General features: G+C 37.3%; 7 protein-coding genes, 1 long non-coding RNA gene and 3 pseudogenes across 15 annotated transcripts; all 11 read left to right on the top strand.

Moving 5' to 3' along the window:
• Positions 1-8935: 8935 nt before the first annotated feature.
• LOC144634062 (microfibril-associated glycoprotein 4-like) lies at positions 8936-12555 on the top strand. Its single transcript, XM_078493016.1, has 3 exons — positions 8936-9332; positions 10942-11322; positions 11574-12555. The coding sequence occupies exons 1-3, from the start codon at positions 9065-9067 to the stop codon at positions 11828-11830; spliced, it is 906 nt and encodes a 301-aa protein (XP_078349142.1). The 5' UTR covers positions 8936-9064; the 3' UTR covers positions 11831-12555.
• Positions 12556-17174: 4619 nt separating this feature from the next.
• LOC144634019 (microfibril-associated glycoprotein 4-like) lies at positions 17175-96596 on the top strand. 6 transcript variants are annotated; one of them, XM_078492963.1, is made up of 3 exons: positions 17175-17834; positions 18368-18748; positions 19287-20293. In XM_078492963.1, exons 1-3 carry the CDS (start codon positions 17588-17590, stop codon positions 19544-19546), a joined length of 888 nt encoding a protein of 295 aa, XP_078349089.1. In that variant the 5' UTR covers positions 17175-17587; the 3' UTR covers positions 19547-20293. The 6 variants fall into 6 exon arrangements, with proteins under 6 accessions (XP_078349089.1, XP_078349096.1, XP_078349104.1 ...); XM_078492970.1 differs by lacking the exons at positions 18368-18748; positions 19287-20293 and adding exons at positions 42782-43162; positions 95301-96595 and having other exon boundaries at positions 17178-17834; XM_078492978.1 differs by lacking the exons at positions 18368-18748; positions 19287-20293 and adding exons at positions 42782-43162; positions 44003-44877 and having other exon boundaries at positions 17230-17834.
• On the top strand, positions 47265-49571 carry LOC144634166 (ryncolin-1-like). Its single transcript, XM_078493059.1, has 3 exons — positions 47265-47635; positions 48142-48522; positions 48767-49571. The coding sequence occupies exons 1-3, from the start codon at positions 47392-47394 to the stop codon at positions 49021-49023; spliced, it is 882 nt and encodes a 293-aa protein (XP_078349185.1). The 5' UTR covers positions 47265-47391; the 3' UTR covers positions 49024-49571.
• Positions 52845-56405, top strand: LOC144633596 (ryncolin-4-like). Its single transcript, XM_078492442.1, has 3 exons — positions 52845-53227; positions 53736-54116; positions 55623-56405. The coding sequence occupies exons 1-3, from the start codon at positions 52981-52983 to the stop codon at positions 55874-55876; spliced, it is 882 nt and encodes a 293-aa protein (XP_078348568.1). The 5' UTR covers positions 52845-52980; the 3' UTR covers positions 55877-56405.
• LOC144633586 (uncharacterized) lies at positions 65915-70840 on the top strand. Its single transcript, XR_013567073.1, has 2 exons — positions 65915-66186; positions 70612-70840. It is a non-coding gene; the product is annotated as an uncharacterized LOC144633586 (long non-coding RNA).
• Positions 76121-78237, top strand: LOC144646869 (ATP-dependent DNA helicase Pif1-like). The gene has a single exon (XM_078506606.1). It carries the CDS (start codon positions 76126-76128, stop codon positions 78235-78237), a length of 2112 nt encoding a protein of 703 aa, XP_078362732.1. The 5' UTR covers positions 76121-76125.
• On the top strand, positions 88454-90530 carry LOC144646778 (techylectin-5B pseudogene; annotated as a pseudogene). Its single transcript, XR_013569480.1, has 3 exons — positions 88454-88778; positions 88873-89253; positions 89598-90530. The product of XR_013569480.1 is annotated as a techylectin-5B pseudogene (transcript).
• An 8799-nt stretch (positions 96597-105395) lies between the features above and the next one.
• On the top strand, positions 105396-107375 carry LOC144650976 (techylectin-5B-like). Its single transcript, XM_078510826.1, has 3 exons — positions 105396-105785; positions 105933-106313; positions 106517-107375. Exons 1-3 carry the CDS (start codon positions 105479-105481, stop codon positions 106771-106773), a joined length of 945 nt encoding a protein of 314 aa, XP_078366952.1. The 5' UTR covers positions 105396-105478; the 3' UTR covers positions 106774-107375.
• Positions 107376-110305: 2930 nt separating this feature from the next.
• On the top strand, positions 110306-111689 carry LOC144647469 (ficolin-2 pseudogene; annotated as a pseudogene). The gene is made up of 2 exons (XR_013569596.1): positions 110306-110573; positions 110825-111689. The product of XR_013569596.1 is annotated as a ficolin-2 pseudogene (transcript).
• Positions 111690-115683: 3994 nt separating this feature from the next.
• On the top strand, positions 115684-117943 carry LOC144634137 (microfibril-associated glycoprotein 4-like). Its single transcript, XM_078493048.1, has 3 exons — positions 115684-115951; positions 116324-116704; positions 116959-117943. The coding sequence occupies exons 1-3, from the start codon at positions 115705-115707 to the stop codon at positions 117216-117218; spliced, it is 888 nt and encodes a 295-aa protein (XP_078349174.1). The 5' UTR covers positions 115684-115704; the 3' UTR covers positions 117219-117943.
• A 1077-nt stretch (positions 117944-119020) lies between these two features.
• LOC144647460 (ficolin-2-like) lies at positions 119021-122339 on the top strand (annotated as a pseudogene).
• The last annotated feature ends 7142 nt before the right edge of the window (positions 122340-129481 follow it).

Below are 129481 nucleotides of genomic sequence, written 5' to 3'. Positions count from 1 at the left end.
TTTTTTGTTGAGTCGTTAAAAGTAGTTTAATGTTACGTTAAATTAGTTTAAAATACTTCACTGGTTAAAAACAAACTAAAAGGAGATCTTTTAGAGTCTAAGATCACAGACTTTACTTGCAGTGGTTCTTTTATGCTAGTACGCATTACCCAGTTTTTAAGTTAGTACTAGCTATAGATTCTTTATATAACTTTACTTTTCCTTAGTCGAAGTTCCCCAAAAAATATTTCAAGGTGACTCGAGCTTTAAATAACCTGATGTTTTTATCAAAGAAAAATAGTTAAATTTGCAAGTCTATTTTAATGGGAATATACTATAATGGAAAAGGGTTCCAAGCCAAGGAAATAAGCCTCTGTAAGCTTGTGGTGCTAATTAAAATAAATGACTGGGGAAAAATGAATTGTGCCGAATTTTTCTTTTTTGTCTAAGACGTTTAAGTGTGATCAACATCCGTTTTTTCTTTACAAATACAAAGTACTGAGCGATCTCTCAGGTGGGTCCTGAAGGAGATGGTTGTGGAGAGGGGGTGGGTGTTAGTCCTATTTTCCAGCCTATTGTTTTCCAAATTACCTAAATCCCAGTCCAGATCCATTGTTTTTTTGTTTGTGATTCCATGTCCCAGTGTCCCAAATCCCGTTTTCCCAGCGAGTTTTACCCCATTCAGGCCATTTTTCAGCTTCAGGAAAAAGTTTACAAATTCACAACGTACTAGATTGTCCAGAATGTGAGGGTCTCAGTGGATGGTTGAGGCCCTGTTAGGGGGGTTTAGGTAATCCCATATCCCAATAATTTTAAGGGCAGTTATTCCTTATCCCTGAAATTACCAAAGCTGTAATCCCTATTGTTTTGTTTTTTTATTTTCCCTAAAACTGTGTTTTTAATGTGTTGTTATACCTTATCCCTATCATTATTTAAACATTTATCCCTTATCCCTAAAATATTTTTGTGAGTTATCCCTTACCCTAAAACCCCTAACAGGGCCTCGTGGTTTACAGTTTTGACAATAGAAGGCTATTGAAAAAATCCTTTTGACGCCGTTGCAATTGTTATTTGATTGCAGCTTTTGGGTTGATAGCTTACATAACACGTAAGAAAAGTTATTACCAAATTCTGAACGTATCCTACTAATTCACAAAAGAGCATAAATATTTTTGTAATTCCTTTTTATAAACACCTAGCTTAAAACTATGATTAAAATTTTATTAGTCAATAAGTTGACTGAAAGTTTTCAAGAGTTAAAGGTTATTAAGTAAATGTCTTCAGAGCCATAGCCAGGCTTTTGGCACAGACGAGGCAAAATCTGCGATTGTCGAAAGCACGAGCCACTAGAGGGGTCTTTATAATACACCCCAGACATTTTTCGGAATTTAAATCTCTGAAACTCTATTTGCAGCATTTTCATAACGTATTTCTTTCGAAAAAGTCAATCTCATTCAAATGGAGATTATTTTCCTAACTAAAATCATTTTGTTTTTAATTTTAGTTTAAAATCTAGACGAGGCAAGTGCCTCGTCTTGCCTCTTGCTAGTCACGGCCCTGGTCTTTAGTGTAACTGGAAAGAAAAACGTGTTCTCATGGAAGCCAAAATAATGAATGTGAAATTGTCTGACTTCATTTGAAGGCTAAGATAAAAATTACATGGATCAGAAGTAAATAAGTTCATCTCCTGTTAGGAAAACCCCGAATTCTTTTTCCTTATACCAATAGCTGAATATTTTTTCCTAAAATTTACTTTATTTAGACCGATTGACAACTAAATTTCGTACGATCCTTAAAATCAAGTTACAGATAAACAAAATTCCGTCATACTCGAAAATTACGAGGCGTGAGCTGGAGTTTGAAGACCCCCTTTAAAGTATGTCACTGTAGCATATTGGTGGAAATTGGAATTAATTATCTACCTCCACCCTCCTCACAAACCCCTTACATTTCCAGCCACACGATTTATTCTGTTATAGTTTTGATTAATAGAGAAACTGGACGACTGCGATGGAAGCGAATATGATGACAGACAGTAATGGACAAAATGAAGCCCTGTGACCAATTAATCAAAAATTTGACAAACTTTGGAAAACAAACAAACTTTAGCAGCGAAATGGTTGCAGCAAGGCGCCCAAATGTGTGACCACTTTTAATTTATTCACATTCTTTCGTGCAGATTTAATCCAATCAGAAGTCAACTGCAAGCTATCCACGGCTTTTGATTGGATTACATCTGCACGAAAGAATGTGAATAAATTAAAAGTGGTCACACATTTGGGCGCCTTGCTGTAAAAGTCTTACTCCACAAAATGCACAATGCGCACAATGCGGTGTGCGCAAAATGATGCGTACTGTCCAATTACACAGGCATGGCGCTTTAACTGTCCTATTATTACACTGTCCAATTACAAGCATGAGGCGTACACTGTCCTAGTTAAAGTTTAGAGTGATTTGTTAAGTTATCGATTATCTAATAGTCAGGCTAGCAGTTGATATTAACTGTTATTGATTATCAAAATCTTGGATGCCGTGGGAATTAATGTACAAAAGCAAAAAGATGCAAGATCAAATTATTACTTCATTAGCTTCATTAATATTTTTTTATTTTGATTAGTTCTGTGCACACCTATTTGTCAGGTAATTGGTGCACAATCACGTGGATGTCCAATTACAACTTACAACTTTGTAATTGGACACCCATGCCATTCTCACGTCAATCACATGCACTAAGATGGGTTCTTTCTTGCTGTTTACCTACTCTTTGTACAACCAATGTTACATACCTACCTTTGACTTTTCACACAAAAAAAGGTTCTCATAGACGTCCTAGCCTTGAATTTTGCTATTGATGCAATTAATTGGTAATCGGACCCCGTGCCATACAATTAGGAGAGTTATCCATGATCAGCCTTGTCTGTATACTCCCTGAATTTTATTCCACTCAGTCCAATTACTATTACTAAACTAATAAATGCATTTTGTAGAAATCAAAATCGAGGAAAAAGCAACCCAAAGACAAGTTTTTATTTGACGAGCCAAATGCCTGGCATCCATCCTTTAATACCAGTGGCAGATTCAGGGAGGGTGGGGGGATTTGGGGGTGCAGGTAGGCTGGGCTTTTCCTTGTAAACCAATCCCTTCTATAATTTTACCATGCTCTTTTATAAGCATGAAGCAATAAAATTATAAGAAAGCCACTCTTCACTCTACGCTTCCACTCTACGCGACTATTTCGTTACAAACCTTTATTATATGGAGGAGAGTGTTTTACTGGGAACTAAACTAGGGCTTTCCACAAGTTGCTCGAGATTTCCAAAAAAGTTGCCCGTAATTTCTCAAAAAGTTGCTCAAAAGTTGCTCCAAAAAATACAAAAAAGTTGCTTCTGATAATAAAAGTTGCTCGAAAGTTGCTCCAAAAAATCCAAAACGCTGCTTCTAATCAAGAGAATTTCTCTAAATATATGCTAATTTCCCTTTGAGAGTAAGATTTCTAAGCAGTTTTATGCACTTTTACAGCAAAAGAAGGAATTCTTTAACTGAATTCTTTAACTGAGAAAAATCGTGATGATATCGATGACGTCATGTTTGTGACGAATTTTGTAATGTTTTAATATGCAGAAGAGCCGAAAGGTGGAACGTCTTCAGATGTTCCTCGAAAATCTTCGGCAAACTTCGTAAATCTTCGGAAACGTTCGTATTGCCTTTGAACAACACTCGGATTATCTTCGGAGATCTTCGGTCTGGAAATTGCTTAAAATGCAAAAAGTTGCTCGAGAGAGAAAAAGTTGCTCGAAGGGGAAAAAGTTGCTCGAAACATGAAAAGTTGCCAAAAAGTTGCCGAGCAACTTGTGGAAAGCCCTAAACTAAACCAATCGTAGACTCCATACGCAGCTCCATCCGGGACCCGAGTGGCTTATTTTCCGTATGACACTCTTGCGAGTGACATATTGTTAATGACGTCACGATTCGCGCCATTTCTATTTTACTGAATGAACTTGGTTTCGTGTCGTTTGTTGTTAGCATGCATCGACACGAACGTTTAATTTGTTTAACTAAGCAAAGAAAAGAAAGAGTTTTTCAAAAAAGTTAAGAATGAGAACACGATAATGGAAACCTTGTCGATTTCAAGGTTTTTAGAGTGAATTCTTCGCAAGGGATTTCACCAGTACAAGATGTCGTAAAGAAGAAAACATAAGCAGTTGAAAACTATCGATCGGCCATCAAGACTTTGCCGCATCGGAGTACTAGTTAAGTCAAAGTAGTGGTGTTTTCAGTTCTTAAGTGTTATTTAGTTGATGTCATGTATTTGGTTTTATTTAACAAGCACATGGTAACAGAATGCGCATAAATACGCATGCTCATAACCGCTGGCTCAATACACTACAACTCCTCCCCCTTAAGCCAGTCTAGTACCCCAAACGTTTCCAGGAAAAAAAAGTCCAACACAACATGCTATTCTACAAATTATGTCAAAGCCCTAGAAATGGGCAGTTCAATGTTCAAAGGTCCAGTCGAGCTGGGGGCTTCCTCTACCTGGTCGGGTATCTTCTAGCAGGAACATGTTCAACCTGGCTCCGTGGGCTGCTAACTGATGGTACTCTACTGGGGGCGGAAAATTCAACGACTGGATAACTTGTGCATGGTTGTCTGTAACAGGAACATTGAAATCTTTGATTTGGTCTGTGTGTCGACGCCAAAGTAAGTTTGGCCCAATCTCCATTCATAAGACAGGGGTCCTTGTTGTGTACGCACAATACCTGGTACGCACTTTGATTTTTCATTGTAAGTTCGTGCTATTACTCTCTGGCCAATGGAAAAATTCCGCGTTACAGAACCACCCTTGGCGACAGACTGGTCTATCTGACGGTTGTTTATCTGGACGCTGAGATCTGGTTTTAACAGGTCCAGTCGAGTGCGTAATCTTCTTTCTAAGAACAACTGCGATGGTGGCTAGCGCTCTCCAGTAGTTGAGTGGGGAGTGTTCAGATAAGCCAGCAAAAATCTTGCCAACTTAACTTGGTTCAACGAAACAGCGCGACGTATTCTGCTCTTCTTTGTTTAAAACGTTCCATGACTTTATTAACCAATCCGTGGTAAGGCGAACAAACGGAAAACAAGAGAAAATAATATCTTCTTTTCACCACTTATTATCATCCGCTCAATGCTTCATTTCTTTGTGTATGCGATACTTTGAAACTCAAAACAATTTCCAAACGATTAATCCCGATAAATACGATGGTTCGAATACTTCCTTAGAATCGCATAATCAATATCCATGTCGACTCCTCTTCGTTGCTTTTTCCGTGTTTTGACTTTCCTTGTTTTAATAACTTAAATATTTTACCTCTTCGTAATGCTCAAATCTAGCGGCCATTTTCGTGCTTTCAACCTGCTCGGCAGCAAAGCCGTTAAGTTGCGTGACGTCAGCGATCCTTGGGAGCGAGGTTGCGATCGGTTAATCATACTTGGGAACGAGGATGCGACCTATTAATTTTTCATATTGGACGATTGACGTCAATAATCGTATAAATGGACCTTCTTCCAAATTTTGTTAGCGCTAGCCGGATAGCTGGAATTAACCGGGGATCGAAAGCCACTCAGAAACAAAGAAATATTTTGAATGAATCATAATTAACAAATCGACCACATTTTTCCATGGTTTACACTTTTATAGACCATATAAATGACGTCAGAAAATGTTCAAAACTCGAGTGGAACCACGAGCCGTTAGGCGAGTGGTTTCACTGCAAAGTTTTGGACATTTTATGGCGTCATTTCTATGGTCTATAAGAGTGAAGACCATGGAAAAATTCGGTCGATTTGTTTTATACCATAACAAACTCGAACAAGTAAGCTTACTTAACAAAAGCGAGTGGGGACGTAAAGATTCCCGACACGTAAAAACGACAATGATACAAAAGAAGATGAAGAAGAATTCAACGAACAAAAAATTAATTTCAATTGGCTTTTTTTCTCTCGTTGAACGTGTGCCTATCACTAGAATCGAGCAAGATGATTTTTCTTTCTGAAGATCTTGTTAGCGCTCGTTCACTAAACGTCGACAGTTCGCTGAGTCCGCTGTCGGTTCGTTAGCACCGTCCTTCTCAGTTAGACAAAAAATTCAAAAGCCTGGTACATTTACTGTCGACAGATCACCTGAGTAGTAGTCCGATCCTGATTTCCGAAAACAAATTCGTACTTGATTCAAACAAAACAAGATGAAATTTGCTTTCATTTATGGAAACCAAACTTACACATTTGAAGATTTCTAGCCCGCGCGTGTGCGTGGCGTGATCTGACGTCACTTTCATGGTCTATACTCTCATCGACCATAACTTTGGACCAATCAGCGCGCGAGAATTCTCTTGGTTATGGTATAATAGCCTGGTTTCCATATGATCGCAGATGATCGCAGAATTGTAGGTTCTGCGATTTGCGATCATATGGAAACACGCATTTGCGATCGTTTGCCATCGTCTGCGATCGATCGCACACGATCGCAAACCATCGCAGAAAATAGAACCAAGTTCTATTCGCTGCTGATCGTCTGCGGTCGTTGAGATCATATGGAAACACAATTGCGATCGACTGCGATCAATTGCGATCTAAATTTATCGCATAATATTGATAATCGATCCCATCATCCAACACCATCACACACATCTGCGATCGTTTGCGATCAGGTGCGATCATGTGGAAACAGTTCGCTGTGCAATCTTTGCGATCACACGGTTTAGTGAACCAGGCTTATGTCATCAGCTGTAAGTGGCGTTCAACAAGTTAATTGGAAAAGATATTTGATTGGCAAAAGATGAGCTTCAAAAATTGGATTGGACACACGGAAAATGATATTGTTTGAAAGCTTAAATAAGATATTACAAACTTAATTTGGAGTCTTGAAATCATTTACTAATTGGAGTTGTTTGTGGTCCGGCAAACATTACAAAAACCAATTCAAGGTGAAATATTTTTCCAAGCTCTTCTGTTAGGTTATTTCGTGGCAGCGCTTGCAAACTCAAATCTGACGGCTAAACCACCCACCAAAGATTCCCAGTGTGCTGTCAACAACAATGCATTCATCGCTGGATCTATAACTAAGAAAATTTAAAATATGTTTTCTTCAATTAAACAAGAGCTGTCCGACTTATATCCGGCTTATATCCGGAAGGGCTTATATGCGGAATAAAAAAAAGTTTCGAAACGAGCCACGGCAGTGTTGATCGAAATACATTTTTAAAAAAGCATAACAAAGCAACATTAGCCCTGTTCAGGTCTGTTCAGTACTGTCATCCGGAAAAGGGTGGCTTATATCCGAGAGGGCTCATAATCTGATGTATTTTTTTCGTTTTCAGGTAGATGGGCCATAAACGTGGCGGCTTATAAGCAGGAGGGCTTATATCCGGAATTTTTACGGTATACATATGACGGATGTTTGAGAAACACAAAAATCATTAAAAAAAACACTATCATATTTTAGAGCCTTCGAGTAATTAATTGTAGCATTTGTAGCGGCAAGAAAACGTTTTGAGCAATTCCTGGTTGGTTGAATCGTTGAAGAAAAAATGTACAGATCAGACAAATTAAAATAAATCAATCATATGCTAATTTCTCAACGAAAGCGCCACTTTCGATATATGCTCCAGTAACCATCAACAATTGTTTCTAGCGACATTTCAATTTAAAATTATTTATTTTCATTTTCGCCTTGTGAAAAAAATCGTTCGCACGTGTTCAAAGAGCTAGTATGAACAGATGGTTTAGTGATGTTGGAAGCCGTGAATATTTCAATTTGTACGAGCATTGAATTATCTTTCGGAAGAAGGATGATTAGGAAGCTATTCAACAGGCTCCGTGATACATGATAGTACGCCTATATTTACAGTAGAACCCCGGTAACTCGAACTCGGATAACTCGAACAACCCCGTTAACTCGAACAAACTTCCATTTGGATTTGACCCCAATTTTCAGTCATTTTTACTCGGTTAACACGAACTCGGAAAACTCGAAAACCCCGTTAACTCGAACTAAATTCCGTTTCCCTTGATCCAAATTTAGGTCAAATTTACCCCGATAACTCGAATTCCGGTTCTTGCAACTCGCCACGGTTGCCTTTAGATTAGAGCAACGAACAGATCACGCATTTGAAAGCAAGATTTCACTCCAAATGTGATCGTGTTTGAGTTTCTGAAAAGATGAAATCAATTTGCACTGTACTGTATACTGAAGTGCTGAAAAATCAGTAAACTATCAATTTTTAACTTGACAAATTAAATATTCAATCGACCCCGATAACTCGAAACCCCGCTTACTCGAACCGCTTTTAGTTTCCCTTCAGAGTTCGAGTTACCGGGGTTCTACTGTATGAAGATTCGTTCTTATTTCAATTATCGATACGCACTAGACTCAAAGTGCAAACTGCTTTGTGATACCCAGCCGCTTTAATGGTAGCGTCATATCGAGATTTTTAATGAAAATCCGTGTTTATTGTCTCCCCGTATTAATTATAGTGCATGCCTACTAGACATGTGAACTCCTTCAAGTCAGAAGCCGTGAAGTGTACTCAGATAGAGTCACAAATTGAAACGAAATAACGGCTTTTTTTTGGCTACAGCCAAAAACGTTTTCGTATTTCAACTGTTGCTGTTGAGATTTCAGGAAAAAGTGGTCTTGTTAAGCAAGTATTTTTTGAAAGGAAATGTATCGCCTTTGAGCATGCAGAGAACACTGCGTAACAACAAAGTATCTGTTAAAAATAGATAAAATGACGTATATCCGTAAACGATATCGAAAATCTTTGGCCATCTCAAGCAAAGACGGGTGAGAGTTGTAGAAAAAAAAAAAACACCAAATTATGAATATCCGGAAGCTAGTTACCGTGACGTCCTGCAGCAATGTGGAGATATTTGATTGGTGTACTGATGTAAACACGCTCCTAAAATAGAACTAGACGCGGGAAAAAGCTTGCTTGGAAGCTCAAGCAACACATCCGCACAAACAGTTTTTTGACTCTTGTCCAGTCATTTCTTCTTCGTAGCTTTTGATTCCCAATATTAACAAATTTTACAACCACTGAACGGCGCGATGAAATATTTCTTTCAAGCTTTTCTGTTGGGTTATTTTGCAGCGGCTCTTGCAAACTCAAATCTGAAGACGGAACCCGCGAAAAATAACAACGGCACGACGAAAGCTTCGCAGTGTAACGTCAACAATAATTACAACAGCTTCTACACCGGACCAAACTACCAGAAGATCGAGAGCATGTTTTCTGAAGTGAAACAACAACTAGGCGATCTAAAAGAAGAAATAAAAGAAATGAAGGAAAACCAAACTGGCGGCCCGGTTGGAAAAGGTTTGTCACGGTAACAAAACTGAGTCAAACTTTAGCAATGTTTTGTGGCGTGTATACTGTTGTTTTAGACTGCTTCAGTTAGGTGTTCAGTAGAATGGTTTTTAAGTAGAATATATTTTAAAAACTGAGTTAAAATACTTAAAAAGTTGACACTGGCGTAAGAAGAATGTCTCTGGACGTCTCGGTTACTTCTGTAACCTTCTTCCGCAAAATATGTAAATTGTAAACGGCGTCCCTGGTGTTATAAGAATGAAGAACTAAAAATGCAGAAAAATGCGACAATGAATGCTCTAAGCAAACATGGGGGGGGGGGGGGGGGGCTGAAATTCAAATCACGATTTAAAACAAAAGCGTAAAACAAGTGACACGTTGTTGCGAGAAGTCTTCTAAAGCCGGGTCTACACAGGCAGTTTTATGTGACAGATATATTTGATCGTATAAATGGCAAGAAAATTATTTTTCAACTGCGCCAGTAATGAGATACGCACAGAGATACGCGAGCGCAGTGCCCAGTGTGGCGATTGGAACACTGGGGACCGCATAATTACGCTGTCGCAATATTTGCCACATTTTATGCGACGAGTCGTCTTCACGAACATTTTTTTTTATGTGACAACTTTTATTTGTCACATGAAAACTACACGCCAGCTTCTCAACAAATATATTTGTCACATAAAAGTTTGTCCAATTTTCCTCGTATACACGAGGAAATAAAAATTGTCACATAACAATTGCTCGTTTAAACAAGCCTTAAGTCCTTTCTAAGTTTTTTGTGTTAACTATGTTAGAACTGCGAGGGTACACTCAGTGATCAACAAAATAACTTTTACACTGAAATAAAGGAAGGGCTTAAATTCATTTGTCAAGATGTAAATAAACCATAATCAATGGTTTTTATGTGAATTTCTTCCAAGTAACACTGTCAAACTTAAAAACGTCGGCCGGACCTTTTCAAGTTTTAGGTCACTTTCTTCTTACCTGTCCGCGGCCTCACCATGCACTTTTAACAATTTTCATCACTAGTAAACTACGTTTTAGCAAGGCCAGGCCACTAAATCTCGGTGACAATGCCTCTTTAAAAATTCTAAAGGTACTTATAAATCCAGGCGTAGTCAATCAATAGAGGTCAATATCGGAAATCAATCTATATCAATCCATATCAACAACCGATGGATATCGATTCAAATCTTTAATCCATAACAATCGATATCAAACTCACAGAAAAAAATACTTTCGATTGTTATCGATTGAGAAACGGACGTCCTAACCATTTCCCTCTATCAACTATGGTGAAGAAAATGGTGTTCGGCCATTAAAGAATTTGTGTCCATTGTTATTATGGCTTTAGAATGCTCCTCATCCGTGTTTTAGTGTGCGTAAGGGTCTTTCTCCTTATAACACCGGCCAGGGACGCCGTTTTACAATTTACATATTTTGCTGAAGAAGGTAACAGAAGTAACATAACCAAAACGTCCAGAAACAATCTTTTTAAACCAGTGTCGACTTTTTAATTTTTAAGGCAGTTTTTAACGAATATATGTTGTAATAACGAATTAAGTCTCAGAGGGAGGAATTGCATGCTGACTTCCTTAAACTGTACAAATTGCAGTTAACAAGAACTGCGCTGAAGTTTACAAGTCCGGCAGCAAGATCAGTGGAGTGTACAAAATCGATCCTGATGGTTTGGGAGAATTTGAAGTCTTCTGTGATCAGAAAACAGCCGGTGGAGGATGGACGGTATTTCAGAAGAGACGCGATGGCTCTGTACATTTCTTTCGAGCTTGGGATGACTACAAACGAGGCTTCGGCAATCTGAACGGCACGTTTTGGCTCGGACTCAACAAGATTCACCGCCTGACTGTAAGCAGCAGTAACAAGCTTCGTGTTGACTTGGAAGACATCTATGGTAACACAGCATTTGCAGAGTATAGCTCATTTTCAGTGGCAAGTGAGAAAGCGAAATATCAGTTGAGTTTAGGAAGTTATTCAGGTGAGCCATTACCTTTGATAAGTTTGATTTTAATTAATTCTGTGAATGGTTGAAATTTGCCACTGCGAAATGTGCTACATTTAATTGTGACATCTGAATGTTATATTTGCTTTTTTTTCGGCAATTACCTTTCTTGGAAGAAATGCCATTTATGCGTCACGTTGTTTCGGAAAAAATAGTTTCTTGGTCAAACAGATAAACAAAGATAAAAGTATTGAAACATGTTTATTTTGAATTGTTGTTTTTTTTAGGTACCGCTGGCGATTCTCTCGCCTATCACCATGGGTCAGCTTTTAGCACCAAAGATCGCGATAATGACCAGTGGTCATTACACTGTGCCTCAGCCTATAAAGGCGGCTGGTGGTACAATAGCTGTCATGAATCAAACCTTAATGGATTCTACCTCAATGGGAAAACCGACCCAAAAGGAGTGTCGTGGTACCACTGGAAAAATAAGAGTGAATCTGTCAAGAGGTCCGAGATGAAGATTCGTCCAAAGGACTTCTAAGATTTTGAAGATTCAGTGTCGCGTGCTGTATGTCACACTGGAGTGAAGTATCTATCCCCCAAAAAATAAGTAAAGTAAGGGTGCTTTTGCCTTAGTTTTCTTGGCAATGTTTTAAAACCAGAAAATATTAAAATCCGTAATTCTGCACAATTTTATGAACTTTCCATTTTATAAACAACCTCAAATTTCGAGCGTGCTCGAGAAGGGACATAATATAAGAAATTTGAGAGGTCAAGTTTTTGTAAACGTTTAATCAGTGCTTTCGCATCCATTTTGTAATCCATTGTTTAGTTCATTGTAGTTTTGTAGTGCAATCCATAAGATTGAAACGTTTTTACCTAGGTAGCTCATGAAATTTATCATATTTACTTAAATTCAGCGTAACTGTCTCAAAGTGTCATAACATTGATTTTCTCAGAAGGCAAAATGTTCAATCAAGCACGTGATAAATGCCGAAGCAAAAATCAGACCCCTTTGTACTCTCATAAAGGACGCTCTTTCAACAAATCAGAGCGCGCGTTTTATCGAAACCTTAAAATAAAAAGGGATAAATGAAATCCAGAGTAAGGAGAATTTATATGTCGAGTCTGAGAATAAAATCATCGCGAACTAACACGTAGAATGTTTATTCCTTCCCACTATTGAGAACAAGTATGTTTGCATCATCAATCTAACCAATCAGCCGGTTCCAACTGCAACTGGTCTTGGTTTGGCTCCTAATTGGTTCAAAGAAAACAGCGTGATGTGGTCTTCTATTATTTGTTCTCAAACTCATTAATAATTCATGACGTTATAAGCCAACCAGAGCGCCCCATTCGGGTCAGGTGGATGAGTTGGAAACTCAATGAAACACCAGTTGAAAATCACTAGTGTTTCATCACCTATTCATCACTAGTGTTTCATCACGTTTTCATCACTAGTGAAAAAATTGTTCTTAATCTGCATATTCATATATTACTCAAACACAGCTTTACATGAATCATTAATTTTTAATAACCAATGACCAGGAAAAACATTTCAAATTACAAACTGACAAGCCTAAGTCATTTGAAATTAAAGTTTACAGTACATTTCTTAAAGTCGCCAAAACAGACTGGCATAGTATCCATATCCACATTCTGAGAAACTTAAGCGGCGTAAGCGGCGTAAGCGGCTGAACTTAACGGCTTAACGGCTTAACGTAAGCGGCTGAACTTTGTGCAATTCATACTCTTTAAAAACTCCACCAACCTCGAGTATTGGAACATTGACACTTCGCACTCGTTGCCAATCCTCAAAAATCCCTATTGCCCACTTATTTTTATATCTGGTAGACTTCGGTACTGCTCTCTCTACGCAAAGTTCTTCTTCCTCGATTGTTTTCGGGGAGCGAAACCTTCCTTCGGCCATGGCAAAAACAATATGTAAATCCCTTCAAGTTCACAACGCTTTTAGAATACAAATTTGGTGCAACGCGAAACTATTGGATAATTAAAAACAAAAGCTCACAAATACAATGAATGCCGACTGAATACAACAAATCACACATACAAGGCATTTTAAAGAAAAATGGGAAAAAATACGACACTGCATAATTTTGTATTGTTTCTTTAGAGAAGTCATTTCAAAAACTCGTGCATCGTGTTTCATCACGATTTCCAAACACTCGAAAACAGATGAAAGCACGAGGCCGAAGCGGCCTCGTGCTTTCATCTGTTTTCTCGTGTTTGGAAATCGTGATGAAACACTCGCACTCGTTTTTGAAATAGTACTTAGAAAACGTTTTCATGTTCTTTTTTAGTTATCTTCAAAGTGTTACTAAAGCCGGTAAAGTTATACTAAGTCTATAAAGGCAATAAACACTTTTGGTGCGTGTCCAAACATCGCCGAATTAATGGTTTTCCTAGCTAGTCACAAATTGATGTTTTTTTTTTCTATTGCGTAGAAGTAAATCCAAGGATATGGATATCTTAAAAGCAATTTTAAAGCTGGTAAAATATACGAATTTTAAACATCACGAAATCTTAAGCTGTTAGCGACTTTCGGCAAGTAAATTGGAAATGAGGAGATATCTAAAGATGAGATTAAACACGCGAAATTTATCTTGCTTGAGAGCTCGAATAAAAAATATAAACTGTTTTGGTGCCTTGAAATCATGTACACATATTTGAACCTTTTTGAGTTATTTATTATATAATTAGTTAAAATTGCACGACCCCACATGCTCTGCTGACCAATTTATCGTGTCTGAATAAAGTTACTCATCAGCCACCTAGTAATCTTGCACAAGTTCTTGTTTTCAGAATACTAAAAGTCATACATTTTTTAACCTTAGTTTTTCTCTTGAATTATTTTCACTTTCATAGTAAAAGCTTCGTGAAACGGTGCCCTTTGAAGATGCAATAAAGGCACATATGCATTTAAGTTTACGTAGCTGACAATAAACGCTATCGCTGTAAATTATAGAGAGTCCAAAACAACTTTCTCTCCATCCTTTCGATGGCTATATTTTCCTTAGTATTATTTCAATCCGCTTTTTCTTCAATATCACGAGAGAACCTCATTTGCCATGCCCTCTTACATACGAGAGAGAACTTGTGCTTCGAGCACGAGTTGGGAAATAAAAAGTAAATAATATTCAAAACATTCTAGATTTGAAACAATTGTTGGTGGTATCTGGGATACTTTATTAATGCAATTGTTCGCCGAAGTGGAGGTTAATAGCAGTGGATATCCACCACTTTTCTCCGAAATGAAGATAAAATCTGCTTTGATATATACCAAACCAGTGAAATAGTCGGCCCTAAAATTATAGCTTCATTCTTTGTCGAACAAAAAAAAAATCATTTTCAAGAGAATGCTTCGTGTGCGCGACCGAGAAAAGCGTGGAAAATCACCTGACAACATTTGGCGATCGACGAGTTTGGTATGTTGAATGGATTCATGAAAATCCATGTCGATTTCAAAGAGAATTTGTCAGTTCTGTTCGCTTTCTTGGATGAAGATTCCTTAAGTAGATTCATTTTCATGGTGGTTTACAAAGAAAAAAGGACAACGCTTTTTACTTATGGAGACATGATTCGACAGCAACGTCTGTCATCGTCACTCTCAATATCTACAGTGTACGTCGACTTTGAACATTTTAGTTAATATGCACGGTTAACAGGTTTTCCATTTACTACTGGCCCTGAAATTTCAGATTGGAGTGAGAGAATTGCAGTTTTGGAACGGCCGCTAAAAACTGGGCCTTCATAGTTGAACACGGATTCCGCAGTAACGCCTGATCGCAGGTTAATTCCGCAGACGATCGTGAGTTCCAAAGACATCAAAACAAAAATATGGATACCTTGAATGTAAGTAGTTATTCCGTGCATACTAAATAGTTACACGGTTAAAACTCATTTTCCCTTGAATTATTTTTATCTCGATAGCAAAAATTTCTTTAAAAATTACGATTTAAAGCTGCAATTTAAGCTACTAGGTTTCAGTTCACATTTAAGTTTACGTAGCTGCCATTAAAAGTAGGAGTGGGGAATGGTCCTTCAAAAAATGCTTGTCTCGCAAACTTTTAGCCAAATTTCAGGGGTCTCGTCGTCTCGAATTTTTCTTTGACGCCTTCGCGGAGTCTCGATTTCTTTTGCAAGGCTAAAAAGGTCTCGGACTCGCAGAAAAGATAACAGTCTCGCCGTCTCGCAAAATCTCGCATTTACTATGGCCATTCGACACCCCTAAAGGTGACCGCTATAACAGAACGTAATACAGAGAGTGATAAACAGCAACATTCTCTTTATTCTGTCGATGTCTATATTTCTCCCGAAAGGTACTGCAATGATTCACCAAAGTTTCTATTTACACTATTTTTTCGATATAACGGGAAACACTACTTTATATAAGAGAGGATAAAGCCTTTATCCTCTCTTGTTTATATACGCTTTTAGCTGTGGGCGAAAAATTACAAATTAGAGGAATACGATTTTGAAAATTTCCTCTAAACTAATCTCCGTCTCCAGTCATGTTTGAAAGTATTCTGGTCGCCTTATAGATGTCAAATGTTTCTTGGCTTCCAAAACCTCTAGCTCTTCTTCTTTCTCCAGGAAATCAAAAGAAGTTCAGGTTCAGCCAAGCATTTGATTTGTTCTTCCTTTCGAACTTACGATCGTCCCCGCATCTTGTTCAAGGCTCAGATTCTAGCGGCAGATTTCAGATCTGCAATTTTCACTCCATTGCCCGGGCAACAGGAACGGCAAACCTTGTAAGCCATGACGAAATAAAACAAATAGAAAAGAACTCTCACTTTCATAAATCCATTCAACACTCAAACTTAAACAAATATTTTTTGGTCGATTGTTTGATGTTACCATGTGACTTTTCTCGCGATTTTTTCGGTCGAAACCCCTTTTGAAAAGATTTTTTTGTTTTTTGATAATTCTTTTAAGAATAAAACTATAAATTTAAAAGCCGGCTATTTCATTAGTTTGATAAACACTAAAAATGTTTGTGAAAAGGGGTGGATATCCGCCACTTAGGTGAATAATTTCTAAATATTCCGATTAACTAATTAGTTTTCGCTTCCATGTAGTAATGTTTATGAACTGATATTTTTCATGATATAGCAAAAAGGTGAATATACAAAGGTATGATACGTTCTGATTTACAGCGATCACGGTTTATGTCAGCTACGTAATTAAAAAACTTCTATGTGAAGTCTGGCTGTTTTAATCGTAGCGACAAAGCGTTGCTTTCACAATAACTTTTCGGAAAATTGAAAATATTTAGGAGAAAAATACGTTAATATAAGTATGTTTTCTTTGGAACAAAAACCTATGCAGAATAACAAGATGTCTGATTAGTAATCGCCCTTATGTTCTTGCATAATTTCGACTGATTGCTGGTCTTCTTTAATTCGTCCACGAATACGTAAGTCAAAGGTTTTGGTTTTCTTAAAAGCATTTACAAAGCTGATAAAATATACAAACTATAAACATCACAAAGTCATTAGCTGTGAGTCACGTAAGGTGTCCATAACTCCGTTAGTAAATGCGTTTTGTCGTTTTTTGGTTAATGTAGCTTGCATAATTGTTTGTTTTTAACAAATCAAGTTAAACCCTTTTTGAATGGTATATGGTACGCGGTACGTCGGTACTAAGCATCTTTGGATTTAAAAAAAACGAATTCCGAACATTACGACTTGTATTACGATCTCATTTAGGAAACTTCTGGGTTTTGTTGTGGCTCGAATACATTATGTCGGTCTTCAAAGGACCCTTTTTACTGTTGTGTAATAATATATTTAATTTAAAGACTTTAATTTTCTTTAAAAAATTAAGAAAGCTGATAAAAAAATACCAATCCTGAGCAACACGAACTCATCGGCTGTTAATGACGGAAGGTGTCTGTTTAGTCGCCTTATGGGCTATTAAAGTGTGTCTCAACTGCATTAATGGGCTTTTTCAATCAATTACTGATGCTTTTTTCTTTCTGTTCCGTAAACAATAGTCGGAGGTTTTGATTAACTTAAAAGTATTTTTAAAGCTGGTAAAATATACGAATTCTAAACATCAAGGCCTCGTAAGCTGTAAGTGACATTGGGCACGCAAATTGAAAATGTGGAGATATTTGATTGGTGATGAGCGCGCTCCTAAAATAGAATTTGACACGCATAAAGTCTTATTTGAAATCTCAAAGATCAGATCTATTAACTGCTTTTTTGTCTTCTAGAATAATTCACTGCCTGTAGCTGTCGATACTCTTTAACAAGGAAGTTCCAGAAATCGATCCATGATGAAATATCTCTTCCAAGCTATTCTGTTGGGTTATTTCACAGCAGCGCTTGCAAACTCAAATCTGCCGACAAAGCCACTCACCGGAGATTCCCAGTGTACTATCAAGAACAATTACTTCATCGCTGGATCAAACTCTAAGAAAATCGAAAACATGTTTTCTGAAATAAAACAAGAGCTGGCTGAAATAAAACAAGAAATCAGGGAAATGAAGGAAAACCAAACTGGCGGCCCGGGTGGAAAAGGTTTGTAACAAAACTTTTTGAAACTTCAGTTATGTTTTGTTGCTTGTTATACTGTTGTTAAAATTGTTTAAGTGTTCAGTAGCATGGCCTTGTCTTCTAAAATATACCCCAAAAGTTTTTTCACTGAAATGTTTCACTTTTGCATAAAAACAAGCTGTTTTTAAAGCAACTATACTAAATGAAGGTTCAGTAACATATACACATACACACAATCGTTGATATTAGGAAGAACAAAACAAAAACAATTAACGACTAAGTGAATTTCTTTTAGTTGTTAATTAGCGTGTATTGCATACATTCAAATTGGGGTTTTCAGCCACTTTATACAACACTTCTTGTTAATGTAACATTTGTAGATATACACTGGCCAGTTAACTTGACTTCGCTCAAAAAAACTGATGCTTTTTTGGCGTCTTTACTTATAATAGAAATGTTATCTATTTAGCTGAGCGAAGCGAAAGAAAATAGAACATTTCGTTTCTTCTAAGCACAAAGTTGCATTAAATTATTTTAATGTATTATGAAATTTGCAGTTTACAAGAACTGTGCCGAAGTTTACCAATCCGGTGACAAGATCAGTGGAGTGTACAAAATCGATCCTGATGGTTTGGGAGAATTTGAAGTCTTCTGTGATCAGAAAACAGCCGGTGGAGGATGGACGGTGTTTCAGAAGAGACGGGATGGCTCTGTAGATTTCTTCCGTGCTTGGGATGACTACAAACGAGGCTTCGGCAATCTGAACGGCGAGTTTTGGCTCGGGCTCGACAAGATTCACCGCCTGACTGTAAGCAGCAGTAACAAGCTTCGCGTTGACTTGGAAGACATCCATGGTAAAAGAGCATTTGCAGAGTACAGCTCATTTTCAGTGGCAAGTGAGAAAGCGAAATATCAGATGAGTTTGGGAAGTTATTCAGGTGAGTTTGCCTCTATTATTTTATAAATAAAATCAGCACCTGTACAATATATTGTATTTTATTGAAACAAATAAAAATCATATTTACTGGCATGTTATCTCCCAAAAGAAAACTAAAAGGTGTGTTAAAAAACGTAGTTAATGTTCTAACTTCTGTTTGCAGTTACCAATAATGAAGCTTCATTTTGTTTTTCGATTTCGGTTAATAACCAAAACAAAATAAGAATACTAAGATGTATTTATAGTTATTAATTAGCAATACTCGAGTCTTTTGATAAAACGGAAAGAGTGTAGTTGTTTATCGTATTGATCTCTTATCTTCAGCAAAACAAAATCGAATAATCATGGAGAAATAGGATAATTACACGTGTGTCTGCAAATTAAAACAGTTGCCAAGAAGTCAGAATAGAAAATCCAGGCTTACAATGCCAGGGTTTTATCAGTGCAGTTAGGGACTTAATTTTTCTTCTTCCCTTAAATCTGTATATCAACTCTATAGCGTTCAGTAAACGAAAAGCTTTTATTTTCTTCTTTTTCAGGCACTGCTGGTGATTCTCTTTCTTATCATCGTGGCTCAGCATTCACCACCAAAGATCGCGATAATGATGGGCATAGCTCAGTCAACTGTGCGTTGGATCGTAAAGGTGCCTGGTGGTACAAGGGTTGCGCTTACTCAAACCTCAATGGCTTGTACCTCAATGGTAAGGACGATGCTAAAGGAATGCAATGGCACCACTGGAAGAATAACAATGAGTCTGTCAAGAGGTCCGACATGAAGATTCGTCCAAAGGACTATTAAGATTCACGATCGGGTACTTAAACAAAAAGGCAAATAAAACAATCAAAAAACTAAGGGTGCTTCTGCTGTATACATTTCCTTGGTGCCGTATTTAACAACCAGAAAATATACGTTATTTCACTCGTGAACTTGCAACTTTAACAGAAGCGGTAAGATTTAGACAAATAGGGAAGATACTAAGAAAAATAAGACATTGCACAGGACGATGTGGGACGAGAAGACATATTCGTTCAGTAAATTTCAAAGTTTTTCCATAAAAGGTTTTTTGTAGTTAATATTTTCTCGCAGGTACTGTTAGAACATTTAACATTATCTTTTTTTATTATAGCTAAAAATATTTTTTGCTGAGTTATTAAAAGCGGTTTTTTTTAATGTTACGTTAAGTACTGTAATATAGTTTTAAACACTTGTTTAAAAACAACCTAAAAGGATATCTTTTAGAGTCTAAGATCACAGACTTAACTTGAATTGGTCCTTTTATGCTACTGTTAGTCATTACCCAGTTTTTAAGTTACTATTAGAAGTAGGTTCTTTATTTCACTTTACTTTTCCTAAAAGCCAAAAAAAAAAATATATTTCAAGGTGACACGAGTTTTAATAACCTGAGATTTTAATTAAAGAAAAATAGTTACAGTTGCAAGTATATTATATTAGGAAGAATATAATCGAAAAATGGTTCGAAGCCAAGGAAGTAAGCCTCTGTAAGCTTGTGGTGCTAATTAAAATAAATAATTGGGAAAAAATGAATTTTGCCGACTTTTTCTTCTTTGTCTTAAACTTTAAAGTGTGATCGACATTTGTTTTTTCCTCATGAATACAAAGTACTCAGCGATCTCTCAGGTGGGTCCTGAAGGAAATGGTTGTGGGGAGGGGGTGGGTGTAAGTTCCATTTTCCAGCCAATTGTTTTCCAAATTACCCAAATCCCAGTCCAGATCCATTGTTTTTTTGTTTGTGATTCCATGTCCCAGTGACCAAAATCCCGTTTTCCCAGCGGGTTCTACCCCTTCAGGTCACTTTTTCAGCTTAAAAAAGTTCACAGATTCACAACGTACTAGATTGTCCAGAATGTAAGGGACTCAGTGGATGGTTTATAACAGTTTTGATAATAGAAAACTATTGAAAAAAATCCTTTTGACGCTGTTTTTAGTTGATTGCAGCTTTTGGGTTGATAGCTTACATAACACATAAGAAAGTTAATACCAAATTCTGAACGTATCCTGCTTATTCACAAAAGAGCATAACTATTTTTGTAATTCCTTTTTATAAACACCTAGCTTAAAACTATGACTAAAATTTTATCTATCAATAAGTCGACTGAAAATTTTCGAGAATTCAAGGTTAATAAGTGAATGCCTTTAGTGTATCTGGAAAGGAAAACGTGTTTGAATGGAAGCCAAAATAATTAATGTGAAATTGTCTGGCGTCATTTGAAGGCTAAGATAAAAATTACATGGCTCAGAAGTAAAGAGGTTCAACTCCTGTTGGGAAAACTCGAAATTGTTGTTCTTTATACCAATAGCTGAATATTTTTTTCCTTAAATGTACTTTATTTAGACCGATTGACGACTAAATTTCGTACGATCCTTAAAATCAAGTTACAGATAAACAAAATTCCGTCATACTCAAAAATCACGAGGCGTGAGCTGGCGTTTGAAGGCCCCCTTTAAAGTATGTCACTGTAGCATATTAGTGGAAATTGGAATTAATTATCTACCCCTACCCTTCCTCACAAACGCCTTACACTTCCAGCCACACGACTTATTATGTTATAGTTTTGATTAATAGAGAAACTGGACGACTGCGATGGACGCGAGTATGATGACAGACAGAAATGGACAAAATGAAGCCCTGTGACCAATTTATCAAAACTTTGAGAAACAAACAAACTTTAGCAGCGAAATGGTTAAAAGTCTTACTCCTCAGAATGCACAATGCGGTGTGTGCAAAATGATGCGTACTGTCCAATTACACAGGCATGGCGCTTTAACTGTCCTATTATTACACTGTCCAATTACAATCATGAGGCGTACGCTGTCCTAGTAGTGCTCAAATCGGGCTGCAGGTAACCAATCACGTTCGATAATTTAGTTATAGTTTAAATTAATTTGTTTATTGATTATCAAATAATCAGGCTAGCAGTTGATATTGACTGGTATTGATTATCGAAATCTTGGATGCCGTGGGAATTAATGTACAAAAGCAAAACGATGCAAAATCAAATTATTAGATCATTAGCTTCATTAATCTTTTTTTTTATTTTGATCAGTTCTGTGCACACCTATTTGTCAGGTAATTGGTGCACAATCACATGAGTGTCCAATTACAACTTACAACTTTATTTGTAATTGGACACCCATGCCATTTTCACATCAATCACATGCACTTAAATGGGTTCTTTCTTGCTGTTTGCCTTCTGTTTGTACAACCAATGTAACGTTCCTTTGACTGTTTCACACAAAAGAGGTTCTCATATACTTCCTAGCCTTAAATTTTGCTATTGATACAATTAATTGGTAATTGGACCCCATGCCATACAATTCAGAGAGTTATCTGTGCTCGGCATTGCGCTGTGCTCGGCTGATTTTTAAATAACTTGTCTGTATACTCCCTGAATTTTATTCCACTCAGTCCAATTACTATTACTAAACTTATAAATGCATTTTGTAGAAATCAAAATTGAGGAAAAAGCAACCGAAAGACAAGTTGTCATTTGACGTCATAACAAAAAAAATCATAATAAATTTAGAAGATTATAATACCAGTGGCCGATCCAGGGATGGTGGGTGTATTGGGGGTGCAGGTAGGCTGGGCTTTTCCTTACAAATCATGCAATGACCTTTCCTTGCTCTTTTATAAGCATGAAGCAATAAAATTATAAGAAAGCCACTCTTCACTCTGCCCTTCCCCCAAAATTAATCAGCGATACTCACTTATCCTCTTCGCTCCTCAAACTGGAGTATAAGGCCGCCCAGAAACGTCCTCCATCCTTCACGGTCTTTTGCTCGCTGTTTCACCTCATTCCAGCTAGTCCAGCCCAGGTCTTTACGCTCACCTTTCACAGTTCTTCTCCACGAAATCTTGGGTCTTCCTCGCTTTCTCCTACCTTCAGGGGTCCAGGTGAGAGCAACTCGGCAATTGTTGTCTTTTTCCCTCCTCAAGATATGACCTATCCATCTCCATCGCCTGACCTTCACGGTTTCTGAGATAGGTCTCTGCTTAGTTCTTTCATAGAGATCACAGTTAGAGATGGTGTGTGGCCAGGAAATGTCTTCTTAGACATTTTCGGTGGAAAACGTCTAGCTGCTCGATATCTGTTGATGTAATCCTCCACATCTCAGCGCCGTACAGCAGAACAGAGGTTACACAGCTCTTGAGGTTTTTCAGCTTGGTGTGCTTGCTGTACATCTTTGATCTCCAGACAGGATTGAGGGTGGCATACGCCCGTCTTGCAATTGACAGCCTTCGTTTGATGTCTTCATGTGATCCACCTTCCCCTTGGATTGTGGCTCCTAGGTAGATTAAGGAGCTGACTTCTTCAACGTCTTGTCCATTGATTGAAATTGGGTTGGCAACCTTCGTGTTTGTTCGTAACACCTTTGTCTTGGTGGTGTCGATGCAAAGACCGGTATACCTCGAGACCTGATGGAGGCGGTTGCACTTCTCTTGGAGATCTTTGTGCCGGCTTGAGAGAAGAGCTATGTCGTCAGCATAGTCATGATCCTCAAGGACTGTTGTAAACTTCCATCTCAAACCCCTTCTTGCATTGTTGGTGCATTATCCAGTCAATGATGATGTTGAAAAGAAAACCAGACATTACACAGCCCTGCTTGACACCTGACACTACAGGAAACCAGTCTGATGTCTGCCCACGTTCAACAACACAACAGGTGCTTCCATCATAAAGCTCTCGTATGATGTTCACGAAGTTTTAAGGAATACCATAATGCTTAAGGATGTTCCAAAGCCTGTCACGTCTTACACTATCGAAGGCCTCCTTGAAGTCGATGAAACCAATGTACAAGGATGCTTGCCACTCAGCGCTCTGTTTTAAGATGTTTCTAAGGATGAAGATCTGTTCAGTTGTTCCTCTACCTCTCCGGTAGGCAGCCTGTTCCTGTCGCAATCTCGTCTCCACTCCTTCCTGCATCCTAGACAGCAGCAGTCGGCAGAAGACCTTGTAAGGTACTGATAGTAAGGATATCCCACGGTAATTATCGCAGATAGATGGATCACCTTTCTTGGGCACTTTGGCCAGGAGAGATTTTTTTCCAGTCAGATGGAGCTTTACACTGGTCAGGAGTCTGGTTGCAGATATTCAGAAGCTGGTACAAGGCAATTGCGGGGCTGGCTTTCGGCATTTCTGCACTGATGTTGTCCACACCGGGAGCTTTACCATTCTTCAGTCGAGATATGACTCGTCTCACTTCTTCGATTGTGAAGGGGCTCGTATCCATCTCTATGTGTTTTTCGCAGATGTCGAGCTGGCAACCTTCAGGGAAGCCAGTTTCTTCGCAAGCCACATTCAAGACCTCGTAGAAATGTTCTTTCCACCTTTCAAGCACTTCTTCCTCTATGGTGATGACTGTACCGTCCTTAGCCCGTATCCCAGTGCTTGGCTTCTTGAGGCATCCGCTTAGTAGTTTGGTCTTCATGTAGAGCTCTTTCAGGTTATTCTGGTGCGTTGCCCCTTCCGCCTCTTCTGCGATTCTTTCCAGGGTCCTCCTTTTGTCTGCCCTCGCTCTTTTCAACACTTCCTTGTCCTTCTTCTGGTAAATTTGCTGTTTTTTCTCCTTCACGCATTCCGAGCGGCAGTTTAAGAGGCTGTGTTTCAGCACACGTCTTTCTTCGATGCAGTTCCAGGTAGTGGGGCTCAACCAATCCTTCCTCGTACTTGCTCTCTGCCCAAGAGTTTCAGCCGCTGTGCTGCGGTAGATATCTCGATACTCAGTCCATGCATCATCTACACTCAGGACTTCACTAGCCAAAGCTTCAAAACGGTTCTTCAGAGCTATGCTAAAGTTCCGCTTTTGTATGGGGTCTTTTAACTTTTCAGTGTCATAGATGGTTCTTGACATCTGTTTCTTCCTATTTCTTGCCAGTTTTAAGCGTACCTTGCATCTGACGAGGTGATGGTCACTCGCGGCATCAGCTCCTCTTTGAACTTTGACATCGAGCAAGGATCTCCTGAATCTTCTTGTGATTGCAATGTGGTCAATCTGATTCCTGTCACGACCATTTGGGGATGTCCATGTGTATTTGTGGATGTCTTTGTGCCGAAAACAGGTGCCACCTATGACAAGACTGTTTCGGTGCAGAGAGATGCAAATCAGGCCATTATCATTCATGATGCCAAGTCCTTCATTACCCAGGGTGCCTTCCCAGCCAGTGTTATCGGATCCTACCTTGGCATTTGCATCTCCGAGAAGAATCAGTAGGTCATGAAGTGGTGTAGCATCGATCTCTCTCTGGAGCATCTCGTAGAAAACGTCCTTGTCCTCATCACTAGCCTTGTTGGTAGGGCTGTAGATCTGGATAACTGTCATCTTCACGTACTTAGAGTAGAACCGCGCGCTGATAATCCTGTCCGAGATGGGGTTCCATTTCATCATGCATTTCCTTGTCTCATCGTTCATCGCCAGGGCAACACCACTGTGGTGTCCTTCCTCACGTCCAGAGTAGATGATTGTCTCGCCTTTCGTTGTCCTCACTTCCCCAAAACCTGTCCATCTTACCTCACTGAGGCCGAGGATGTTTAGTTTGTACCTTCTCATTTCCTTCATTACTGTCGCTGTTTTTCCGATGGTATACATTGTCCTGATGTTCCAACATCCTATGTTCAAGTGGTCTTTGGGTGTAAGGAGAGATGTTTCATGCGGCCTTTTCATGCTCCCGGCTTCCTTGCGGCTTTCACCTGAAGCAGTCATAGTCGTGCCACCCCAGTGGAGAAAACTCTCGTCAGGGATGTCACAGGTCGCACTAGTCCGTTCCCGAATAGCATTCGTTACTGATGTAGTTTCCGTAGCAATTATTTTTTTTATGGGAGGGGTTGCTGGTCCTCTGCCCAACCTGATTTTCCAGATCAGGAAACTGTTTGGATAAGCTAGCTAACAAGCTAGCTAATAATGCTATGTTGTGTGCTTCACTTGGGCTGCAATATAGACTACGGTTTATGCAATCTTGAAAAAGAAAGATTACCAACTTAAGTCGTGATCCAAAGATAAGTAAACAGATATAATTTTAACTTAACTGACCTTAATTGGCAATACCAAAATGCCATACATGGGTAAATGGAACACTAACTTCGTTATAAACCTATAATATTAAACTATCACTGGTCTCAGTTACGTAAAGTATAGAAATTAATTGGCGCATTTGCGTCACGCTGACACTTGCGTGACTAGCTTAAGTGAAAGGGGTGCTCGCGTGACTGGTCCTTGATAGAAAGTGGCAAATTAATTTGCTCCTCGCATACATTCGGTAGTGCACTCAAGACCACTCAACAAACCTACGTCATAGCGAGTATAAATTAATACCATTAATTTTTCACTTCACGTTATCTTCGGCTCTGTCTTCTTGGGGAAAATAAACGTTTTTTGTGGGTCTCTCTTGCTGCCGCTCTTTCTATTTGCCACGCGCGTCTTCTCGCTCTCGCGTGTCTCGCGTGTCCATCCCGATTGTCTGGCGCCCAATTAATTACCGGTACTCAAGCTCCTGCTAAGCTGTTACGCAGCCTAAAGTCCCTGTCACGCAGACGTTGCCAATTCTAAGCAATCCCTGTTTCAGATGTACGCGAAGCACGAGCGAAGGACTTGACAGAGAAAGTCCGTGGGGCAGACAAGCTGCTTCCATTCTCCCTCGTAAACTTCCGTGGGCTCACAACTCTATTCCTGTTGTCTCGCGTTTCGCGCACTGCCATATGCAATGCTCGCGTGACTTTCCCACGGCTGCGTGCATTGAGAGTTGATTTGAGAATTATTTTGCCGGTTTGGAAAACCATAATTAATGACGGTACATTAAATTTACTGTTTATAAACATTAATAGGAGATAGTTATAGAACAAGTCAAAAGAAACTAATACAACAACAGCGACGACGATGTCTTATTTACCATAATTGATCCAATGGAGTTAGCGTGCGGATGCTTATTTCGTTTTGGGAACTTGAGGGGCGCATATTAGAGGAACACTGACGCGTAAAATCTTGCTGGGAAGCTCAACCAACATATATCACTAAAACAGTATAGTCTTAGAGCTCCACTCGCTTCTTTGAAGCTTTTGATGCCGCTTCAGTTGTAAGAAATCAGTATACTGACAAACATCATTCCAGGATGAAATATTTTTTCCAAGCTATTTTGTTTGGTTTTTTCGTAGCGTCACTTGCCAATTCAAAGCTGACGTCAAAACCAGCGAAAACTAACAACGATACGAAGAAAACTTCGCAGTGCAATGTCAACAACTATAACAGCTTCTATACCGGTCCAAACTCCAAGAAAATCGAAAATAGGATTTCTGAAGTGAAACAACAGCTGGTCGAACTAAAAGAAGAAATCAGGGAATTGAAGGGAAACAAAACTGGCGGTCAGGATGGCAAAGGTTTGTAACAAAACTTTATGAACTTTGTCGATTGTGGTAAATGTATTAAATTTGCCAAAAAATGTGGCTGTAGCTACTTTGTTTGCGCTAAATCAATCGGCTCCTGGATATCTGCACTAAAAGTATATAAATTCCTTTTGTTCGTCGTTTGTTTCGTGCGCCCAAGATCGTCTTTGTATATGAAAACGACAACTCAGCCAAAAAAATCGTCATTCTCTAGCTCTCGATATCTCATTAAGATTTTTCATTCTCCTGATCCTTCGTTAATTCCATTTCTCATTTACAAGATTGTTCTCTTTCTTTAAGTTATTATTCAAGCATCGATTAATTTCAACAGATTTTAATATTTCGATTATTCTTACTGCTTCTTTAAGACGCCTCTATCAGCGTTCAGTACATCAAATAGAATGTTAAGAGTCAGAAATAGACCAAAACATTTTTTTCCAGTTAATGCAGGTCGAAGGAGAACACAATTTCTTCACAGAAAGAAAAAATTAAATAGATCATTAAATATCAAATAAGTTAACTTCTTGACTGTATTATATAATATTCAGTTTACAAGAACTGTGCCGACGTTTACCAGTCCGGTGACAAGATCAGTGGAGTGTACAAAATCGATCCTGATGGTTTGGGAGAATTTGAAGTCTTCTGTTGTTCTCATTGTCCTTTTTAACCTCTGCATCCTTTGCGTACAAATAACTTTCTTGCAAGGAGAAATCACGTTTTAGCTCAACTGTGTTTCCTATTTTCAAGGAACTGCTGGTGATTCTTTTAGTTATTATCGTGGAAGACCATTTTCCACCAAAGACCGCGATAATGACAGTTCGTCATCCAACTGTGCCTTGTCTTGGAAGGGCGACTGGTGGTACGGGTATTGTCATGTCTCACACCTCAATGGTTTGTACCTCAGTGGGAAGATAGATAACCGAGGAATCCGCTGGTTACACTGGAAGAGTAATGATGAGTCTTTTAAGAGGTCCGAGATGAAGATTCGTCCAAAGGACTTCTAAGATTCGCAGCTATCGCTATACTTTGTGTTACGCTGAAGTGAAACATTTATCCAAAAACAAAAATATGCAAGGGTGCTTTTGCTGTAGTTTTCTTGGCATTATTTATATAATAGAAACAACCAAATATTTGTTCCACTTAGCACCGGGGTTTATGAATTTGTGGCTCTCTAAAAAAAGGACACTATAAACAAAGATACAATAACACAAATATACAACACTAGAAATTTAAATGATACGAGCTTCCAAACCTGAAATCATACGAATCTCCAACTTTTACAATATCCTGTCATTAAAGTCGTGTGTAGAAAGATGTATGTCCTATATATTAACAACGTTTAGAGACTTCAAGAACTCCAACTCTAAAGTAACCATGAAAGTATCAATAAGCAGTGTCGTTTTCTAGACTGAAAACCTTTCTTTCATTAGCCACTATTGCAGCTCTCTTAGTAGAAGTTGGCTCTACAAAAAAATGATTTTTTTTAATAAAAATAGTTGTTTAGTCGAGAAGCCCAGTGATAATGATTCATAGAACTTTATAGCAACCTACTAAAAAGAAGAGAAATAATTTAGTTTTCCTTTTTTTGGGGTGCCAGTTTGAAATTAGTTGTTGTGTTATGATTACTTTTTTTTTAAATCGACATATCACTTAAAGCATCTAGATCAACTCTAAAACGTAATATAAATCCAAACTTTCAACCTTCATAATGCCGGCCGCTGCTGATAAAACAAATGTATGGCGAAAATTGTTTTAAAGGAGGATGCATGTGTACATGTAGATAAGCTTGGGGTGCAAATTAAATAAAACTTAATAACTGGGAAAGTATTTGCTCAGACTACTTTGTTTGTTTGTGACTGAATTTCGAAAGTGATGATTATCGAATTTCTCCTCAATACGTTGTCAAACAGACAGGTGGTGAGAATAATGGAAAAAAATCTGTAACCAGAAGTTATTGTCTTGATGAACTGCTAAATTCTTACAACGATTGTTAAAGGGGAGGGGATGAATGAAAGCCAGAACAAGGTGTAAATTCCAGAATATTTAAGTAATCTCAATGAAATTTAAAGGATATACAGTATAGTATGTCCAAAAATCTATCTATTGATGTACCTCACGTTGGATGATGACGTCACATCACGTGGAAATTACATCATGATTGCAAAACTGCCGCCATCTTGGATCCGCCCCGACGCGTTCTGCTCTTCTTTGTTAAAAACGTTCCATGACTTTTTTACGGCCAATCCTTGGTGAGCTGAGGCGAACAAACGAAAAACAAGAGAAAATAATATCTTGTTTCACCACGCGTGAGCAGCCACTTTACATGGAGAAAATTACTCTGGCTTCCTTGGGTCCCATATCCCACACCAAGGTAATAGGCCCACCTTTTTTATGCAATGATATGCAGGCCCTCAGGGTGGAAGGTTCGTCACACGTGAGCTGTATGCTCTCAAAGTCCTCCTAGACGGTGGCCCGATGCCTCAAAAGGATGTAAATTAAACAAAGAAAAAAAAAAGTACTGGAACAGTAGTGCCTGTGCTCCAATTCGTTAACTAATGCAGTCTGAACAAAGATAACATCATCAAGTTAGTCATTATTACCCGCATATTTACTCTTTTGGCTTGAAAATCTCTTGGAAATGTCCATAGAGTAATTATAAAGTAAACTATAGTAACTTTCAAACGGAGCTTTTGTTATAAATCACAGGATGAAAATGTAAAAAACAACAAGCAAAGTGACTTGGAATATACAGAATATTTAACAATTATTCTATGAGCCCGCGTTGGATACGAGCTGGTAAATAGCCAACTCGGCGCTTCGCGCAGAGTTGGCTATAACGACTCGTATCTAACAAGGGCGAATAGAATAATTGTTTTATTAAATTCTTCTTTAAGTTTAATTCGAATGAACATTTGAGTTTGATGTAAAGTGATAATATGAGGAGGCGGGTAAATTTGTGGCGTGGTGTTCACTTCTTGAGTTGAATGAAACACACGAGGAAAGCGAGCGAGGGAGTTTTCTTCCCAAGATTTTCATCCAATATATCTCGTCTAAAGTCGACTATATAATATCCTGGAAATTGTGACAACAGTTAAGATTTACGGGATGATCCGAAGCAAAAGCTTTTCTGGAAACTACACGTCTTGTGCAAGTCGAACGAAGCAAGTGTTTACATTGTACTTGTAATTTACGGCTCCACGGCTGTCATCAAGACTGCTATGTTATTTGAAACGAAATTGAGCTCGGAGTGGAGCAGGTTTATTGAAGTATAAAAGGACAAGACCAAGATTAAAAGGTAACAAACTTTACAGAGATGCTGAGCCTAATTTTATGACGTACAATAAATGAAACTGTGTCAGTTTGCCATTCTTTCGTAAATTATTTGCTGCTTTTCTACTTTATTCACTCGCTCCTGTTGTGCGTTTACAAGTACAGTTGAACCCCGGTAACTCGAACCCTGAAGGGAAACGAAAAACAGTTCGAGTTACCGGGGTTTCGAGTAAACCGAGTAAAAATGACTGAAAAGTGAGTCCAAGGGAAATAGAAGTTAGTTCGAGTTAGCGGGGTTGTTCGAGTTATCCGAGTTCGAGTTTCCGGAGTTCTATTGTATTATTAATTAAACTTTTCGCATCAATCCTTTTGTTTTGCGTAGTTAATTCTACTATGGCATTTCTGTGGTTTTTGTAGGCACCGCTGATTATTTCTTGTTCATAATGCTCGCCAAATTTGCCGTTTTCAACCATTTTTCTGATGGAACTGTCGCATCCCGCAGAAAAAATTTTACGCTGAGCGGCACTTGCCGCACTCATTTCCCATATAAGGTCAAACATAGGTATACCAGCTGATAACCGGGATTCAGTGAACCAATCAGAAAGCTAGAAATGCAATATCCGAGGTTGAGAATTTAATAATATTAGGGACGGACCATTAGAAAAGTGATGGGGGGGGGGGGGGTGGGAAAAAAAACCAAAAAAAATTCATGCAAGCCAAAATGGAAAGAAAAAAAAATCGTGCAAAGGGGAAGGCAAAGAAAAAAAATTCGTGCAGAAGGAAAGGTCCTATTAATACCTGATAATACCTGCCATCATTTAACACTTGATGAGATCTATTTTTCGACGAAATATATGGTGGAAACGCTGAAAGTAGCATTTCCGAGCCTAGAAATTTCAAAATTTTTTGAGGTAGCATGCCCCCACACCCCCCGTAAATGGATTGTGATCATAACATTCCTTTAGCTCGTCTCTCTCTAGCCTGCGTAGATTGCTTACTAGTTAACTCATTTCTCAAACAGATTGCAAACATGAATGGTACGATATACAGTGGTCTTACTTTATGTTGTCAATTCCGGTCAAGGAGGATTTCTGCAGTAATTATTTATGAATTTTTATTACGTATACTTTTAGTTTTTGCATATGTTTATGTCTAAGTTTTCCCACGGACTTTTCACAGAAATATATGAAAAACACAAATCTATTATACGAAGTGATTGAGAAATTCATCCTGCTTTGGTGTGTTAAGAAACGAAAGAAGATGTGTAAGAAACTAATGACAAGCTTAGCCCTCAGAAAAAATTCTGTCCAGGAGGTCTTTTAATCTTGTACATAACTTGTCACCGCATGCCAGGAAATGTGAAATGAAACCGGTCCTAGCTATGTGTACGTGATGTTTCTTGTGTCACGCAGTTTCTGCTTTTGCGGTTTCGAAACGTGCTGGTGTATCTTCTTTAACAATATTCTTTGCTAAACTGTCGATATCGGTATTGTTTGCGACCTTAAATGATTCAGTCCTGTTTCATAAGTTTTCTTGGCAACACGGTCAAGTTTGAGGCGGCGTTTTTGTATTAGCTAAATGAAGCTATACGACATTGGATATCCAAAGGACAGCCGCAAGTATGAGTCGACTTTGGTAAGTTATAATGAATGTAAAAGCGAGTCGACGAATATGATATCGGTAAGAGCGAGATCAACAGTAATTCTGCACGCGGAAACAAGTTGAATGTGTGAAGATCGGGGCTTTCAAGGAGTCTATTGTTGTAGCTAGTCTTCACGACATGAAATGAGTAGCATTGTTACCAATTTAAGACATGTTTTTATTTCATGTTTTGCTACATGGTACTCGCTACACTGCAAAACTCGTGTGGATGAATGCCAAACAGGAAAGCCCTGTAAGATTTTGCAAGGGTTTCGCCCAATAAACGAAAAGAGATTCGGCATTTTCGTCTAAATGATTACTGTTACCGGGTTAATTTATTCTGGCGGGAACTAATAAGGTAACGCAATTCGCAAACAGCGCGGCCCGCCGTTAATCCAAGATAGAAGCAAGACAAACACCGCACAATGGTAAGTTTTATTTTTTTTTATTTGTGGAATATAAAATTTAACTTGGGTTTTCAGTTTCACAATGATCGCTTATGTCAAGCACTGCTATAATAATCAGCTTGCGGTGCTTAAACCTTGCTAATCGCGCGCTGACTTATTTCGCTTTACTGACCTCGCGCTAATTTTTTTCTGCCTTACTTAGGTGGTGAGTTCTTTACTGAGCTCTTGTTATCTGTGGGCAGAATATAACCTCGCGCTAAATTATTCTGTCTTACTTGGGTGGTGAGTTCTTTACTGAGCTCTTGTTATCTGTGGGCAGAATATAACCTCGCGCTAAATTATTCTGTCTTTCTTGGGTGGTGAGTTCTTTAATGAGCTCTTGTTATCTGTGGGCAGAATATTAACCTCGCGCTAAATGATTATTCTGTCTTACTTGCCTCGATGTTTGCTGTTTTCTTGTTAGGCAACCCCGTACTCCAGTTAATATCTTTTTTTTTTCTTTCTCTACAGAGAAGCCGCGACGTTTATGACTGACACTTCACTGTACGTTGCGGTAGTTCAACGTGCTAACTACCTTCTTATGTTACCAATCTAAATTACCTTAGCGGAGATTCAATCTCCGCTAAGCTATTTTGCATATTTTTTTCGAAGGCCTGAGCTCGTCACAGAATTACAGTGTCCATTAGGGACAATTATGGTGGCATATGATTGGGATCGCACTTTAAAAACTGACATCAACTCAAAAACCTCTAATCCATTTCAGACAATCAAACAGACTTTTTCTTTATTACCGGTAACTATTTTTTGTAGAAAGGGGTGGATCCCCGGGTTGGATCATGTAATTTCCAACCCCCGCCCAGGGGTGAGTGTTTTGAGCTAGAAGAAAGAGGTGGGTCTCCACTTTTTCCAATTGCACCGCTCTTTGACCACCCCCCCCCCCCCCCTCGGTACTTATTGACAGTCCCTAAAGGATGAAGTCAATGAACAACAGCATTTTTATGGTATAAAGTAACAAAACATGGCATTTGTCTGAAGAAAAAAAACGTTTGGCTAAAAAAAAAATTCGAGCAGAGGGTTTCACCCGAAGAAAAAATTCCTGCACAAGAAATGGAGCCGAAAATTCCCCAACCCCCCCCCCCTATCACTTTTCTAATGGTCCATCCCTTATATAAACTGCAGTGGTATAGCGAGTGGTAGCAAATCGATTAAAATGGTATCAAACATGTGTGGATAAAAATGATATCCACACATGTGATTGTAGCAAGTAGAACGAGAGGGACTGGGCCCAGCCCCAAGTGACATATTATTATGGGATCACCTAGCGAGAATTGTTGAGAAAACGTTTTGTTATTAGTCAGGTGCCCAGGAGTCCAAAATGTGACACCCACGGGCATTTTTGTCTGATTTTTGGCAACATAGCTATTTTTACTGAAACGAGTACGCTGATTTCGAAAATCAATGTTGCCAAGCTTAATTCTTGCGTTAAGATGATGTTTTGATGCATTTAATTATGACGTCATGGTCCAAATAAGGAATTTTCTTTCCTTTAGCTATTTAAAGCATAATTCATCCAGAAATTCGTTCAAAACATTATTAGTATACTGTAAAATGATTTCAAGAATTTTCTGATAGTTTTTATACCGTTTCTATAAATATCAAGCCGTCCAGTGAGAATTGACCACGCCCTCTCATAAAAATTCACTTTATCACGGGTATAGTGTTAACATTTTGTTTAAAAATGAATGTGATTCTTGTATTAATAGAGAGTTGTAATTGAATTGCTCCACAAACATCAGCGATGTTTGACATACACCATAACGACTGCTTTTATCCACAAAGAGAGTGGCAAGGAGAGACAGAAGCAAGATAATGAAGCTGAGAATTCTCTACATTCCACACAACAAAATCTGGGTTGTTCTTGTCACGGACAAATGAGACATTGCAAAAAATTGCCAGGAAAGATCTCATGAGTCTAGAAATAAAACAAGATCTTCGATTGGACAGACTCAGCTTGAACGATTCGTAGAATGGAGGCTACTATCTTCAGACAGAGAGGAAAAACGGGAACGGGAAGAAGGGATGGAAGACAAACTTTCGTGACCCTGTTCGCAAGAATAATCCACCTCTATTTGCCAGCCTTTATGAAGTTAAAAATGCTGCAACTAGCCGCAAAAAGAGAAAGACTTTAAATTTGCATGGAAACCAGAGTATTCTATGTTGTCTAGTGACGGTGTATGAAGGCAGGCGCGAGATAAACAGCAAGCCATATTGTAGCATCTGAGGTTTAATGCCGGTGCCACTGTTTCTCGCAGAAATGAACCCACCAAGTGTGAAACAAGTAAATTTTAGAAGACGTTCTCAGTAGAAAAGGTCAAGTGTCTAGAGTCAGTTTGTTCTTCGATGGCTTCGCCCTGGTGGTAGCATACTAATTATGGTGGCAGCTATTGAGAAACCAAAAAATGCAAATGCTTTCGGTGGGTTTGCGGAATGTTACGTGAACACTGTTTTACGGAAAGGTCCTGGATACCAGAGGATTGATGAGTTACTCGATGGGAGGCACTCCATAAAAGCAACGACAAGAAGTCGACGCTCCGGGAACACGGCGCGGCCTGTGAGCAGAGTCATTAAAGTACGTAAGAGAGGTTCAGTTGCGGCCGATGAAGTGGCGAGCTTTTTTATGGCACTAGGAGACAATAAAGCGGACTTTGCACGGATTCTCTCAGATGAACTTATCTCGCAGGCACTGACTCTGCAATCGTAGTTTATCTGGTGGGTTTTCATACGAAGTGGATTCTACTCAGATCCTGACCTAGATGTAGCCTTTTTGCGATCCAACCAAGAGGAAGCTGATACGAAGTTTGTTCGTTATGCAGTCAGTCATAGCGGGCATGTCGTCAACAAAATAGTTTCCACTCGAGGCACAGACTTGCTGTTACTTCTCCTGGCACATCGATCGCGCTAAGCTCTCATCAACAGTGTGGATATGGGCAGGAACTTCAGAGAATCCAACGTAAATAACTTTAGAGGGTGTCTCAGCAAATATTCCTAATAACTCGTCAAGTTCATTGTTACCATCTCACACCATCACCGGCTGTAACAGCACCTCTTTCATTTGTGGAGAGTTTTCACAGAACACTTTGTTCTTCTCTTCTCGGTCGGCGAAGATGTCCTTGAAGCTGACACCACTACCTCCGCAGAAAACGTTTGTTTGTTGAAAGTATGAAATCCGATCTGACCACTGGCTATATATGTGCCTCTTCGCTATGAATTTAGAAAAACGCATGCCATGTGCACTGGGCTTTGTGGATGCACCAAGAGCGACGCTAATTGCTATATCAACCTGCGCTAAAGCGCTTTAAAGAAACTTGTTTAAAAAGAAATGTTAGTTCAGTGTTTATTAAAAAGTTAAGAAGATATATTAAAAATATTTACCGATATTGATTAAAAATATTATAGACAGTTTTAAACCTGAAAGCAAGGAGCAATGTTATGATCATTTTGAATTCGTTAATTTTACATGCGTTCAACCAAAGTCTTTATCATGAGCCTATAACAGACAAAGTGCATTGTGAAATAAGTTAGATTCAGCAATATACAAGACAATCAATAAAGTTTTATCTCTAACTATAACAACGATGATATAATTCGACATTAACTATGATGTTTTTTCCATTTATTTTACCACAAAAATTAAACGAAAAGCTGAAACAAGGGAAACTCGATATATGAAAATTGTAATGGCGTCGTTCTTGATGCTCGCTAGCTCGTAGCTTCAGCGTGGCACGACGACAATATTTTTCTTTCTTATTGCAACTATAGCGATTTGTTGATACAAAAATCGCATTTGTCCTTTGACAAAATAACAAAACTACACCCGTGATAAGGTTCCCGCGATAGGGTAAATTTTGTTTAAGAGGGCGTGGTCAATTGTCACTGAAGGGCTTGATTTTCACAGAAACAGCGTAAAAACTCTCGGAAAATTCTTTAAATCATTTTTACAGCACATTAACAATGCTTTAAATAAATTTCTGGATGTATTATGCTTAAAATAGCTAAAGGAAAGAAAATTCCTTATTTGGACCATGACGTCATAATTAAATGCATCAAAACATCTTAACGCGAGAATAAAGCTTGGCAACATTTATTTTCGAAATCAGCGTACTCGATTTAGTAAAAATAGCTATGTTGCCAAAAATCAGACAAAAATGCCCGTGGGTGTCACATTTTGGACTCCTGGGCACCTGACTATATTGTAGTTTTGAAGTAGTTCCTGAGCGAGATCGAGTAAACTGTAACATGATATCATTTTTGACCAATTAGCTCGCAGAGTTTGCCATGTTTTAATGCTCAATAAGCCAAAGTTTATGGATATTAAGTCGAAACATCTTCGGATCTTCTTCGGCAACCTTCGATAATTCTCGGAAATCTTTGGAAATTTTCGGAAAAGTTTGCGAAATGTTCGGAAACATTCGTACGACCTTCGGACAACATTTTGAAAATCTTCGGAAATCTTTGGAAAATGGTCGGAATTAAATCTTCAGAAATTCGTCAAAAACATCGTAATTAGTAGGTTTATATAATCAACAGAATTGCGCTCACTCGTGAGCTATCGATTTGAACACTCGAAGATAAACTTCATATATCTGCGCAACCATGTATTATCGTCTATATAATGACCTTAGGATTTCTATGGCGAATTGGGTAATTGCATTGCCTTTAATATGGGTCCTAATGAACAAGTTTGGAACAAGTTAAATACAGTCAACTCTCTTTTAACGGACACCTCTATAAGACGGACACTTCTATAAGACTGACACCTGGCGATGGTCCTTGCCGTTATTCGGTCATTTTAATGTAACTTAACTCCCCATAAGACGGACACCTCTCTTAGACGGAAAACAGACACTTTGAAACTGTCACTGACGGTCGCTTGAGAAGTGTTTTGTTCTCGTAATTAATAAATAATACTTCAAAACTTCGTATCGACATACAGCAAAGTAAGCCAGTGCCTTCAGGATACCAAACTTACTCACCAAAAACAATTTTTAAATGTTTTCGTACTTACAGAATTACAGTTTGTAAGAGGAAAGACAAGCTTGTCTCTCCTCAGTCTTACATATAAAGCCAACGGTCGAAAGCGATTCAGTCAAATAACGCTTCTAAAAGGCGCAGAAAGGTGGTATAACGCCGCACACGAGTCGACTTATACGTTTCACTTTTAAAACTTAACTGAGATTTTCAGATCGAGATGAGCCTAAATATGTATTGTTCAGTGCTTTATTCATAACCGCCACAGATTTCTTTAAATTTCTATACTTCGTCGATCTCGGGAGTCAACAGAGATTTAACTGCGAACACATAGGGTGGTATGCCTGTGGTTTCAAAAAGCGAATACGGTCTTGTTATTATTTTAGACTTGTTCCAGTTTGCAAAGTGTACAGTTTAGATTTTTGACTAGAAGCCGTAAACGCTTGCTTTAACAAGCGAATACGTGTTACAGTTTGCAACATGCACGTACTTCTCACTATCGATGGTAATGAACAAATGGACAAACGAGTCAATTTTCAAATATGATTTTTGTCCCAGTTTGTAGGTTTTACTCAAGTAAGCGACTTTTAACAGACGTGTATTCACTGTGCATAGCCGTTCAACTTTATTATCTCAGACGTACTGGTTTCATGTTACCTCGACTCTCTGTAAGGCGAATCAATTAGAATCAATTAAAAATTGAATTAGAAATTTAAGAAACAATTTTAGGCCAGAACGGTGAGACGGGAATATTTAACTACGAAATATTTTGACTTCTCTTTCGGAAAAAAACTATGAGAGAATCACGAAACAATTGCAATGTTATATTGCAAGAAAGCAGAGAAGTAGCTCTTGTGTAATTTTAAGTGTCTTGAGTATATTTTTCTCCGCTACAAGATGATTCGTTCTGCTGTGAGCGTATTTTGTTGCGCCGTTCAGTTTAACCGTAAACGATTTAAATTTGTCTTGCACATATGGGCCACCGTATACTTTATGTGCTTAATGGTCGCTTATTTACCAGAAAACGTCAGTGAAAAAATAATTAAATGGGGAGCTCCCCTTTTAGACTGGCCTAAAACTATGTATTATCAATTCTGGGAGACGCGCGATTAAAGGCATCAATCGAACTTCACATCGAGAGTAAGTAAGAGTAAGTTGGCGAGTTACGAGATATAGCTTTTCTGAGCCGTAAAGCTACAGTTGATTTTCACCGCATATGGTGCACGTGATGGGAAAGTCGTCGAGCGGAACTGCAAAAACTGCAGCATAAAACTCCAGAGTAATACCCAGGGGCTTTCGAGTACACGAAAGGTGTTGCAGGCTTATTCTGACAACAACGCTTTTTGCGACAGTTGCCTCAAACACTGGCTCGATTAATTTACTTTCACCCAATGTAGCCTCGAACTGTTATGGTTCTAGATCGAGAGAAATTTAAGAATTGTATTTCTGTTAACGATAACTTTCAGTGATTTATCTGAGAATGTTAACAAAGAAAACTGCGAGAACTGAACTTACGTAATGTGGCGTGCCCCCATGCAGCCCCAAGGGGCACGCCTCGACATTTATTTATTCATATTTCAAAAGTTGTAGCTTAGTGTTTCGCACAGTCTAGTTTCGCAAAGTTTCGTATAGTTAAACGAACTCTTGTTACGTCCGTCGTTGATTTATCCGGAATTATGGGTAACTGTCTCAGTCCTGTTTTGTTTCGTTTTGCTGTACCTTCAGGAACTAATACTAGAATTATTCATCACTGTTTTGCAGTGATTTGACGAACACTTGAACTGTAAGCCGTCAAATGCTGGACGCAAATCGAACTTGTACAAATCCCCGATAAATAAACAGTCAAAAGTATCATGGAAAAAATTAAGTCGTTCTGTTAGCAGTCCGTTTGACGGTTCTGTTTAAGCCGTGAAAAAGTCGTTTGTAAGGTGCCGGTAGTTGTTGACATCTGTTTATAGGCGCTTGATCTAAGTTTGTGTGCCAGCTTTCCAGAGTCAGTCGTTGATTAAGATTAAGCATTCAGCAGAGTCCCAGTCGATTTTGTGGTTAGTAAGTCGATGGTGTTCAGAAATGTGATTGTTGACATCACCATTTCTCGTCGCTCGTTTGTGTTCAGTCAGTCTCGTGGTCAAGTTTCTACCGGTCTCTCCGATGTAGGAGGCCTGGCAGTCGGAGCATTTGATCTTATAAATCGCTCCTTGTCTGTCGTTAGGTTCGTCCCTTTCTTTAACGTAGGGTTGTAGAATCCGCGCAATAGTCTTAGAAGTGCCCTTGATGTAGGGTATAGTCGCTGTTGTAACAGATGTCGGGTTTTTGTCAGTTGCGCTAGTTTCAGTAGTTCCGTGAGTGTTTCGTCTAATAAATCAGTGTTGTAGTTGTTCTTGTGGAAAACGCGGTCAAGGTCTTTGTTGTTAAAGTTAATATTGAAACGATCTTTCATTGTTATAGCTCGTGGAGGTAGTATTTTTTCTCACGATTTATTCTAATTTAACGTCTACGTAATTATAAAATAAATTGAAACCATAACCTGACGTTCAAACGCCATGCAATTGCTCGATTTTTTGCGGGATCGCTTGCGGACAATTTTAGGCTCATTTGTTGTGCGTGCAGTTCATTTAATAGACTCAATTCCTTGCTCTTTGGTAGATTGATTGTCACCCTCTCAACGAACAGTTGGGCCACTGTTACTTACAGTTTGTTTGTCACATATAAAGACCATGTTTAATCTCAAGGATATTTGCAAGCTGAACCGTCTTTACAAAATACCGAATTATGCTTATAAGTGAAATCTAGTCGCTTTTGTCGCAGCGTCAGAACGTAATTTTTGACGAAATGTTTAACGCTAGTTTCAACTGGAAAAAACGAGGATTTAAGTCATATCTATTTTACAAGACGATAGTCAAAGAGGTTGTTAAATTTAACAGCATTTAAAAACCTGATCAAATACACGAATTCTGAACATCACTAAGTCATCAGCTGTTTCTGACGTACGGTGCATTACTGGGCGTTTTTGAGACATCAACTGACACCTTTTTCTATTCCGTAATGGGTTATTCAATAGGTTTAAATTAAACGCTTTTATGCAACTTATGAAATGTTTACTAATTTTGAAAAGAAAAAAATCGACCTAGAAAAAACGTTTAGTATGCAGGGAACATTTAAAATTTCAAGGTGTCTAAAGAGTATCCTGAATTAAAACTGAATACTGTTTTTTGTGGGTTTTCTCTGCACTTTACCACGACTAAAACGTTTTTCCTATTAACGTTACCCAAAGGCCTTGGTCATCTTTAAAGAATTTATAAAGCTATTAAAATATATGAATTCAAAATAACACAATTTCGTCATCTGTCAGTGTTGTAAGTTGCTTTACAACGATGGTACCTTTAAGAATATCGGCTGAAAAAAGGTTGTTTTTCAGTCTTTCAAGAAGGCACGTTCTTATCTGAACATCACGTTTAATATTAGCTACGTAAAATTATAAGTGAAATTCAGCATCTTTTATCGAATCGTCAAAATAGGCTTTGGTAATCTTAAAAAAAAAACGTTTAAAGCTAACAAAATAAATGAGTTGTGAGCAAAACGAATTCATCAGCTATCGGCTTATAATTTAATCAACAGCTTAAATTAACTTTAAAGCATTAATAAAGCTGATAAAACAAACCAATCCTGAGCATCACGAATTCATCAGCAGTTTCCATTACTGAGCGTTTTAAGGTCTATTATGATACTTTTTTTTTCTACTCCGTATACAGTAGCGAGAAAGCATTGGTAATCTTAAAAGCATTTTTAAAGCTGGAAAAATATACGGATTTCTAAACATCACGAAATCTTAAGCTGTCAGTTACGTTCGGTAGGTAAATTGGAAATGTGGAGATATTTGATCGGTGATAAACGCGCTCATCAAATAGAACTGGACACGTGAGACAATTTGTTCGAAAGCTCAAAGAACATATAAAAACTGCTTCAAATGTCTTGTGGAATCAATCGTTGTTTGTAGCTGTCGATGGTCTGTAATAACGAAGTTCCAAATATCCATTCGCAATGAAATATTTCTTCCGGGCTATTCTGTTGGGTTATTTCGTAGCGGCGCTTGCAAACTCGAATCTCACGACGAAGCCACCCACCGAAGATTCCCAGTGCACTGTCAAGAACAATTACTTCTTCGCTGGATCAAACTCCAAGAAAATCGAAAACATGTTTTCTGAAATAAAACAAGAGCTGGCCGAAATAAAACAAGAAATTAGGGAAATGAAGGAGAACCAAACTGGCGGCCCGGGTGGAAAAGGTTTGTAACAAAACTGTTTACGACTTCTTGTATTTAATTTTACAAAAACAAGTGTCTTCTTTGATATCAATAGTATACCTTAACGATAAAATTAGTTTGTTAGTTTGTTTCATCCCCAAGATCGTCTTAGAAGTGTATTTTCAACCTTCGTCTAAGTCAGCCAAACAAAATTCAACATTCTGTAATAACTTCGGTTTTCATTTCAATTAATCGTGCCAGGTTTCTCATTCTTTAAGTTTTTAACTCAGAAAAGAGTTGCAGTGAGCGAAGTAAATTTCACTCCTTCCCTCCTTCCGTCGACTCCTGTAAAACATAGGAACGCAATGCGTGCAAGTACTTAGAGAATTAGATCTGTTTTCTGATTACCTACATTTCTAGTTAAATAAATTACATAATATTAACATGCTTAATTACAAGCCGAAATATTGTATTCAAGTCAGTTATCTCGAAATAGACCAAAACTTAATTTTTGCAATGATATTTTTATTTCGGTCTAACCTTAAAAAAAAAATTGAAAAATAAAAAGAATGAAAACAATTTGCAACGAATGGGAACCCTATCTCTTGGCCTTTCAGCCTGCTCTCGATTAGCAGCAAGATGACCATCTAACTTAGATAGTGAAGTGAATTGAAGTGTGGAAAGATTAACGTCATTGTTTTGGCAAACTTCATTTGTCAGTTTGTTGTTTTCGATTTTTCAGTTCATAATAAATTTTCCGAATTTAGTGGCTTATAGTGGCTTTGATTCATGAATAAAATGTTCTATTTCATATTTCATCATCGATTGATTTCAACCATTTTCAGCGTTGCTCCGTTACTTGCATTAACTCAAAATAAATAGAATGTTAAACATAAACAGTTGGAATTTAGTAGATTATAAACACCTGCCTTAGCTTGCATTCGACATTTCAAGCAAATCCAGAAATGAAATAAATCGGAGTCGACGAGGGAAAATAGGATTCACGATTAGAAAAATTAATTTTTTGACTTTGTTGTTCAATTTTCAGTCTACAAGAACTGTGCCGAAGTTTACAAGTCCGGTGACAAGATCAGTGGAGTACACAAAATCGATCCTGATGGTTTGGGAGAATTTGAAGTCTTCTGTGATCAGAAAACAGCCGGTGGAGGATGGACGGTATTTCAGAAGAGAAAAGATGGCTCTGTAGATTTCTACCGAGCTTGGGATGACTACAAACGAGGCTTCGGCAATCTGACGGGCGAGTTTTGGCTCGGTCTCGACAAGATTCACCGCCTGACTGTAAGCAGCAGTAACAAGCTTCGCGTTGACTTGGAACGTTTTAATGGTGAAACAGCATTTGCAGAGTACAGCTCATTTTCCGTGGCAAATGAGACAGCAAAATACCTGCTGAATTTGGGATATTATTCAGGTGAGTTGAATTATCTGAACAATTTTTAAAATGCTAATATTCTCACAGGTAACCCAAGCTCCTAAAGGAGCCGTCAACATATAGACTACATATGGTATTGCGTAATAACAATATTATAAGAGTTTGTTTGGGAATATAACGATCGTAAAAAATAATTCAAAATAGAGGAAAAATATCCAATAAAATCGACTTACCTACCCTCTTCTGTGTATATCTTGTGTTTCTATGCCGTTTGTAGGCGATTTGAAGCCATTTCAGTGGGTTTTAGGTTCGCTGTTTTCCTCTCCATATATAATTATTATATATGAATGGAAACACGAAATAAGTTTGTTTAGCTTCTCGGCAAACCTGAAAGATCATTGGTTCCACTTTTTTTGGTTTAATGTCGTTTTTCTTTCTCATTTGTCGCCGTTTACCATTTGAACAAACTCAAGCAGCAGGCAAAGAAGCAGAAACAGTGAAAACAAATTGCCGCCGCCACGTCGAGCGCTAGCGACTTGCAATCTTCAAACATCATTTTCAGTGTTGGTGTAAGCAGGAAACCCCTTAGTGCAAAAGTATGAAGCTACAAAAATAATTAAAATTTCTAAAGAAGCCATTCTTTTCCTTATGTTTCTTTGCTATTTCTTATTTTTTGTGTTTAAACTTCGTGCGACGGGAATTTTGTGTTTACGCGATTGGATTACGTAGGCAACCGGAAATACAAAACTGACCGAATGTTAAATTCCCACTCATGCGCAGTTGAACTGTGAAAATAAATTATGTTGATATGTTTTTGCGTACCCAAAAGTCTTTCAATGAAGATAAAATGATTCACATATTTGTTTTTAATTTTATCAGGCACCGCTCGTGATTCTCTCACCTATCACCGTGGCTCAGCATTTACCACCAAAGATCGCGATAATGACGCCAGCTCATCCAACTGTGCAGTGAGTTCGGGTGGTGCTTGGTGGTACCACAGTTGCCAGTACGCAAACCTCAATGGTCTGTACCTCTCTGGTCAGGCCAGTTTTAAAGGAGTGCGTTGGTACCACTGGAAAGGGAATGAATCTCTCAAGAGGTCCGAGATGAAGATTCGTCCAAAGGACTTCTGAGTCCTTTATTTTGCGCCGGAACGGAAGTATTTAAACGAAAAATTTTAAAAAAGTAAATATGTAAGGGTGCTTTTGCTGTAATTTCCTTGTTTTATATTTTCAAAGCTGAAAATATTTATTTTGTCCAAAAAATAAAGTTCGTACTTCAGCACTATCTATAAAGGGCTTTTGTAGGGCGATATTTTATTGTTGAGCTGTTCAGGTTGGCAAAAAAAAATCAAAGAAAGCTGATCAAGTCATTTGGAAACATAATACAAAAACGTTTCATTGCAGCTTCCTTTATACGAGATGTGTTGTTTAATGTGTCGAGTCTATAAAGCAAAGTCACAGGAAAAGATGAGTATCTGAATATAACTAGTCTTCTTTTTAAGTAGAGAACGGTTAATTAATTAAATTTAATTCTTTCCGGGTATTTCGTAGTTTAAAAGTTATGGTCTTTGTGCTATTTTACTTCAATTTTCCCTCCAGTCGAAAGACAACTGAGAGCAACTTGATCAATTAACTACAAAATATACTACCCTTTGCAATTCTAGCGAATACTGCGGCAAATATATATTGTTCTAATAAAGGAAATGTAGGTATGCTTGTGTTGCAAATAAAAATAAATAATGGGGAAAAGCCTTCTGTTTTACTCCTTCATTTAACGTTCAGAACTCCTGCCTGCTAAGAGCGAACTTTTATATTGATTTATAAGCAACGTTTTTGCCAACATTGTAGAGAGGCCTAGGATGAAACTCATTTTGGTCAAAACAGAAAACAAACTACGGATTGAAGCCTTGTACGCATGCGCTCGTATTTTCTGCTAATATTGCGTTTCTCACCTGCATCATTCAGACCATCAGTGCGAGAAAGTAGAAAAGCAGTATTTCTCGTTAAGCATGATACCAAACAGCTAAACGACTTAACACAACCTTTTTACTAAGCATTTTGATTCAGTGTCCAAATGATATGCTTAAACCACAAAAAGGATTCTCTTACTTCTAGTTGTCAAACACTAACAAACTTACTTTTAAAAAATGCCATTTGTGATTGTCCAATAAAACGGCAAGGCTCAACAGATGTCCCTTTTGGACCATTCTCTCTGAATTTTTGAGCATTAATTATTTTAGTACTTACCTTGCATCACTTTTTTATTCTATTCGCTGCTCGCTGTCTCGCGATCGATATCGTTTTTCAGATGTCAGTACAATTAATCATTTTTATTCAAATCGAAGAAAACAAAAACAACATCGACGAAAGTGTTAGTAAACCTCAAAATAACAGTTTGAATGTACAAAAACACGTAATATGTTTTTTCAAAACTTACGATCGTCCCGGCTTCTGGTTCTATACTCAGAACTGCAGTCTTCAATTCAAAGTAAGGCCATCCCAATAAAGTGTTTCGTTTCCCATCGCCCGACCGACCCTTGCATTTTTTTCCAAATGTAAAAAAAAAAAACAGATTCACTAGTCAAAAAGGGCAAGCACTTTAACTTATTATGTGATGTCCTTGTAATTTTATTAACATCGATACTGAGTTTTTCAAAGGCTTTTTCGTGCCAATGGCATTAACGATTATTCCAACATTTCTCAGCAAGATCGACTGAAACAAAATCTTTCGGTTCTGCATCTCCTGGCTTCTAAAAATGAACCCAGACCACTTAAAAAGTTCATTCTTTTTTTTCCCCACCGACCGACCCACCATTACAAGAGACGGGGCGATGGGAAAGGAAACATTTTATTGGGATGGCCTAAGTATTCCAGACCCGAAACAAGTACTTTTTCGATCGCCTGATTTTGTCACGCATGTGAGTTTTCTCGCAACTATCCCGGTGGCAATTTTTCTTGTAAAAGATTTTAAGTTTTCAATATTTTGATTAAAACGAAAGTCTAATTTAAAGGCTGCTTTTCATTAGTTTGGTACATACGATGGATATCCACCGTTCTGCAGATAATTGCTAAAAATTACCACCGTGCGCTTTCAGTTGAAAACGTTTTGAAATTATCTGCTTCTTATTTTCGGACTGGAACTCGTGGCATATGTTTTTGCGTGCATATAGCAGTACATAGCAACTAGTCCTTTTCGTGATATCACACAAAAGCTGGATAAACAAAAGAATGGATTTTTACTCTGTGTGATACGTTCTGATTTACCGCGATCAAATTTAATGTCAGCTACGCAGTTAATCAAAGTCAAACTGTTGCTTTCACGATATCTTTATTGAAAAATGTAAATTATTTAGGAGAAGTAAGACGTTAGAATTAAACCAATGACTTCTCATTATGCAGTGGACAAGAAAAGTGTGCATAATAACGAAGTTTCCTTTTAGCAAGTGTCCTTATGTCCTTCCATGATTTCGGCTACATTACTGGTCCTCTTACATTCCTCAACGAATACGATGGTAAAAGGCTTTTAATTATCTTAAAAGCATTTATAAAGCTGATAACATATACGAACCCTGAACATCATGAAGTCATTATCTGTCCGTCCGTAAGGTGTCTACACCTACGGTTAGTGAAGTGCTGTTTTGTCGATTGTCGCTCAGTATAGCCTGCATTACTGTGTGTTTTTGACGCATCAAGTGAATGCTCTTTTTAATTTCGTGGTAGGACACTCAGAGGCCTTGTTACAACTTACGGGTTTTGATGTATATCTTGACTCATTACTAGGCGTGTTTCAGTCGTAAACGAATGTTTTTCTCTATTCTGTAATGATATATCCAGGGCTTTAATTAACTTTAAAGCATTAATAAAGCTGATGAAACATAAAAATCCTGAGCATCACGACCACATCAGCAGTTAATGACGAAAGGTCTTTGTTTAGACGCCTGATGGGCTTTTAACGTGTGTCTCGACTAAATTACTGACCGTCTTTCAGTTAATTACAGATACTTTTTTTGTTCTGTATGCGATTGTCGAAGGCTTTTATTAACTTAAAAGCATTTTTAAAGCTGGTGAAACATACGAATTCTGAATACCATAAAATCTTAAGCTGTTAGTGACAAAATGTGCAGATATTTGATTGGTGATAAGCGCGCTCCTAAAATAGAATCAGACACGCATTTAGTCTTGTCTAAAGGCTCAAGGAACATATATAAACTGCTTTTTGTGTCTCGTGTAGCTGTCCATGCTGAGTAAGAAAAAAATCGATCCGCGATGAAATATTTCTTCCAAGCTCTTCTGTTGGGTTGCTTCGTTGCAGCGCTTGCATACTCAAATCTGACGACGAAGCCACCAACCGAAGCTTCCCAGTGTACTGTCAACAACAATTACATCTTCGCTGGATCAAACTCTAAGAAAATCGAAAAGATGTTTTCTGAGATTAAACAAGCGCTGGCCGAAATAAAACAAGAAATCATGGAAATGAAGGGAAACCAAACTGGCGACCCTGGTGGAAAAGGTTTGTAACAAAACTATTTAGGACTTCTTATATCTAATTTTCCAAAAAATTGCCTTCTTTGATGCTATAAGCGAACGATTAAATGAGTTTGTTAGATTATTTTATCCCCAGTATCGTCTCAGAAGTGTATTTTTTAACCTTTGTCTCATTTAGAAATGATGATTCAGCAAAAAGAAATTCATCATTCTTTAATTTCGGTCTTCATTTAAATTAATCGGTGTGTCATTCATTCAGTTTCTCATAAATAAAACTTTCTCCTTAATTAAAGCATAATTTCAACATGATTTTATTTCAACCAATTTCAGTGTTCATCTGCTCTGTTGCTTGCATTAATTAAATATAAAATAAAATGTTGAGTAGTTGAAAATCATGATCCGTAGATCAAAAACACCTGCAAGTTATCTTTCAAGCGAATGCCGAAAATAAAATAAAAAATAGGCATTGACGAGATAAAGTAGGATTTACGATCAGTAAGGTTAACTTTCTGGGTGTTGTACAATTTGCAGTTTACAAGAACTGTGCCGAAATTTACCAGTCCGGTGACAAGATCAGTGGAGTGTACAAAATCGATCCTGATGGTTTGGGAGAATTTGAAGTCTTCTGTGATCAGAAAACAGCCGGTGGAGGATGGACGGTGTTTCAGAAGAGACGGGATGGCTCTGTAGATTTCTTCCGAGCTTGGGATGACTACAAACGAGGCTTCGGCAATCTGACTGGCGAGTTTTGGCTCGGACTCGACAAGATTCACCGTCTGACTATAAGCAGCAGTAGCAAGCTTCGCGTTGACTTGGAAGACATCCATTGTAAAACAGCATTTGCAGAGTACAGCTCATTTTCAGTGACAAGTGAAAGGGCGAAATATCAGCTGATTTTGGGAAGTTATTCAGGTGAGCCAGTACCTTTGTTAAGTTTATGATATTTGCAGTTGCGAAATATACTACATTACTGCAATTGCAATATATGAACATTGTATTCCCTTCGTTCAGTTTTTTCAGCAATCACCTTTCTTGGAAGAAAAGCCATGAATGTTTCCTTCGGAAAAATTGTTTTACGGTCAGTGCAATAGTTTAAAAGAAGAAATAAAGTTGAAGAATTCACACAGGTTCATTTTCAATTGTTTTCCTTTCCCAGGCACTGCTGGTGATTCTCTCACCTATCACCATGGCTCAGCATTTACCACCAAAGATCGCGATAATGACGCTAGCTTTCGCAACTGTGCCTTGGTGTATAAAGGCGCCTGGTGGTACAAGAGTTGCCAATACTCAAATCTCAATGGTTTGTACCTCAGTGGGCAAAGCGATTATCGAGGAATACGCTGGTACCATTGGAAGAATAACGATGAGTCTTTCAAGAGATCCGAAATGAAGATTCGTCCAAAGGACTTCTAAGATTCCCACCTGCCGCGTCCTCCATGTTACGATTGAGTAACATATTTACCGAAAACATACATATGTAAGGGTGCTTCTGCCGTAGTTTTCTTGGCACTGTTATTTTTAAACAACCACAAAATATTCGTTTGTAAAGGTAGTAATAATGTATGGTGCCTAACATTTCGGACTGAAAACATTTCCTTTCCGTTAGCTACCACTGCAGGTCTCTCAATAGAAGATTGTTGTGTTTACAAAAGAAAGGCTTTTAAAAAAGTGATTTAATTGAGCAGCCATATAATAACATATAAATTATAGTTCATTGCTCAGTTTTCTGCAACCTTTTAGTGCAAGCTACACGAAGGAAAGACAATGGTCTTGGTCTTGTGACCTTTTTTTCTTTAGTCTTAAGAACCCAAAGATCACTCAAACTTTCAGTTTAAATATATGTAACGGCCTCTGTTCTGAAAACGAATATGTTAATGGTTAAAAAATACTTTTTTAAGAAAATATGTGCAGAATAAGTTAAGCTTGGGGTACAAGATAAAAATAAATAACTGGGAAAATATTGTCTGTGACTTTCTTATTTGTGTACATATTTTTAGCGATTTTGATAATTGTCCAATTTTTGTCCGCCTCAATTCATTGTCAAAGAAACCAGTGGCGAGAGTTAAAAAAAATCGTTTATCACGAGATACTCTCTTGATGTAATTTTAAAAAAAAGTAAAAAAGTAAAGGTGCTGCTGCTGTAGTTTTCTTTGTTCGTTTTATATTTCAAACCGAAAATAATCATTATCTAATAAATAAACCTTCATCTCCAACAGCATCTATCTAAGGCTTTTTTATTAAACTGGCCATTAAGTCATTTTGCAACATCATGGAAAACGTTCGTTGCATTAGCCACAATTGTAGCTCCCTTAATACGTGATGTGTTGTTTAATGTGTCTAGTCTATAAAACAATTAATTTCAGAGGAAAATGCAAGTATCCAAATTAAAAGCATTCTCTTCTTTGCTTAGTTTGCTGCTCTTTTCTAATATGACGGACGGACGGACTTTAAGAAATTCAATAATGTTTTTTCTGCGTATTCGTAGTTTAAAAGGTATAGTCTTTTTACCGCTTGCTTTACTCAGTTTAAATTTCTCACTAGTCAAAAGATTACTCAGAGAAATTTGATTAGTTTAGCAACAATGTACAAGATCCTTCCCTAGTTCTAGCAAATATTATGGCAAATATTATTCCAAGGAAGTAAGTCTAGGTTAGCTTGTGGTGGAAATAAAAATATAAACAATTGGGAAAATATTCTTTTCGACTCCGTAATTCACAGATTAATATCCATGAATGTCAAACATGTCATTTCTCCTTTCAATATAAATAAAGCCAACTGGGGTTGACAATAAATAAAACCGTTGAGCTTCAACTAAAAGATATTTATGTAATCAGAGCAAGGAGAATTGATATGTGTAGCATTATGAGAATGAAAGATTCGAGAACTTACAAAATTTAAATACTCCTACCTGAATGCCAGTGATTAATATTGATTTATATTGATTTCTTAGCAGCTTTTTGCCAACACTGCAGCGAGGCCTAGAATGGAAACTGTTACCTTCATAGATAGCAAATCACGGAAACTTTTGTTGGCCTGCGCTCGTATATATCTATACTGATCCATCTCGCTTAGAAATGAACCTGAAAGCGTCCTGAGCTTTGATAAAGATCCGAAGCGATTCACCAGCAGTGTAACCGATAAATTTAGATATATTATTTGGTGAAAAAGAAAGCTATTACAGCACTAGCGAGTAACAATTCTGATATGCTTCCTCGTGAAAATAGTACAGACCGTAAAAAAAGCTGAGAGTGCTGTCCGATAGAAAAGCGAGGAAAAGTCATGTGCGTGAACAAGGCACAAAGAGTAATCCAATAAGTCACGTCACAAGGGTAAAGTGAAAAATACTAAAGCAGTGCAGTAAATATGGGACAGCAAACTGTCTTACCTGCATCATCCAAACCTTGCTGAGGACCTAGAAAAGCAGTCTTCCTCTTTTAACATGATACAAAACAGCTCAGCGACTTAATATTTAATTCTTTAACTGAGCATTTTTGACTCAAAGTGTTAAAGTGAGCTGCTTTTTAAACCACAAAACGTACTCTTTTTACTTCTAGTTGTCAAGAATTAACAAACTTACTTCATATGCCATTTGAGGACCTCTCAATGCAAGAAACTGCAATGCTCGAACAACGTGTCCTTCTTTTGACATTCTCTGTGAAGTCTTGCGCCTTTGGATTTACCTTCTTTCCCATGTTTTATTCCTTTTACCCCTCACTGTCTCTCAATATATTAATTCATTTTTCTGACGCACAAAATCAATTTTTAATTGAAGGAAAAAATAAGATTAAAACCTAAAAATAACAGTTTTCAAGTAGAAAAACACGAAATATTTTTTCTTTGGAACTTTTGATCGTCCCGGCGTCTTGTTCTATGCTCAGTTTCTAGCTAAGGATTACCGAACTGCAATGTAAGTTACCCAGGCAATAGTAACGGCAAAACTTTAAAAATAATGGCAAACTAAAACGAATAAAAAAGAACTTTTACTTTCAAATATCCATTCAACACTCCAAACAAGTATATTTTTGTTGATTGTCTGATGTTGCCATGTGATAATCTCGTCCATTAGTGTTGAAATAAAACTATAATTCTATAAGGCTGCTTTTTTACTGGTTTAGTATATACTTAAACAGTTTGTGAAAAGTGGTGGATATCCATCACCTTGAACATGATTACCACCAAACGTTTCCAGTTGAGGACGTTTTAGAAAATTTATGTTCTTATTATTTCTGTACTGGTACTCGTGGCATAAGTTCTCGTTTGTATGTAGTAATGTTTGTCAACTGATCTTTTTCGTGATATCGCAGAAAAGCTGGAGATACAAAGGTGTGGTTCTCACTCTGTGTAATAGGTTCTGATTTACCGCGATCAAATTTAATGCCAGCTACGCAGTTAAGCAAAGTCAAAGTGTCGCTTTCACGATATCTTTTTAAAAAATAGAAATTATTTAGGAGAAATAAGACATTAAGATAAAACCAATGACTTCTCATTATGCAGTGGATAAGAAAATTTTGCATTATAACGAAGTTTTCTTTTAGCAAGTGTCCTTATGTCCTTCCATGATTTCGGCTACATTACTGGTCCTCTTATATTCCTCAACGAATACGATGGTAAAAGGCTTTTAATTATCTTAAAAGCATTTATAAAGCTGATAACATATACGAACCCTGAACATCATGAAGTCATTATCTGTCCGTAAGGTGTCTATATCTACGGTTAGTGACGTGCCGTTTTGTCGATTGTCGCTCAATGTAGCCCGCGTTACTGTGTGTTTTTGACGCATCAAGTGAATGCTCTTCTTTATTTCGTGGTAGGACACTCAAAGGCCTTGTTACAACTTACGGGTTTTGATGTATATCTTGACTCATTACTAGGCGTGTTTCAGTCGTAAACGAATGTTTTTCTCTATTCTGTAATTATATATCCCAGGCTTTAATTAACTTTAAAGCATTAATAAAGCTGATGAAACATAAAAATCCTGAGCATCACGAACACATCAGCAGTTAATGACGAAAGGTCTTTGTTTAGACGCCTGATCGGCTTTTAACGTGTGTCTCGACTACATTACTGACCGTTTTTCAGTTAATTACAGTTGTTTTTTCCCGTCCGCATGCGATAGTCGAAGGCTTTTATTAACTTAAAAGCATTTTTAAAGCTGGTAAAATATACGAGTTCTAAATATCATAAAATCTTAAGCCGTTAGTGACGTTTGATTGGTGATAAGCGCGCTCCTCAAATAGAATCAGACACGCATTTAGTCTTGTCTAAAGGCTCAAGGAACATATATAAACTGCTTTTTGTGTCTCGTTGAATCATTTGCAGCTTGTAGCTGTCCATGCTGAGTAAGAAAGAACAAGTTTCAAAAATCGATCCATGATGAAATATTTCTTCCAAGCTCTTCTGTTGGGTTACTTCGTTGCAGCGCTTGCAAACTCAAATCTGACTACGAAGCCACCAACCGAAGCTTCCCAGTGTACTGTCAACAACAATTACATCTTCGCTGGATCAAACTCTAAGAAAATCGAAAAGATGTTTTCTGAGATTAAACAAGAGCTGGCCGAAATAAAGCAAGAAATCAGGGAAATGAAGGAGAACCAAACTGGCGGCCCTGGTGAAAAAGGTTTGTAACAAAACTATTTAGGACTTCTGATATCTAATTTTCCAAAAAATTGCCTTCTTTGATGCTATAAGCGAAAGATTAAATGAGTTTGTTAGATTATTTTATCCCCAGTATCGTCTCAGAAGTGTATTTTTTAACCTTTGTCTCATTTAGAAATGATGAGTCAGCAAAAAGAAATTCATCATTCTTTTATTTCGGTTTTCCGATTTAAATTAATTGGTGTATCATTCATTCATTTTTTCATAAATAAAACTTTCTCCTTAATTAAAGCATTATTTCGACATCATTTTATTTCAACCAATTTCAGTGTTCATTTGCTCCGTTGCTTGCATTAATTTAATATAAAATAGAATGTTAAGCAGCTGAAAATCATGATCCGTAGATCTAAAACAGCTGCAAGTTATCTTTCAAGCGAATGGCGAAAATTAAATAAAAAATAGGCATTGACGAGAGAAAGTAGTATTTACGATCAGTAAGGTTAACTTTCTGGGTGCTGTTCCATTTTCAGTTTACAAGAACTGTGCCGAAGTTTACAAGTCCGGTGACAAGATCAGTGGAGTATACAAAATAGATCCTGATGGTTTGGGAGAATTTGAAGTCTTCTGTGATCAGAAAACAGCCGGTGGAGGATGGACGGTGTTTCAGATGAGATTTGACGGCTCTGTAGATTTCTTCCGAGCTTGGGATGACTACAAGCGAGGCTTCGGCAATCTGACTGGCGAGTTTTGGCTTGGACTCGACAAGATTCACCGCCTGACTGTAAGCAGCAATAACAAGCTTCGCGTTGACGTGGAAGACCTCCACGGTAAAACAGCATTTTCAGAGTACAGCTCATTTTTCGTGGCAAATGAGACATCTAAATATCGGCTGAATCTGGGAAGTTATTCAGGTGAATCTATAGCAACATTTATTGACGATAATCTAATTTTCTAAATAAAATCAATTTTTTTTTCTTTGTTCGTGAGCGGGCGGTATTCTACAAATCCTGCGATCTGATTGGTTCCGGGAGCGGGCGGTATCCGTTGCGAGATGAATCGTCAAGTGTACTTTCCGCGCGAAATCTTTTTGCAGCGTTGTACGAACGACACATAAAAGATTTGCTCTGCAAAATCGAAATAGTCGCTCACCAACTGTTGTAAATGTGAAAAGACAGAATAGAAGTGGAATTAAAGGCCTCGAAGTTCTTCTAAAGGCGAGTATTCATTTTTTTTATCGACAAAATCAAGTTCTAGTTTCGCATTTCGCAATCATTTGCACGCCATTACGATAAGCTGCGCCGGTTTTAAACTTCAATTTTGAGTAAATACTGTGTTTTTATCGGCCACTTTTTTGCCAAAACAAAACACTAGTTGCCATCATTCAAGAAAATGAGATTCGTTAATTAAAAACAGCCAAAATAATTCTCGCAATATTGTGCCGTACGTCCAAACTACGCATTTCATTCAGTTTCACTTTCGCACTGTTTATCAAAAAGAAACTATGCTGGGAATCAACGTAGGGTTTATTAATTCGTTAAATACAAGTGTGTATAGCTATACCGAAACTCTCCTTCAGTCAGATAGTATTTTTTAGTCAGAGATATTCTCGAACTTAATGTCCTGCGAACAGAGTTCTTTATCAAAACATTCATCGGGAAGCCGGAATCGACGTTTAGTTTCAATGATAATGCTGTGGCTCGATTTTACATTTATGATATATTTACTACTTCAATTTCTTCAATTGAATCTCTTCAGTTTAGATTTAATATGCTGAACCTTTCTGTGAATACGGTTCATTTAAGCGAAGCGACTATTTATAATATTATTGAACTAAAAAACAAACTTAACAGCATTTTACACTCTTGCTAACCCGTCGATCGTCTCAACATTGAAATGGCGCGCGTATACAAACAAAGATTTTGTGACGCAATCTTTCTAGGTTTCTTTTAAAAACAAATAAAGTAGGAAAAAAATAAAAATGTTATTCGCCAGCCTTGGTCGGTCCGTATTGGGATAAACTGTGCCCGAGGTCTTGGAACTGCCCGAGGCCTGCGGCCTCGGGCGGTATCCAAGACCTCGGGCACAGTTTATCCCAATACGGACCTCCCGGCTGGTGAATAACATATATATACTTGCGTGGAAAGTTTGAATGTCTTTTGGAGGAAACAAATAGCTTCTGAGGGTTCGATATCAGCTGCTGATAGTCGATGTCCAAGTCAACCGTCATACTAGGTTTTTTACATTGTTTACTTATGCGCTTTCTTATGACGTAAGTGGTACACTATAAAATTAAATTTTCGGGAAACAGTAGACACAATATTTACCCTGGCATATCATCGTTGTTGACTATAAATTGTTCCTTACTATTTTGAAATGACTAAGTTCAACGCCAAGTTTGCATTTAAATTTGTTTCCAGGAACTGCTGGTGATTCTCTCACCTATCATCGTGGATTTGCTTTTTCAACCAAAGATCGCGATAATGACGACTGGTCATCACACTGTGCCTTACTATTTAAAGGGGCCTGGTGGTACAAGAGTTGCTATTACTCAAACCTCAATGGCATGTACCTGCCGGGTAAGACCGATTCTCGAGGAATGCGCTGGTACCACTGGAATAACGGTGTGTCTGTCAAGAGGTCCGAGATGAAGATTCGTCCAAAGGACTTCTAGATTCACAGCTGTCGCTAACTTTGTGTTACGCTGGAGTAAATTATTTATTAAAAACATAAATATGTAAGGGTGCTTTTGCTGTATGTTGTTTCCTTGGCACTGATATTTTAAAACAACCAGAATATTCGTTTGTAATCTCGCACTTAACAGCAGGGCTGATGAACCTGTGGCTCTCTATAAAAAGACGGTTACTGAGCAACCTACACAAAGGAAGAGAAATAATTTCTTTTTTCTTTTCTTTTTTGGCATTGCCAGTTTGAAATTAGTTGTAGCCTTGTGATTGCTTACCTTTATTTCTTTTAAAAATCGAAAAATTACTCGACTGCCAAATAATTAAAGCATCTAGATCAACTCTAAAACATGACATAAATCTAAACTTAACGTGATCCTCATATATATTACATCAGCCGTTGCTGTTAAAACGAATATATAGAAAAAATTGTTTTCAAGGTGTATGTGTAAAGAAATTTGGGGTGCAAAATAATAAAAAATAATAATAACTGGGAAAATATTCTCTTAGACAACCTTGTTTGTTAATGACTGAATTTCTAAAGTGAAGATCATTTAAGGACGTTCGCGCGAGAATCTTCCAACATTGCAATTTTTCTTTAACTTTCACCACTGCTAGCTTACAGGTTACTTATGCAGAAATGTAAAAACATTGGGGGTCACCGAATTCGTTTTCAGTATATGATATCTGAAAGAAGATGCTTATTTGGATAAATTTGATTTCGTGACTCGATATGACCTCTGCGGCTTCTGGCAACAAAATATTTTTAATGAAATCCTGCAGGCCCATTTCATTTGTCCCAATTTATTTAATTTGGTTAATTGAACGAATACATTTCACTTTTAAAGTCCCTTAGAGTAAACCTTGTCTTTAAGAATTAGATTTGCAAACGTTCAAAACAGCGAAATGCTGCAAAATGTGACTAATTCGACCGCGCGCGGGAAAAAAATTGAAAAATAATAAACTTCTAACATTCGAATTTGGCTCATTTTTTGTCAATCGGTAAAGATTTATCCCAAAAGGTTATTTATCCCGGAAAAATGGGGGTCACCGACCATTTAAGGAATCAAACTACAAGCGAAGTTAACACAACGGCTACCCACCCTGTATGTGTTTGGAACGATTTATAAACGCGCGCGATCATGCATGACGTGGCGTGCCGTTGCGACATGAATTACGTGCTCAGTAAGGATGCGCATAAACAATTAGCGCGAACGTCCTTAATTTCTCCTCTGATGTCAAGCAGACAGGTGACGAGAATAATGAAAAAAAAAATCAATAACCAGAAGTTATTGACTTGATGCACCACTAAATTTCCCTTTATGTAAAAGGATGAATGAAATCCAGAGTAAAACAAAGAAGAACAAGTCTGTTTATGTGACCGAAGACCAAATCAGCCGGTTCCAAGGACAATTGCTCAAGGTTTAGCTACAGATTGGCTCAATAATACAGCGTGGCGTGTCCTGCTCTTGTTTGTAAGAAAACGCCTTTTGGCTTTTTTTAATCAATCTGTGGTGAGGCGAGTAAAGAAGAAACAAATAAGTGATATTTTTTTATTTCTTCGACTGATATGAATCAGCTAATTATACCTCAATGCTTGTTGTATGGCGATAATTGGAAAACCAGAACAATTCCCAGACGATAAATCGCAATAAATATGATGGTTTCAATACTTCCTTGGAACCACATCATTAATATATTAGTTGTATTTTTATTTATCCAAGTTTATTTTTTTTAGCAGTTGCGGGCCTTAACATATGTAAGCAGCCATTTCACAAGAGAAAATTATTCTGACTTCCTTGGTTCCCATATCCAAAGCCAACGTAGTTCGCCCACTTTTTCATGCAGTGATATGCGCAGGCCTGGAGATAGAAGGGTACAACGGATACGAATGCCATCTAATGTGGACCGATGACTCAAAGGGAAAAGAATTTTTGAAGAAGAAAAAAAAAAAGAAAGAAAGAAAAAACTAAAATAGTAGTGCCGGCGCTTTGCTTACTGGTGAAGTTTAAACAAAAATTACATCAGTCATTTTCACCGACATATTTACTCCTTTGGCTTGAAAATTTCTTTAATCGAAAGTCAGTTATTTGCAGATATATTGGGTGACATTTTTTTTAATTTGACCTAAAAACCTCAGCCGAACCGTTCCTTTTATGTGCTGCATAAATTGTAAGTGATGATATGTCTCTGTAATCGGTATTCTCTTACTTAAATTTAGTTACATCACGTTAATTGCATGTCACATAAAGTTTATTTTTATCCAAAAATTCATTGAAGGTTAAAAGTCCCAGAAATATCATGTGTTTTCGTTCGCTTTTGGCTGCCAGAGTTTATATCAAACTGCCTTCAGAACGCACGAAATGCTGTCTCAGACAACTATTCAAAATTCCCGGGGGAGCATACCCCTGGCCACCCCTACAAGCTATACCTTCCGGCCTTTATGAGAACACTCCTGTGCAGCTCTAACGCACCCAACGTTAAAAATCCTAGCTATATGGGTCTTTTTGCTAGTAGAATTCTACTAGTACATCATTGCAAATGCGACAATCTGATTGGCAGAGCTACTAGTATACTTTCAGCCGATCAGCCGTTAGTATAGGGGTACGCGCGAGCTCGGAATGTTTGACAGTTAATTTTAGCTCATCATCAATCACCTCATAGAAATCTCGAGCTCATAATCTTTTTTTTTTTTTTTTTTTTAATTGATTGCACAATTATAAATTACAAACAACATAAAAAAATCAGTTATACAATACAAAAATAAATAAATAGATAAATAAATGAATAAATCACATTCAACTGAATTACATAATATTACATTCGATTACAATTACGATAACTAAAATCAAATTAACCTAATCTACATAAACTACATTACAAGTTTGTGCCATACAAAACAAACAACAAAGAGTGGTCTCTACGCTACTTATACAGGAAGCTTTTATAAAGGAAAGATAAGGGGTTTAAATATCTCACAAAATAGATACTAGATTAGACCATTTCTTAAAATGACACGCAAGCTTATCTCGTTTCCTGGCAATATTTCTTTCTATTTTTTCATAAAAGTTGAGTTCATTTATGAAACGTTGTACACTTGGCATTTGGCCACCAGATCTAGACTTATATATTAAAAGTTTGAACACTGTAAGAATAAGGTTTATTATAGCGCTGTTTTTTTCAGAGTCTTTACCTAATATAATATTTGAGATATTCAATTCTGGCAAAACAATTCCGGCAGATTTAGTCCAAATTCTTATGTCCCTATACAGGGATTTAGAGTGCTCACAATGGACAAAAAGGTGATCGATTGTTTCTGAATAAATAGAACAGAAGGAACAAATAGGAGATTCGATGATCTTGAAGCGGAATAGGTCCCTGTTTAAATAAAGGCAATTGTTAAGGATTTTATATTGAAAACATCTTGTGTAAAGATCAATAGACATGTTATATATTCTACGATAGACGGATTCCCAGTCAATTTGGCCATCGACCCGTTTCAGGAAATGAGATTGGGCAGTAGGTTTTTTATATTTTGATTGAACAAACGAAAGGTATACGTCTTTTGATGTTATTTTGGAAGCAGTGTCATTTCTACCGGGGTTTGAGGGATCGTGATCCTCAAAAGCGTCGGCGTCCTTCATTAGCGTTTTCCAGCCTTGTAGTCCAGTCAATACAAGCCATTTCGTTGCCTAACCCAAAACAAATTGCAACAAAAATAAAACATGCCTTATTCGACTTTGCATATATTGAGGAATAACATACTAAAAGTCACCGTGAATCGGAGTATTGGAACCTCGTCTTTTTTTGCGATATTTGAACTACAATGAAAGATGAGAAATTTAATTTATGCATAACTAATGTGATTTTTACAAGTAACATTGAAGAGTCCTTATCGACAGAAATAATCAAGCTAGCAAAACCAAACAACGACAAGCCAACAAATCAGTTTACAACAAATGTAGCTGTTATTACTTATCCTATTTATTGCGTGAAATGACATTACTATTCTGCCCTTTTTGGCACCTTAGAGAACGTACTACCAGCGGCCGGATTCTGGCATAGATGCAAATATAGTAACAACGTTCGCTTATCGGATATTTTATTAAAAAAGCTGAGTTTTCTTCAAAAATTAAAGATACTGAAAACTGATAAAGTATATGTTTTGGCCTTATTACGCTTTTCCAGTGATAAAAAATATTTTGTATTTTTTTCACCCTGCTCATACCAGTTCACTTTGGATCTTATGATTATTCCTTCCGTGATGTAATTGCTTTTATCTTCCAAAGACTTTTTTAATTTGTCGTGCTCGGCGGTTTTAACAGGGTCATGTTCCCACCCGTGAAAGCTTTCGATTTTCTTAATCTTTTCCTCGATATCTCGGTATTCATTCCTGAATGTTTTTGCACGTGCTTTTGAGAATGTTATTGTTGATTTGCGAATTTCATATTTCAACAAGTCCCATCGCAGCTGAGGATTTACAATTCCTTCAGAATCCATTTTTACTTTGCAGTTGTTTATTACATTTTTCATTTCTCCAATATAGTTGCTGTCGTTAATGAGAGAGTTGTTGAATTTCCAAAATGATGGACCGTTTTTAACCCCGGGCAATGATTTAATACGCAAAGTAATCGCAGAATGATCGGTGGACGGGGCCGGAATGATATCTACTTGTTCGATATATGATTGAAGTTCGTCAGAAATTAAGAAATAATCTAAACGCCTATATATGGTTATGTTTAAGGAGCTGCTTCGTCCTTGCCCTTTGCCGCTCCAGGTGAATTTTTTGGCGTCCGGGTTTCTGACCCTCCATATATCGCACAGATCCAGATCTAGCATAATTTCCAGAATAGCTTCGATCGAGTGAGTTTTTAATTTTGGATTCCCACCGCTTGCTTCCAGCTCTATATCGAAGATAAAGTTGAAGTCGCCGCCCCAGATAAAAGAGGTATCTACTGGGCAGTCAAGGTTGTTGATTACTACGCATATCTCTAACACAAGCGATACTTGATTTTTTTCATCATTGGGTGCGTAAGAATTTATTAGTAGAAAGGAGTTGCCTTGCAACAGGCACAAAGCGAGGATAAATCAGCCATTTTGGTCAATAATTTTCTTAACGATGCTATAGTCTAGTTGTTCACCAAATAAAATAGCGACACCTTTACTATTTGACGTTCCATGAGACATGATTATTTCGCCTTTATATCTTTGGGACCATTCCGTCTCAATATCGAATGAATCTCTTGAAGAAATGCGATTCCTCGATTTCCACCGTGTTTTGCCACCCAGTTGAATATCTTATTAGATTTCCTATACTCGCGTAATCCTCTCACATTGAGAGATATTAACCCTACGTCTATATTATTATCATTGAATAACTTAGAGAAAAAAAAGTCGTGAAATTGAGTGCGTAAAGACCAAACAATATAAATAAGTATGCATACAATAAAGAAAAAAGACACGAGGGACTAGACACATATATAACAATAGAACTAAGAAGTGTGATTAGCATTTTCGGGTTTGTGAATTTTGATTTCTCCTGAGCAATTCAGAAAGGTAGTAAAGCAATTTCCATCAACTTCGAAATCCTCCTAACTAAGCAGACTTAAACCAACATTGGCTATAGCAACCCTGAGTGCGCCCTTATCCGGAATTAATGACGATTAAGACAAATAGTATTATAATAAACTAATAAACTCACTCAAGTAGTTCCTTTGGCACGTTGTCGATTGAATATTTAGCGTTTTCAATTTTCAGAGTTCTTCCGATGACTTTTGCTTGTTTGCTCGAGCTCATAATCTAATTGTTAAATAAAAAACAGACTCAAGGCGAGTTTACACGGCAGAGAAATTTGGGTGCGGACCCGTCACAAAAACGGTCTGGTCCTAACCACTTTTGTAGAGAAACAGTTAAATCAAAACGGGGCCATAGGCGCCTATGGCCCCGTTTTGATTTGACTGTTTCTCTACAAAAGTGATCAGGTCCGGACCAATTTTCTGACGGGTCCACACCCAAATTTTTTGTCGTGTAAACGCGCCTTCATTTGTTAACTTCTAACAAGTGTTTGTTCCCTTAATCTTAAACACTGTACACAACTCTTTTTTTTCAAGAGCATGGCCTGCGTACCTCTACATTAGGCCCAAAAACTTGTCTATCGTATTTAATCGAATAAGCGCTGCCCCCGAATAAGCGCCGCAAATGGGACAAAAAAGTTAAAAAGCGCCGCAATCCCTATGCGGCATTATTCGAGGAATTCCATTTAACTTAAAACAGAACTACAAAGCAACTTTAAAACAAACTTGGACAGTTCTTTCTATCAAAAGCGATGTTTTGCAGTTCAAGTGATTGTTTTACCGCTCGCCCATAAGTTTCTTTTATCCAACATTCTTACAATACGTAGAGCTGTAAATGTTGCGAAGGCCGCAAACAGGCCGGGACTGCTAGCGCCACTTCTATCTTTAGCAAGAGACGAATACTGAATCAAAAGACGCTATTTTCAATTACTATAAAAAGATTAAATTATTTGCAGCGTCCAAACTTTAAGTAAGTGCCGCCCAAAAGTTATGGCCGCTCTCGAATAAGCGTCGCACTCGAGGCACAAAAAATTTAATAAGCGCCGCGGCGCTTATTCAAGTAAATACAGTAGTTCTTTGCCGGCCCCGTCATGCTATGTTGTCAAGTGTTCGTCCAGCAAAAACAAAATTACTCGAGCAACGGGCTGCTCGTACCATCAACGTACATTGGTTTCGAACTTCGAAATTGCAGCTCTCAATGTATTAGAAAGGTCAGCTAATTGAATAACTTTCTCTCTACAAAGAGCGCAAATTGTTTATTTAATTTATGTTACAGCGCAGACATATTATAATTGATCAATGGACCGGTGCACTTATTTTGGTGCGACATTTGTATATGGACATACGTACACTCCAATGACCACAAACAATTGCGTCTTTCGCTCGCAGGTAAGAGCGTACCGTATATTTTATTCGATTAAACGCCCAACCTCGAATAAGCGCCACCTTGAATAAGAACCCATCTTGAAGGTAGGAAAAGTGATAAGCGCCCAGCCTCAAGCAAGCTCCCCTTGTTCACCCCACCCAAACTGAATTGCACAAGGGTAGTGTTGTAACAATTATTCGCCGAAGTAGAGGTGAATAGTGGTGGATATTTACCGAGCCGCGAAGCGGCGTGGTAAATATCCACCACGTTCACCGACACTTTTAATTCATGAGCTAGCTGAAGTTTCGTTCCCATCACCCGTCTTCATTTCGAGTCCTTTCAGGCTCAATTTTAAATATGGCGGACCACCTTTTCATAAACTCTCTATATAACGGATTGCATTCGCATCCTGTTTCGCTTTTTGTTCCCCTTGAATAAGAGGAAACAAAAAACAGAACTAAAAACTAAAGGCAGTAGTTAAAATGTTCATAACTGATCGATACTGAAGAAATTTGAACGAAGCCTGGCGAGTGTATAATAAAACTGTTCGTTGTACAGTCAGGAGCCCAGTTATCGGCCACTTAACTTTCAAAGCGTTTGTTCACGCTTCAAATGAATTAAATCAAAGATCTCTTCGAGATATCGACTTTTTTGTATGAAGTTAGTATGAGTAGGAGGTTTATCCTGGGCATTGTTGTTCGAACATATCATGGAAGAATTCAAACGTCTTTCAGTTCAAGCATTTTTTTTTATTTTCGCGGAGGAAATGCTGTATTTGTCAGTCGCGACGGCTGGGTGATTTGCGACTCATATACTTTGGCTTGGTTAAAAATGGTAAACTTTGACGTTTGCCTTTAATCCAAATAGTTGTTTCCTTTCGAGTTAGAAAGATTTCTACTTGGCTTAATGCGGGGTTCTCGATAAAGGTTACGCACGACAGAGTTACCTTACCTCGTCACGCAATCTTAACCCCACATTGAAAAGTAAATTTTCGTTTGGATATTACCAAAAGCCGCTTCTCCTCGCGTTATTCTTTACCTTACGGCTACACATGCCATTTCTAACGACTACATTTCCAGTAAAACAGTTGCTGTTTATTTTTCTAATGGCGATGCATTATTTTCAGAATACATTCTTCATATATACCCACACCCCCGGCCCACACCGAAAAGAAATCCCTTGAATTGAGAACGCGAATAAATGATTATTTACTCGTATTTAGCGTGACTAACGCAATAGATTGTCGGGAAAACAAATCCTTTAGGTTGAATATTAGCGACTATTAAAAGTTCAAGCAAGCAAACCGTGTACGATCTCCTACCGGTATACGTTGGATCAACTGAGTGATCTAATCGGTTTGACACATAGAAAACTGAAATTGAAGAAGCAGAGACCGATACAACGTAGAATGAGAGAGTTAGTCTTGTACTATATTTCGGCTGGCCAAACCAGCCTTCTTCAGGTACAATGAAGTTTACATTGGCTATGTTTAAATTTATATGGTGATAATGATATCTTACGAAATACCGGAAATACGTAAAACTAAATACAGGAAATATGTAAACAGTGTGCTAGTATAAAACAAAAAATTTAAAATATGCTAAGCTTAAAAAATGACAACATAATAATATAAGTAAACAAACTAATAGGTTTCTTCGCGTATGTTAAGGCCATCGGGAACAAGTGTTCTGCCTTTTAGAATTAAAAAAGCTTCCCTGGCCTTACGGATTGAGTCTCGGTTAGAGAAGACTTTTTCGATGGGGATTAATTGTATGTCATTAGCAGTGTGGTTAGGCGAGGAAGTGAAATGTTGTGCGGCTGTAGTGGGTTTAGATTTACTGTTGGGGTTATCTATGGTACGGCGGTGTTCATTAAATCGGTCTTTTAAACGTCGTTTAGTTTCTCCTATGTATTGTAAATTACAGCGGTTACATTGAATTATGTAGATGAGGTTTTCAGTGTCACAGGTCAGGTTAGATTGAATATTAGCGCCGCTTTACTCGTGTTTAGCGTGACTAACGCAATAGATTGTCGCGAAAACAAATCGTTTAGGTTATGAGTAGAAGGTTTATCCTGGGCATTGTTGTTCGAACATATCATGGAAGAATTCAAACGCTTTAGACTGTGAAAGACTTAAACGTTGCCTTCATGGGCTGAACCACTCACATTTTCGACTAGTTGTGTCATATCTCATTTGAGATACTCACGCATAAAAATAATTGTTATATAACGTTTATACATGTGACAAGTCATGTTTTTAACACGATATCGCAAGTGTTGACGCAATACTAATGAGAGACCCTTTCATCACCCACAGCGGAATATGTGACAGGTCACGTCTTTAACACGAGATCGCAAGTGTTGACGCAATACTAATAAGAGACCCTTTCATCACCCACAGCGGAAAAAAAATCCCTTGAGAAATTAAAACAGTCCCTTGAGAAATTAAAAAAGTCCCTTAAGAGTTAACAAGAATGTTCCAAATTCTGCCCAACATAACTGCTATTCTCCTACTTTCGCTTGTAAACAAGCAAAAAAAGTCGAAAAAAGGATGTTTCTTTCAAGAGGTTTACTGATGTCTATATTTCCTTCATCGGTGACCTTCCAGTTTCTGCTGGAGACGAACAATTTGAAGTAATGTGAAGGGGTAAATTTGTTTTTCCAAAAACTTGTTAACCGGGCGGGGCCTGGGCCCGGTTCATAATCTGCCCGGGGTTTAGTTTTTGTCGTTTTGTCGGTAAATCGTTCGAGATGCAGGTCACGGTCACGCAAATTTTGATGTGTATGGCGATCGCTCGTTTAAAATTTTACAAACACTTTGCTCTCTGTTTAGTGTGAAGTGTATGTTTGTGACATTCGAGCGTTTGACTGTCACATTGCAAAACCGAAAACTGTTTTGAAATGTCCACGCTATTTTTAAATGAAACTATTACGGTGACCAGCAGGTCACGCCTTGGTCACGCAAGATTTGATGTTTACCAGCGATCAGTCGCGTGTAGCTATACAAAAATCATTCAGTGCCGGTTTTTAAAATATTTTCGAATACTCTGCGCTCTGTTTTGTGTGATATTGTGTTATTCAAGCGTTTTTCTCGAAGCGAGTACAAGCCGTACACGGAACGTGCTGAATATATTGCAAAACAACGACTTGTTTTGACATGTCCAAGCTGCACGCTAAATAAAGAACCATTACGTCATGACAGATGTCAAAACCTTGGCAAGCGGTGGTGCAATACCAGTTGCGTTGTTGATGTCGTCGAGCGCTGTGTTTGTTGAGGTCGCGTTGAGTTGCCTTGAGCTTTATAAAATCTGCAGAAGTGTATTTACAATTCCCGGACTGCCCGTGGACAAGAAACGTGAAGGTAAGCGTTTACGTGTATTTCCTTTACTGTCAGGGTTAAAATTTTGATATCTGTACAGAGCCCATTTTGCGTTTCCTTTTACCGTGCCGATTTGCTCGTGAGATAAGGCTTAGTAATAAATCACAATTCTGTTGGTTCAGCGATTATCGATCTCATAGAAGGGAAGCACTAGCTCGCAGAAGCAGAATTATATTGTTCGTACAGCGAAAGCATTTATAGAAACACTGAAATACTGTTATGTGTCTTGTGTTGCTCCAAATTCTGTTCATAGAAAGCAGTTCGTTTAATTTCTCTGGGTGTTGTGTTGCTCTAAATTGTTATGTTCCATGAGCTGTTCGTTTCTCTGGGTATCGAGAAAAAAGTTTTTCTTAAATGTGCAAACTCGAAAATGTTCCCGAGAAAACGATTTATTCCTCGCAAAAATGGACAGTTTTAAAAGTATTCGCGTGTGATGTACAGGTATTTCGTATCCACTATTTACCTTCGATCGCTCGACGAGCTTGTTTACTTGACATTTAAGTTTTCAAATTCTCACAATGTGCTTTGCTGGACGCATAACGTGTACCAGAAATGAAAAGCTTGAATTGAAGTCATGTTTAAAATTGAATACCAAAACCTTGACGAAAGCAATAACGAAAAATATCACGCATTTTCTGACTGTATTTTTTTGTCACGTAAGGGACATGAATTTGCATAAGTTATGTGCTACCAAAGTTGGAACTGCCTTGATACAGTAAGGGTGCGTTTCTTTGGGAAAATCCAAAATTGGATCATTGATCTCAGATCACATGGATACTTTGCTCCCAAAGAAACGAAGAATCCGAAAATGGATTTTTTGCCATGACAACCCCGTAAACACATTTCGCACAGAACAAAAAATATCAGCACAAATTTATTTTTCGTCGAATGTATCCTAGATAAAATAATTTCAGCATACAAAATCTTTTACAAAAATCACACGTCGAAATAGTTCTTCTTTAGCCTCAAGCACAGTGTGGCGAGAAAGCATCAAAGAGCGAAGAATGTTTGCGAAATGATCAATGCAAACTGCACTCGTGACAATTTCAAAAGGATACAACTTCCGTAGGCACACGGTGGCTGTTCTAGAAAACCTGTATCAAGTTTAAAATGACACTTCATACCTATGGAGCAACCGTTTCCTTTTAACATGAAATATTTTCATATTTTGATCGAAATAACCGCCTGAAAACGTACCGTATGACAATGTTTACAAAGAGCGAACCTGCATTTTCACAGCAAAGACCGCTGGGCCAAGGTACTTTTTTCGAATCCTTTCCCAAAGAAACGCACGGATCATGAATCCTAAAAATCCGGATTCAGATATGATCTGATGTATCCACTCCGAGTGTGGATTCTTCAGATCATTGATCCAAGATTAATCCATTTTCGGATATAGGTAAAGAAACGCAAAATCCGTTTTTGGATCAAGAATCCGGATTTGGATTTTTCCCAAAGAAACGCACCCTAAGCCTTCGAATAAAACGTGCTTTGCTTGACTGTCGTCACAAACAGAAAAAAATTAAATGGAAGTTATACTTAAATCGGACATTCAATAATACTGAAGTTAGTGAAAGTACTTGCGTGAAATTGCATTATTTTCTCCCGGATTTATTTTTAATCAGTGCTCGAGATTAGTGATCGTCCGAGACATCTAAAAGCGCGTTCGGAAAAAAATGCCGGACAACCCAAGAAAAAAATTGAAGTACAGTACAGTAATTACAATGTGACGCCCAACAGAATAAAGATTAGAAGTTATAAATTTGAAACACGAAATTATTAACTCTTTATAGCTTTCTTTCTGATCGATGGAATCCACGACGTAATTTTCGATATCTTGGCGCTTTGGTATGCATTTCTTGCCTTCATCTTAAAAGAAATATTATTCTAAACAAAGTTGAGTTCAAGTTCTTTCATATTTCAATCTTTAGTTCGGAAATTTTGACTTTTTTAAGCGAACAGATTTGAAACCCCAAGACGCACCTTGTCTGGGAATAGTTAGGATTTAGAAAATTACTACACCGCTTCAGAAAAAAACAAAGAAGTATTTTCATTAACATTAGTAAGTCGAAGCGTTGAGTTTATTTACTGGAAGGAATTCTGCAGTTTCATCTACATCTACATTCTACATTCCTCGAAGCCCAACCAGCTAAAACTGATGAAACTTGGCACGCCCGATTTGTCTCTACTGTAAACAAACTAATCAGGAACTATTGTGCAACAGAACCAACAAAGCAGTAATTATAACACAGTTCTAACACCCTACCCCACCATGTCCCTTATCTCTAGCCCTCACTATTAAGGCAACTACAATACCCTTAGCTGAAACCCTGAGGTGGGTACTTGACCTAAGTTTAGGTATAGGGGTGCCGCTGGGAGTTTATTAATTGAAACCCTGTTTAGGACAATAAAAACTTAAAATGCATACCCTGTGTAGGACAACACCCCCTATAAGATTTCAAGTGGTGCTGTAGTCTTGATAACCTACAAATTTACCCTGTATGAGTTGAGCCGTAGCGAAAAGGTCATATGGATTTTGATAACATCAAACTAAAATATATTAAAATACACAAATGCAAGAAAAATTGAGAACATTGAACAATCAAATTTAAAACGAAACAAAATTACTAAAGGTTACCAATTGTCCTCCCTCTTGCCTGAACCGTTCAAAACGCATAAAGGTACCGAAGTTTAAAACAATAAAGAACGCAAATTTGTACCAGTACAAGTCTTGCATACACTAAAGCGGCGCTTAAAGTGTTGTAATGAGGGTTTCTGTTATAGTTTGAATCTTGTTAAAATGCCCTAAATAACATTCCTGACGTTCTGAAAATTCCATTTTTCCCCAGAGGAGCATGCCTCTGGACCCCCCTTCTTTGTTATGTACTCTTCTTTGTTATTAACCCCAAGAGTGCCAACATCAAATTTCTCGTCACAATATCAAAACATAAACAAGAGGACAGGTTTTGAGAATTGACAAATGATCACAAAAGGAAAAGTTGTTTGATTGTTTAACAAATTCTCCAACTAAAGGACTGGTCAATAAGTACCAGGGGGGTGGACCGGAGCAATTAAAAAAGGTGGTGGCTCAAAAATTTGTGACCCACCCTTTCCTTCTGGCTCAAAAATGATTGATCCACCCCTGATAGGGGGTTGAAAATTACATGACCCACCCCTTTTGCTAAAAAATTTTTAGGGACCAATCATTTCTTTATCATCTGTTAGGAGTTGGAGATTTTTTGATTTGACTTCAGCTTTTAAAGTGAAATTCCCTACATAGACATTTTCCCTGATGAACACTGCGGTTCCATGTACGTCTTTTTTCCATTTTCTTTACACACCAAAGAAGGATGAATTTATTGCTTCTTATACTAGCCTTTTGTAAGTTTTCCACATATTTGTGTGTAAAGTCCATGGGGAAATTTAGACACAAACATATGCAAAAAACTGAATCAGTATGTAATATTAATTCATAATCAATTATTGAAGAGTTCATATTTTTATACAGAAATTAATAACAGAAACTTCAACCACTGCCCATCATTCATATTTGCAAAGTGTTTGACTAAAGAGTTTACTGGTATTAAAAGGCCTAAAGCCCAGCGTGAATCTATGCAGGTTGAAGAGAGACAAGCAAAACTGATGTTACGATCACAAGTCATCTAGGGGGGCCAGGGGGCATGCTCCCCGGGAAATTTTTATATTTGGGCCTTTTGAAATTGCTAGAAATTCATTTAAAACTGCTCACATGGAGAAATTTATCAATTTTATATAATGATGAATACAACTTTTCTTGGAACTATAACAGTTTAAAGTTAGTGAATAAATAAGATGACCCACCCCCTACGTGTAGATCAAAATTAAATAACCCACCCCTTTTCGAGGGCTCAAAAACTGATGACCCACCCCTTTTCTGCTCTGGCCCACCCCCCCCCCTCCCCCCTGTACTTATTGACCAGTCCCTTACATACTATAGAAAAATGTATGAAAATAAGTAATGAGAATTTTTGTTTTGATATTGGGGCTTAAAGGGGTAAATAACAAACGGAATCCACAACAGACAGTCAAGGCAATTTTGGGGGGATTTTGTTTGTCTATTTTTATGACTGAACAACTGATGCATTCTTTAGTCAAAGGCTTGATCACTTGATTACTGTTTTTTTTTTTGGGGGGGGGACATGAAAAAAAATCGATTTTGAGAGGGGGAGCAGGTAAAAATTTCCGATGAAGAAGGGGGGCATTATATTTAACAGTGACTATCTATCAAATCCCACCAGCCCCCCCCCCCCCCTATAAAAAATTAACAGTCCCTTAGGTTAACACGGAGGACTTGAATATTTAACAAAATGAACTAAATGGGTTTTAGAAGACACTGACAATATTTGTTGTTTTCTTTTTCTTTTTTAGGTTCCAAAAAAAACGGGACCTGATCGACGAGTGAGCTTATCAAGAGTTGTCCCAGTTATCAAGAGTTATTATTATATTATTATTATTAAGCTGAGCAAAGTCTTAGCGTAACGGAGATTAACCAAGTAACGGAAATATACACAATTATACACAATTATACTGAAATACAGCTTCACTGAGTATCCCCATGCTTGACGCAATGAAGATAATAAAAGAAACATCATCTAGATCTCGCTTTGCATTGTTTGTTAATAGTGTTGACAGCCAAAAGAATGGGAAAAAAAGACGCTGTGCAGAACCAAGTAGGCTGCCTGTAAAACAATTGAAACGGGCTTTAAGAAAGAGAAAACTTAGGAAAATAATGCGAAAATATGTATTAAAGAATGTTCCCAAGTCATCAAAACTCTATCACATCATTCAAACACCCTCACTGCGCAAAAGGGTTGCATTTGCCAATGGCAAACGTATATCGGAAGGCAATGAGTTTACAGTTACTGAAAAATACCCTTTGAGAAATGGCTGTAAAATTTTGCCATCACGGAATAAACTGGTGTACAAAAATGTAAATCACAGAATAAACAATATTGTTAGTAAGCTTTCTGGGGATATAGAGACAAATCCTGGCCCGTTTGTAGTAGATCCTACCAAAACCATTCATGCTCCATACAGTCAAGGAAATAGTTCAGTTTTTGGTTCAAATGCAGGAAATCAGTGTGTGGCAATGAGCTTGACAGCAATATTGTACAGCTTCATCTATTCCGTAAGATCCTCCTCAGACCTTGTAGAAATAATGACCATTGGTAATGAGTTATACACACACCTTTCAACGTCAGTAGCACAGGATCGCTTGATGTTGACGGAATTACCTGAAGTGTTGTGTCTAAGAGAAACCATGTATAGCATGCGATACAGTGACAGCTATTTTGGTACTGTACATAACTTATATGACTGTGCAACAGAAGATGTTCATTGTCGACCCCTACTAGACGCCTTTGATCTGTTAATTGGAGAAAACTTCAAATCGTTTATTCTCACAATAACGATCTCCACCGTAGCCATTTTTATAACAAAGGACGGTACATTTAAAGTCTTTGACTCGCATAGCCGTGATTCTAAAGGAATGTCTGATCCCTGTGGTACCTGTGTGCTAATTGAAATAGCTTCTCTTGACCATCTTGTCCAGTATTTTAAAAACTTGCACATATTAATAAAAGATGCCCTTTATGAATTGAAAGGCGTCCAGATATTAACAGAAGTGACCGAAGGTGTTAGTATAACGACGCCCGAAATCTCTGGACCAGTGCAGTTTGAGAATTTAAGTAAAACTGAAATAGGTCAAGAAAGTGTACGAAACAGTGACACTTATTGCTCTTGTAAGCAGTGCTGTTTTATTTGTTTTTATGCAATTTGCTTCTCCGTCTTAAAGCAAATTAGTTATTGGAATGAAAATACATTTGATGCCATAATTGAAAATTGTAATCGGCTGCAAGAAAAGCTCATGTTAAAAGAACATTGCACGGCCTCTGATCTTCCAAATTCACTTGCAATAGACATTGCAATCATCGAGGCACATTTAAGTGTTGCATACAAAATAAGAAAAACAGAACAACAGTCTTTATGCTTTATCCAAGAAATGAAAAAAGTTATTGCAGAAAACCAAGAACACAATACCGGCTTTTTAATGTCCGCGTTAAAATGCTATGTTTGCTGCATTTTTAAAAGAGATTGTAAAGGGAATACATGTTACAATCTATTTGGTCTCAACAATAGCAAATTGAAAGGTCATGATTATGAGAAAGTCAAGAACATAACAAGTGCAATTGAACTTCTTCTCAGAATGATAGCAGATAAAACAACGTTAGATGTGAAAGCATACGAAATACATTTCGTTAAGTGCAATTGTGAGCTATCAAGCAAAGACCGCCAGACTGTATTAAGAAGGCATGTGTCAGCAAAGCAAAAGCAGAAACTTGCCAAAGATAGAAGGGAAAGCTATGCTGCTATGGAACCAGCCAAGAAACGAGCTTGCTTAGATTATTACGCCTCAAAGTACGCAAACATGGAACTCGATAAAAAAAAAGGCGGTAAGTGCTAAAAAAGCTGAAAAATACAGGCTTATGGATAGCGATGAAAAGACAGCGCTAAGTGTTAAAAAAGCTGAAAAATACAGGCTTATGGATAGCGATGAAAAGACAGCGCTAAAAACCAAAAGAGCTGAAAAATGCAGGCTTATGGATCTCGATGAAAAGACGGCGCTAAAAACCAAAAGAGCTGAAAAATACAAACTAATGGATTCTAGTAAGAAGAAGGACCTAGTAAAAAAATGCGCAGCCAGAAAAAAAGAATTAAGGCAAGAAAAACGTTCATCTATACATTCTCTGGACTACTATATTAAACAATTCAATCGAGATATAAGGGAAGGCCCTTATTATATTTGTGTGGTCTGCAATAGGCTTTTGTACAGAAAAACTGTTGTGGAATTTAAAAAGGATAAATACGACTCCAGCTGCTGTTTGTTTACAAGTGTGAAGTCGTTCAATGAAAAGATGTATATTTGTAACACTTGTCATAATACAATCAAAAAGAAAAACAAAACTCCATGTCAAGCAGTGCACAACAACCTTGGAGTCGATGAAGTACCACGCGAGCTTGCGGTTTTAGAAAAACTCGAGCAAATTCTGATTTCACAACGAATAGTGTTTCAAAAACTCATTGTGATGCCGAAAGGTCAGCAACGGAAAATTAAAGGAGCGATCTGTAATGTTCCAGTGACCTGTGAGGAAACATGTAAAGTTTTACCACGGCCACCTGATAGTACTGGGATTATCATGTTAAAACTAAAGCGGAAGTTACAATTCAGAGGTCATGTCTACTTTCAGGCAGTCCGTCCACAACTCATAATGCATGCTCTCAACTGGCTTAAAAGTAATAACGAGTTGTATGAAAATGTAACTATTAATCTTGAGAACATTGATCCTGAACTATCGTTTTTTTGTGCGCACCAAGAACAAAATAGATCGAACACCACAAATTGTTCTCAAAATGGAACCGTATCACCTAGTGATATTTATGACGACAGTGGTGACAATTGTGAGAGGGAACATTCACTTAACGAGCACGCCGGATCAGAAAACGCAAACAATGACCAAAGTACACCTTTCACCAGTGAAGATAAAAGCGAGGATGATGCCGACGACTGTGATAAGGAAGACCCAATTAACGAACACAGAGCAGCAACATGTGAAACCTGTCTTCAATCCATCATTCCAGACTACCCTATTATATCTGATGAGCAAGGCAGGACTACTTCAGCTGGAAATGAAATATTTGATATCGCTCCTGGAGAAAACAAGCATCCCGTGTCTATAATGACTGACAGATATTGTGAGGAGCTTGCCTTTCCAGTTCTGTTTCCTAAAGGCAGATATGGGTATTAGATCAGATGAACAATGTCTCAAAAAACTGATATTCAAGGACCAGGCATATCTTTTTCTCAGAGGTATCCCAGGTAGTCCACCGTATTGGCAGAAGTTTATGTATGAAGTGATAGCAATGGTACAACAACTCGGAATCCCAACATGGTTTTTGACTTTGTCATGTGCTGATCTTAGATGGCATGAACTTGTTCACATACTGTCTCGTGTAAAAGGAGAAAATATGACGGATGAGGAAATTGACAGTTTGTCGTATAATGAGAAATGTTCTTTGCTTAATCTTAACCCTGTTATTACTGCTAAGCACTTCCAGTACAGAGTGGAAACTTTTTTTAAGGATGTATTACTAAGTAACGCCAACCCTATTGGAAAGATTATTTATTATGCACTTAGGATTGAATTTCAAATGCGTGGTTCTCCTCACTTGCACTCACTGATATGGACTTCAGATTGTCCTGAGCTGAAAAAAGGCAACGAGGAAACTTATATACGATACATTGATGAACATGTGCAAGGAAGACTTCCAGAAAAGGAAAACGATTCCGAATTCCATGACTTAGTAAACCTATATCAGAAGCACACTCATTCAAGAAGTTGTAAAAAGTATAAAAATATTCCATGCAGATTTGATTTTGGCCAATTTTTCACAGACCAGACAGTTGTTTCTAAACCATTGCCAGATGAAATTCCTAATGATGAAAAAGCAATGCTATTGGAAAGGCGTAATGAAATCTTATGTTCTATAAAAGAGAAAATCAATGAAAAATTGGATCCAAGTAAGTCTAATTATGACTCAAGCATAACTGCAGACGATTTACTGGCTATGTGCAAAGTTTCCAAAGACAACTATAACTGGGCGTTATCAATTAGCGCAGATGCCGATTTTGAACTGCATCTTAAAAGACCAATTAACAGTTGCTTCATTAATAATTACTTTGAAGCTGGAATAAAAGGGTTTAGAGCTAATGTTGATTTACAGCCTGTTTTTAATCACTACAAGTGCATAACCTACGTTTGTTCATACTTTTCAAAAGATGAGACTGAATGTTCCCAAGCTATTATGAATGCCGCAAAAGAAGCTAAAGCCAATAATTTAAACATTAGAGAAAGCTTAAAAAAGGTTGGTGCAGCTTTCTTGTCTTATAGGGAAGTCAGTGCTCAAGAATGTGTTTACAGATGCATGCCTGAACTTTGGTTACGAAAGACATTTCCTTGCACAATTTTTGTTAATACTGGGTTACCGCAAGAAAGATGTCGAGTTGCAAAATGTCAACAAGAGATCGAAGCACTTGACGACGATAGCACTGATATTTTCAAGTCAAATGTAATTGAACGATACAGTGATCGACCTTATATTGTTGACCAGTTATGCTTAGCTGAATTTGCAGCTTACTACTACAAAGACTACAGACAAAATTCTGATGAGTTTAATGATGTTCAGCCAAATGTACTTTCTGACGATTTAGTAGAATCCAACCATGTTTCTAATTCTGAATCAGCTCTACCACCGACAATTAAGCTGATTAACGCCCAAGAAATCATGAAACGTCGAAAGGTGAAGGCTGTTATAAGATTTCACACACCAAGCAAAAAAAAAGAGCCTGAAAAATTTTATCATCATTTATTAATGCTTTACTTTCCATGGCGAAAAGAGAGTGATCTTCTTGGTGATGATCAATTATACGTAACCAAATTTCAGGACTCAGTAGTGAATACTAAAGTAGAGGCAAACAGGAGAATATTTGAACCCAACGCTGAGGCTGTTGATATTGCGTTGCAGTTGTTAAGTGAAAACACAGTGAAACTGAATCGTCTATCATATGATGCTATTAATGACCAAGAAAATGATGATTTATCAACAGAACCAACAACTGACACAGATGAATTTGATCAATGCGATGAGCAGTTACCTGAACAATTGATATCAATTCCACAACCTTGCATCCAACCAACATCCCTAGGAGTTACTACTTACAACCAACCATCTGCTATAACAGATGATGCATTGCGCAATTCTGTAAGAACTTTAAATGAAAAACAACGTTTTACGTATGACATTGTGCTGTCTTGGTGTAGAAGCATGATAAAAAACGTTAACTGCTTGGACAAACAAAGCATTGAACCAATACATATCTTTGTTACTGGTGGAGGTGGTGGTGGAAAGAGCCATTTAATTAGAACAATTTATCACACTGTAGTGAATACATTCAAGTATGCTGCACTAAATCCTTCTCTGCCAACAGTTCTCTTAATGGCCCCTACTGGCGTTGCAGCTGTAAACATTAGTGGTACAACTGTTAACACAGCACTAGGTATTCCAAAAGATGCTGGAATTAATTTACCTCCACTGCCAGATCAAAAGAAAACGTTGTTGAGGCTCAGTTTTAGTGAACTCAAGCTTTTAATTATTGATGAAATTTCAATGGTTTCAAACAATATGTTACTGCATATCCACCAAAGATTAAAAGAAATTTTTGGAAGCTCGAGCTCAAAGATATTTGCCGGTATAAGCATTATCGCTGTGGGTGATTTACTCCAGTTACCACCTATCAAACAGAAACCTATTTTTTCTTCTTATGCCAATGACACATATAACTTAGCACATCCATGGTATGAATTCAAGATGGTAGAATTGTTTCAAATTATGCGGCAAAAGGGTGATCAAGCCTTTATTGAGCTCTTAAACAGATTGAGGGTTGGAAAACACACAGAAGCCGACATATGTACTATTCAATCTAGATCGATTGATCTCAATGACACAAATAACTATCCTTCAAATGAGCTTCATGTGTGGGCTGAAAATAAACCTGCTACAGAGTATAATAATCAACGTCTTCAAGACATTTCCATGCCTTTACATGTCCTTCAAGCAGTTGACCAATATCCAAACAATGTATCAAGGACAGATATTGAAAGAGTTCTTTCAAAAGGACGTTCTTACACAGGTGGTCTTGATTTTGAGATTTCTGTCAAAGAAGGTGCTCGTGTCATGTTAACAAACAATGTCGATATCTCTGACAGACTTATAAACGGCCAGTTGGGTACTGTGGCTCGAATTATGGTGAGTGAAATTACTCAGAAGCCCACTATCGTGTACGTTAAGTTTGATGACGATGATGCAGGTAACTTGACGATTGAAAAATCTGCAGATACCTTTGCTATAGAAAACAAAGTTGTGGCAATTAAACCAATTTTAGCTAAAATAAAGTGTAACCCAGGGAAGCGTTCATCGCCAGAAATACAAAGATTGCAGTTTCCATTAGCTTTGGCGTGGGCATGTACTGTTCATAAAATTCAAGGATTAACGTTAAAAAAAATTGTTGTAAGTTTCGAATTGTTTAGACAAAGGTCATTTAACTTCGGACAAATATATGTTGCTCTGAGCCGTGCCACTTCTCTTCAAGGTCTTTATGTGCTTGGAAAATTAGAACGCAAACATGTCAAAGCAGATCCAAGAGTACTTGACGAGTATGAGAGACTACGAAGTACATCGCTGCTGGTAGATAATACAAATTTCCAAGTACAGGAAGATGATCCCATTATACCTATTGTGTTGTTAAATATCAGATCGCTTCGAAAACACAGTATTGACATGAAATTTGACACTAAAATTTTTAACTGTGATCTCCTTCTGTTAACGGAGACTCAACTTCTACCATCTGATTCAGACAATGATATGCAAGATCATCTTGATCCTTTTATACTAAACAGGCACGACAACGATGATAGATATTCAAGCCTAGCTTTCTGTAACAAAACAACAGTTCTTATCACTGAAAAAGAGTATTTTCCAGTCATAAATGCTTTGATGTTGACAACAGTTTTCACTAGACGGAAGAATTGTGAAATGAAACTTTTATCCCTTTACCGAAAACAAGCCTGTAACGTGCATGATTTTGTTAATAACCTAAGACATATCATCAATTTGTACACGATCGATGTAATACTTGGTGATTTTAATATCAATTTCCAGGATGAAAAAGAATCGCATAATTTAAAGAATGTTTTGGAAAAAACGTTAGGTTATCAACAAATTGTTAACAAACCAACATTTTTATCAGGAAGTCTTCTCGATCACGTTTATGTCAAGTCACAAAAGTTCAAAACTGTCGAAAATACCATAATTAGCATTTACTATTCCGATCATGATGCAGTTAAAGTCCTTCTTTATTTATTATGCAAACGAAAATAATTTGTGCCAAAAAAACCCAGTTTTTCCAAGCCCTTTAAACATACTTTTCTATTTTAGAGAAAATGATGTTAAAAAGTCATTTAATACAAGTAATGAATATATTGAATTTAGCCGACTGTAGTAAATCGGATATATGATGTGAATGTAGTAAAAGTAGTGAATTTAAATTGTGGCTTTAGTAAGCAGGTGTAATACATAAATAGTAAAACTAGTGAATTTAGCCAACGTGAATGTGAATTTACATTATTGCCTTTTTTATACTATTAAATAAAGTGAATTTAGCCAATGTAGTAAATTTTAAATTTTAAATATTGAACTTAAGAAATTTTTATTTTTTATTTTCCTACAACTGAACCCCACAAGCTATAAGCTTAAATATTTATCATGTTTAAATAAAAGTTATTTATCTATTTATCTATCTAGTGGATGCAGTGAATTTAATTTAGCCAATGTAGTGAATGTATTGAATTTGGCCAATGTAGTGAATATAGTGAATTAGCCAATTTAGTGATTTAATATAGTAAATTTAGCCAATTAAGTGAATATAGTGAATTTGGCCAGTGTAGTGAATATAGTGAATTTAGCCAATGTAGTGAATATAGTGAATTTAGCCAATTAAGTGAATATAGTGAATTTGGCCAGTGTAGTGAATATAGTGAATTTAGCCAATGTAGTGAATATAGTAAATTTAGCCAATTAAGTGAATATAGTGAATTTGGCCAGTGTAGTGAATATAGTGAATTTAGCCAATGTAGTGAATATAGTGAATTTAGCCAATTTAGTGAATATAGTGAATTTAGCCAATTTAGTGAATATAGTGAATTAAGCCAATTTAGTGAATTTAGCCAATTTAGTGAATATAGTGAATTTAGCCAATTTAGTGAATATAGTGAATTAAACCAATTTAGTGAATATAGTAAATTTAGCCAATTTAGACGAATATAATGAATTTAGCCATTTTAGTGAATATAGTGAATTTAGCCAATTTAGTGAATGTAGTGAATTTAGCCAATTAAGTGAATATAACGAATTTAGCCAATTGAGAGGAATATAGTGAATTTAGCCAATGTAGTGAATATAGTAAATTTAGCCAATTTAGTGAAGATAGTGAATTTAGCTAATGTAGTAAATTTAGCCAATGAAGTAAAAATCCTGAGCCTATCTAATTTCGTGAATAAATACTGAATTTAGCCAATGTAGTGAATGAAGTGAAAGAGAAAGTGGTAAATTTAAACACCGGCAAACAACAAAAACATAAGTTTGCAAATTAACGATAAGATGAGGACGATATGTCCTCAACAACTATTCCTGGTGCACAGCAATCAATGCTGTGCAAAGCTAGCTGTGCATGTATGTCTGACAGACACCAAGCCCTACATCATCATGAAGGTAAGTGATACCTTAATTTGAAATTTACAGCTGTTACAAGCATCCTAAGCTTTTGCTTTCTATAAGTTTTTCATACATGTTAAGTTTAGAAGTAATCAGTATCAAACACAAGAGACAGTGTTCCATCGGGATATCCAACACCGAGATGTTTGGATAGCCAATGAAACACTGTCTCGAGTGTTTGATATATCTTCTCAATCGCAACAAAAACTACGGAATAAATGGAGAAATAAAATCGTACAAAATCTATGCTTATTAAGATAGGGTTTCCAAACCTCCTTCACGGTTATCATTTTCTTTGTTTTAACTTGCTGAATTATTAATGAGTTGGAGAACTATATCCATTTACTCACGCAGCGATTGTCCCCAAACAACATGACTACACTCTTAAGTCAAGGTCTCTATTTCTATAACACAATTCTTACGAGTAATTGGTAATTATCAGTTATAAGCGTTGTTAAAAAATCAATTGGCTGTTGAAACCTTGACAACTGAAGTGTTTCATGCAACCATTTTAATCTGAAATAAATTTAGCCTCCTACTAACTCAAGTTATTTTGGCTCTAAAACTAAACAGGATCTTTCTCTGATTTTATTCAGTTGCAGGCCAAGAAAATACGTCAATCACAAGTCAAGTACACAAAAATCAAAGGCGACATTTATTAAAATGAAACTAAATATGTCAAGAACAAATGAACATTTCATTTTTTGCCAAAAAAAGATTGCATTAAAAAACACAGAAGCTACGGACTCAAGTTAATCAGCTGATCTGACATTGTACGTTTACAGAATGATTCATAACAGTCACGGAGCAACTTGGACATAAACCAAATAAAGTGAAGACAAAGCCTAAGAACAAGCTGCCATCGTGCACTGATACTTGAGTGTAGTGGAAGTACACTTCTTACCTCAGAGAATCTACGTTCTGTCTTAGAAGAAAAGCGTTATATTTTTTAATCAACATATAAACTATGTGCAATCGCGAACTTGTGTTTTAGGGAAAAAAGACTTCAGTTTGTATATTCTGCAACTAAGTTGGATTTTTCCAGAGCCATGACAAACAATGTAACAGCCCAAATGTGATTCGACGTACAGAATGAAATCCATCTGAAAATACACAAAATGAACTATACTCACAGCTGGCGATAACAATAAAAATCAATGATTGTACTCCTATTTGCATATTTTGTGTTATTAATATATTTATATTTGCATAATATTTTACACTCTTAGCCTCTAATTATTTATTTTCAATGTTAATAATCAATGATAACTGCTAATCAAAAACAATGCTTGTTTATTTTTGTTAAGCAGGAAACAGAAACATAATCGAGTCGGTACACTGTACCGACTCGATTATGTTTCTATAGTTCTCAGTTCATACACTACCTGGATGAACTACCCTAATAGTTACGACAAAGATTGATTTAATGATGGTAGAATTCGGCATTTAATTATTAGGCACAAATTTGAAAAGAAAAACTGTTTGAACCAGCCAGTGAGACAAGCCACACATTTTGTGCCTCGTGTAAACCAAGCTAGTGACCACCCACATAAAGGTCATAGCCACAAGTAACTTTTGCAATCCTTGTGTATGACTTGTATGTCCGTGTTTTCTTCCTGAAAGTACTCTTTATAGTGGAATATATAGAATGGCCCTGTCAAAAAGGGTGCCCTTTTTAGGCGGGAGGTCTACAACAAGGTGGGAATTGCACAAGGTGAATACAATAATAGAAAAGGGTTGAGCGAAATGACATTTAAATATTTAAAATGGTCTTTCAAAGTTTCTCTAACTGACACTTTAATGAGTGATCCAGTTAAACATTTGAAGGGAAACCCAAGTGAAAAGTTTAGAAGAGGGATACAGTATCTCTGACGAAGGCATGTTTTACCGCCCGGTTTTAAGCTTCTTTAAGCTTCTTGTTTGTTCATGGTTCCTTACTCGGCTCCATACCGAAAAATAGTTTTCCGTCTGTCCATCCGTCCGTCCGTCTGTACGCACATGTGCGTTTGCTGTTGTTTCTGCACAGTTAAACAAAAACACACCATGAAAATTTCTCATAGCCCTGAAGATGGCATCCTCAAGTAAATTCAGAGCTATAAAAGGTGAAATGAATAACTGAGGAGTTCGAATTCTGCTTTTAGGCTTGGCTAAATCTTACGCAAATATATATTTATCCAAAACATTTTTGGCTTTCCTCGCGAGTTACAAGAGTTCAAAGTGTTTTTACTGTACATTTCTTAGCAAACCTTAAGGAGTACTGAACAACGATATCGATAAAAGTAGTACTCGCTGAGAAGCGTAGTACCGAGCAACTTTAACACAGAATAGTTCGACGTTTAATGAAATTGTACACGTGGGACAACGTTTTTACAGCACAGAAGAAGAGGGGGGGGGGGGGGGGATCGATCAATTGCGACAACGCATTGAAGGTGATGGGTGATCAGGAGCAAGTATTTCATCTACAACAAGTGTAAGTTTAATGAGTGTTTTATTTTAATCTATTGGCAATGATAGTTGTTTAATTTTGGCACGGGTATTGATAGCCAAAACGCGCTTCTAAAATGGGATTAACCCATGGAAAATGATCTAGTTTAAAAGTTCGAATAATTTCAGATTTTACACATTTAGTTTACGTAGTTGACAGTAAACATAATCGAACGTATCACAGAGAGTGAAAATCAATTTTCTTTTCATCCTTTCAACGGCTAGAGTTCTCCTTAAAATTACCCCAATCCACATTTTTACAGTATCACGAAACATTTGACAATGCGATCTCAAAGGCGAGCAAGAGCTCGAGCTTTGAGCGGGAGTTGGGAAATAAAAAGTAAATAAATTGTAAAACATTCTAGATTTGAACTTATTGTTGGTGGTAACTTGGATACTTAACTTACAATTGTTCGGCGAAGTGGAGGTTTATAGTGATGAATATCCACCACTTTTTACCGACACTGGAGGGAAAATTAGACTTTCTAAAAGTCGTTAGGTTCTCGTTTCCGGTTTGGTGGTACTCCTCTCGCGCTTCGCGCTCGCTTTTGCACTTCGCGCTCTGTGCGCTCTGTCAGCTCGACATGTAAGCAAGTCCAAAGGAAAAAATTGTTCTAATATATATAAAACCAGAGAAATAGTCGGCGCCAAAAATATAGCTTCGTTCTAAGACGAAAAAACGAAAAAAACGATCATTTTCAAAAGAGAATACTTCGTGCGCGCGACCGAGAAAAGCGTGGAAATTCGCATGACAACGACTGGCGATCGACGTGTTTAGTGTGTTGAACGAATTTATAATAACTAAAGGGGAAACTTCTCACTTCTGTTCGTTTTCATAGAGTCCGTAAGCACAGCTATTTTTGTGACGTTTACAAGTTTTTAAAAATAAAAAGGACAACGCTTTTTAGTTTTTGGAAACATGATTGGATAGCAAAGTCTGTTATCGTCAGTTACATTATCTGCGTTGAATTTGAATATTTTAGTTAATAAACACATTTTGCAAGTTTTGCTTTTACTACTGGTCAGAAATTTGTCCTACATTAGAATTAGAATTATAGTTTTAAAACGCGCCGCTAGAAACTGAGTCTTAAAAATTCAGGATCGATCGTGAGTTCCAAAGAAAAAACATATTAATTTCTTGAATGCGAGTAATTACATAATTAAAGGAATACAATGGAAAATCTTGAAGCCCTAAAAGTCAAAATAACTTCAAAATATATGTCCTTTCTGAATCCTGAACGCAGCAATCTTTTTCACAAGCAAATAAATCCATCGGTTATATTTTAATTTTGCAAACGATTTAATGTTGTATTTCGCTTAACTTATATCCGTCTTCAGTTATGTTTGAAAGTATTTTGGTTGCCTTATAGATGTCTAACGGCAGAATACAGAACTGCAATTTTCACTCCAACATAGGTTACCCTGCAATAGTGACGGCAAAACTTGTAAACCATGTCTAAAATTAAACGAACAGAAAAAGTCCTTTCACTTCAAAAGCGTTATAATTTTATTAAAACTAAAAACAAGTACCTTCTTTGTCGTTCGCCTGATGCTCTCATTAAATTTTCTCAGAATTTTCTCTGTCGAAACCCCTTTGTAAATGATTTTTTCGATTTCTTATCTAATTATATATAAAACCCCATTTTTAGGCCGGTTTTCTTACAGTGCTGGTGAAAAGTGGTGGATATTCGCAACCTCAGGGAATAATTTTTAAAAATTTAACAACAGTTGTTTCAAATCGAGAATGTTTTTACAATTAAATTAGCGATTTTTGGACTGGTACTCGTGACATTAGTTCTCGCTTGCTGTAGTAACGTATATTAACTGATCTTTTTCGCGATATCGTAGAAAGGTAATAGATATACAAACTTCTGGACAAGCATTGGAGTAATTTTTAAGGAAAACACAGCTCTCGACAGGATGAAGAGAAAGTTGTTGAAAGTCTTTGTGATAAGTTCTGATCTACATCGATCACGCGTTTAATGTCAGCTACGTAAACTTTTATGTGAAATCTAATGCTTTAATCATCAGCGCAGCGTCAAAGCGTTGCCTTTCACAAATGTTTTTAGGAAAATGAAAATTATTCAGGAGAAAACGACGTTAAGATAAAATGCGTGACGTACTTTTAAGTATACCGTGAACAAAAAACTGGTTTAAATAACGAGGTGTCTGTTAAGCAAGTTGCCTTATTGTCCTTGCTTGCATGATTTCTACTGTATTACTGGGCGTTTTTAATCCCTTCTCAAACACTATTTTTGCTCTATTTGTATACGATAATTTAAGGCTTTGGTTCTCGTAAAAAGCATTAATAGTGCTGATAAAATAAATGAACACTGAATATCACGAAATCATCTGCTGTTAGTGACCTAAGAAAACTGTGTTTTTTCTGAGACATTAATTTACATCTTTCTTATTCCGTGATAAGATACATGTACTCAAACATCGTGGCTATAAAATAAACAAATTCTTAACATCACGACCTTATTAGCAGTTTGTTTGTCGTAAGTTGTCTGTTGAGACAATTAACTTATGGGTTTTGACGTGTGTATCGACTGAATTGGTCGTTTTTCTGTCATGAACTAATGCTTTTTCCTCTTCTGTAATAATATAATTAAAAGCTTTGGGTAACTCATTTAAAGCATTAATGAAGCTGATAAAATAAACCAATTCTGAATATCACGAACTCGTCAGCTGTAAATGACTGTGTCTGTTAAGACACCTTATGGGCTTTTTGTGTGTGTCTCAACATCACTGCATTAATGGGTTTTTTAGTCGATAATTGATGTTTTCTTTACTTTTCCGTATACGATGGTAAAATATACGAATTCTTTACATCACGAAAGCTGCTAGTGACGTTCCGCACGTGAATTGGAAATGCAGAGGTATCTAACATGGGATATAAGACACGAAATGATCTTGTTTGAAAGCTCGAACTAAATATTATATACTGATTTGGTGACTTAGAACCAAGTTCATACATTAATTTTAAATTATAAAGTTTAATAGTTTTTTTGTTGGGCGGCCCCATCAGCTCTGATGATCAATTTATCGTGTCCACATAAAGTCAGTGCTCTCGCACACGTTTTTGTGCATACTAAAAGTCATATATATATAACCTTAGATTTTTCTCTTGAATTATTTTCATTTTCATAGTAAAGAATTCGTGAAACGGCACTCTTTGGCCCTGCAATATAAGCTGTCAGATTTCACATTTACGTTTACGTAGTTGATATTAAACGCGATCGCTGCGGATCGTATCATAGAGACTGTAAAACAACTTTCTCTTTATATATCCTTTCGATGGCTGTATTTCCCCTTGAAATTACTACAATCCACTTTTTTCTCCAATATCACGAAAAACCTCATTTTTAATACATTGGCTCTTACATGCGACCGAGAACTTGTGCTACGAGCACGAGTTGGGAAATGAAAAGTAAATATTTTTAAAATAATATTCTAGATTTGAACCTTTTGTTGCAAATGGGATACTTAACTTACAATTGCTCGCCGAAGTGGTGTGTATACAACAATTTGCATCCAACCTGAAGTAAAAAGCTTGCTTTGCTATATATATACCAAACCAGTGAAATAGCCGCCCAAATGAGAATACTTTGCGCGGGGTCGAGGAAAGCGTGGCAACATCTGGCGATCGACGTGTTCCGTGTGTTGAATAAATTCGATTTCTAGGAAACTTGTAAATTCTGTTCGCTTTCAGAGTGAATCTATTTTCGTGAAGTTTTTAAGAAAAAAGGAAAACGCTTTTTAGTTTTGGAAAACATGATTCGAAAGCAACGTCTGTCATCGTAAGTTTCAATCTCTGAGTTGAATTTAAATATATTATTTAATGCACACAATTTTCAAGTTTTGCTTCAATTTCAACTGGCTCGAAAATTTGTTTTACATTGGAGTGAAAACTAAAGCTCTCAAACGTGCTGTGGCCGCTTAAAACAGAGCCTTCATAGTTGAAACAGGATTCTGCAGACGATCGTGAGTTTCAAAGAAAACAATGGTAATTCCTTGAATGTAAGTAGTTATTCCGCGCATACTAAACAGTCAAACATTTAAAACTCTTTTTTTCTCTCGAAATATTTTCATTTTTACAGCAAAGATTTTGCAAAAAAATACGCTTTGACGCTGCGATTAAATTAAGCTTCTAGATTTCACATTCACGTTAACGTAATTGTAGCTACCATTAAACGAGAGCGTTGTAAATTAGAACGTATCATGGGGTCACAATCTTGGAGAGTGAAAAACGATATTCCCTAATTCTGTCAATGGCTTTTATTCTCCTGAAAGGAACTGCAATGCTTCTCCACATGCAGTTTTCCTATACACTTTTTTTCAATTTGAAGGAAAAAATCGCAAACCGTTAAGCCTTGGAAGGTTTTCAAAAACAAGTAAGTTACCTTATTATAAGAAATTAACGCTCTATGAAATTAACGCGGATTTTAAGTCGCGTTCATTTTTGCCGGCGCTAATTTCCGTGACATTTATTAACTGAAACGTTGATTTCCACGACATTACTTTCCGTTAATATTTATTATACCCAAAATTCTGGATCCTGTCCACACATAGTTTACGGGTATATTGTTTACGATATTTCCATTTCATGCCTGTTTTCAGAAGGGCAGCTTGATATCTTACACATCAACTTCTTATGATTTGTTGAACTAAAATTTGTTCATTTGTTGTCATAAACTGTGCTTTTAAGTGTTAATCGCCTTAATATCCTTAATTCTAAAAAAACTATCTCCTCATTCGCGTCAATTTCCTTTATTCAGGAGTATTTTCCTTCCAAATCACGTAAATTTAAGTCGCGGTAATTTCAAATACCTTATTTAACACGAGCGTTAATTTCTTATAAGAAATATATGAAGTTGGCCGAGAAGCACAAGTTTATTTTCACCACCTCGAGCTTAGTGACGTTTTAAATTCAAAGAACATTATTTTATAACTATAAGAAAAATATGGTGATGGGAAACTAACGGAGGAGATCTGAACAAACTCACTAGCGGACAATTCCATTGTTATACCGAGGGAGCTCTGGGACACGAAAGGTGTTGCAGATTTCTTCTGACAACAACGCTTTTTTCGACAACTGCTTGCAATACCGTCTCGATTAATTTAGCTTCAGTTAATGTAGCTGCGAATTATCATGGTTATAGATTGAGCGAAATTTAAGAAGACATCAATTGACACCTTTTCCTATTCCGAAATGAGTTTTTCTTAAATTAAAACTATTATACAGGTAATAAAATATAAGCCAATTTTGAATAGCAGAAAATCATCACGCAAAAACCGTTAAAAGAAAAAAAGATGACTTTTTAGTGTGCAAGAATCAAAAGCTTGAGCAAAATAACTAAATAACTATGTGTCTGATTATAGCGAGTATCCTTAAAAATAAAGCTGCACGTTACCACAACACTTCTCTTTCCTATTCCATACTCGAAAGCCCTGTTATCTTAAAACAATTTATAAAGTTATTAAAATATACGAATTCCCACGCACAAGGTCGTCGACCGCTGATAAAAGGGTATTTTTTAGTCTTTGTGATACATGAGGATACGTTAAGTTGAACATGATGTCGATCGCGTTTAATATCAGTTACGTATAAACTTATAAGCTAACGTAAACTTATGACATCTTTTATCAAAGGATTAAAGCTTTTTTTCGTTACACTTAATACAAATGAAAAAAATTGAGGAAACATAAGTTTAAAGAAAATGTATGAATTTTTACTATGTTGTGAACAAAAACTTGTGCAAAATAACTGGGTGCAATAATCTTTAAATGTGGGTATTGTCCTGGGTTTCCACAACATTACCGGTCGTTTTTAAGAGGTCAGCTTTCACCCCTTTTTTTCTATTTCGTTTTCAGTAGTCAAAGGCTTTGGTTCTCTTGAAAACATTTACAAAGCTGACAAAATAACCGAATTCTGAGCACAACGAACTCATCAACCTTTAACGACGTGATGTGTCTTGTTTTATGGACAACCGTGGGATTTGGAATGGATTGTGACTGCATTACTGGGCTCTTTTCGGTCATCAGCTGCTCCTTTTTTTCTATTCAGTGATGCGATAATAAAAAGCGCTTGGTTTTCTTAAAAGCTTTACTAAAGCTGATAAAATATACTTATTCGTATTAACGGGAATTAATCAGCTGTTCGTGATATTCGACACGTAAATTTGAAATGTGAAGATATTTGATTGGCGATAAACGTGCTCCTAAAATAGAATTTTGAATGCGCAAGCTCCAACAACAAATCATATAAACGGCTTTTGTAGTCTTGTGGAATCATTTGATGTTTGTAGCCTGTTGGTGCTCTATACTGACGAATATTTTCAAACATCGATCCACAATGAAGTATTTCTTTGGAGCTCTCCTGTTGAGTTCTTTTGTAGCGATGCATGCAAACTCACTTCTGTCGACAACGAGGAAGCCAACGACACCGACATTTCTGTCATGGTCGACAACGAGGAAGCTGACGACACCGAAATTCTCCCAGTGTAATGTCAATAACAACCACAATTACAACAGCTTCTTCGCCGGACCAAACTGCAAGAAAATAGAAAACATGATTTCTGAAATGAAGCAACAGCTGGCCGAATTGAAACAGGAAATCGGGAAATGTAAAGAAAATCAAACTGGCGGTCCGGGAGAAAAAGGTTTGTACTAAAACGTTTTGAAACTTCTGTGATTCCTTGTCGTCTGAGATTCTGTTGTTTTAACTGTTCTAAGGCAGATATGTATAATTTGCAGTTTACAAGAACTGTGCCGAAGTTTACCAGTCTGGTGAAAAGATAAGTGGAGTGTACAAAATCGATCCTGATGGTTTGGGAGAATTTGAAGTCTTCTGTGATCAGAAAACAGCCGGTGGAGGATGGACGGTGTTTCAGAAGAGACGGGATGGCTCTATAGATTTCTTCCGAGCTTGGGATGACTACAAACGAGGCTTCGGCAATCTGAACGGCGAGTTTTGGCTCGGACTCGACAAGATTCACCGCCTGACTGTAAGCAGCAGTAACAAGCTTCGCGTTGACTTGGAAGACATCCATGGTAAAACAGCATTTGCAGAGTACAACTCATTTTCCGTGACAAGTGAGAGAGCAAAATACCAGCTGAGTTTGGGTAGTTATTCAGGTGAGCTTGCCTCTGTTGGAGTTACTCTATTATTTGGAATAAAATCAGCTCCTGCACACCAGAAACAATAAAAATTATATATTTTTTGGCATGTTATCTTCCCCGAAAGAAAAAAGGCGAAAATGTATTAAAGCATAATTGATGTTCTAACTTCTGTTGTCAGTTTCAAATGATTAAGATTGATTTTGTTTTTGAAATGAAAGAACACCAAGCTGTTTTTATCAGAGTCCTTTGATAAAACCGAAAGTGTGTAGTTATTTATCGTATTGTTCTCTTATCTTCAGCAAAACACAATCGAATAATCAAGAAGAATGGTACAGTTGTTATTTTCTCCTTTCTTTCAGGCACTGCTGGTGATTCTCTTGTTTATCATCGTGGCGCACAGTTTTCCACCAAAGATCGCGATAATGACGAGTGGTCCAGCAACTGTTCCTTGGCTCTAAAAGGCGCCTGGTGGTACAAGGCTTGCGCCCACTCAAACCTCAATGGTTTGTACCTCAATGGCAAGATCAGTGGTCAAGGAATGCGCTGGGACCGCTGGAAGAATACGAATGAATCTGTCAAGAGGTCCGAGATGAAGATTCGTCCAAAGGACTTCTAAGATTCAGTGTCGGTTACTTGAATTAAAAGGGAAATAAAACTATCCAAAAAAATTAAGGGTGCTTCTGCTGTACACATTTCCTTGGTGCCGTTTGTAACAACCAGAAAGTATTCGTAGTTTCGCTCATAAACTTACAAATTTAATAGTAGGGGTGATATTTAGACACATATGGGAGATATCAAGAATCACCCTCCAAGACATTGCACAGGAAAATGTGGGGAAGAGAAAATATATTCGTTGAACTTTAAATTTTGTGCATAAAAGGTTTTATGCAGTTAATATTTTCTCGCATTAGACACTTCATCAGTGTAGGTACAAATGTTTTTTTCGTTGAGTTATTAATGTGGAAGAACAACCTGAAAAGGATGTCTGTTAGAGTCTAAAATCACAGACTGCGAAGCGATACCCATTTTCTAGGTTATTGCAGCTATAGATTCTTTATATTTCACTTTACTTTTCCTAAAAGCTAAAAAGTATGTGCCGTTTATTTTATGCTGTTACTCCGTCATTTGTTTGTCATGATTGACTATTTCAAGATGACTTGATTTTTGATAACCTGAAAAATAGTTAAATCTCCAAGTTCATTTTTTGTGGGAATATAATGGAAAAATGGTTCCTAGCCAAGGAAGTAAGCCTATGTAAGCTGCGCTTGTGGTGCTAATAAAAATAAATGATTGGGAAAAAACTAATTTTGCTGACTGTCTCTTCTTTTTCTTAAACTTTTAAGTGTAATCAATATCTGTTTTTTTTTCCTCGCAAATACAAAGTACTGAGCGAACTCTCATTTCGGTATAATACCCATTTCGCAGCTTATCGTTTTCCCAAATAGTTTTTTTTTTTGTGATTCCTATTCCGAGTGACTCAAGTCTCATTTTCCCAGTGAAGATTTGCTCAAATCCCAGTTCCCATTTCACCTCTTCAGGCCCCTGTCTCACTAGATAGTACAGAATGTGAGGGACTTAGTAAGTGGTTTATAACAGTTTTGATGGTTGACGATTATTAACGCCGTTGCTATTTAAATGGAGCTTTTGGGTTGATAGCTAACATTTCACTTACGAAATTCTGAACGTATCCTACTTATTCACAAGAGAACATTACTATAGACGCCTAACTTAAAACTATGACTAAAATTATATCGATGAATAAGTCGACTGAAAATTTTCGAGTGTTCAAGGTTATTAAGTGAATGCCTTTAGTGTAACTGGAAAGCAAACGTGATTGCATGGAAGCCAAAATAATAAATGTGAAATTGTCTGACGTTTTTTTTAAGTTCGCAATAAATTAATACGGCTGAGAAGTAAATAGGTTAAACTCGTTGGGAAAACTCCGAATTATTTTTCCCAGTAACTTATGGCCATGGCACTGGAAGAATAAGTTTTACTTTAAAGGTGAAGTTCATTCCAAAATGGTACTTTTTTTCTTCACCTGAACGAAAAGGTAATATAAAAAGGACATATAAAGAAAGCATCAAAATTTCAGCTTCCAAAGACTATTCAAACTCAAGCTCAATTTATTGTCTGATGTAGTCCAAAGATTGAGAACCGGCCATCTTGGACTAACTAACAGCCTGGCGATGTATGCATGACGTTAAAGTCAGAGGGCGAAATGCCAACTGAATTTGGGAAAATATTCACTGCCGGGTGAGCCTATCTCAAGTTAAGTTAAATTCCATTTAATTTGTAAATAAAAACAGAATCTGCAAGTTGATTTATTGCAATAAAATTTAATTATTCAGTAATCTCTTATTCCACAAATAATAAAATTGTTTCCTGTGTTTTCAACACAGGAAACAAAAGTAACTATCGTATGTCTGTGTTTGAATAAATATACCTATGAGAGATGTTTGAGAAACACAAAAAGTCAATTGAAAAAAGAAAAAACGCTATCACATTTTACAGCCTTCAAGTAATAAATTGTAGCATTTGTAGCGCGAACAAAAGTTTTTGAGCAATTCCTGGTTGGTTGAATCGTTGAAGAAGAAAAAAATCAATCGCTATGCTAATTTCTCAGCGAAAGTGCCTCGTTCGATGTATGCTCTAGTAACCACCAACAATTGTTTCAAGCGATATTCATTTAAAAAATTATTTATTTCCGTTTTTACCTTTTGAAATTAATCGTTCGCACGTATTCAAGGTGTTAGTATGGTGCAGTGTTGATGGAAGTCGTGAATATTTCGATTTGTGCGAGCATTGAATTATCTTTCAAATTCCAATTATCGATACGCACTAGACTCAAAGTGCAAACTGCTTTTTGAAACCCAGCCGTTTTTATGGTAGCGTCATATCGAGATTTTTAATGAAAATCTGTGTTTATTGTCTACCCGTATTAATTATAGTGCCTTCTAGACATGTGAACTCCTTCAAGTCAGAAGCCGTGAAGTGTACTCAGATAGAGTCACAAATTGAAACGAATTGACGGCTTTTTTTGGCTACAGCCAAAAACGTTTTCGTATTTCAACTGTTGATATTGAGATTTCAAGAGAAAGTGGACTTGTTAAGCAGGTATTATTTGAAAGGAAATGTATCGCCTTTGAGCATGCAGAGAACACTGCGTAACAACAAAGTGTCTTAGCCGAGTGTCAGTTAAAAAATAAATAAAATGACGAGTTTCGACTGCTGGCTTATTAAGTTCCGTATAACGATGTCGAAACTCTTTGGCCATCTCAAGCATAGACGGGTGAGAGTTGTAGAAAAAAACACCAAATTATGACTATCACAAAGCTAGTTACCGTGACGTCCTGCAGCAATGTGGAGATATTTGATTGGTGTACTGATGTAAACACGCTCCTAAAATAGAACTAGACGCGGGAAAAATCTTGTTTGGAAGCTCCAGCAACACATCATATAAACAGGTTTTTGACTATTGTCGAGTCATTTGTTCTTTGAAGCTTTTGATTCCCAATAATAACAAATTTTACAACCATTGAATCGCGCGATGAAATATCTCTTTCAAGCTGTTCTGTTGGGTTATTTTGCAGCGGCTCTTGCAAACTCAAATCTGACGACGGAACCCGCGAAAAATAACAACGGCACGACGAAAGCTTCGCAGTGTAACGTCAACAATAATTACAACAGCTTCTACACCGGACCAAACTATCAGAAGATCGAGAGCATGTTTTCTGAAGTGAAACAACAACTAGGCGATCTAAAAGAAGAAATAAGAGAAATGAAGGAAAACCAAACTGGCGGCCCGATTGGAAAAGGTTTGTCACGGTAACAAAACTGAGTCAAACTTTAGCAATGTTTTGTCGCGTGTATACTGTTGTTTTAGACTGCTTCAGTTAGGTGTTCAGTAGAATGGTTTTTAAGTAGAATATATTTTAAAAACTGAGTTAAAATACTTAAAAAGTTGACACTGGCTTAAAAAGAAAGTCTCTGGACGTCTCGGTTACTTCTGTAACCTTCTTCCGCAAAATATGTAAATTGTAAAACGGCGTCCCTGGTGTTATAAGAATAAAGAACTAAAAATGCAGAAAACGGTGACAGTGGGTCTTCTAAGCAAAATGGGGGGTTGAAATTCAAATCACGATTTTAAACAAAAGCGTGAAACAGGTGACACGTTGTTAAAGTGACTGTGTCACGAGAAGTCTTCTAAAGCCGGGTTTACACAGGCAGTTTTATGTGACAGATATATTTGATCGTGTAAATGGCACAACAATTATTTTTCAACTGCGCCAGTAATGAGATACGCACAGAGATACGCGAGCGCAGTGCCCAGTGTGGCGATTGGGACACTGGGGACCGCATAATTACGCTGTCGCAATTTTTGCAACATTTTATGCGACGAGTCGTCTACACGAACATTTTTTTTTTAATGTGACAACTTTTATTTGTCACATGAAAACTACACGCCAGCTTCTCAACAAATATATTCGTCACATAAAAGTTTGTCCAATTTTCCTCGTATACACGAGGAAATAAAAATTGTCACATAACAATTGCTCGTTTTAACAAGCCTTAAGTTCTTTCTAAGTTTTTTGTGAAAACTATGCTAGAACTGTGAGGGTACACTCAGTGATCAACAAAATAACTTTTACACTGAAATAAAGGAAGGGCTTTAATTCATTCTTCAAGATGTAAATAAACCATAATCAATGGTTTTTATGTGAATTTCTTCCAAGTAACACTGTCAAACTTAAAAACGTCGGCCGGACCTTTCCAAGTTTTAGGCCACTTTCTTCTTACCTGTCTGCGGCCTCACCATGTACTTTTAACAATTTTCATCACTAGTGCACTACGTTTAAACAAGGCCAGGCCACTAAATCTCGGTGACAATGCCCCTTTAAAAATTCTAAAGGTACTTATAAATCCAGGCGTAGTCAATCGATAAAGGTCAACATCGGAAATCAATCTATATCAATCGATATCAACAACCGATGGATATCGATTCAAATCTTTAATCCATAACAATCGATATCAAACTCACAGAAAAAATTAAAATACTATCGATTGGTATCGATTGAGAAACGGACTTCCTAATCATTTCCCTCTATCAACTATGGTGAAGAAAATGGTGTTCGGCCAGTAAGTAATTTTTGTCCATTGTTGGCTTTGGAATGCTCCTCGTCCGTGTTTTAGTGTGCGTAAGGGTCTTTCTCTTTATAACACCAGGGACGCCGTTTTACAAGTTACATATTTTGCTGAAGAAGGTAACAGAAGTAATATAACCAAAACGCCCAGAAACATTCTTTTTAAACCAGTGTCAACTTTTTAAGTATTTTAAGGCAGTTTTTAACGAATATATGTTGTAAAAACAAAGTCTCAGAGGGAGGGATTGCATGCTGACTTCCTTGAACTGTACAAATTGCAGTTAACAAGAACTGTGCTGAAGTTTACCAGTCTGGTAGCAAGATCAGTGGAGTGTACAAAATCGATCCTGATGGTTTGGGAGAATTTGAAGTCTTCTGTGATCAGAAAACAGCCGGTGGAGGATGGACGGTGTTTCAGAAGAGACGCGATGGCTCTGTACATTTCTTTCGAGCTTGGGATGACTACAAACGAGGCTTCGGCAATCTGAACGGCACGTTTTGGCTCGGACTCGACAAGATTTACCGCCTGACTGTAAGCAGTAGTTACAAGCTTCGTGTTGACTTGGAAGACATCCATGGTAACACAGCATTTGCAGAGTACAGCTCATTTTCAGTGGCGAGTGAGAAAGCGAAATATCAGTTGAGTTTGGGAAGTTATTCAGGTGAGCCATTACCTTTGACAAGTTTCATTTTATTAATTCTGTGAATGGTTGAAATTTGCCACTGCGAAATGTGCTACATTTAATTGTGACATCTGAATATTATATTTGCTTTTTTTTTTTTTCGGCAATTACCTTTCTTGGAAGAAATGCCATTTATGCGTTACGGTGTTTCGGAAAAATTAGTTCCTTGGTCAAACAGATAAACAAAGATAAAAGTATTGACACATGTTTATTTTGAATTGTTGTTTTTTTTCAGGTACCGCTGGCGATTCTCTCACCTATCACCGTGGATCATCATTTAGCACCAAAGATCGCGATAATGACCAGTGGTCATTGCACTGTGCCTCAGCCTATAAAGGCGGCTGGTGGTACAATAGCTGTCATGAATCAAACCTTAATGGATTCTACCTCAATGGGAAAACCGACCCAAAAGGAATGTCGTGGTACCACTGGAAAAATAAAAGTGAATCTGTCAAGAGGTCCGAGATGAAGATTCGTCCAAAGGACTTCTAAGTTTTTGAAGATTCAGTGTCGCGTGGTGCATGTCACACTGGAGTGAAGTATCTATCCTCCGCAAAATAAGTAAAGGGTGCTTTTGCCATAGTTTTCTTGGCAATGTTTTAAATCTAGAAAATGTTAGAATCCGTAATTCTGCACAATTTTATGGACTTTCCATTTTATGAACAACCAAAAATTTCGAGCGTGCTTGAGAAAGCGACATAATGTAAGAAATTCGAGAGGTCAAGTTTTTGTAAACTTTTAAACAGTGCTATCGCATGCATTTTGTAATGCACTGTTTAGTTCATTGTAGTTTTCTAGTGCAATCCATAAGATGGAAAAGTTTTCACCTAGGTAGCTCATGGAATGTATCATCTTTTCTTTAAGTTCAGTGTAACTGTCTCAAAATGCCATAACTTTAATTTTCTCAGAAGGCAAAATATTCAATCAAGCACGTGATAAATGCGGAAGCAAAAATCAGACCTTGCGGATGATGGCGTGAGTACCGTTCTTTGTACTCTCATAAAGGACGCTCTTTCGACCAATCAGAGCGCGCGTTATATCGAAACTTTATTATAAAAAGGGATAAATGAAATCCAGAGTAAGGAGAATTTATATGTCGAGTCTAGGAATAAAATCATTGCGAACTAACACGTAGAATGTTTACTCCTTCCCATGCATCATCAAACTAACCAATCAGCCGGTTCCAACTGCAACTGGTCTTGGTTTGGCTCCTAATCGGTTCAAAGAAAACAGCGTGATGTGTTCTTCTCTTATTTGTTAGAAAACGTTTCATGTTCTCTTTTATAACCAATCAGTCGTGAGGCAAGCAAATAAAAACGAAGAAATGATAGTTCCTTCGTTTTTCCCCTTTAGTTTGTTTTACCGGTAACTCGAAAGAAAGTCCAGTTCGCTAACTTAGCTTACTAGTTTAAACTGGTTTACATATAAAATAAAGTTCATCGACATATTCACTTCATTGGCTTGAAAATCTCGTTAATCGAAGGCCAGTCATTTTGCAGATTCGTTGTCATGACCTAAAAAAAATCAGCCGAAAGTTCTTCAAACCGCACGAAATGCTAGCCTGCGAGCATACTCTCTCCGGGGTAATGCCCGCTGATATTTCGTATATCATCGTGCCGTCTGTTTACAGAAACGTTAGAGATTACTCGATTACTCTAATGTTATTGTATTAAATTCGATGTTTTGTGACTGTGTACTGATAATATCGTTATATCGGGAAAGATTTTACGTTCGGTCTGCTAAATTCGCATCGTTATATCGGGAATATCGTTATATCGAAGATTGTTATATCGGGGTTCCGTCCCAAACATTTTACTGTAACTTTTGCCGGGACATAGAATATTTAACAATAGACCATTTGCATTATGACGTAAAAGCGCAAAGACTTCTGGTAGTTGTAGTTAAGTTCGCGGGAAAAAACCATTTCTGCCTTATGATTGGCTAAGGGCAGCCAAGCGTGAAGGTGGACATCCAGGACTTTTATTTTGATCTGAAGTTGAGCTGCCAAGATGTGCCAAGTTTACGCTCTTTGTCGCTTCGAAATTTGTTTATACATTTATTTTTTCAGTTCCCTGTAAAAAATATAGAAAACAGGATGATAGCTTTGGAATGAAAATTTACTGAGTTCTGTGTTTTAACCAAGACAGTCAAATGTTGTTCTTGTTCAAGTAAGTGTACGTTGTGTGGCGGAGTTGACTTGGTAGAAATTCATTCATCGCGGCCGTAAACAATTTTAGCCTAATATCACAGCTTCAAAGCATCGCGCACTGGAAACAGATTGCTTGAAACTCGGGATGAGTCTAGGATATAACTAAATTTGTGTGGAATCAAGTGAAAGCAAGGCAAGCCATTGACTTTGTCCATCATCTAGTTTTAGACGTTCAACAAACGATCGCTTTCATCAATCGCAGGTGAATTAATAATTCTTCACTAAGAAAGCTTTATAGAAAATTTACCATTTATCATGATTGCTCGGCGGGACGATCAGTTTAATTTATTTTTACAGCGAGACAGAGAAAAGAGTCAAATAATTTTCCTCGTTCAATCGAGCTTCATCCGATCATCGATGAATCATGAAGGGTCAATCATAAAGGATTTTCAAACTACCCTGTGCAGGTGAATACATGCCATATTTAATATTTGTTTTTATCTTTAAATTGTATTTCTGTTTTCGTCAAATTTGAACTGTAATTGCAATATTCTTTACCAAAGAAGTTTTCTTGTTTTTGTGCTGGAAATGTCAACTCGTGGAGTAGCAGTTGTGGTTTCAATCCGAGCGAGGGCCGTGCGAGCAAATATAATTTTATTTCCATAATCTTAAGCTTGTTGATGAACGATTACTTGTGAGACTCGAATGTAGACATCATGTACTGTACTTCCCCATGTTTAGAAAGGGTAAAATATTGCGTCTTCGTATATTATTTGAAAATACCTGGCAAGCAAAAGTTTTAGGAATTTAATTAAATAACCGCGCGGACTCGAGTGGAGGAAACACTCGTTGAAACTTCACTACAAAACGCAACCCAGCAAACATACAATTTCTTGCATAACTTTTTGCCATTTTAACGGACTTAGTTTTATACTGAGAGGTTGTTTTTTCCGCTTTAAATGAAGCCACAGGGACGTCTTCTTCGGTGAGAGTAATTTTCTTTACCTCCATCACGATTTTCTTGGGCAAGCGGGCTTGATGACGATTCAAAATTTCCCGCGAACCTAACTACAACTACCAGAATTCCTTGCGCTTTTACGTCATAATGCAAATGGTCTATTATTCCATGAGCCCGCGTTGGATACGAGGTGGTAAAACAACGAGGCGCGAAGCGCCGAGTTGGCTATAACGACTCGAATGGAATAATTGTTTTATTAAATTCTTCTCAAGTTTAAATCGACTGGACATTTCATTTTGATGTAAACGAAGTGGTAGTATGAGGAGGCGCGAAAATTTCTGGCGCGGTGTTCACTTCTTGAGTTGAATGAAACATACGAGGAAAGCGAGCCAGAGAGTTTTCTTTCCAAGATTTTCCTCGAACAATCCCCTCTAAAGTCGTCTAAATATCCTGGAAATTGTGACAACAGTTAAGATTTACGAGAAGATCCGAAGCAAAAGCTTTTCTGGAAACTACAAGTCTTGTGCAAGTCGAACGAAGCAAGTGTTTACATTGTACTTCTTTACGGCTCCACGGCTGTCATCAAGACTGCTATATTATTTGAAGCGTAATTCAGCTTAAAGTGGAACAGGTTTGTTGAAGTATAAAAGGACAAAACCAAGATTGAAAGGTAACAAACTTTACGGAAGTGCTGAGCCTAGTTTTATGACGTACACTGAATGAAACTGTGTCAGTTTGCCGTTCTTTCGTAAATTATTTGCTGCTTTTCTATTGACTCGCTCTTGTTGTGTGTTTACAAGTATTATTAATTAAACTTTTCGCATCAATCCTTTTGTTTTGCGTAGTTAATTTTACTATGGAATTTCTGTGGTTGTGGTAGGCACCGCTGATTATTTCTTGTTCGTAAAGTTCGCCAAATTTGCTGTTTTTCAACCATTTTTCCGATGGAACTGTCGCTTCCCGTAGAAAAATTTTAGCTTGGCAAAAGTAACGCAATCATTTTCCAAATAAGGTCAAACTAAGGTATACGAGCTGACAACCGGGATTGAGTGAACCAATCAGAATGCTAGAAATGCAATATCCGTGGCTGAAAATTTAATAATCATCGTTATATCGGGAATATCGTTATATCGAAGATCGTTATATCGGGCGGGGTTCCACTAGCTGTACCGAGAAACTTTAAACCAGAATAGTTCGACGTAAATTAATCTCTTCAGTCACACGGATTAAACAAGATTACGCCGTTGTAGCAACGGCAAGGAACGCTTTGTAAATTATAATCTGAAATGAAGCCCGCAGGGCGAGTCAAAATAAAGACAACGATTAAAACTACTCAACGACACAACGCCGCAAGTTATAATAAAATATTTATTATCTAACTGCTTCATTTAACTTGCATAATCGCTTCTATTAAATTTTCTTTAATTCCGTCATCGAACGAAATCGAAGACAACGTCTTCGTAAGTTCGATTTTCAAACCAAATTGAACGTCAAATTAAATTTCATTGTTTGATTTTGTTCCATTGAGTTCGGATATCGAACTTTTATCAAAAATTCAAAATATAAAATTTCAAGTCTGGTGAACGTAAAACTTTGATCTATTCTTAAAGATTGTAAAAAATTATGACAGTGTAACATTGCACTTGAGATATCGACCCGCAAAGTGAAATTTCCATGAAAGCATTATCTCTAGAGACGAACTTAAAGTTTATTTGGCAATATGAAATGGGGTCACGAAAGTCCCTTTCGTGTACAAGTGGAAAAACGTTTTACAGCACAGAAGAAGAGTCGAGATCGATCGATTGCGGCAAGAATGTCACCTACAACGAGTGCAAGTTTTATGAGCGTTTTATTTTAATATACTGGCAATTTCGTTCTTCGCTTTTGGCACGGTAATTAAAAATGTGGAGGTGTTTGATTGGCGAAAAACAGCTTCTAAAATGAGATTAGACCCACGAAAAATGATCTAGTTTGAAATCTCAAATAATTTCGCATTTTACACATAATAATTTAGCGTAGTTGATATTAAACATGATCCTTGTAAATCAGAACGTTTCATAGAGACTAAAAATCAATTTTCTCTTCATCGTTTCGACGGCTAGATTTTTCCTTTAAACTACTCCAATCCGCTCTTTCCTTGTATCACGAAAAATTGGACAATACGCTTCTAAATGCGAGCGAGAACGCGTGCTTCTAGCACGAGTCGAAAAATAAAAAGTAAATATTTTTTAAAGATTCTAGATTTGGAACACTCACCGAGTATTGTTGATGGTAACTCGGATACTTAACTTGCAATTGTTCGCCGAAGTGGAGGTTAATAGTGATGGATATTCACCACTTTTAAACGACACTGACGTGAAAAATTGTTTTGATATATGCCAAACAAGAGAAATAGCTTGCCCTAAAATTATAGCTTTATTCTTAGACGAAAAATCGAAAACCCCTTGTCAAAACAGAATGCTTCGTGTCCGCGACAGAAAAAAGCGTGGAAATCGCATGGCAACATCTGGCGATCGACGTGTTATGTTACTGAATGGATCTATATTAAAAAACTAAGTCGATTTCAGGAAAACTTGTCACTTCTGTTCGCTTTCGTGGACGTAAAGTCCTTAAGTAAATCTTTTTTCGTGATGTTTACAAATTTTTAAGATTAAAGGACAACGGTGTTTTGTTTTGGAAAACATGATTCCACAGAATGGGGTAAGAGATGTTTCAAATCGAGAATGTTTCAAAAATTAGTTGCTGCTTATTTTCGGGCTGGTACTTGTGGCATGAGTTCTCGCTTGCTGCAGTAACGTATATTAACTGATCTTTTTCGTGATATCGTGAAAAGAAAATAGATATACCAACTTCTGTGCATGCATTGGAGTATTTTTTAAGGAAAACATAGCCGACGACAGGATGAAGAGAAAGTTGTTTTTCAGTCTTTGTGATAAGTTTCTGATCTACATCGATCACGCTTAACGTCAGCTACGTAAACTTTAATGTGAAATCTAATGCTTACAGCGCAGCGTCAAAGCATAGCTTTTCGTAAAATCCTGAAATGAAGATTATTCAGGAGAAAAATACGTTAAGATAAAATGTGTGAGTTTTTAGTATATAGGGAACAAAAAATGTGCAAAATAACGAGGTGTCTGTTAAGCAAGTTTCCTTATAGTCCTTGCTTGCACGATTTCTACTGCATTAATCCCTCCTCAAACACTATTTTTGCTCCATTTGTATACGATAAGTTAAGGCTCTGGTTCTCGTAAAAAGCATTAATAATGCTGATAAAATAAATGAACACTGAATATCATGAAATCATCTGCTGTTGGTGACCTAAGAAAACTGAGTTTTTCTGAGACATCAACTTACATCTTTCTTATTCCTCGATAGGATACTCAAACGTCTTGGCTTTAAAATAAACAAATTCTTAACATCACGACCTTTTTGGCTGTTTGTTTGTCGTAAGTTGTCTGTTGAGACAATTAACTTAGGAGTTTTGACGTGTGTATAGACTGCATTGGTCGTTTTTCTGTTATGAAAGGATGCTTTTTCCTATTCTGTAATGATATAATTAAAAGCTTTGAATACTGAATACCACAACCTCGTCAGCTGTTAATGACTGTGTCTGTTTAGACACCTTATGAGCTTTTTGTGTTTGTCTCAACATCACTTCATTAATTGGGTGTTTTAATTAATAATGCATGCTTTTTTTCTATTCTGAATACTACAGTCAAAGGCTTAAAAGCAATTTTAAAGCTGGTAAAATATACGAATTCTAAACATCACGAAAGCTGTAAGTGACGTTCAGCACGTAAATTAGAAATGAGGAGATATCTAAACACAAAAATGATCTTGTTAAAATTTTAGAAAAAAATTACTAACTGATTTGGTGACTTGGAAGCATGTACATACATTTAAAGTTTAAGTTTATTTACAATATAATTATAGTTGGGCGGCCCCATCAGCTCTGCTGATCAATTTATCGTGTCCAAATAAAGTCAGTACTCATTTATTTAGTACTCTTACACTCGTTTTTGTGCATACTAAAAGTGATACATTTTATAACCATAGATTTTTCTCTTGAATTTTTTTTTCATTGCCATAGTGAAGACTTCGTGAAACAGCACTCTTTGGCCCTGCAATATAAGCTGCCTGATAATATCAGCTATGTTTTCGTAGCTGACATTAAACGCGATCGCTGCGGAACAGAACGTATCACAGTCGGATAAACAACTTTCTCTTTATCCTTTCGATGGCTATATTTCCCCTTGAAATCACTCCAATCCAACAGCACGAAAAACCTCATTTTACATACGCTCTTACATGCGACCGAGAACTTGTGCTACGAGCGCGAGTTGGGAATAAAAAGTAAATAGTTTTCGAAAACATTCTAGATTTGAAGCGTTGGTTGTAAATGGGATCGGCTTAACTTACAATTGTTCGCCGAAGTGGTGTGTATACAACAATTTGTATCCAACCTGAAGTAAAAAGCTTACTTTGCTATATATCTATATACCAAACCAGTGAAATAGCCGCCCAAATGAGAATACTTCGAGCGCGGGGTCGAGGGAAGCGGGAGTGGCAACATCTGGCGATCGACGTGTTCCGTGTGTTGAATGAATTTGATTTCTAGAAAACTTGTCAATTCTGTTCGTTTCATAGTGAATCTATTTTCGTAATAAAGATGAAGTATTCAACATGATACGAGCATGGGACAAAGAAAAAATCTGAGTCCCCGACGGGAATCAAACCCATGGCATCCCAGTTACCGGTATGGCGCTCTAACCAACAAAGCTACGAGAGACTCGTTGTGAGCTAGGCCATTCAGTAGGTTGATATGCACGTCCTGCATAATGCTAGGAGCAGCAATGTCGTAAATTTGTTTTACATTGGAGTGAAAACTGAAGCTCTCAAACGTGCTACGGCCGCTTAAAACTGAGCCTTCATAGTTTAAACAGGATCCCGCATACGATTGTGAGTTCCAAAGAAAACAATGGCAATTCCTTGAATGTAAGTAGTTATTCCGCGCATGCTAAAGAGTCAAACATTTAAATTCCTTTTTTATCTCGAAATATTTTCATTTTGACAGCAAAGACTTTTTTTAAAAAAAATACGCTTTGACGCTGCAATTCAAGCTTCTAGACTTCACATTCACGTTAACGTAATTGTAGCTACCATTAAACGAGAGCGTTGTAAATCAGAACGGATCATGGGGTCACAATCTTGGAGAGTGAAAAACGATATTCTCTAATTCTGTCGGTGGCTTTTATTCTGCTGAAAAGGAACTGCAATACTTGTCCACAGTTTTCCTTTACACTTTTCTTCAATTTGAGGGGAAAAAATCGCAAACCGCTAAGTTTTGGAAGGTTTTAAAAAAAGTAAGTTACCTTATCACAAGAAATTAACGCTCTATGAAATTAACGCGGATTTTAAAAATTTGCATTAATTTAAGTCACGTTCAAGATTTTTGCCGGCGTTAATTTCCGCGACATTAATTTTCGTTAATATTTATTACCCTAAATTCTGGATCCCGTTCAGACATATTTTACGGGTATATTGTCTACGATATTTCCATTTCATGCCTGTTTTCAGAAGGGCAGCTGGATATCTTACACATCAACTTCTTATGATTATTTTGTTGAACTTAAATTTGTTCATTTGTTGTCACAAACTGTGCTTTCAAGTGTTAATCGCCTTAATATCCTTAATTCTAAAAAACTATCTCCTCATTCGCGTCAATTTCATTTATTCAGGAGTAATTTTCCTTCCAAATCACGTAAATTTAAGTCGCAGTCATTTTAAATACCTTATTTAACACGAGCGTTAATTTCTTATAATAAGTATTATTGAATCTGAATGCAGCAGTCTCTTTCACAAGCGAAGAAATATATGCAGTTGGCCGAGAAGCACAAGTTTATTTTCACCACCTCGAGCTTAGTGACGTTTTGAATTCAAAGAACATTATTTTATAACTATAAGAAAAATATGGTGATAGGAAACTAACGGAGGAGATCTGAACAAACTCACTAGCGGACAATTCCATTGTTATACCGAGGGAGCTCTGGGACACGAAAGGTGTTGCAGATTTCTTCTGACAACAACGCTTTTTGCGGCAACTGCTTGAAATACTGTCTCGATTAATTTAGCTTCAGTTAATGTAGCTGCGAATTATCATGGTTATAGATTGAGCGAAATTAAAGAAGACATCAATTAACACTTTTTTCTATTCCGAAATAAGTTTTTTTTTTAATTAAGACTTTTATACAGGTAATAAAATATAAGACAATTTTGAATAGCAGAAAATCATCACGCAAAAACCGTTAAAAGAAAACGTTTGACTTTTTAGTGTGCAAGAATCAAAAGCTTGTGCAAAATAACTAAATAACTAGTTGTCTGATTATAGCGAGTATCCTTAAAAATAAAGCTGCACGTTACCACAACACTTCTTTTTCCTATTCCATACTCGAAAGCCATGTTATCTTAAAACAATTTATAAAGTTATTAAAGGGTATTTTTCAGTCTTTGTGATACATGAGGATACGTTAAAAATGATATCGATCGCGTTTAATATCAGCTACGTATAAATTTATCAGCTAACGTAAACTTATGACATCTTTTATCGAAGGATAAAAGCTTTTTTCCGTCACACTTTATACAAATGAAAAAAAATTGAAGAAACATAAGTTAAAAGAAAACGTATGAATTTTTACTCCGTTGTGAACAAAAATTTGTGCAAAATAACTGGGTGCAATAATCTTTAAATGTGGGTATTGTCCTGGGTTTCCATAACATTACCGGTCGTTTTTGAGAGGTCAGCTTTCATCCCTTTTTTCTATTTCGTAATTAAAGGCTTTGGTTCTCTTAAAAGCATTTACAAAGCTGACAAAATAACCGAATTCTGAGCACAACGAACTCATCAACCTTTAACGACGTGAGGTGTCTTGTTTTATGGACAACCGTGGGATTTAAAATGGATTGTGACTGCATTACTGGGCTCTTTTCAGTCATCAGCTGCTCCTTTTTTCTATTCCGTGATGCGATAATAAAAAGCGCTTGGTTTTCTTAAAAGCTTTAATAAAGCTGATAAAATAAACTCATTCGTATTAACGGGAATTCATTTGCTGTTCGTGATGTTCGACACGTTAATTGGAAAATGTAGAGATATTTGATTGGCGATAAACGTGCTCCTGAAATAGAATTTTGAAAGAGCAAGCTCAAACAACATATCATATAAACGGCTTTTGGAGTCTCGTGGATTCATTCGCTGTTTGTAGCCTGTTGGTGCTCTATACTGACGAATATTTACAAGCGTCGATCCACAATGAAGTATTTCTTTCGAGCTCTCCTGATGAGTTCTTTTGTAGCGATGCATGCAAACTCACTTCTGTCGACAACGAGGAAGCCAACGACACCAACATTTCTGTCATGGTCGACAACGAGGAAGCTGACGACACCGAAATTCTCCCAGTGTAATGTCAATAACAACCACAATTACAACAGCTTCTTCGCTGGACCAAACTGCAAGAAAATAGAAAACATGATTTCTGAAGTGAAGCAACAGCTGGCCGAATTGAAACAGGAAATCGGGAAATGTAAAGAAAATCAAACTGGCGGTCCGGGAGAAAAAGGTTTGTACTAATATAAAAACGTTTTGAAACTCCAGTGATTTCTTGTCGTCCGAGATACTGTTGTTTTAACTGCTTTATTGTTAAGTGCAAGCTTTTGACTCTAAAGCAGGTTCTATTAAAATGTTAAAACTGATGTACAATTTACAGTTTACAAGAACTGTGCCGAAGTTTACAAGTCCGGTGACAAGATCAGTGGAGTGTACAAAATCGATCCTGATGGTTTGGGAGAATTTGAAGTCTTCTGTGATCAGAAAACAGCCGGTGGAGGATGGACGGTCTTTCAGAAGAGACGGGATGGCTCTGTAGATTTCTTCCGAGCTTGGGATGACTACAAACGAGGCTTCGGCAATCTGAACGGCGAGTTTTGGCTCGGACTCGACAAGATCCACCGCCTGACTGTAAGCAGCAGTAACAAGCTTCGCGTTGACTTGGAAGACATCCATGGCAAAACAGCATTTGCAGAGTACAGCTCGTTTTCAGTGACAAGTGAGAGAGCGAAATATCAGCTGAATTTGGGAAGTTATTCAGGTGAGCCAGTACCTTTGTTAAGTTTGACATTATTTTTTTGTGAATGAAGTTTGCAGCTGCCTCGAACTTTCGGCAATTACCTTTCTTGAAGGAAAACGCCAACCACGTTTGTTTCGGAAAATTAATTCCTCGGTCTGTACAAACTGATCAACGAATTTAACTTATTTACACCATTTAACGCTAAATTGTTTTTCATTTCTCAGGTACCGCTGGCGATTCTCTTACCTATCACCGTGGCTCAGCATTCACCACCAAAGATCGCGATAATGACCAGTGGTCATCCAACTGTGCCTTGTCTTATAAAGGCGGCTGGTGGTACAACAGTTGCCATTCCTCAAACCTGAATGGTTTGTACCTCAATGGGAAGGATGATACCCGAGGAATGCGCTGGTACCACTGGAAGAATAACGATGAGTCTGTCAAGAGGTCCGAGATGAAGATTCGTCCAAAGGACTTCTAAGATTCCCGCCTACAGCGTACTCCGTGTTACGATTGAGTAACATTTAGCTTAAAAACAAATAAATGTAAGGTTGCTTCTGCCGTAGTTTCCTTGGTACTGTTATTTTAAAACAACCTCAAATATTCGTCTGTAAAAGTAGTTTTAATGTATAGTGTCTAATATTTTGTACTGAAAACATTTTTCTTTCCATTAGCTACCACTGCAGGTATCTTAGCAGGATTGTTGTGTTTTCAAAACAAAGTTTTATGTAAAAAAGTGGTTTAATTGAACAGCCATATAATAACATATAACTTCTAGTTCATTGCCTAGTTTTCTGCAACATTTTAGTGAGAGCTACACGAAGAAAAAAAAAGTTCTTAGATCACATAATTTATTTTTTTTTCTTTCACGCATTGCCGAACTCAGTAAAAATTGTTATAATGGCCTTGTGATCATTTTTTCTTTACTCTTGAAAACCCTAAGATCACTTAAAGATCACGCAAACTTTCAGTTTAACTATGTCTTACGGCCTCTGTTGTGAAAACGAATATAATAGAAAAGAAATACTGTTCCAAGAGAAAATGTGAAGAATAAGCTTGGGGTACAAAATGAAAATAAATAACTTGGGAAACTATTGTCTCAGACTTTCTTCTCTGTGGACAATTTTTAGCGCCGTCATCAGCTGCTCCTTTTTTTCAATTCCGTGATGCGATAATTCAAAGGCCTTAGTTATCTTTAAAGCTTTTAGAAAGGTGACAAAATAATCAAAGGCTTTGGTTATCTTAAAAGCATTTTAAAAGCTGGTAAAATATACGAATTTAAAACATCACGAAAATTTAAGCTGTTAGTGACACACGGCACGTAAATTGAAAACGCGGAGATACCTAAAAATGGGATTGAACATGCGAAATTTATCTTGTTTGAAAGCTCCAACTTTTTTGGTGTCTTGGAATCACATACATACATTACATACATACATTTCAACTTTTATAGTTATTATACCTAATCGTACCTTTTTGGTACGCTTCGGCGGCATATCAGGCGAGTTTCGTCGAGCCATGGTTCGTATTTTGGCGAGACGCAGTCGAGCCAAAATACCCATGGCGAGACCAAACGAGCCTGTTATGCAGCCGAAGCGTACCAAAAAGGTACGATTAGGTATTTACCGTACCCAAATTCAGCCAAAAATCCGGTGATATTTATCGCTCTGTTGAAGCCATGCTTGCAAGGTACGTACTGCTAATTGTGTTGACTTGGTCTTCAACACTTTTACCAAGTCAGTCTTGTTCTGCCGTTTTTTCACTCGTTTGTTTAGATTTTCAGTCTCTGAATGTCTCAGTACTCGTCGGCAAACATCACGCAATTGGCGAGCGCGCTCAAGTTTAGTTTTGGCGGGAAAGTTTTTCTCTTTTTACGACCGCTAAACACCGCTAAATTTAAATTACGATTTTCTGTTTTATTGGTAAAATCTTTTTTCAATTCATCGTACAGTAACACTACTTTACTTCAAAGTGACCGTGCTATGGTGGCATATCAGATCAGTGGCTTGATATCGTAGGATATCAGGACAGTAGATCGCGCTTCTGATTGGCTACTTGCGAATTTGGGTACGGTAATTTATTTTATAATTAGTTCTAATTACACGGCCCCACCAGCTCTGATGACCAATTTATCGTGTCTCAATAAAGTTTCTCAACAGCAACCTAGCAATCTTGCACAAGTTTTTGTTTCCAGCATGCTGAAAGCCATACATTTTTCCCTAGTTTTTCTCTTGAATTATTTTCATTTTCATAGTAAAGGCTTCGTCAAAAGGCAACCTTTGAGGCTGCAATAAAGGTTGACAGATTTCACATTTGAGTTTACGTAGCTGACATTAAACGCGATTGCTGTAAATCAGAACATATCATAGAGAGTGCAAAATAACTTTCTCTTCATCGTTTCGGTGGCTATATGGACTTCTAAGGTTCCCAGCTGTCCCCTACTCCATGTTACGACCGAGTAGCATATTTATACGTAAGGGTGCTTTGCAGTTTCCTTGGCACTGTTATTTTATAACAACCAAACAATATCCGTTCTGAAAGTTACTATTAACATTTTGGATTGAAAACGTTTTCTTTCCACTCGCTATCGTCACAGCTCTCTTAGTAGAAGGGTTTCAGTTGTACTGAGTTTACAAAAATGGTTTCTGTGAAAAATAAATAAATAAATAACTTGTTTAATCGGACAGCAATATAAAATATTTTAGTTCACTTTTTAGTTTGCTGTTGACGTTTAATGCAAGCTAAATGAAGGAAGCAATCGTTATTAAATCACATAAATTATTTTTTCTCTTTCACATTCCCGGATTAAATTTTGCTACACTTGTTTTAAGATAACTTTTTCTTTTCTAAAGAACCAAAGGATCACTCAAAGATCACTCAAACTTTTCGTTTAAATATATGTTAGAGTATATTAGATTAAAAAAAATAAACACTGTGCCAGCGGAATATGTGTAGAAAAGCTTGGGGTACAAAATAAAAAAAATAAATAACTGGGAAAATGTTCTGTCAGACTTTCTTCTTTGTTACTGATTTTTAACGATTTTTTAAAACTCTAAAATGTGACGACTACCCAATTTCTCCCCAGTTCATCGTCAAGGAGACCAGTGCTGAGAAGATTAAAATTGCTTGTTACTTTTGTTACCTTGCTACCGTGTGCGATAAGATAAGATTATTTTCTTTCACATTATTTTATGAAACAATCCGCTTCTGATAGGTTATAGAAATCGTTCCATGACGTTTTTTTACAATCACTGGTGAGGTCACAGGTAGCCCAAGCTCCTAAAGGAGCCGTTAACATATAGACCACATATGACATTGCGTAATAACGTTATTATAAGGGTTTGTATGGGAATATAACGATCGTAAAAATTAATTCAAAATAGAGGAAAAATATCCAATAAAATTCACTTACCTATCCTCTTCTGTCTATATCTTGTGTTTCTATTCCGATTGGAGGCGATTTGAAGCCATTTCAGTGGGTTTTAGGTTCGCTGGTTTCCTATCATTATAAGGGTTTGTATGGGAATATAACGATCGTAAAAAATAATTCAAAATAAAGGGACAATATCCGATAAAATGGACTAACCTATCCTCTTCTATGTAAATCTTGTATTTCTATGCCGTTTGGGGGCGTTTTGTAGCGATTCCAGTGGGTTTTAGGTTCGCTGGTTTCCTCTCTATATATAATTCCTCAAGGTAGGGCACTCGAGTGCCGAAGGCCAGCAGATCGACTGAAGGAATTCAGCCATAAATTCGCCCCAAAGGCTCCGATCGCCCCAAATTTTCGCCCAGAGCACCGCCGATAGTTGCTTTAACCATTTCTGTGCTTCATCTGATAAATACGACCGCCAAGGAGCAAATGTAGCTTGCAAATGTCACAAGGCTTTTCCATCGAGAGCCGTTGAAACATGCGTTGACTGTGTGATCCGTGCACGAAGCGTTTGAAAATAGCTTAGCGACCCGGCCTTTTGGTTTAAATTACCTGCGGACCCCACCGGAGAAGGGATAATGTAATGTTATTACCGTGCGGTGAACATCATCCCTTCTATGGCTCTGTACATTTCTTCCGAGCTTGGGATGACTACAAACGAGGCTTCGGCAATCTGAATGGCACGTTTTGGCTCGGACTCGACAAGATTCACCGCCTGACTGTAAGCAGCAGTAACAAGCTTCGTGTTGACTTGGAAGACATCCATGGTAACACAGCATTTGCAGAGTATAGCTCATTTTCAGTGGCAAGTGAGAAAGCGAAATATCAGTTGAGTTTGGGAAGTTATTCAGGTGAGCCATTACCTTTGATAAGTTTGATTTTATTACTTCTGTGAATGGTTGAAATTTGCCACTGCGAAATGTGCTACATTTAATTGTGACATCTGAATATTATATTTACTTTTTTTTTCGACAATTCCCTTTTCTTGGAAGAAATGCCATTTATGCCCTACGGTGTTTCGGAAAAATTAGTTCCTTGGTCAAACAGATAAACAAAGATAAAAGTATTGACACATGTTTATTTTGAATTTTTTTTTTTTCAGGTACCGCTGGCGATTCTCTCACCTATCAACGTGGATCATCATTTAGCACCAAAGATCGCGATAATGACCAGTGGTCATTGCACTGTGCCTCAGCCTATAAAGGCGGCTGGTGGTACAATAGCTGTCATGAATCAAACCTTATTGGATTCTACCTCAATGGGAAAACCGACCCAAAAGGAATGTCGTGGTACCACTGGAAAAATAAAAGTGAATCTGTCAAGAGGTCCGAGATGAAGATTCGTCCAAAGGACTTCTAAGATTTTGAAGATTCAGTGTCGCGTGCTGTATGTCACACTGGAGTGAAGTATCTATCCCCCGGAAAATAAGTAAAGTAAGGGTGCTTTTGCCTTAGTTTTCTTGGCAATGTTTTAAAACCAGAAAATATTACAATCCGTAATTCTGCACAATTTTATGAACTTTCCATTTTATAAACAACCTCAAATTTCGAGCGTGCTCGAGAAGGGACATAATATAAGAAATTTGAGAGGTCAAGTTTTTGTAAACGTTTAAACAGTGCTTTCGCATGCATTTTGTAATGCACTGTTTAGTTCATTGTAGTTTTCTAGTGCAATCCATAAGATTGAAACGTTTTTACCTAGGTAGCTCATGAAATTTATCATATTTACTTAAAGTTCAGCGTAACTGTCTCAAAGTGTCATAACATTGATTTTCTCAGAAGGCAAAATGTTCAATCAAGCACGTGATAAATGCCGAAGCAAAAATCAGACCCCTTGGTACTCTCATAAAGGACGCTCTTTCAACCAATCAGAGCGCGCGTTTTATCGAAACCTTAAAATAAAAAGGGATAAATGAAATCCAGAGTAAGGAGAATTTATATGTCGAGTCTGAGAATAAAATCATCGCGAACTAACACGTAGAATGTTTATTCCTTCCCACTATTGAGAACAAGTATGTTTGCATCATCAAACTCACCAATCAGCCGGTTCCAACTGCAACTGGTCTTGGTTTGGCTCCTAATTGGTTCAAAGAAAACAGCGTGATGTGGTCTTCTCTTATTTGTTAGAAAACGTTTTCATGTTCTTTTTTAGTTATCTTCAAAGTGTTACTAAAGCAGGCAAAATTATACTAAGTCTATAAAGGCAATAAACACTTTTGGTGCGTGTCCAAACATCGCCGAATTAATGGTTTTCCTAGTCACAAATTGATGTGTTTTTTCTATTGCGTAGAAGTAAATCCAAGGATTTGGATATCTTAAAAGCAATTTTAAATTAAAGCTGGTAAAATATAAGAATTCTAAACATCACGAAATCTTAAGCTGTTAGCGACTTTCGGCAAGTAAATTGGAAATGAGGAGATATCTAAAGAAATTTATCTTGCTTGAGAGCTCGAATAAAAAATGTAAACTGTTTTGGTGCCTTTAAATCATGTACATATATTTAAACCTTTTCGAGTTATTTATTATATAATTAGTTAAAATTGCACGACCCCACATGCTCTGCTGACCAATTTATCGTGTCTGAATAAAGTTACTCATCAGCCACCTAGTAATCTTGCACCAGTTCTTGTTTCCAGAACACTAAAAGTCATACATGTTTTAACCTTATTTTTTCTCTTGAATTATTTTCACTTTCATAGTAAAGGCTTCGTGAAACGGTGCCTTTTGAGAATGCAATAAAGGCACATATGCATTTAAGTTTACGTAGCTGACAATAAACGCTATCGCTGTAAATTAGTGATGTAATGTAAATTAGTGTTAATTAGTGCAAAACAACTTTCTCTCCATCCTTTCGATGGCTATATTTTCCTTAACATTATTTCAATCCGCTTTTTCTTCAATATCACGAGAAAACCGCATTTGCCATGCGCTCTTACATACGAGCGAGAACTTGTGCTTCGAGCACAAGTTGGGAAATAAAAAGTAAATAATATTCAAAACATTCTAGATTTGAAACAATTGTTGGTGGTATCTGGGATACTTAATTAATGCAATTGTTCGCCGAAGTGGAGGTTAATAGTGGTGGATATCCACCACTTTTCTCCGAAATGAAGATAAAATCTGCTTTGAATGTTTGATATATACCAAACCAGTGAAATAGTCGGCCCTAAAATTATAGCTTTATTCTTTGTCGAAAAAAAAATCATTTTCAAAAGAGAATGCTTCGTGTGCGCGACCGAGAAAAGCGTGGAAAATCACCTGACAACATTTGGCGATCGACGAGTTTGGTATGTTGAATGGATTCATAAAAATCCATGTCGATTTCAAAGGGAATTTACAGTGTACGTCGACTTTGAACATTTTAGTTAATATGCACGGTTAACAGGTTTTCAATTTACTACTGGCCCTGAAATTAATTTAGATTGGAGCGAGAGAATTGCAGTTTTGGAATGGCCGCTAAAAACTGAGCCTTCATAGTTGAATACGGATTCCGCAGAATTCAAAACAAAAATATGGATACCTTGAATGTAAGCAGTTTTTCTGTGCATACTTAATAGTTACACGGTTAAAACTCATTTTCCCTTGAATTATTTTTATCTCGATAGCAAAAATTTCTTCAAAAATTATGCTTTGAAGCTGCAACTCAAGCTACTAGGTTTCAGTTCACATTTAAGTTTACGTAGCTGTCATTAGAGGTAGGGGTGGGGAATGGTCCTTCAAAAAATGCTTGTCTCGCAAAATTTTAGCCAAATTTCAGGGGTCTCGTCGTCTCAAATTTTTCTTTGACGTCGTCGCGGAGTCTCGATTTCTTTTTAAAAAGGTCTCTGACTCGCAATAAAGATAACAGTCTCGCCGTCTCGCAAAGTCTCACATTTACCATGGCCATTCGACACCCCTAAAGGTGACCGCTATAGCAGAACGTAATACAGAGAGTGATAAACAGCAACATTCTCTTTTTTCTGTCGATGACTATATTTCTCCCGAAAGGTACTGCAATGATTGACCAAAGTTTCTATTTACACTATTTTTTCGTTATCATGGGAAACACTACTTTATATCAAGAGGGGATAAAGCCGTTATCCTCTCGTGTTTATATACGCTTTTAGCTGTGGGCGAGGAATACGATTTGGAAAATTTCCGCTAAACTAATCTCCGTCTCCAGTTATGTTTGAAAGTATTCTGGTCGCCTTATCAATGTCAAATGTTTCGTGGTTTCCCAAATCTCTAGCTCTTCTTCTTTCTCCAGGAAATCAAAAAAAAGTCAGGTTCAGCCAAGCATTCGATTTTCTTTCCCTTGGTTCTCACGATCTTCTTTGCATCTTGTTCAAGGCTCAGATTCTAGCGGCAGATTTCAGAACTGCAATTTTCACTCCATTGCCCAGGGAACAGTAATAACAAAACTTGTAAGCCATGACGAAATAAAACGATTAGAAAAACAACTTTCACTTTCATAAATCCATTCAATACTCAAAACAAATATTTTTCGGTCAATTGTTTGATGTTACCATGCGACTTTTCTCGTGATGTTTTCGGTCGAAACCCCTTTGAAAAAGATTTTTTTGTTTTTCGATGATTCGATTAAAGCTATAAATTTTTAAGCCGGCCATTTCACTTTAAGTTTGATAAATGCTTAAAAGCGGTGGATATGCGCCACTTAGGTAAATAATTGCTAAATATTCCAATTAACTCGATTCCACCAATTGTTTGAAGTCGAGAACATTTTGAAAAATTATCTGCTTCTTATCTGGTTGTTTTCTTCGAACTGGAAAGGTACTCGTGGCATTAGTTATATCAACTGATATTTTTCGTGATATAGCAAGAAAGGTGGATATACAAAGGTATGATACGTTCTGATTTACAGCGATCACGTTTAATGTCAGCTACGAAATCAAAAAACTTCAATGTGAAGTCTGGCAGTTTTAATTAATCGCAGCGTCAAAGCGTTGCTTTCACAATATCTTTACAGAAAATTGAAATTATTAGAAGAAAAAATATGTTAGATAAAACCAATGTTTTCTTTAATACCCAGTGGAACAAAAACCCGTGCGGAATAACAAGGTGTCTGATTAGTAATCGCCCTTATGTTCTTTAATAATTTCGACTGCATTACTGGTCGTCTTTAATTCGCCAATAAATACGATAGTCAAAGGTTTAATTATCTTAAAATTTTATAAAGCTGATAAAATATACAAACTCTAAACATCATGAAATCATTAGCTGTTAGTTAAGTAAGGTGTCAATAGCTACGGTTAGTAAAATTAAAGGGGGGTCGTTTGTCGTTTAATGTAGCCTGCATTACTGTTTTTGAAACGTCAAGTTAAACCCTTTTCGTATTCCGTGGTGGGATACTCCGAAAGTTTGGATTTAAATAAATTAATTCCAAACCTCACAATCTCATTTGCTGTTATTGAGGTAAATTGTCTGTTAAGAAAACTTCTAGGTTTTGTTGCGACTCAAATACATTATGTCGGTCATCAAAGGACCCTTTTTTCTGTTGTGTAATAATATATTTAATTTAAAGGCCTTAATTAACTTTAAAGCTGATAAAACATACCAATCCTGAGTATCACGATTTCATCAGCAGTTAATGACAGAAGGTGTCTATTAAGTGGCCTTATGGGCTTTTTAAGTGTCTGAACTGCATTACTGAGTTTTTTTCAATCAATTACTGGTGCGTTTTCTTCCCGATACGTAAACAATAGTCAGAAGCTTTGATTAACTTAAAAGTCTTTTTAAAGCTGGTAAAATATATGAATTCTAAACATCATGGAGTCTTAAGCTGTAAGTGACGTTGGGCACGCAAATTGAAAATGTGGAGATATTTGATTGGTGATGGTCGAGCGCGCTCCTAAATAGAATTTGACACGCATAAAGTATTGTTTAAAATCTCAAAGATCAGATATATTAACTGCTTTTTTGTCTTCTTGAATCATTCACTGCCTGTAGCTGTCCATTCTAACAAGGAGGTTCCAGAAATCGATCCATGATGAAATATCTCTTCCAAGCTCTTCTGTTGGGTTATTTCACAGCAGCGCTTGCAAACTCAAATCTGCCGACAAAGCCACCCACCGAAGATTCCCAGTGTACTGTCAAGAACAATTACTTCATCGCTGGATCAAACTCTAAGAAAATCGAAAACATGTTTTCTGAAATAAAACAAGAGCTGGCTGAAATAAAACAAGAAATCAGGGAAATGAAGGAAAACCAAACTGGCGGCCCGGGTGGAAAAGGTTTGTAACAAAAACATTTCAACTTTCAACTTTTTAAAACTTTTAACTTGCGATATTTGTATCTATGTTCTCCTTCTTTAAAGTATAACTTTAGCATCAATTAATTTCAACCAATTTATGATTTTTAACATTTTATTTTAACTTCTTCGGTTAGACCTTTGTCTCGGTGTTCATGATCAATTGCTCCGTTGCTTGCATTTACTTAAAATAAACGTTAAATGTTAAACAATCGAAAATCAGTAGATAAAAAAAAAAATCTATATGCTATCTTTCAAGCTAATATAGAGAGGGGAAAATTTGGTATTGACGAGGAAAAGTAAAGGATTCAAGATCAGGAGAGATAACTTCTTAACTGTATTATACAATTTTCAGTTTACAAGAACTGTGCCGAAGTTTACAAGTCCGGTGACAAGATCAGTGGAGTGTACAAAATCGATCCTGATGGTTTGGGAGAATTTGAAGTCTTCTGTGATCAGAAAACAGCCGGTGGAGGATGGACGGTGTTTCAGAAGAGACGGGATGGCTCTGTAGATTTCTTCCGAGCTTGGGATGACTACAAACGAGGCTTCGGCAATCTGAACGGCGAGTTTTGGCTCGGACTAGACAAGATCCACCGCCTGACTGTAAGCAGCAGTAACAAGCTTCGCGTTGACTTGGAAGACATCCATGGTAAAACAGCATTTGCAGAGTACAGCTCGTTTTCTGTAGCAAGTGGGAGAGCGAAATATCAGCTGAATTTGGGAAGTTATTCAGGTAAGCCGGTACTTTTGTAAAGGTTACGTTTGAGTTGATTAATTCTGTAAATGAAATTTTGAGCTGGAAAATATACTACATTTGCCGTAATTGCGGTATCGAAACGTCATATTTCCTTCGTTTTTTCAGCAAATCTACCTATTTTGGAAGAAAAGCCACCCAAGTTTGTTTCGAAAAATTTTGTCTCTCGGCCTGTACAAACAGATAAACAAAATAAACTTGCTCACACAAAGTTAATTGTTTTCGTTTCCTAGGTACTGCTGGTGATTCTCTTGCTTATCACCGTGGCTCTGCATTTTCCACCAAGGATCGCGATAATGACGTCGACTCATCACGCCACTGTGCCTTGGTGTATAAAGGCGGCTGGTGGTACAACGCTTGCCATTATGTAAACCTCAATGGTTTTTACCTCAATGGGAAGAACGATGACCGAGGAATGCGCTGGTTACACTGGAAGAATAACAGTGAGTCTGTCAAGAGGTCCGAGATGAAGATTCGTCCAAAGGACTTCTAAGGTTGCCAGCTGTCGCCTACTCCATGTTACGACCAAGTAGCATATTTATACGTAAGGATGCTTTGCAGTTTCCTTGGCACTGTTATTTTAAAACAACCACACAATATCCGTACCGAAAGTTACCTTTAAAATTTTAGATTGAAAACGTTTTCTTTCCACTCGCTACCGTCACAGCTCTGTTAGTAGAAGGGTTTCAGTTGTACTGAGTTTACAAAACAAGTTTTTTGTGAAAAAAAATAAATAAATAAATAACTTGTTTAATCGGGCAGCAGTATAAAAAATATAGTTCACTTTTTAGTTTTCTGTTGCCGTTTAATGCAAGCTTCATGAAGGGAGCAAACGTTCTTAAATCACATAAATTATTAGTAAATAATAAAGATGGTAAATTTTAAGCTCGTTAAATAAATAGTGAAGATGAAGTATTCAACATGACACGAGCATGTGACAAAGAAAAAATCTGAGTCCCCGACGGGAATCGAACCCATGGCCTCCCAGATACCGGTTGGGCACTCTAACCAACTGAGCTACGAGAGACTCGTTGTGAGCTGGGCCATTTACTAGGTTCACATTGCCGGATTCAATTTTGTTACACTTGTTTTGTGATTATTCTTTCGTTTCTTTTCTTGAGAACGAAAGGATCACTCAAACTTTTCGTTTAAATATATGTTACTGCCTCTGTTGTAAGAACGAATATATTAGATTAAAAAAATAAACACTGTGCCAGAGTAATATGTGTAGAAAAGCTTGGGGTACAAAATAAATAACTGGGAAAATATTCTGTCAGACTTTCGTCTTTCTTACCGGTTTTTAACGATTTTTTTTTAATTCTCAAATGTGACGACTACACAATTTCTCTCCAGTTCATCGTCAAGGAGACCAGTGATGAGAAGAATTAACAAAAGCGTTCACCAAGAGAGATTGTCTTAATGTTCTTCTGAATCCTCATAACTGATATTAGAACAATTTGTAACCCAGAGTAAGGATAATTTATATTTATATGTCGAGTTTGGGAATGAAAGGATTTCAAGCTAAAAAAGGACAAATTCAACTCCTATCCGAAGCGAAGGAAGAACATACCTTTATATAAAGCTTTTATCCCCTCTCCCCCCCCCCCCCCCCACTCTCAGCGGTATTCTAAATGGAAATTCAAAGCGTGTTATATTATTATATTATAAATAGATAAAGAACGTGACAAAAGAGCAAAAAACAAATTAAACTTGTTATACGACCTACTTTTACAGGATTATTTGTTAACCAGGAATTGTTTTTAATTTTTGTTATCTTGCAACTATGTGCAATCACATAAGATTATTTTCTTTCACGTAATTTAATGAAACAATCTGCGGCAATCAGGTCCGAGCGCGGTTGGACTTGGTTTTGGTCCTGATATGCTAGGAAACGTTCCATGAGTTTTTTTACCAATCACTAGTGAAGCAAACAAACGAAATAAATGAAATGGATTTATTACCACAGAGCAATGTTCACTGATCTGAACATTGTACACATTTCTTTATTTTTGCGAGTACCCCTGCTAGCCAATTAATAGTGTCGACTTTTTCAAATCAAAGTAAAATGAAATCAAAGTAAAATGAAATGAAATAAAAAAGTTAAGGCAAAGTAAAGTGAAACTGAAATGAAATGAAAAACAAAACTAGTGGCAGCGCTCGGCTATACGAAAATTTAATTTAATTTTCAAAGCAAAGTGAAAATGATTTTTCGCATGGCCGAGCGCTGCCACTACCAGCGTGCCTTGCGAGATTGAATCTTCCAAAATGGCGGACGGCCGTATGTCACGTATGACGATGTCGATCCATGATGATAATCCAAAAGGAAGCTTTGTACCAATATGTTCAGCAAGGTTTGAAAAGATCTGAAGTCTTGGACTTTTTGAAACGTGATTTTCTGCAATGCCTGGGTAGTATCCGTAGCCTTGAGAGGAGGCCTCGTCACTTCTTGAATTTTTTTCGTTTCCATAGTAAAAACTTCGTGGAACGGCACTCTTTGGCTCCACAATAAATGCTGTCACAGTTGCGTTTACGTAGCTGATATTGCCGGCGATCGCTGCAAATCAAAATGTATCAAAAAGACTGAAAAAAAAACTTTCTCTTCAACCTTTCGATGGCTATATTTCCGCCTAAAATTACTCTTATCGACTTCTTTTCTCCATTATCCCAAAAAACACAATCAGCTCAAAATATGTTTTAATACTGTTGTAAACAGATTAAAACACCATTTAAAACAGTCAAAAACTATCTGTTTTACAAAAAGAGTTCAACATTAGTTTTCAAAAACAGTTTAAAAACAGATTAAAATTAGTGTTGTGTTTGGTAAGGGTATTCCATGATGCGAAAATAAAAAGAGCTTGGTTTTCTTAAAAGCATTACTAAAGCTAATAAAATATACTTATTCGTATTAACGGGAATTCATCAGCTGTTCGTAATATTCGACACGTTAATTTGAAATGTGGAGATATTTGATTGGCATAAACGTAAGCTCCAACAGCATATCATATAAATGGCTTTTGAAGTCTTGTGGAGTCATTCGCTGTTTGTGGCCTGTTGGTGCTCTATACTGACGAATACTTACAAACTTCGATCCGCAATGAAGTATTTCTTTCGAGCTCTCCTGTTGAGTTATTTGTAGCGACGCATGCAAACCTACTTCTGTCGACAACGAGGAAGCCAACGACACCGAAATTCTCCCAGTGTAATGTCAATAACAACCACAATTACAACAGCTTCTTTGCCGGACCAAACTGCAAGAAAATAGAAAACATGATTTCTGAAGTGAAGCAACAGCTGGCCGAATTGAAACAGGAAATCGGGAAATGTAAAGAAAATCAAACTGGCGGTCCGAGAGAAAAAGATTTGTACTAAAGCTTCCTGAAACTTCTATAATTCCTTGTCGACTGAGATTCTGTTGTTATAACTGTTCTAAGGCAGGTATGCATAATTTTCAGTTTACAAGAACTGTGCCGAAGTTTACAAGTCCGGTGACAAGATCAGTGGAGTGTACAAAATCGATCCTGATGGTTTGGGAGAGTTTGAAGTCTTCTGTGATCAGAAAACAGCCGGTGGAGGATGGACGGTGTTTCAGAAGAGACGGGATGGCTCTGTAGATTTCTTCCGAGCTTGGGATGACTACAAACGAGGCTTCGGCAATCTGAACGGCGAGTTTTGGCTCGGGCTCGATAAGATCCACCGCCTGACAGTAAGCAGTAGTAACAAGCTTCGTGTTGACTTGGAAGACATCCATGGTAACACAGCATTTGCAGAGTACAGCTCATTTTCCGTGACAAGAGAGAGGACGAAATACCAGCTGAGTTTGGGAAGTTATTCAGGCAAGCTTTCTGCGGATTTCTTCTGATTTCCTTAATGAAATTGGCAACTAGAAAATATGTTAAATTTTCCCGTGACAGATTTTTGCTGGCCAGTGACATTTTTTATTTTATTTTTGTGTTATTTTCTGATAGAATTTACTGCAAATTTTGTTTGGAAAATCAACAATAGCACCAGCCTTTTCAATACATAATTTTCTTCAAATTCCCAGGCGCTACGGTTGCTGAATATCCGATAAACGGAAATCCAGAGGCCTGTATATTTCAAACAAATTTTACATTTTTCATGAATGTCAATGTTTCTCGCTTCCAAATTTTTATGGAGTTTAACTGTAGCCATAATTAGTTAAAGGTTACACAGAACGACGAAAATTCAGGGCGCAGGGATGGCGCAGTGGTGAGGGCGCTCGCTTCCCACCAATGTGGTCCGGGTTCGATTCCGGCCAGGTACCATATGTGGGTTGAGTTTGTTGTTGTTTCTCGTCCTTGCTCCGAGGGTTTTTCTCCGGTTTCTCCGGTTTTTCTCCCTCCACAAAAACCAACACTTCTAAATTCCAATTCGATCGGGAATCCGAGGCCCACAGGTTTGTCAGTCGAAGACTGTTACGTGCAACCCTCGTAAAACAAAGTTGATTTAAAATTGACGCATTAAAAAATAAAAGATAAGAAACTTAATTTAAGTGCATTGCCTTGATATAATCTGCATTGAACATTCATGCACTAGATTTTTGAAGTCAATAGCCCTTACTTTTCAATTAAAAGCAACTCGCAGTACAAACTTTGATTCCGTGCCCCTTTTCCTTTCAACGTTAGTTAGAAAAGTTTTTGAGCGCGTCGGTTACCTTCCATTTCTATCAATATCTTGGTGTGGCTCTTGTCCCCTTCAGTTCTTTACCATTTTTACTCAAATGTGTTTTACCTAATTGGCATACATTGAGTCAGTTTTCGCTTTTTTTTTCGCAGGAACTGCTGGTGATTCTGTAGGTAAGCATCGTGGCTTTGCATTTTCCACCAAAGATCGCGATAATGACCAGTGGTCATCCAACTGTGCCTCGCGTTATAAAGGCGCCTGGTGGTACAAAAGCTGCCATGACTCAAACCTCAATGGTTTGTACCTCAGTGGAAAGGACGATACCCGTGGAATGTGCTGGCACCACTGGAAGAAAAACTGTGAGTCTGTCAAGAGGTCCGAGATGAAGATTCGTCCGAAGGACCTCTGAGAATTTGAAGATTCAGTGTCGTGCAATACATGTCACACTGGAGTGAAATATCTAAACCCAGCAAAATAAGTCAAGTAAGGGTGCTTTTGCTTTAGTTTACTTGGCGCCGTTTTAAATTAAACCAGAAATTACTCGAATTCGCCGTTTTTCACAATTTCAAGGCGTGCGCGAGAAAGCGACGTAATCGGTAAGAACTTCGAGAGATCAAGCTTCTGTAAAAGTTACCACAGTGTTAACGCATGGATTTTGTAAACACAGTTTGGTTCACCGTGAGTTTCTATAGCAATCTATAAAAATAAAGGCATTTACCAAGATAGGTCATTAAATTTATCATTAATTTTTTGCTTAAGTTCGGGGTAACTATTTGCAAGTGATAATCACTTTATAATTTTCTCAGAAGGCAAAATCTTCAATTAAGCATGCGATAAACTAATAACCGATAAATCACTTTCAGTTTTTCAATCCTTGTACCGTTCTCTACTAAATAAGCGAATAAGATGGCGAAAAATGGTTCCAAGATAACAATTGTAAGTAAGCGAGCTAGTGGTGTAAGTAAAAATAAATAACTGGAAAATGTTTCTTTGAGTTTTCCATTTTTAGCTCCCATAAATAAGCTACGTTCCCATTTTTTTAACGATCAGGTTAAATTCCAGCTTTACAGTGAAAGTGAAATTAGGAAAAGCCATGCTTGATCCTACATGTGAGATCTAGGAGATTTTATCGCAGTGTTATTTTTAACGAGATCTCGATCTAATGAAAATCAATAAAGAGAAAATAAGGTTAAGAGAAAATGTAAAACGTTTAATATGCAGGGAACAAGAACTTGTCTAAAATAACGTGGCAACTGTTAGTAGCGAGTGTCTTTAAAAATATGGGAAGTATGGGCTTCTACTAAACATTACTGAGTGTTTTTGAGCGATCCACTAACACCACTTTTTCTATTCCATAATCAAAGACCTTGGATTTCTTAAAAGCATTTACAAAGCTGTTTAATATACGTAAACTTATGATCACGAAGTCGTGAGTTGTTAATGAGGTAACGTGACTTTATAATGATGCAACCCTTGAAAATATCGGATGAAAAGAATGTTGATTTTCAGTCTTTGTGATACATAAAAGGTATGATCTGATTGATATCGATCGCTTTTAATATCAGCTGAGTAAACGTATAAGTGACTGATCCGGCATCTTTCATCGAAGCGTCAAAGTTGATTTTTGGCGCAATCTTCAACAAAAATGAAAATGATAAAAGCCAAAAAATAAGTTGGGAAAAACGGTATTTAGCATGCTGGAAACAAAACCTCGTGCAAAATAACTTAGCGTCTCTTTAACAATGATCTTTCAAACATGGGGTTTGTCTTGAATTTCGGCTGCGTTACTGGTCGTTTTTAAGTCATTAACTTACACCCTTTTCTATTCCGTTTTCAATAATCATTGCCTTTGGTTATCTTAAAATTGTTTACAAAGCTGACAAAATAAACGAGTTGTGAACATGGGAAACTCGTCATCTCTAAATGACGTGAAGTGTCTGTTTTAAGACAACTATGGACTTTGAAATGAACCTCGACTGCGTTGCTGAGTGTTTTGCAATCATTAATCGATTCTTTGTTTTTCAATTTCGAAATGCGATAATCCAAAAAGCTTGGTTGTCTTAAAAGAATTACCAAGCTGTTAAAATATACTTATTCGTATTAACAGGAATTCGTCAGCTGTTCGTGATGTTCGACACGTTAATTGGAAATGTGGAGAAATCTGATTGGTAAAAATGCGCTCCTAAAATGAGTATAAACACACGAAAAATGTCCTTGTTTGAAAGCTAAAATAAGATATTAGTTTTTCAGTCATCAGCCGCTCCTTTTAATTTTCTTCTATTTCGTGATGCGATAATTAAAAGACCTTGGGTATATTAAAAGTGTTTATAAAGCTGGTAACATATACTTAGTCTTATTATCGGGAAAACACGCTTATCGGAATCAAAACGGACACGTTAACTGCAAATGTGGAGATATTTGATTGGTTATAAACGTACTTCGCAAATAGGATTGGACAGGTGAAAAATTATCTTGTTTGAAAGCTAAAAAAATATATTATAAACTCAGTATTTTGCGGTCTTGAATCATTTGCAGTTTGTAGTTTGCTTGTGCTTCAGCAAACTTTACAAACCATTAATCCAAAATGAAATATTTCTTCCAAGCTCTTCTGTTGGGTTATTTCGTAGCAGCTCTCGCCGACTGCAGGAATGTTCCAACAAAGCCAGTCGCGAAAGCTTCGCTGTGTAATGTCAATACCTACAACAGCTTCTTCGCCGGACCAAACTGCAAGAAAATCGAGAATATTCTTTCTGAAGTCAAGCAACAGCTGGCTGAAATAAAACAAGTAATCGGGGAAATGAAGGAAAATCAGACTGGTGGCCCGGGTGAGAAAGGTTTGTAAAAAAAAGTTTTGGAACTTCAATGCTTCAATGTTCTGTCGCGTGTGATGCTGTTGTTAAACTGTGTCATTTTTAGTAGCGTTTTCTTACGTTCTAAAAAAAGGCGAAATGTAAAACTTTTTTTTAACACTGAACGTTGATCAAGTGAGTTCAACCTGTACATGTATGCAAACTTTCGAGCTTGCTTAAGTAAGTAAATGATGTTTCAGTTTTGCATGAAAGCCATTCAGTTGTTTTGATCGCACAGTTTCAAAACAACCACTGAATGGAGGTTAAGGTATATACTTACTGACTTAAGAGGGAACAAAATGGAATGGAATGATGATCGTAACGTTCAATTTGCAGTTCACAAGAACTGTGCCGAAATTTACCAGTCCGGTGACAAGATCAGTGGATCTCGATGGTTTGGGAGAATTTAAAGTCTTCTGTGATCAGAAAACAGCCGGTGGAGGATGGACGGTGTTTCAGAAGAGACGGGGTGGCTCTGTAGATTTCTTTCGAGCTTGGGATGACTACAAACGAGGCTTCGGCAATCTGAACGGCGAGTTTTGGCTCGGTCTCGACAAAATCCACCGTCTGACTGTAAGCAGCAGTAACAAGCTTCGCGTTGACTTGGAAGACATCCATGGAAAAACAGCATTTGCAGAGTACAGCTCATTTTCTGTGACAAGTGAGAGGGCGAAATTTCAGCTGAGTTTGGGAAGTTATTCAGGTGAGCCTCCTTCTGTTAAATTCGATTTAATTTTGAAAATTTTAACGGGATCTGCAAATTAGATTGCATTTTATTGCAATACATGTTTATCATTTTATCTCTGCAATTATCTCTCTCAAGGGAAAACTTAAATAAAGCCTGTTTCGTGTGCTAACTAACGAAAAACTTTGCTTTTTTCGCTTTCCAACAAGTTGAAAATGAGTACATCGAATAGAAGGCTAACCGCGAGTGTTCAATTATCAAGACAAGAGAGTCAAATCGTTAAGCTATCAATGCAATTGACCTTTTAGTTTTAGCAGACACATCTATCATGATAATCCTTAATGAACTAACAAATCTCCTCAGGGATGATGCTAGGGCTAATTTATGATAAAAAGCAACCGAAAACAATACTAAAGTAGCACCTATCTTTTCATCGTCGCGACTTTCAGCGTAGCAAGTGATATAAAAAATGCATATGTAAAAAATCTGGAAAGAGTAAAAAGTACTTTTTTAATTAAAAATGGATCATCGCAGTGGTGTTTGCAAATTCAAGCACACGGTTCTAAAGAAGTCTGAAGATAAATTCTGAGCTTCAATGCAATTGAAAGATTCCAGCCGGTTTTGCTCAGTGCAGCCACCTAGCTTAGGAACTAATTTTTCTTCTCTTTTGAATTCCTACTGTGAGTGAGTGTTTAGCAAAATAGTAGCTGTTTTTTTTTTCTTTTCAAGGCACTGCTGGTGATTCTCTTTCTTATCATCGCGGTGCACAATTTTCCACCAAAGATCGCGATAATGACGAAGCATCCGGCAGCTGTTCCTTGGCTCGGAAAGGCGCCTGGTGGTACAAGGCTTGCGCTCACTCAAACCTAAATGGTTTGTACCTCAATGGTAAGAACGATGTTAAAGGAATGTGGTGGCAACACTGGAAAAACTCCAATGAGTCTGCCAAGAAGTCCGAGATGAAGATCCGTCCAAAGAACTTCTAAGATCCAGTGAAACGTTCTTAAGAACTGAAATAATCACCCTTCTTTTTGCACAACCATTTATAAACTTGCAACTTTAACACATCTGTGTATGGTTTGAGATAGAGATGTCTAGAATAGATAAATTTGGGATAATTTTACACAGGAAGATATTTTTTCGGGAACCTCTTAAGATCTATGATTGCTTTTTCAGTTTAGATACGAAATATATTTGCTTAAATTAACGACTATTGTAACCTTTTTTGTTCATCTGGGTCCATACGTATAGTCTTTTGCACCATTTAAAATGATTCAGAGCCGACAACCGTAAGGTAACTCAACGGTCATAAAAAGTAGTTTCATATACTTAATTTAATTTAAGGGCAACCTTAACAGGATATTAAGAAGAGTCTTAGATGTCAAACTTAATTATATTGATTATGTTAGCTGTGTGTTACCCAGTTTCTAAGTTACTTCTAACTGTTGATTCCTCTCCTCACACTTAACTTTTCCAAAAAAGCAAAAAGATTCCGTATAACAGTTTGTTGATCTCCACATAGGTTTCTTTATAAATTAATGGAAGATTTCTCAACTCTTGATAACTGAAAATAAAATATTGAATTTGCAAGTTTATTACTTGATTTGTGGAAGAATAATGGTAAAAAAAAGGTTCCAAGCTAAGGGTGTAAGATAGGTAGGCCTGTGTTGCAAATAAAAATTAATCAATGGCAAAATAATAAGACTGACTGCTCTATTCCCTGTTTTATTTATTCCCATTATATTCACAAGTGTTCAGAGGCGCGGTGGCCTAATGATTAGCGCGACGGACTCCGGAGAGGGCCTTCCGGGTTTGAGCTCTGGCCGGGGTCACTGTGTTGTGTTCAGTCTTGGGCAGGACACTTAACTCTCGTAGTGCGCCTCTCCACCCAGGTGTTAACCTGCGATCAGGCGTTTTTTTTTTCCCTTGCAAAGATAAGAGAGGGAAAAAGAACGCCTGATATATTTATTTAACCGGCCGCCAACCGCCCCCAAATTTAAATAAACTAAGGTGTCGCCAACTGTCAAACCACTCTTTGTAGATGGCGGCAAATTCGGGACTCGGATTTCCATGAGGCGTGAAAAATGTCTCAATCAATCAATCAATCAATCAACTTTATTAAAAGAGGGTAACGGCAAACAGTAAAAACTACTGACAAACAAGCGGCCCTCGGATTACAAATTACAACTACATAATATATACTCGGATTACAAATTACAACTACATAATATATACAATTTAAAATTTGAATTAAAATACAGAAATTTCTAAAAATAGGGATTAAGAATTAAAAAACTGTAAAATGATGAATGTCCTTAAGGCTAGATGCGTAAAAATCAATTAGGCCATTTTTAAAACAATGTAGACTCTCACTTTTCTTTAAGAAATTGGGAAGAGTGTTCCAAAGTCTAGTTGCTCTCACGCTAAATGATCGCCCTCCTTCGGTTTTTCGTTTGAAACGGGGGCAGGCCAAGTTGACAGAGCCATATCGACTATTTTTTCATTTATTTCAGAGTTTGGCACTAAAAGTTCGTTCATATAGGATGGGCTTTGGCCATTAATACGTTTGTACACTTGTGTTAAGATGTTTATTTTAACCTCGAGATGAACCGGAAGCCAATTTAAAATCTTGAAAAGTTCAACGCTGTTCGCTCGTGTGTTGGCGTCAAGGATAACGCGCGCAGCGCGTTTCTGGAGGCGAAGAATCCTCTGCAAATTCCCCAGAGAACACGACGACCACACCACGGAGGCGTAGAGCATGTCTTGCTTGATCATCGCGTTGTAATATGCTATCCTTTGTTGAAAAGGGAGAAATTTCTTAATTCTTTTCAGTACAGCAATACGCTGGGAAACCTTTCTACAGAGGTCATCGATATGTTCATCGAAGGACAGTTTGGAGTCGATTGTGACTCCCAGCAGTTTTTGTGAGTTCACCTGATCGAGCTCAGTGGCATTTAATTTAACTTGCAACTGCTGGTGCCCCATTCTTTTCTCAAGCCATTTACCCGTGGCGAGCATTGTCTTGGTCTTTTTTTCGTTAAGAATCATTTTGTTGTTATCTGACCATTTTTGTAGTTTATTCAAATCCGACTGGAGACTGTCACTGACGGCCCAAGGTGCTAACCTATAGTCGGTGGAATAACTAACTGTAGTATCGTCAGCATATATATCTGCCACAGTGTCCTGTAGAGCTGAGGGTAGGTCATTAATAAATATAAGAAACAGTACAGGACCTAGGATGCTACCCTGAGGTACACCCAAAGTAATGTCCCTTATACTAGAATGACATCCATCAATGTTTACGTATTGCTTACGGCCATTCATGTAGTCAGTAAATAGAGGCAGATAATCCTCCCCTACACCGATCGCCCCGAGCTTTGTTAACAACAATTGGTGGTCAATGAGATCAAACGCTTTTTTGTAGTCCACAAAGACGATCCCGGTTACCTTGTCACTGTCAAGATCAAATAAGATCTGATCCACGAGCCGTATCAGAGCCGTTTCGGTTGAGAATCTTTTCCTGAAGCCAGACTGGAAGCTGTGAAGTAAACCATTTTCATTCAGGAGTTTACATAGGTGATCACAGACGTGTTTCTCCAAAAGTTTTGATAGTACCGGTAACACAGATATCGGCCTGTAATTGTTTTTATCGTTCCTGTTCCCATTTCCTTTAAAAACCGGGGTGACTCTTGCAACTTTCCAGGCGTTTGGAAAAGTTTTCGTACGCAAGCAATGGTTTAGCAACTTGGCAAGTGAGGGGACAATGGCAGGTGCAGCAATTTTAAGCAACTTGGCACTAATACCATCATCACCAGTTGCCTTATGCGCAGGGATAGATAGAAGTAGCTCTGCTGTTTCCTTCTGAGTGATAGGTGGAATATCAAACTCACAAGCGCTGCCCCTTTTAATTGAAGACAAAGAATCTGATAGACTTTCACCATCAAGCGTCGTAGTCAATTTCTTGGGCTGGTCAATAAAGAAATTGTTTAGTATCTCCGCGATGCTGTTCTTATCAGAGATAATCTCATCATTTTCCGTCAGATTCTTGATTCCTATCTGCTTTTCTTCATCATCCTTGGACAAGCATTTGATCAAGTTCCAGAGCTTTCTTGTGTTGTTTTCATGTTCGGAAAATTTATCCTTAAAGTACGATTGTTTGGTGTTCCTAATCAAGTTTGTGACTTTGTTCTTTGCCTGCTTAAACAAACTCCAGTCAGATTCTAGTTTGCTCTTGCGCGCCTTGTTAAGAAGTTTGTCACGCTCTTTGATTTCACGAGAGATGTCGCTAGTAAACCATTTAGGCTGTACCTCGCGTTTTACGCGCTTTTGTTTGAGTGGGAGGTATTCATCAATAACACTCTTAAATATCATGTACCACGCGTCGACAACATCGTCAGTCTCGTCAAACACAAAAGCGCAGTCCCAGGGAGCTTCTTTCAGAGAAGTGTTGAATGCATCTTTATCGAGCTTACTGATGTCCCTATAGGTTATCGTGACGTGTTTACAATCTTTGTTCCTTGCACGTTTGTACTTCCTGATGGCAACAATGGGTAGATGATCCGACATTCCAGATGACATAAC

Source organism: Oculina patagonica, chromosome 1 (assembly GCF_052425735.1).
Source record: "Oculina patagonica isolate OP01 chromosome 1, crgOcupat, whole genome shotgun sequence".
In the NCBI taxonomy this organism is placed as follows: Eukaryota; Metazoa; Cnidaria; class Anthozoa; order Scleractinia; family Oculinidae; genus Oculina; species Oculina patagonica.
The sequence above is the reverse complement of the archived record's forward strand: the minus strand, read 5'-3'. Positions and strand labels throughout refer to the sequence as shown.

Coding starts and splice junctions, on each gene's coding strand:
- LOC144634062 (XM_078493016.1), top strand. CDS start 9,065: ATGAAATATTTCTTTCAAGCTTTTCTGTTGGGTTATTTTGCAGCGGCT. Junction 9,333..10,941: donor TGGCGGCCCGGTTGGAAAAG/GTTTGTCACGGT, acceptor TACAAATTGCAG/TTAACAAGAACTGCGCTGAA. Junction 11,323..11,573: donor GAGTTTAGGAAGTTATTCAG/GTGAGCCATTAC, acceptor TGTTTTTTTTAG/GTACCGCTGGCGATTCTCTC.
- LOC144634166 (XM_078493059.1), top strand. CDS start 47,392: ATGAAATATTTCTTCCAAGCTCTTCTGTTGGGTTGCTTCGTTGCAGCG. Junction 47,636..48,141: donor TGGCGACCCTGGTGGAAAAG/GTTTGTAACAAA, acceptor TACAATTTGCAG/TTTACAAGAACTGTGCCGAA. Junction 48,523..48,766: donor GATTTTGGGAAGTTATTCAG/GTGAGCCAGTAC, acceptor TTCCTTTCCCAG/GCACTGCTGGTGATTCTCTC.
- LOC144633596 (XM_078492442.1), top strand. CDS start 52,981: ATGATGAAATATTTCTTCCAAGCTCTTCTGTTGGGTTACTTCGTTGCA. Junction 53,228..53,735: donor TGGCGGCCCTGGTGAAAAAG/GTTTGTAACAAA, acceptor TTCCATTTTCAG/TTTACAAGAACTGTGCCGAA. Junction 54,117..55,622: donor GAATCTGGGAAGTTATTCAG/GTGAATCTATAG, acceptor ATTTGTTTCCAG/GAACTGCTGGTGATTCTCTC.
- LOC144646869 (XM_078506606.1), top strand. CDS start 76,126: ATGATAAAAAACGTTAACTGCTTGGACAAACAAAGCATTGAACCAATA.
- LOC144634019 (XM_078492954.1), top strand. CDS start 92,789: ATGAAATATCTCTTTCAAGCTGTTCTGTTGGGTTATTTTGCAGCGGCT. Junction 93,057..94,663: donor TGGCGGCCCGATTGGAAAAG/GTTTGTCACGGT, acceptor TACAAATTGCAG/TTAACAAGAACTGTGCTGAA. Junction 95,045..95,300: donor GAGTTTGGGAAGTTATTCAG/GTGAGCCATTAC, acceptor GTTTTTTTTCAG/GTACCGCTGGCGATTCTCTC.
- LOC144650976 (XM_078510826.1), top strand. CDS start 105,479: ATGAAGTATTTCTTTCGAGCTCTCCTGATGAGTTCTTTTGTAGCGATG. Junction 105,786..105,932: donor TGGCGGTCCGGGAGAAAAAG/GTTTGTACTAAT, acceptor TACAATTTACAG/TTTACAAGAACTGTGCCGAA. Junction 106,314..106,516: donor GAATTTGGGAAGTTATTCAG/GTGAGCCAGTAC, acceptor TTCATTTCTCAG/GTACCGCTGGCGATTCTCTT.
- LOC144634137 (XM_078493048.1), top strand. CDS start 115,705: ATGATGAAATATCTCTTCCAAGCTCTTCTGTTGGGTTATTTCACAGCA. Junction 115,952..116,323: donor TGGCGGCCCGGGTGGAAAAG/GTTTGTAACAAA, acceptor TACAATTTTCAG/TTTACAAGAACTGTGCCGAA. Junction 116,705..116,958: donor GAATTTGGGAAGTTATTCAG/GTAAGCCGGTAC, acceptor TTCGTTTCCTAG/GTACTGCTGGTGATTCTCTT.